Source organism: Salvelinus fontinalis, chromosome 33, assembly GCF_029448725.1.
Source record: "Salvelinus fontinalis isolate EN_2023a chromosome 33, ASM2944872v1, whole genome shotgun sequence".
NCBI lineage: Eukaryota > Metazoa > Chordata > Actinopteri > Salmoniformes > Salmonidae > Salvelinus > Salvelinus fontinalis.
The window spans coordinates 45471481-45615659 of NC_074697.1; the positions used below are offsets into that span (position 1 = coordinate 45471481).

The following is a 144179-nucleotide window of genomic DNA, read 5'->3' on the forward strand; positions in this document are numbered from 1 at the left end:
ACGGCTTACTTTCTCGGCACCCTCCCAGCTCTCTTGCTATGCCTTGTGTGTGTGTGTGTGTGTGTGTGTGTGTTTTGCGCTCTCCCACACATAAATTTTGCGCCCCTGGAGAAGTGACGGCTTGGTTACGCTCAAGTGTCACAAATTCAACAGAAATGTAGCCTATAAGGCCCTCCAGAGTGGCGCAGCAGTCTAAGGCACTGTATCACAGTGCTGGCTGTGTCACTACAGATCCTGGTTCAATTCCAGGCTTTGTCGCAGCCGGCCATGACCGGGAGGCCCACTAGACGGCGCACATTTGGCCCAGTGTCGTTAGGGGAGGGTTGGGCTGGCCGGGATGTCCTTGTTCAATCGTGCTCTAGCAACTGAGTGCATGCACGCTGACACAGTCGCCAGGTATACGGTGTTTCCTCCGACACATTGGTGCGGCTGGCTTCCGGGTTAAACTGGCATTGTGTCAAGAAGCAGTGCGGCTTGGCGGGGTCATATTTTCGGAGGACGCACGGCTCTCGACCTTCGTCTCTCCCGAGTCCATACGGGAGTTGCAACGATGGGACAAGACTACCAATTAGATACCACGAAATTGGGGAGAAAAAGCGGTACCGAAAAAATGTAGCCTTTAGTTGTAATTTTTCAAGTTTAAGCTACGAAGCCTGTAAGAATCTTTGATAAACTCCTACACAAACAACTTTATAAAAAATGTACAGTGCTGGATGCCATTGTGACATTATTCATCCATGGAACAACAAATATAAACCAAGCTGACGTGAAAGTGAAATAAATAATAATGTCAGTGAAGGGAAAATGGATGGGGCTGAAATTCCACTTAATGCATCAAGGCCATTCTATTGATTTACCATGGCTTCCTCTTGCCGGGAATATTCTAGTCCGGCTCTTTTAAATAACTCATGAGAGATTCTAGCCTTTTCTTATATGTCAGAGAGAGACCAAGCCAGCGCTCACCTCTGTGCACCCATCTATCTTCTCCTACGGGAGTTTATAATAATGGGCTGATATCTTCCTGTTTAGGTCCAAGGAACTTACAGCCATGTTGATTAAAGACTTCATAATAAATGTTTCATTTATGTTGTTGACAACTATTTTGGTGAAGCAAGTGAACTTATAATGGAAAGACTTCAGTTTAAGGCACTGTACTATGCAACAATAATGTTTAAGAATAAATGACATGTCCATGACCATATTTTTACAGCTCAAACAAAATATGGACACAAAATATAGCATAACATGGATACATGTTATACAGTAGCAGTTGCCAGGCACTAAAAAGGTTATGTATTGGATTTAGAGATTATAAACATACGCAAGTTATAATTATATCTAGTGGTGATGGATGTCATTGTGGCATTATTCAACCATGGAACAATAAATATAAGCAGTGATTGGTGAAGTTTTTTATCAATATATAAATATTTTTTGGGGGGTGGGCAAGACCACTCATGGTCTATGAAGTTACTTTTGATAGATTTAAACAAACAATATTGAAAATCACCATGGTCACAACCATAAACTATCAACTCTAGATGAAAGGAAATCACTCAAAAACTTGCCACGTCATCATGACTCATCACTTTGCTTCCTGAAAGTCCAATATCTTGACAACTTGACTGCTGAAATGCTAAAAATATTTTGGCACTGTATTAACAGTGGACTAATGAAAAAAATACCTAATTACAGTTTGAGGGGATTTTTCCTTTAAGATAATCAAAATTCATGTTCTAAAAGAGAGCGACATTTTCCATTTTCTTGCTGGGGAACTTAACAATACCGTAATTCCATAAAACATAAACTCCTTCAGATTTTTGTCTAACGTCAACTCCGTCAGAGTGCGGAAAGTTCTTATAGAATGGTTCAATTTTATTGAGGCAAAAATGTCAGTTTTGAGTGTATGTTGTTAACTGTCAGTGGCTTGTCAACTCCGTCACTGACGGCATCCACCTTGAGATCTTTTTGTCAATATTCAGAAAAAATTGGTTAATCACTGTTCTGCAACATATGCTTAAACTATTTGTAAAGGCAGCCTTCCTCCTCTTCACGAGAAGAGACGGTGTAGCAGAGATCGGACCAACACGCAGCGTAGCCAGTGCTCAACATGTTTAATAAAACAAAACTGTCAACACTTACAACATTACAAAATAACAAATGTGGCAAACCGATACAGCCTTATCTGGTGCAGAGAAAACACAAAGACAGGAAACAACCACCCACAATCCCCAACACAAAACAAGCCACCTAAATATGATTCCCAATCAGAGACAACACAAAACACCTGCATCTGATTGGGAACCATATTAGGCCAAACATAGAAACAGACAAACTAGACACACACCATAGAATGCCCACCCAGCTCACATCCTGACCAACACTAAAACAAGCAAAACACACAAGAACTATGGTCAGAACGTGACACTATTGACATATTCGCTGTGCTAGATCTAAGCAGGGGTGTCAAACTCATTCCACTGAGGGCCTAGTGTCTGCAGGTTTTTGGTTTTTCCTTTCAATAAAGCCCTAGACAACCTAATTAGTGATGTTAATTCGTCAATCAAGTACAAGGGAGGAGCGAAAACCCGCAGACACTCGGCCCTCCGTGGAATGAGTTTGACACCTGTGAACTAAGGGATAATGTTTGCTTTTATAAATGTTGTTTCATGTTCTGAATCTAGAAAAACATGCCAAAATGCTAACAAAATTATCCCTGGAGCATTACAAAGCTGTCTGTCTCTCTCTCGAACTTTGGAGATGTGTATTACATACTTGAATTATCCAATGTTAAAACTAAACAATCAAGGCTTTTAAACACTTAAATCAAAAAAGTTAAATGCCTTTTATGGTGTCTGATGTGTTCCTTTACATGGTGTGATAGCTGATACTTTCTAAATATATATTTAAAATGTTTAATATTAAATAAAGTTGGGATTGTCCCATCTTTTAGGAATCACTGAGATATCAGTTTCTCCTCTGGGCTACAATGTATTAATTAAGGGCTCTATTCAATCAGATTCTCTTTAGCTGAAAATTGCATAGCGTTGTTTTGGCGGTGTCAGCAGTGGAACCGCAATAGAGCTGTCAAATGCACAAGTGACTCCTGGCATTATATCTAAAGCAGACATTGCCATTGGCTGCACAGTCACATTAACAGAAATCCCATGCAGCCTGGTATACAAGTTCAAACACTGGAATGTGAGCTGTAATCTACACCTCCATGGGAATGATAGAAATCCTCATTATTTGGTTGAATGATTTTTCTATTTGAGTGTAATTATTTCTATATGGCCTACACTTTCTCGTTCTGAACTTCTAAATGTGAGTGAGACAGGCGTGGATTCAAGACAGTCATTGCAAGAGCAGTTACTCACCGATTTGAACGCTCCAACACAGTTCCACCTCCTACACAGCCAAAACACCGCTATGCCGATGTCTTTTATCTCTAGGCCTTAGTAATATTTATTTAGAATGAATATCTCTAGACACCAATAGACATACAGTTGGACGTACACACTCACAGTTGTGCACTCAGAGCAGAGTAAGACTGTCACCAGTCTTTTTCCATGCCATTTCTACCCAAATTGTATTTTCCTACTTGCTAAGTACAGATGAGCTTGATACTAGCCGTTAAAGAACGCTACAGGAGACAGGCGTAACTGCTGTATACATAACTGCTGTATGATGCAGTGCAGAGTTTTGGCAGACACAAGCAGCGGGAACTAACTGATCTCAGGGAGGAGAGCAGAGGTGGGGTACTGAGACATGCTTAGCGCAAAATGTTCAAATATTTTCCGTCTCGCTCCCCATTTCCCCTCTCTCGGTCTTTCACGCTCTCTCTCTCTGCCTGGCTCCAGGATGACATACATGAGTGGGCATTTTTAAATCCACAACTAGTATTGTGTTAGAGCCCTAATAACACAAGTTAGATTGGTTCCTACTGCTGCTGAAATGTAGCCGTGCACATCAACAACCGTCGTTTTATAGAACACATGAGAGAGTTGCGCCCAACTAGAACACGTATGCAGCCGTAGCTGCAGTAGGCCTACCAACATGCACAGATCAGTTCGACAGGATGAGCACCAGGGTGTGCGTGTGATGTCTTCCAACTGATGACCTTGTTTGGCATTGTAGCGAGACGAAAACTGTACTAGTCGAACATGTATACTGTCGGCCTATTTTCTGTTGCCTTGGCACCTAAACGTCTCGGCATTGTCCTATCATTTAAATACCCCCTTCAATAACTTGACTGCAAAGGGACCATGCTTTGTGGATCACATCACATCATTTAAAACTATTTAAGTATAGGTTTCAGACCTGGGTTAAAATACTATTTAGTGTATTTCAATTACTTTCAAAGACATTTGGATATATTTAAAAAAATGTTTTTATTGAAAAGACAGCTAGTTGAATGTATCTGGAAAAACCCTTCAAGTATTTGAAAATACTTAAATACACTCACTCAAATATATCCCATGCATTTAACCCTGGTTTTTAAAGATAGCATTTGAAATAAGTACTTTGAAATAGTAGGCTATTTATAGAACATTAAAAAATATATATTTCAAATACTTCCAATAGAAGTAGCTGATTCGGGCCACATTATTTGAAAATACTCAAAAGACACAGAAAGTAAGTATTTCAATAACAAATACACATGTATTTGAACCCAGGTTTGATGGGTTTGTTGCTGCCACCAATAGGTTCAGAATATGATGTCCTTTTTACCTGCTGGGTGAGACGGCCACTTATCCTCCAACCATGCTCCCCTCTTGACCTTTCCAAGGCAGTAAGAGTAACAATTGTCCCTCTGGCAGACCCAGCAGTCTAGTGAAGAGCTCTCACCATTCAGTATGATCATGTGGCTCAGTTGGTAGAGCATTGCAATTTCAAGAGCTGTGGGTTCAATTCCCCCCTGGGGCCACCTATATGAGAATGTGTGCATGACTAAGTCACTTTGGATAAAAGTGCCTGCTAAATTACATATGAAAAAGTATAATTAACAAGTGGTCCTTTCTTTCAGAGCTGGCCACAAGGCTCTCGTAATATGCTCGTGTAGAATAATGCAAAACGCTGGCTTTGTGTCCTGACACGTGGCACAGGTGTCAAACTCATTTCATGGCGGGACGAGTGGCTGCGGTTCTCTCTCCGCCGTTGTCCATTATGGAACAACTAAGGTCCCCGATTAGCTAGGAACTCCCCTTATCTGGTTGTTTAGGTCTTAATTGGACACAAATTGAAAGAAAATAACAAAAATCCGCAGACACTCGCCTTCCATGGAATGAGTTCCCCCCCCTCATGTCCATCTGAAGCCCCAGTTCTCTCCCATCTGTCCATGTGTAGCATGTAATTTACACTCGTTATCTAGGAGAGCTGATTGACAGGCTGTGAAAAGGCCTTGGAGGCAGGCCACCCATGATGATGTATTAAATAGGCAGACATTGGCCTGTCAATCATAAAGGGAGCAGACATCTCGCGAGGGAAAACATAATCCATACATGTTGATTATTTATTGACGCTCGCTATATATACATTTATCGCTCTCAATTTGTCATTCAATCCACATAGTGTCTATGTTCCAGTGTGATGGAAATTCTGAGCAGGTAATGTCTGAAGAGCGGTATGCATAATCACCATCATTATTTCCTCCTATACTTCTCCGTAATCTTCCGTCTCAACGTTCAAGAGGCAACGCGCTGAATTAAATGACACAGATGAACAATCGTATGTCAAGGTTTGTACTGGTGTTACATATAAATGCTGGGATCTTCCATAGGTTTGCATTCTCCAGGCATTACATCGAGTACACTACATAAAGACATGGTTATCCGTATACATCACAGTCCTTCGTGACAATGCTTTTCTTCGAGACAAATCGACTTCACATGGACATCCAACTCGTTGACATGCTAGGTTCATAGTCAGCGATCACTATCGGAGCCCTCCTCCCACACTTTAACGTTGACACCAGAGCAGTTTGTCGTCTTTCTACTGTAACTCGAAGAGCAATAGCATTTTCCACACTGTCCATTGGTGTTTAATGGTGTCCATGACAAACTATTCAGAAAACGTCAGCATTGCCTTTATTGTAACAGTGCATGTCTACAGGTCTAGGACACCCTCGAATCGCCAGGACTCGTGAATTAGCACTTCCGATGATGATGATAAGCGAGTCTTCAGTCTCCACTAATAAGTCATCATCAATAATGAACGCTGGACCAACTAGGACTGTATCAGTGGACAGTTTAAAAGGTGCAATCCTTGATCGCTACATCCACTTCTGGCTTTGTTTTCTTTGTCGTCGTTTGAACGGCAGATTTCCTCGGAGACCATGACAGCCCACTAGCGCTGGTCTGCTGCCTACAGTTAAGAAGCCCTTTATCTACCACTTACAGGCACTAAATGACTCCTTTGTCTCCAATAAACTATTTGAGGTCTGCAGCAAACAGGTCTGACAGTACAGGCAGGGCACTTCCAGTCATCGCATTCAATGAAAATAAAACAGTTCATGGGGATTTGTTTATGGGTGGATTTAAGTCATGCATAAGTGGATTGATCCGAGTCCTTAAAGTTTTTTGTCTGTCTCTATCCCTGTCTCTCATCACAATAAGCAGGGGATCCCTGTGCTTCCCCAGGCTTCTGAGATAGAAAGATGCAAGTTGTCCCTCTGCCAGGAGCTTAGATTGCAATTTGAGTGTTTCACCCAAACTGACCTCTGCCATACTGCAGTTTAGACTGAATGAGCACACTGCAGCAACAATATTCTACACATCCCCTGACCACTGGGTACAGTACAGCATGTCCTCGTGGGATACAGAAGAGCAATCTCTTACACGCAAAGAGTTCAAGGTTGGAAGAGCTAAGCTAGACCGATGAGAGAGGGGTCAAGGATGGGGTCTGGAGATTGGACAGGCTAGGGCCGGAGTGGGATCATCTCAATAGAAGGCGCTTTTCTAACAGCTAAACCTCCCAGCCTCACCCTCCCCACTCTCAAGACCTCCATCCACCCAGCCCCTCTCTCTCTCTACTCGCTCCCCACACTCCTCTCCTCTTCCCTGGGTCAGTCTGAGTCCCTTGGGCCCTCGTGGGTCCTGGCTCTCCAGGTTCTCAGAGTATGCTGACCCTCTCGGTGAGCCCTTGCATGTCTGCGTCCTCATCGTCGGAGCCGAGCGCAGGCAGAGGGGGCACCAGGTGGGCCGGGTAGGGGAGCGTGTGTTCGCGGGCAAACATCTGCCAGCGGCAGTCGTCACTCTCATGGGTGATGTAACGCTCACCCAGCTTGGTCTCCAGCTTCCTCAGATCCAACCACGTCTGGTAGTCCTGGAGAGGGAGGGAGGGAGGTTAGGGATGGAGGGAGGGAGGGATGGTTGATGGGAGGATAGGGAGGAGGGGAAGAAGAGAAGAGCATGGAAGGAGGAAAGAGGTTGAGATAAGAGGTTAGAGAATGGAGAATGGAGAGAAACATGAGAAATAAGTAAGTTAGGGGGCCTTGTGTCTCCACTGTAGGTAATGGACCTTTGTATTGCCACCATGCTTCTGTTGACAAGTGTACCTGTAGATAGGAGTGACTGAGAGACTTGTCCACGCTGTAGCGTTTCCTCATCTTCACCTGGAGCAGGTTATTGATCAGGTCAGTGGCTGAAGAGGAACACAGGCACACAGTTGAGAGCAGTTTTCGAACGCCATAACGACCTGCATATTTAGATAGACTTACCCATGTTTGCGTTAGACAGTTGCATTTGCCATGCATGAGTGCAAGTGTGTGTGTGTGTGTGTCTTACCATCAGGCGAGATCTGTTTCCAGGGGTTGGGTGGGTACATGAAGGCAGCGTTGTGGATCTGGTCATTGATGTCCTCGTCCTCGTTGAAGGGGAAGGTGCCACTGAGGCTGACGTACATGATGACTCCTACAGACCACATGTCCAGGGAGCGGTTATAGCCCTGGTTGAGGAGCACCTCTGGGGCCAGGTAGGCCGGGGTGCCCACCACCGAACGCCTGAACGACTTCTCACCAATGATACGGGCAAAGCCAAAGTCACACAGCTTCACCTGGACACACGTGCACAGACGGAGACAGAGAGACAGAGAGAAAGTGAGTGAGAGAGAGAAAGAAAGTGAGAGAGAACGTGAGTGAGAGAGAGAGAAAGTGAGAGAGGGAGAAAGTGAGAGAGTGAGTGATCAAAACCTTAGAAGAATATTGACAAAGTACAGGCTCAGTGAGCACAGCCTTGCCATTGAGAAGGGTAGACACAGGAAAACCTGGCTCCCTGTAGAGGAAAGGCTGTGCAACCACTGCACAACAGCGAACCTGAGACAGAGCTACATTTCCTGACAAAATGTCAAAAATATAAATTAATTAAAGAGTGTCACTTCCCCAAATTTGAAACCCTTATTCAAGCAAGGTTTTAAAGACCTCTCTGATGAGAGTAAGCTACCCGTCCTGTCGGGGGAGGACGCAAAGAGCTGTGGGTTGGCAGCGCACTGCATTGCATTGCTGCCAGCCATAAGATGAAGGACGGTGTCTGACAGACCAATCAACCTGCACATGTACTCTACTGTATGCTTATTGTTATTGTTCAATGTATGGTTATTTTGACCCTTGGTTATTGTTGTTACTGTTGTCAATTTTGATTCTTATTATTTTCATATTGTAAATATCCAAAGTAAGCATGGGCAATGTGTATGTTGTTACGTCATGCCAATAAAGCAAATTGAATTAACACAGACAGAAAGAGATGGAGACAGACAGAGACAGACAGACAGACAGACAGACAGACAGACAGACAGACAGACAGACAGACAGACAGACAGACAGACAGACAGACAGACAGAGAGACATGTGTGTGAATCGCTGCTTTGGAGTGGAATAAAGTCGGGGTGAATTTGTATAATCTGCATGAAGGTGTGTTACATAGAGTTAAGGGCTGTCTACATTAGCTTGGATGTGTAGAGTCGTGGTGTGTGTGACAGTGTGATGACAGGGTTCTGTACCTGGGGGAAGGGCTCGGCAGAGGCCAGCAGGACATTCTCAGGTTTCAGGTCACAGTGGACGATGTTCTTAAAGTGCAGGTGCCTCAGGGCTGCCAGAATCTACACACACACACACACACAGGATACGGTTTAGACTCTCTGGGCTGTAACAGGAAACCAAAACGCACAGCGAGTGACAACATACCCCTAGAAAAACATACGCTTAGGAATGACGTATGTGTTACGCAGCGAGTGATCTGTGGAGAGCAACTACAGACCGTGGATCGGGAACCAACAAACGCTGAAGCTAATTTGACACTTCACTGGTTTGACTGCAGGTTTATTGTCATGATGTGAGAAAATATGAGAAGCACACACAGCGGTTATCAAACAGATCTGTGGTGTGAGGGACTATTCAACTGTAGGAAACGCACACAAACACACCTAGACAAGTTTTTTTAAATGTAGCATTAAAAAAAAACACTATGTAAAACAGTATCAAACCCATACAGATAACATATATAGATTTTTTAATATATATATTTCAAATTTGCATCTTTACTAAAATGCAAATAATGCCTGACAATATTCCAGAAATGCTCTGACATCTAGTCTACAGGGTAGCTAGAGCGGTTACTCATTTGGCTTTTTAAATGACTCTTTACATTGTGATCGGTAGTTAGTTTCCATCCAACTGGCGACAGATTTTCAATGCAAAATATTCTCAAATCTGCATTTTCCTACCAGAGATTTGTTTCCATTAAATTGACTTGTTAAAGGCTGTCTGTGATGACATAGTGCACATACAAATACATTCCGGGTTTAAATTCCCATGTATTAAATAAAAAATGTAAGTTAAAAAAAACAAACAAGTAAAATGGTTCTCACAAAAATGTTGCGTTATATGCCCACTCTGGTATTGACACGTGCTCTCTAGCCAACAGCGCTATCTCTAGCCAACAGCGCTATCTCTAGCCAACAGCGCTATCTCTAGCCAACAGCGCTATCTCTAGCCAACAGCGCTATCTCTAGCCAACAGCGCTATCTCTAGCCAACAGCGTTATCTGCAGAGACCCCGTACACTGAGAATAGCAAAAATTAGGAAACACCTTCCTAAGCTCGAGCTGCCAAAGTGAGTTGCCAAAGTGGCCAAATCAAGTAGATCTTATTCGGGCAATGGACGCAGCCATCTTTGACTTTACTTATTTGCGTCTTAAAATGAATGGCATTCTGGGATTAGGGAGTTTTCGCTTGTCAAACATAAACAAACATGGCTGCCATCAAAACATTTTGGATGCTGTTAGCTTAGCTGACACGCATCTCTTTTCTAAACAATATTCACCCTCTGAACGGCACACACACAATTCATGTCTCAATTGTCTCAAGGCTTAAAAATCCTTCTTTAACCGGTCTCCTCCCCTTCATCTACACTGATTTGAAGTGGATTTAACAAGCAACATCAATAAGGGATCACCTGGATTCACCTTGTCAAAGTCTATGTCATGGAAAGAGCAAGTGTTCTTAATGTTTTGTATAGTCAGTGTATAGCCTACATGAGATTATTATGGACCAAAAAGCATGAAAAAAGTCACAGCACACCAACATCAAAACCTTATCACAACTGTAAAGTATGGTGGAGGGAGCATCATGGTTTGGGGCTGCTTTGCTGCCTCAGGACCTGGACAGCTTGCTATCATTGACGGAAAAATGAATTCCCAAGTTTATCAAGACATTTTGCAGGAGAACGTTAGGCTACCTGTCCTCCAATTGAAGCTCAACAGAAGTTGGGTGATGCAACAGGACAACGACCCAAAACACAGAAGTAAATCAACAACAGAATGGCTTCAACAGAAGAAAATACGCCTTCTGGAGTGGCCCAGTCAGAGTCCTGGCCTCAACCCGATTGAGATGCTGTGGCATGACCTCAAGAGAGCAGTTCACACCAGACATCCCAAGAAAATTGCTTAACTGAAACAGTTTTATAAAGAGGAATGGTCCAAAATTCCTCCTGACCGTTGTGCAGGTCTGATCCGCAACTACAGAAAACGTTTGGTTGAGGTTATTGCTGTCAAAGGAGGGTCAACCAGTTATTCAATCCAAGGGTTCACATACTTTTCCCACCCTGCACTGTGAATGTTTACACGGGGTGTTCAATAAAGACATGAACAATTATAATTGTTTGTGTGTTATTAGTTTAAGCAGATTGTGTTTGTCTGTTGGTGTGACTTAGATGAAGATCAGATAACATTTTATGACCAATTTATGCAGAAATCCAGGTATTTCCAAAGGGTTCACATACTTTTCTTCCCACTGTGTATATATATAGACACTACCGTTCAAAAGTTTGGGGTCACTTAGAAATGTCATAATTTTTTAAAGACACATTTTTTTTGTCCATTAAAATAACATCAAATTGATCAGAAATACATTGTTAATGTTGTAAATGACTATTGTAGCTGGAAATGGCAGATTTAAAAAAAAATGGAATAATCTAAGTTTATCATTTTAAAAAGGCTAATTGATCATTAGAAAACCCTTTTGCAATTATGTTAGCACAGCTGAAAACTGTTGTACCGATTAAAGAAGCAATACAACTGGCCTTCTTTAGACTAGTTGAGTATCTGGAGCATCAGCATTTGTGTGTTCGATTACAGGCTGAAAATGGCCAGAAACAAAGTACTTTCTTCTGAAACTTGTCAGTCTATTTTTGTTCTGAGAAATGAAAGCTATTCCGTGTGAGAAATGTCCAAGAAACTGAAGATCTGGTGCAACGCTGTGTACTACTCCCTTCATAGAACAGCCAAACTGGCTCTAACCAGAATAGAAAGAGGAGTGGGAGGCCCCGGGTGCACAACTGAGCAAGAGGACAAGTACATTAGTGTGTCTAGTTTGAGAAACAGACAAGTCCTCAACTGGCAGCTTCATTTAATAGTACCCACAAAACACCAGTCTCAACGTCAGCAGTGAAGAGGGGACTCCGGGATACAGGACTTCTAGGCAGAGTTGCAAAAAAAAGCCATATCTCAGACTGGCCAATAAAAATAAAATATTAAGATGAGCAAAAGAACACAGACACAATAAGTGGTTTGGAAGGAATTAATGGCTACTGCAAGTGTTGCAAAGCAATCACTATTTCGCTTCCCCTCCCTGCTATGCTATTCGGTGGAGAGGGTGTGCGGTCCACGTCTGGGTTTAAGGATTTAAAACATCTGTCTGAAACTGTATTTTCTCCAAGCTTAAAAGGATAAACATTCACATGCAACAGAAAAGGCTGAATACACTGGCCATGCTGTCAATCCAGCATGACTTCTGCCGTGTTCAAAACAACTGGAAACTCGGAACTGGGAAATCTCTGACTTCAGTGCTTCCAACACGGGGAAAAAATGAGTTTGGACTGGGAAAATACATTATGAACGGTCATCCAACGCGGAATTCCAAGTCGGGAGCTCTTGCCTCTTTCTAGAGCTCCGACCTGAAGAGCATTGGTTCATTTCTAGCTTGTTAGCTAGGTAGCTAACGTTAAGTTAGCTAACGTTAAATCTTCCTAGAAGTCACAGAGGGTGCACAGAGGGACATGTCAAAATGCAGAATTTTGGCTTTATTCATATTGAAATGTAGATTCATTGAATTCTCCATGTGCTCTATGTTAAAGGGCACTTCATTTCATATAACAGAAGATAAAAAATGCAATATTGGTGCATAATTGCTACTTAACTTATCAAAGGGATGCAAAAGGCACTCATTTTGTGGAACATTACAATTGGACAAATACATTATTTGTCCAATTGTATATATTTCACATGTATCCTAAAACATTTATAAAAATATATATTTTAAATGTATTTTTTCCCCCGTATGGGAGTAGACACACACACAAACACTCACCTGTGTGATGAGGAACTTGGTGAGCCTCTCTGGGAGCCTTCCTTTCTCGCTGGACAGGATCATCTCCAACATGTCTCCATGGAGCTTCTCCATCACCACAAACACCTTCTCTGGAGTCTCAAACATACACTCCAGATTCACTATGCCCAGGTGACGTAGACTCTGGGAGATGGAGAGAGGGGAGGGGTGAGGGATAGAGGGAAAGCACGGGGGGACAGGAAAAGGGGCACGAGACAGTGAGAGAGAGAGAGAAAAGAAGAGAGAAAGAGGGCAGAAGAAGAGTTGGGAAATGGCACCCAGGGAGGAAAAGAAACAGAGAGAGGTAGAGTGGAGGGAAGATTGAGAGAGAATTACACTGAGTATCAGTTAGAGTATAGTGCAATGGCAGTGTTTATTTGTCACTTGACCTTTATCTAACTACACCCCATAGAGATGATAATTCTGCTGCAAAACCTGCCAATGTAATTGAATGCAGTTGGCATGACAACCCTATGATTAAAAAAAAGGACCCTTGTGGCCTGTACAGAGGTAGGATCTTAATTGGATAATTTTTTTGTTGCTGAGAATTTTCTGCACAGCAGGAAAATGTGTATTCAAGGTTTAAAAAGGCTTCTCAAGTTTGTAATTTCCACTTTAAAACTTTCAGACTTGATTTGTCCTAAAGAAAAATGCCTCAAACCCTGAATTATAATCCACATAATAATTCACATTTTCTGTTGCTGCAGGATTATTTTCCTGCTGTAGCAAACTGGCTCAAATTAAGATCCTACATCTGTAGGTGGGAGCCTAACAGCCTGCGTCCCAAATGACACCGTATTACCTACATATTGCACTACTTTTGACCAGGGTAGTGCAATATGTAGGGAATACGGTTCCATTTGGGACACATTCTTTGTGTGGCAGCAGTAAGCCACCAGCCACACATACACTATATATACAAAAGTATGTGAACACCCCTTCAAATTTGTGGACTCGGCTATTTCAGCCACACCCGTTGCTGACAGGTGTATAAAATCGAGCACACAGTCATGCAATCTCCATAGACAAACATTGGCAGTAGAATGGCTCGTATCGAAAGGCTCAGTGACTTTCAACGTGGCCCCGTCACACCCCGTTCCAACAAGTCAGTTCGTCAGTTCGTCAAACTGTAAGTGCTGTTATTGTGAAGTGGAAACGTCTAGGAGCAACAACAACTCAGCTGAGAAGTGATACAATCTCACAGAACGTGACCGCCGAGTGCTGAAGTGCGTAGCACGTACAAATCGTCTGTCCTCGGTTGCAACCCTCACTATCAAGTTCCAAACTGCCTCTGGAAGCAACGTCAGCACAAGAACTGTTCGTCGGGAGCTTCATGAAATGGGTTTCCATGGCCCGAGCAGCCGCACGCACACAAGTCCAAGATCCCCATGTGCAATGCCAAGCGTCAGCTGGAGTGGTGTAAAGCTCGCCGCCATTGGACATTGGAGCAGTGGAAACATGGACTCTGGAGTGATGAATTAAGCTTCGCCATCTGGCCGTCCGGCGGACGAATCTGGGTTTCTCCCAACATCAGTGCCCGACCTTACTAATGCTCTTGTGGCTGAATGGAAGCAAGTCCCTGCAGCAATGTTCCAACATCTAGTGGAAAGCCTTCCCAGAAGAGTGGAGGATGTTATAGCAGCAAAAGGGGGGGACCAACTCCATAATAATGCCCATGATTTTGGAATGAGAAGTTCGAAGACCATGTGTCCACATACTCTTGGCCATGTAGTGTAGCTGATGAACTAGACTAGTAGTGGGAGACCTGTTGAAAATGTGTATCTGTGTCTCCCCCTGGTGGTCACCTGCAGTATGGCCACCTCGTTCCTCAGCTGGCTCTCCTGCTTGGTGGGGAAGCGCAGCTTGTCAATCACCTTCACCGCCACATCACGCCCCGACTTCCTGTGCTTCCCTGATGGCAGGGGGGGGGGGGGAGAAGAGAGGAAATTACAGGAGTCTGATTAACTGAGATTCAACGACTCAAAAGGGCGAGTGTAGAAGACTGGAGACACTTACCCCCATACACCACTCCAAACTGGCCAGAACCAAGGATTTCATCTGCAAATATCTGATACACCATGCCAATGTCCTGGAGAAGCATAATCATCACCGTTATCGTACATTTCACCATCATCATCACCACAAAGTCCTTGGTAATGATTGTGAATGTGTACAATGTACGATAATGTATTACGACCGTGTGTCAAGAGACAACTCACCACGTTCTCCTGGATCACACTGTTGGACACTGAGATGCTGACTGAAGCCTGTCCTGCGGATCAAAGTTTAAAAAAACGCTAACCATCCACACTAACATATACAGGAATCCCACCTGACCTTACGTGGGGTCACTACCGAGATTGTGTGTGTGTGTGTGTGGTAGGAGCTCTGAAAACAAGCGTCTGTTCCTCGACCTTTGGACTGCATACCACTCATAAGCCTTTCACTCTCCCACAACACCAGCCCCCTTTCCCCAGAGCACAAACAGCAGGGCTGTAAATCCAGACTAAGAGCTAAACTGATATCAGATCCGGACCCCATGATTCTGTTCTTTAGATGGCTAACTTGGCTGTAACGTTAGAACTAAGACACGGCCATATTATTATTGTGATGTTATATTATATCTTACTGTGAGGAGTGTGTCCCTCTATCGGTGGTGCATCCTGGAAGATGACTGGCATGAGGGCCTGGCGAATGGCGCCCTCCCACACCTTGGCCACCTCCCGCCCCACGCCGCTATTGGGAACCACGTTGCTGGGGTAGGGGGGTGTGGGGGGGAAGGCCTGGGCTGTGGTGGGGGGCAGGGCGGGGACATGGATGTTGGGGTCCTCCCCTACAAAGTAGCGCATGGCTCCCATGACAAGCTCGAAGCAGTGGGGGCTGGTGCCCGGAGGAACCAGGGTGAAGTCCCCTGAGGGGCGCACCTCCAGAATCTCAGACAGAGGGATCTCCTACAGGACATGGGGATGTACGCAATCAAGTGAACACAAACGCAATCAAGACATTTTAGTTTTATTTTTTTTAATGTAATTCTAGAATTTTTCCCTTTGAAAATGTGGAGTAGGTTGTGTGGATAAATAGGAAAAAATCCAATTGAATCCCTTTTTAGATTCAATTTTAAGGCATCAAAATGTGAAAACTCTTCAAGGGGTGTGTAGACTTTCACTAGGGAATGTATCAAATCGTGTTTGCCACACGCACCGAATACAACAGGTGTTACCGTGAAATGCTTACTTACAAGCCATTCACCAACAATGCAGTTCAGAAAATAGAGTAAAGGAAATATTTACTAAATAATAATAATGTCATAAACCTGCATCTACATCTGTAGTACTTGCTCTTTGGGGTTTTAACCTGGGTATCTACTGTATATAAGCACTTTGTGACCGCTTCCGGTGTAAAAAGGGATCTATAAAATAAAGTTAATTGATTGATTGAGACCCGACTCATACAGTACCTGTGAAGTTTATTTGTGTGCTAATCTAGTTGAGTGGAGCTGGAGAATACAATACCTTATAGTACTTGTTGGTGGTGTTGTTCTGGAACAAGATGATGCACTTGCAGTCCAGACGCCAGTAGTGCCGCTTTCTCTGCGGGGGGTGCCGGAGGGGACAGGAGGTAAAGGGTTCAAGGGGTCAACCAAGGTTCACTGAGGGGTCAAAGGTGAAGCTGTGGTCCAGGAAGAGTGGTCAAGGAGAGGGGATGGCAAGTTGAGAGGTGGAGGAGAGGAAAAAGCAAAAGGGAGATGTAGACAGAGAGAAGGAGAAAAGAGACCGCAGCAGTGTCAGAAAAGCCAGGACAGGTTAGCTTTGAGAAGGCGGAAAGTGTCTCGGGTCTGAGTTCAGGTAAACAGCAACACTTTCTAAGAGGAAGGAGAGAGAGAGGAAAAAAAGAGAGGCTGCGGATGTGAATTCCACACACGTCTCGAGTGCTTTAGTTCGGCAGGGAGCAGGTATACACCATCTATCACACTCAGCCGGGAGATACACAAACACACTTTCACACAGATGAAAAGGAAGAGCATTAACGGCGACGGAGGTAAAAGTTGTAGGGATAAGATAAACTCCCACAGAAAACACTGCGAAGAAGAGATGGAGGACGAGGAGAGGCAGAGGGAACGATAAGCAGAGTGTGGGTCAACGTCACGGAGAGCAAACACGGAGAAGGAAACGTCTCGGGAAAGTTTTAGAAAAGAAGCAGAACGTAAGAGAGATAACTACTTTAAAAGGGACACCTGATCAACCATTTCTAAGGCCTTTATATACTGTGTGTACTTGTACCCCGGCATCTATGACCCACGTACTAATTATTAGTTCAGTCTTTTTACAGTCCCTAATCTAAAGCGAGTGCTATTTATACTTTATAAATATGTAAAAGAATGAATAATAATTGGGGTGACCAGTGTAATTTCTCACAAAAAGATGGGCATGCCATTGGTTAGCCGACTCAACTCAACGATTTACGGTGGAGTTGAGCGGCGACTAGAGTGAGCGGACTGGAGCTCCCACGTCACATAAAATGACACTAGTCGCCGCTCAACTCCAGCGTAAATCGCGGAGTTGAGTTTAAATCGGCTAGCCATTTGGTAGACATTGCAGCAGTACCTGGTAAGAGAATAAGCACGCCAAAAATAGTGACGCGTAAGGAAATAGAAGTGTGTGAATAACTAGCTGACATTTACACACGGGGGAGCAATGATTAACAAAACGGCCAACACACAATTTATAAATGCCTTAGAAAATGTTAATTAGGTACCTTTGAAATAAGAGTAGAATACGTTTTTTGAAAAGAAGTCGAAAAAAAAGATGGAATCTGGTGTGGTAGAGAAAACGTTTCACATTGCCAGTCAGTAGTATTACCAGTGTGTCCTTGTTGCTGTAGTGCACCATCCAGCCCTCTTTGATGGACGTGCTGGAGCGACGGGTGGTCTGCCTCATGGACTGAACCACTCTCATCAACGGGATGTTAGCACTGTGGAACAGAGGGACAAGGTTAGGTGTAGGTCTGTGTGTGCGTGTGCGTTATTGTGCGTGTGCGAACGCGTATGTGTCTACCTCTGGTCCCCGCTGACCCCATCCTGGCTGCTCTCAGGGGAGAAAGACCCAGGGATGCTGCAGGTCTCGTCTGAATCGTCCATCAGAGAAGACTTGTCTGAGTCGGCATACTCACTACTGTAGTCCATAGGCACCTCGTGGTCCACACTGGGACTCAACATGTCTGGAGGAGAGAGGAGGACAGAGCCAGCCACACATGACTACAAAGAGATGTAGAAAATAGACAGAGAAAATAGCATAACACCCCTTTCCATTACAAAGCCCATTATACCAGTGTGTGAGTAGGGCAGTACTTACAACTTCTGTTGTCTGAGAAAAAAAAATGTGACAAGTACTATATAATATTACGACTCATATATATATATATATATATGTACTAATATTGCATATAATATTGTCAGGTATGGATGTGGGTACGCAGACCCACAAGCCACTGCGGCCCCTCATGACGAATTTTGTTTTTTGTGTCCCCCATCAAAGTTACCCATCCCTGCTGTAGACAATGTAAAAACAATTGTGGGACTCCCAATCACAGCCGGAAGTGATACAGCCTGGATTCGAACCAGGGACTGTAGTGACGCCTCTTGCACTGAGATGCAGTGCCTTAGACCGCTGCGCCACTAAAGTGTGGCTCAACAAATCATGACCACACTTCTAGCAACATGACACAACATGACACAACAAAGACGTGTTCTGTCTTCTTTACCTCCTATGGTCTCCCCCAGACAGTCGTTGGGAACCTTGTACGCACAGCGCTTGTGGCAGTTGAACTTGCAGTCTACGACACAACACGAACAATCAACGTCATTGTTAGACAGTTTATCTCCTTCCAATATGCACTCCAAATAAGTTATCCCCCTCGTGATAAACCCTTGGGGCCCCCACACTAACCTTTGACCCCACACTAACCTTTGCATTGCAGCCCTTGTCTGAAGAGGCCCCGGAGCAGCCTCTTACAGTACTGGCACACGGTGGGGCGCGTGTAGGAGTGCACGGCGAACGTGTGTGGCACCTTCACTTTGCTCATCAGGATCTTGTCCAGGTGCACCGGCCGGCCCGTGTAGAACCGCCGCGCCTCGCTGGGGGTTCGCGGCTGGGGACGGGAGGAGACGGAGAAACTCAAATGATAACGCTCTATCCATTTCCACGTATGTAAATCAGTGTTGGTTTTCCAGAACTAAATCACAGAGCCAAGGTTAGAGCTCAATGCCATTTCAACTCAGTCGATTCAAGGGGAAGTAAACAGACCCCACTCCAATTCTCCCGAAAAGCAACGAGTCAATTTACTTCCCGAATTGATTGAATTGAAATGGAAGTGACCTCAACTCTGCACAGAGCAGTGTCCTAACAATGACTAGGTGGAGTTGAGTGGATGAAGTACCATCTGAGTGTTAGCGCGGGCCATGGGTCTAGTGATGGAGGGGCTGGTGGACAGGCCCAGGGATGCTGACGCGGTACAGGTGGAGTTCGAGAGCGTCTGGGTGGTGTGAGGGCGGATCAGGCTGGCATCCTCCATGCAGGTGCTGACTGAGCTGGAGCCCACGCTGCTCAGGGACTCGCTGGTGGAGAGACGCAGCGACTGGCTACTGGTCAGAGACGTGGTGGACAGGCGGCGCTTGCGGGCGCCGCTGCAGTTGTTGGGGATGCTGAAGGCACAGCGCTTGTGGTAGTTCAATCCACAGCCTGCAGAGAGAAAGCGGAGAAGAGAATTTTGGTATTTTGAATTTTATTAGGATCATATAAATCAATACATACACACAAACTATCTAGGTCAAATAGGGGAGAGGTGTTGTGCCGTGAGGTGTTGCTTTATCTGTTTTATATACCCAGGTTTGCTGTTTATTTGAACAATATGAGATGGAAACGGAGTTCCATGCAATAACGGCTCTATATAATACTGTAATCTTTCTTAGATTTGTTCTGGATTTGAGGACTGTGAAAAGACCCCTGGTGGCATGTCTGGTGGGGTAAGTGTGTGTGTTTCTTAGAAATGATGAATGTTTATGAATGCTTATGAATGTTTCTTATAAAAAGAAGAAGTGATGCAGTCAGTCTCTCCTCAACTCTTAAACAAGAGAGACTAGCATGCATAGTATTTATATTAGCCCTCTGAATACAATGAAGAGCAAGTATGTGCCGCTCTGTTCTGGGCCAGCTGCAGCTTAACTAGGTCTTTCCTTGCAGCACTCGACCACATGACTGGACAATAATCAAGATAAGACAAAACTAGATCCTGCAGGACTTGCTTTTTGGAGTGTGGTGTAAAAAAAATCAGAGCATCTCTTTATTACGGACAAACCTCTCCCTATCTTTACAACCACGGAATCTATATGTTTTGACCATGACAGTTTACAATCTAAGGTAACGCCAAGTAATTTACTCTTGTTCAACAGCCACACCATTCATTAACAGATTCTGCTGAGGTCTAGGTCGTAGGGAATGATTTGTATGATTTGTACCAAATACAATGCTCTTAGTTTTAGAAATGTTCAGGACCAGTTTATTACTGGCCACCCATTCCAAAACAGACTGGAACTCTTTGTTAAGGGTTTCAGTGACTTCATTAGCTGTGGTTGCTGATGCGTATATGGTTGAATCATCAGCATATATGGAAACACATGCTTTGTTTAATGCCAGTGGCAGGTCATTGGTAAAAAATAGAAAAGAGTAGAGGGCCTAGAGAGCTGCCTTGCGGTACACCCCACTTCACATGTTTGACGTTAGAGAAGCTTCCATTAAAGAAAACCCTTTGAGTTCTAGAAGATAGATGGCTCTGAATCCACAATATGGAAGAGGTTGAAAAGCCATAACACATACGTATTTTGAACAACAGGTTATGGTCAATAATATCGAAGGCTGCACTGAAATCTAACAGTACAGCTCCCACAATCTTCTTATTATCAATTTATTAAAAAACAATCAGTAATTTGTGTCAGTGCAGTACATGTTGAGTGCCCTTTTCTATAAGCATGCTGAAAGTCCGTTGTTCATTTGTTTACAGAGAAATAGCATTGTATTTGGACAAACACCATTTTCTACAACAGTTTGCTAAGAGCTGGCAGCGAGAGAGACAGGGAGAGAAAGAAAGGAAGGAGAGGAGGTAGGAAGTTGAGGGGAAATTACTTTGCTGATGGCTACTTTTTTGAGGAAAATGTACTTACTATCACTGAGATATGTGGTTGTCCCACCTAGCTATCATAAGACGAACGCACTAACTGTAAGTCACTCTGGATAAGAGCGTCTGCTAAATGACTAAAATGTCAATGTAAATCACCACAAACCCATGCTCTTCTTTAGACCAAATGTTTATCGGGCAGGCAGAACAGCACCCCCCCCCCCCCCCCATCTCTCTTTCATACCGTCACATTTGAGGCCCTGTCTGACCAGTCCAAACAGCATCTCTCCACAGTGGTCACAGAAGGCCGGGGAACGGTACGAGTGGACATTCAGGGCATGAGGTCGAATCTGGAAGTCCTCAAAGGTGGCAGCAGCTGCAGACAGACAACACACAGGGGAACACAACAGTCAGTCTGGGTATCAACCTGTCAATCACTTTAGCAATGATATGTTTGTGAATATGCTCTATGCTCCGGCTTTTTGTTGCCGAGATCAAATGTTACATATGAGGCAATAGTACAGAATGTCATTTTTTTTTTTTTTACTTTAGTGTATTTTCATACAAGTTTGTTTTTCTGGTTAGAAATGAGAGTGCTGTTGTATCTAGTCTTCAATTTGCATAAGTCATCAGTATTTGGTCAAACTCACTTATAGTGTAGTCAAACATTTCAAAAAGTAAAAAGGTTTTGTATTTTGGTCCAATAATCCCTGCACACAATGACTACAAAAAGCTTGTGACCTTATTGGACGGACTTGCTGTTTGTTTTGGTTGTGTTTCGGATCATGCTTGGGCCAAATCCCAAAATCTGGAATATAGAGCCACATTTAAAAATGGTAGCTTCACCGTCCAAATACATATGGTGATGAGTGCATGGCGTTATGCACATTTCCTCCGTCTCTACTCCGTGTTCATTAAAATAAGGACGTGAGGGAAAGGAACAGAGACGGTTAGGAGGTATAAGAGGATGAGAAGATCAGAGAGAAAAAGAGGAGGGGACCAGGAAGAGGAGGACGGGCGGATGAAAAGAGAGCAGAAGTGGATGAGCGACTGCTACCCACCAGAGAGTACCACCTCCACCAGGTCTCCCTCCTGGATGTCCTGGGTAGCCTTGACCAGCTGCAGGATGTTGTTGGTGCCTGTGTCATGTTTAAATAGCAGGATCTTGTCATAGATGCCATAGAAGCCACACTCTGGGAACTACAACCGAGACAGAGAGACAGAGACAGAGACAGAGAGAGAAAGAGAAAGAGAGAAAGAAAGAGAGAAAATAGGTTAATACCTCATTCAAACATTTTTTATAATTTCATCATCTCTAAAATCAATGTAATCTCGGATACAGTGCTGTACCGTCATAATGCATGTGAGAGGGAGAAGAGACATATGACGTGTAGCCTACGGAAATGCTACATGGTGTCACAACAAAGTTGGTGAGATTTGAAATAAATGCTGACAGAGGCAAGTTTTTTTTGTTGCATAGTGACAGGCTGCAGGTGTGCCCCCAGTGGACAACTCTGCTCACTTAGTGAAGCGTTACGGAAGGATACCACAAGGAGAAGTGGTGGCACGCACACACATACACATTGATAGGCCTATGCACGCAGACACGCATGCACACACCTGGCAACTGGGTGGTGAGTTCGGGGAAGGGGGGGGTAATTAACCGTTTCCTGTTGTGCGTGTGGCTCTCTCTCACACACACACACACACTATTCTGAGAAACACATTGGGGGTCACATGGCAAACATACACACACACACCTATAGTGGGCTCCCAAATTATTGACACCCTTGATAAAGATGAGCAATAATGACTATGTTAAATAAATAATTCAAATACTGTATTGTATGCTCGACAAAATGGGGAAAGTATATTATTTTATACTATTTCAATTGCTTAGAGAAATAGATTTTGTTTAACAAGTAATACTTTTTTTCTCAAAAATGTAGGGGTAAAAATGACCCTAAAGATTCTTATAAAATAAAGTAGTCAAAAGTTTAGTATTAGGTCTCATGTTCCTAGCACACAATGTGACTCCACGAACTTCCTGGATGCATTTGCAGTTTATTTTGGTTGTGTTCTCAGATGATTTTGTGCCCAACATAAATGAAATCGGGTCATTTTGGAGTCCCTTTTATTGTAAATGAGAATCGAATATGTTTCTAAACACTTCTACGGTCCCGTGGATGCTACCGTAAATTGCGGACAATCCTGAACAAACCGTGACTAATAAATGAGTGAGAACGTTTCAGAGGGTCAAAGATCATACCTGTAAGACATGCTAACCTCCCCTGTTATTGGGAATGGTGAGCGGTAAGCACGTCTTGGGGCCATGTCAATCATTTCAGACCCCACTGTATATAATACAAAATAATACTTCAGCTACCAAGCCGTTAAATGTATTGATAGAGAGTTTGAAAAATATACATTATAAATGGTGCAAAATGAAAGCATCAGAGTCGGCAGATGTCAATTCAAATTCACAGCTGACTGGGCATCACTGTTACAATGAAACTTCCCCGAGCAACGGAACTGAGAAGCAACAATCAAATCACATTTTATTTGTCACATGCTTCGTAAACAACAGGTGTAGACAGCAAAATGCGTACTTTCCCCAACAATGCAGAGTTTAGAATATATAGAAATAGGGACATGAGGAAAAAGTACACAGTGAATAATGAATAACAATAACGAGTCAAAACAACACGCTATACACAGAGAGTACCAGAACCGAGTCGATGCGCAGGGGTACGAGGTAATTGAGGTAGCCATGTACATATACTGTAGGTAGTGGTAAAGTGAGTAGGCGACAGGATAGATAATAGACAACGCCATCTCATACCCAATCGGGCATAAAAACAGCACAGCCAAGCCTGCTGATGGGAACAACTCAACACTGTCTGGCACAACACACACATCTTGCCAATCCCACCCTAAAAAGGAACACACTGTGCCCATTTGTCCTCCTGGATTAACACACCAAATCTGAGAGTTACGCACATGGCCAGTGACCAGCGATGGGCAAGGGTGCTCTGTTACATACAGACAGACCTCATCGAAAAAGACACGGGGGTAACACTATACCCCTGTCACACACACGCGCACACAGCTTCCGCGAAAGTGCCCCGGCAGTTATGAAAGCGGCAGTCAAAGCCACCTAAGCGAGGCTAGGTGGTTGTATGGACAGCCTCGGGCACCTGAATAGTTAATATAGTCTGGTTCAGGTCAGCAGCACTATACATGTTCCAGGGCACCGGTCAACACAGCTGGGACATGATCTCTTCCCCCAGCAGCACAAGAATAGCCAGGATCCTGTATAAAACAGTCGGCAGATACAGGTTATGAAATAGAATGGCTTGATGGTGGCATCCAATGCAGAATGTTGGTAATGTTAGCAAGGGAATTGGTCTATCTGGGTCATCTATGACAGCCAGGTGGTGACCTCTCCCACACGGGGCGTGGCACCGGTATGTTCAAATTATATACTAGGCGTGTCAAAGAGATGACGGGGTTATGGGATAGGGATACTCTTTTACTAGAAGAGAGGAGAGTAAGGCCAATATGCTGGAACTTACATAATGTAACATGAAATAGCTAACATCAGAACACTGGGGCTGGTCAAGAGGAAGCAGGCCCTACGACATAGCCTCGCTCTCGCTCCTACCAACTCACCCACACGGTTGACTTTGACTGGCGAGGGCAATATGAAATAAGCCCGTCAACTTCTGGACGCACAGGTGACTTGACTACACCCTCAATTTCACTCCCTAGTTTTGGGACACGTGTGCATATGGCGGAGGTGCACATAAACAGGCAAATGGAGGGCCGAGAGGCGAGGGAAAGAGACTGGTTTGGGATTCAACATCTGTCTTTTTACCCCTGGTTGCTCCCATGATTCCACCCTACAGCCCATCTGGCCAGACCCTACACACTAACAGGAAGAGGGAAGTGGAAGAAGGGAGGGAACTTGTTGGTCTGCCCTCTATTAAAGACCAACATGAGAAAAATGTGCACACTCTTGGCATTCTCTCAACCAGCTTCACCTGGAATGCTTTTCCAACGGTCTTCAAGGAGTTCCCACATATGCTGAGCACTAGGCTGCTTTTCCTTCACTCTGTGGTCCAACTCATCCCAAACGTGTTGAGGTCGGGTGATAGTGAAGGCTAGGTCATCTGATGCAGGACTCCATCACGCTCCTTCATGGTCAGATAGCCCTGACATAGTTTTGATGTCTTCACTATTATTCTACAATGTAGAAAATAGTAAAAATAAAGAAAAACCCTTGAATGAGTAGGTGCGTCCCAACTTTTGACTGGTACTGTAGGTAGTAAAAGAGTTGAGAAATAGATTCTCGATGTGCCGATTCCATGGCACATAATTTATGATCTGATTCGCAAAATAGTTTTTCAATTGAAATGATTATACAAAACTCTTGCCACAAACAGAATGTTATGTATATGGGGCATACAACCATCTCATCTCTGCAGATTTTTCTATGTAGAAACAGAATCATTAGATCAATGATTTTGGTATTTCCCCTATATACAGTAGCTTGTTCTGGTGACAGATATTATGTTTCAGCCATTCCTGAACCTATCTTAAATTAACACTACAAATAGCACCGTTGGGAGATTTGGAAAGCCATAGTAAATCAATAAACAATATTTTATAAGTTAAAATTAAATATTTTTAGTAAAAGTATTATCTTATACTACAATAATACTATTAGTAAAATATATTTTTTTCTTTAACATACAATCTTTAGATTCTATGCGATTAGACAGGTTCAGAATTTATGTGAAACATCACAGCAGAATTGAAAAATATATGGCACATGGAAATCATAAGAGGGCGGTTTACGGAGATAAGTGGGATGGACTGAGTAGCTGAGGGGTGGGTTTACGGAGATAAGTGGGATGGACTGAGAGTAGCTGAGGGGTGGGTTTACGGAGATAAGTGGGATGGACTGAGAGTAGCTGAGGGGTGGGTTTACGGAGATAAGTGGGATGGACTGAGAGTAGCTGAGGGGTGGGTTTACGGAGATAAGTGGGATGGACTGAGAGTAGCTGAGGGGTGGGTTTACGGAGATAAGTGGGATGGACTGAGAGTAGCTGAGGGGTGGGTTTACGGAGATAAGTGGGATGGACTGAGTAGCTGAGGGGTGGGTTTACGGAGATAAGTGGGATGGACTGAGTAGCTGAGGGGTGGGTTTACGGAGATAAGTGGGATGGACTGAGTAGCTGAGGGGTGGGTTTACGGAGATAAGTGGGATGGACTGAGTAGCTGAGGGGTGGGTTTACGGAGATAAGTGGGATGGACTGAGAGTAGCTGAGGGGTGGGTTTACAGAGATAAGTGGGATGGACTGAGTAGCTGAGGGGTGGGTTTACGGAGATAAGTGGGATGGACTGAGTAGCTGAGGGGTGGGTTTACGGAGATAAGTGGGATGGACTGAGTAGCTGAGGGGTGGGTTTACGGAGATAAGTGGGATGGACTGAGTAGCTGAGGGGTGGGTTTACGGAGATAAGTGGGATGGACTGAGTAGCTGAGGGGTGGGTTTACGGAGATAAGTGGGATGGACTGAGAGTAGCTGAGGGGTGGGTTTACGGAGATGAGTGGGATGGACTGAGTAGCTCAGGGGTGGGTTTACGGAGATAAGTGGGATGGACTGGGTAGCTGAGGGGTGGGTTTACAGAGATAAGTGGGATGGACTGAGAGTAGCTGAGGGGTGGGTTTACGGAGATAAGTGGGATGGACTGAGTAGCTGAGGGGTGGGTTTACGGAGATAAGTGGGATGGACTGAGTAGCTGAGGGGAGGGTTTACGGAGATAAGTGGGATGGACTGAGAGTAGCTGAGGGGTGGGTTTACGGAGATAAGTGGGATGGACTGAGAGTAGCTGAGGGGTGGGTTTACGGAGATAAGTGGGATGGACTGAGTTTTTTTTTTACAAAAATAATGTAAAGAATTGTGACATGTATGTAAACTGTGTGTAGAATGTACATGTAACAACAAAAAGCTGTAAAAACAAAAACAGGAAGAGGGAACCCTGCGCTCCGCCTCAAAGCACACACCACACACCACACACCACACACCACACATACAACACACACACACTTCAACTCTTCTTCTCCTTGGTACTAGACACCAAACACAACCTCCTATACACACTGACATTACACACGGCCTCCTGTACACACTGCACACACTCCCACAGTCCCTCCGTTTCCGTCTCTGCTGTTCACCAAACACACCCTCTTTCTTTCACCCAGTGGGGAATCCATAACAGCACATTTGAGGGAGGCCAAGAGCTTGGCTTGTCTCCTTGCCAAACACCACAACACTGTTAGCCCACCCCACCCAGCCGGGTCTGCTACTGAACAGGAGTCAACAACACAGACAGTGAGACACACTCCAGACCTGGCCTGTCCCAATACCCAGGAACCTTACTGCTCCCACACTAACCTTCCAACTCCGTTAGTCGACACCACACCCAGACCTGCTACAGGGCCAGACCAGAACTCTGTCCCAATACCCAGGAACCTTACTGCTCCCACACTAACCTTCCAACTCCGTTAGTCGACACCACATCCAGACCTGCTACAGGGCCAGACCAGAACTCTGTCCCAATACCCAGGAACCTTACTGCTCCCACACTAACCTTCCAACTCCGTTAGTCGACACCACATCCAGACCTGCTACAGGGCCAGACCAGAACTCTGTCACCACAGACCTACTTCAGGTCATAATATCCATCTCCCCCCAAACCAAACCACAGTAGTGGCCCTAATCACAACACACTGTCCCACTATCCCAGTACACCACACCCTGCCATGCTGCTGCTGTTGACCAGAGCTAAAGAAAGATTCATACCAGCCAAATGACTCCACAGCCATCGCCTTCCCACCCTTCCCCTCCGACCCAAAGACAGACCCCAGCCGATCCACACTAAGCCTCGCAAGGCATGCATGGGCAATTACTGTGGTTCTACTGAGCGAGGCAACATAGGCCTTCAGCAGCTTCCAATGCTCTCAATAACACCTCCTCCGCACACTGTAGCTCCGCCGGCGTCCTCCTAGCCTTGATGTGGATGATAACAATAGTATTAGCCTAGCTGCCAGTGTCTTTCTGCTTTGGCCAATTTGGTTGGCCAAACAAGCCGAGGCAACGACGTAGCATTGTCTGGCACGTAGGCTAGATGACGTAAGCAAACATCCCTTTTCACTGACCTTAAGTCTTCTACTTTTTAGTGGAGTGACTTGTGGTGGGAGTAACAGCACATCCTCTCTTTCCCAGTATCTGGCTTAGCATAGTGTGTGGGCAGCATAGTGTACTGAGCTTCTAAGCAGTAGTCTGTATCAAAATGCATGGAGGCTATGTGCGTATTTATTTGCATAAGCGTTGTTTGTACAGTATGTATTCAGACAATGGGATTCGGGTGCAATCATACCTACTGATAGAGTTAGTTAGCTTGCCTGGAGACAGGGCTGTGTCTCTAGCAAGCGTCTTTGTGTTGCCAAGGATTAGGTTTCCCGCCTGGTCCTCCTCAGGCCAATGCCTTCATTATGACTGACTGGTAAATTATGGAGGCCCTCCTCTCCCTCTCTCTCGATCCTGCCATATTCCTCCTTTGTTTTTCCCTCCCCCTTCCTACTTTTCTCCCGCCCTACTCTCTCTCGACTCCCCTCTTACCTGACTCCTCTGCTCTCTCAACTCTGCCTCCTGTCTCCTCTTTCTATCACTGTCATCCTCTGCTCTCCTGCTATTCCTGCTTTAGAATGAGCTACTACCCAGAGTGCTCAAAGGCAGAGTTGCCCAGCCCAAGTTAAAACACCTGACATGCATCCGTCCCGTCAGGACGGCAGGGGCCTTTCCAACCACTCCTTCCAACCCCAGTAAATCTAGATGAAATACCTCAGGTTGTCGCTAATAAGCAATGATGCTATTGCCAATTTGCTTCGTTTATCCTGTCTAGCATGGCCATCCTAGCTAACTGTTAGGTTCTAAAACAGAGGAAAAGCTAACTATAAAAAAAGAAATCTCAAACCAAGTTTATTCGCCCACTGGGTCAGACACAGACGTGTTCCCAACAGCACAAGTATATAGACCCCACTTTAGGCGAAGTCGCCTCCTCTTCTCTGAAAAAAACATCTTTGTTGCTAGGCAGGAATTAAAGTGACGTGGGTAATAAACTGTTCCGTCTCCCTTCATGTGACCTGACCTCGGCCCCCCCATTCCTCACTGACCCACAGCTCTCTACCTTTATCAGTGACCGCAACCACGGCTCATATCCAACCTTAACTGACCCCACCATAATCACACCTCCTGCAGATAACCATTCACTCCTGGTGTAGAAACCAGACTGTGGCCCTACTGCTTTCCATAGGACACCTGATGTTTAACAACAACATGGTCAGACAGAACGTAAACGTTCTCCCGCAGTACCGTGAACAAGGATATTTCCCATCACTAATAAGCAATGATACTATTGCCAATTTGCCACGTTTATCCTTTCTAGCATGGCCATATAGTGACTACGCTCTACCTCCTCCGCTGGCTCCGACTTCGTCCTGCCCCCGTCATTCAGAAGCCAAACAAACATGGGGAGAAATGTGTCCACCGGTGAGGTGGGTTCATTCCCTCTATTAGCAGATGAAGTCACGTGGCTGTTGGCTGTGACTGAGGGGAGGGAGTTCTGGCTGGACTGGCTACTGGCTGGAGGGGCTCTGCTGCTGGGTTTAATGTTAGACGATCAACGTCTCCAGGATTTCTGGGTATGGCCTCTTCCTTCTAGCCTGGGTACTAGTCTGTTTCGGCTCTCTTGCCAACTCCATAAGGATTTGTCATGCCAAACATGTTCGGCTTGACAATGGAGTAGGAACAAGCAAAAGAAAACAGATCTGGAACAAGAGAAGGGCTTACCAAGAAAAACTTCCAACAGGACTAATTTGTGGTAGATATTAGTCGTGGGACTCAACAGAAAAGCAGAGATTGATTTATTTTAGCTCACTCGACTGTACAGGATCTGGGACAAGGCTGTATTCATTCTATTCTCACTGACTGGACTCTGTTTTGAGTCGCACAGAGAGTAGAAGGGTAGAAAGATGACCCTATAGTAGTCCGTATAGTAGCCAGGCCTCGTCGCAAAAATGTCCTATAGACTGCACGTTATCCCTTTCGCCGGGTGTCCACCATGTCGCCACCGTCAATAACCACAAGAATCTTTATCTTGTCCAAACACCAGTAATGAAAATACACACACATCAAAAAATATCAAAACATCAGCACTCAAAACAAACATAGTGACGTCAAGGGTACACACACACACACACACACACACACACACACACACACACACACACACACACACACACACACACACACACACACACACACACACACACACACACACACACACAAATGAATAGGCTGGGTGTCATGGAGAAGTCTCTTTGAGAGTGAAATGGAAGCTCAGAGAACAATATATTCTATTCATACACAATATTTTCCATTCAAACACAATGATGTCACGCTCCACAGCGCTGCACTCCCATCTGTTTGTTTGTTTACTGCTTCCTTGTTTCTTTGAACAGTGTTATCACCTGACCTCCTGGTCGTCTGATGTGATCCAGGCTGTATTCAGTAGCCTCTGGCAGAGAGGTCTTAGTCCTGCTGCACAGTCTCAGAATGTGGCTTCTCTTGACATCATCTTTTCTCTCCATTCTTTTGTCTCTTGAGGCTAAGGGCTTGATTCAATCTGTGTTATCGCGCGATTGAAATAAAAAATAAACTAAAATAAAAAGTGAGGCAAAATTTCGGTAGAGCCAACATGTGCAGCTTTTACCGTAAATACAGTCTCCGCTAAAGCGGGAACGCAGCTTTTAAATCGAGCTACAACACGCTAGGGATGGAATCGAGCAATAAATTGCTTTCCTTTCGCTCCTGTCTTGGATCGACCAGACATATCGAGACCATGTCGGTAGAACACGATAGGATTAAATGTTGTTGGAAAACGACATTCTGTTGGGAAATGAGGCTTGTCAGAACCATGTCACAACTATGCTCATTCCTATATAAAAAAAAAAAGACTTTAGTATTCACTGTAGTGTTATTGCAGACTGTAGTATTTAGTATAGTGTTTCTGTTTAATTATCTTTGACATAGAAGTGGGGGACTTACTCCTTGAGAAAACCTACTGGAGAAATGCTAAAAGAGCTTCTTCTCTTTTCTATAACCTGTAGGGAACACAGTATATTGTCTATACTTGGCATGTAGGTTTCTCACAAATTGGGATATGGGGGAGGGGAATGGGCAGGGTATATGCAAATTAAATACTGTAGTATTTACTACAGTTTTTAAAAAGTGTGGTGTTTTTGCAGACTGTAGTCTTTTTGCGGACATTACTGTAGTATTTACTACAGTGTTATTTTTTACGGATACTACTGTTGTATTTACTATAGTATTCTACAATATACTAAAACATTCTATAGCAAGTACTACACATGATCAAGGGAAACTACAGTGTGTGGTATAGAATTGAGTATTACACTGTAGAACACTATAGTAAGCACTACATGATCAAGGGATACTACAGTATGTAGTACAGTACTCTGCAGTATACTACAGAGTACTATAGAATTCTATAGTAGGTACTGTAGTATTCTAGAGTCAACTCCCAAACATTTGTTAAAGTGGTATCCCTGAGAGGGATCAGAGTGGGACAGATATCTTTCAGCGTATTGCTTCATCTATCACACTTGATACTTCAACACTACACACACTAGCAAGCAATCAGGCTGAGTCAACTATATCACAATGACACACACGACCACCGCCACCGCCAACGTCCGTTTCCGCCCTTTGAGGAGCCCTCTACTTCGTTACTAGACGTATCAGAGAGCTTCAGAGTTAGGCGACGAGTTATAAATAGCCTGTCTAGGTGTGAAGCGCAGAGCAGAGGGGGCCGGTCCAACCCAGAGTTCTATTTTTTTACATCCTCACCACGACTTCCTCCCTGCAGCTCAACATGCTCTCGACGCGGTCCACATACGACCGCCCGGGCCTCGCGCTGAGGTGGTGAGAAAAGACAAGCTCGAAAAGCTACGGCTCCACTAAGTCCCCGCCTGGCGCAACTGACTGGAGACCTACAACCGGGTGAATGTTGACACGTGAGGGTTTTTGTGGTGACCTCTCCTAGGACAAACTCTCATTTAGAGCGTTCATAGCATTCTACAGTGCTTACACCATGGCCTCGCGGCAACAGAAAGGACTGTGTATATGACATCACAAAAAGAGGAACCGTTTATAACCTCAAAGTCCCTTTCTATCTGTCTGTGGCACGCAGGTGGTTTTATTTGGCCCCCCAAGTTTTCGGAGCAAATTATTATTATTGTTGTTTTATAGAATTTTCTCTGTTGGACATAAGACTATAGAAACGTCAAGAAATCAGCTCCAAGTGATCTCAATTTTGGAAATATGTTCCAAAGTATTCCCAAGCATAATAAAGAGACATATGATCGTATACAAAAAATAACAATTGATTGGATTTATATAGCGCTTTTCTACCAACTGGAGGTAATCAAAGCGCTTTAAATAGCAGAGGGAAAGTCACCTCATTCACCATCAATGTTTAGCACACAAATCAGTGCTGCACGGCGACCATTTTGTGCCAGAACGATCACCACACATCAGCTATCAGGTGGAGAGGTGAGGAGTGATATATGCCAATTGGGAATGAGGGGGGTGATTAGGTGGCTATGATGGAATGTGGCCAGGTTGGGAATTTAGCCATGAAACCGGGGTGAACACGCCTACTCTTACAATAAGTGCCATGGGATTTTGAAAGAACACAGACAGCCGGGACACCCGTTTTAACGTCCCATCCGAAAGACGGCACCCTACACAGGGCAATGTCCCCAAATGTAATCAAGGTTTGAAATTATGTTTTAATCAAAAAATATATATGTTTGAGCTTCTTGTGGTCAATTTGCAGTCTAAAAATATATATATGCAAATAGTCTGGGAAGCCATTTGATTACATGTTCAGGAGTCTCATGGCTTGGGGGTAGAAGCTGTTTAGAAGCATCTTGGACCTAGACTTGGTGCTCTGGTACCGTTTGCTATGCGGTAGCAGAGAGAACAGTCTATGACTAGGGTAGATGGAGTCTTTGACATTTTTTAGGGCCTTCCTCTGACACCGCCTGGTATAGAGGTCCTGGATGGCAGGAAGCTTGGCCCCAGTGATGTACTGGGCCGTACGCACTACCCACTGTAATGCCTTGCGGTCAGAGGCCGAGCAGTTGCCAGACCAGGCAGTGATGCAACCAGTCAGGATGCTCTCGATGGTGCAGCTGTAGAACCTTTTGAGGATCTGAGGACCCATGCCAAATCTTTTCAGTCTCCTGAAGGAGAATAGGTTTTGTCGTGCCCTCTTCACAACTGTCTTGGTGTGCTTGGACCATGTTAGTTTGTTGGTGGTGTGGACACCAAGGAACATGAAGCTCTCAACCTGCTCCACTACAGGGCCGATGAGAACGGGGGCGTGCTTCGTACTACATTTCCTGTAGTCCACAATCATCTTTGTCTTGATCACGTTGAGGGAGAGGTTGTTGTCCTTGCACCACACAGTCAGGTCTCTGACCTCCTCCCTATAGGCTGTCTTGTCGTTGATCAGGCCAACCACGGTTGTGTCATTGGCAAACTTGATGGTGTTGGAGTCGTGCCTGACCGTGCAGGAGGGGGGCGGCCCAACAGGAAGTCCAGGATCCAGTTGCAGAGGGAAGTGTTTACTCCCAGGGTCCTTAGCTTAGTGATGAGCTTTGAGGGCAGTATGGTATTGAACGCTGAGCTGTAGTCAATGAATAGCACTCACATAGGTGTTCCTTTGGTCCAGGTGTGAAAGGGCAGTGTGGAGTGCAATAGAAATTGTATCATCTGTGGATCTGTTTGGGCGGTATGTAAATTGCAGTGGGTCTAGGGTTTCTGGGATAATGGTGTTGATGAGCCATGACCAGCATTTTGAAAGCACTTCATGGCTACAGATGTGAGTGGCTACAGACGTGAGTGCTATAGGTCGGTAGTCATTTAGGCAGGTTACCTTAGTGTTCTTGGGTACCTCAGACTGCTGCACCACTCGGGAGGCCCTAAATATATATTATTATGTTTTTATTCGGCACCCCGACTATCCACTCAAGAAAAAATTGGCCGGCTAGTTGATGATCCCTGGTCTATGATCTCACAGAGAGAAAGGGACAGCATCTATTGTATGACCTCACACAGAGAGGAGAGACAGAGGGTGGAGAGACAGAGAGAGAAAGAATATCTGACCACTGTGACTGATAGAAAACTGAGGAAGACACTGACTAGATACAGACTCAGTGAGCAGTCTGGCTATAGAGACCGGTCATCACAGACAAACCTGGCTGCCCAGAGAGGACCGGCTGTGCTCACTCTGCTCCAGGGGAGAGGTAGAGACAGAGCTGCATTTCCTATTACACTGTGACAAATACTCAGACCTAAGAGTATATTTCTTAACCAAAATTATAATTCAATACAAAGAATTTGAAAAGATAAAAGATGAAGAAAACATCAAATATTTATTGGGTGAAAAGCCAAAATGTGCGGTTTTGGCAGCCAAATATGTGTCCTCCTGCCACAACCTGAGGGACAGCCAGTGAAAAATGCAAAGTAATGTTGATAATATTTCCCATTTAGCTTAGTTTTGTCTTTCATACCATGTCATGTGTCTTCTCAGTCATGTTGACACTGGTCTACTACCATTGCTTTTGTTGTTCTGATTAATATTGTTGGTGTAGTTAATGGTAATCCCATGTCCACTACTATTATTATTGCTGTTGGTCCCACCATTTATTTATAAATACTTTGACAATGTAAGTAATAATGAACTTTCCATGTCATATATATATATATAAAAAAAGAGAGAGAGAGACTGCATCTATGACCATACAGAGAGAGGGGCACTGTGTCTATGACAGCAGTTCCCAAACTAGGTGTCGTGTGATAGGAACATTTCCAAAATCCGGAGAAAAATGTAATTATGATTATATGCTGTATATATATATATATATAAAAAAGAAGTCGGAAGTTTACATACACCTTAGCCGAATACATTTAAACTCAGTTTTTCACAATTCCTGACATTTAATCCAAGTAAAAACTCCGTGTTTTAGGTCAGTTTGGATCACCACTAAATTTTAAGAATGTGAAATGTCAGAGAATGATTTATTTCTGTCAGGGTATGCGTGAAGGGCTGTAGGAAGTCAGGCGCAGGAGAGCAGATAATTGGTAGCAAAACGGAGCCTTTTATTTGGCGACCCAAAAGCACACGGCACAAACTAACACGAAATACAAATCAGGGTTTAACATAACCAGCCTAACGTGCGCATTCATGAACAGATAAAAACAATACCAAACAAAGACATGGGGAAAAACAGAGGGTTAAATACCCAACACATAATGAGGGAAATGAGAACCAGGTGTGTGGAAAAACGAGACAAAACAAATGGAAAATGAATCGGTGATGGCTAGAAGACTTACAGTGAAGAGGCGACTCCGGGATGCTGGTCTTCTAGGCAGAGTTGCAAAGAAAAAGCCATATCTCAGACTGGCCAATAAAAATAAAAGATTAAGATGGGAAAAAGAACACAGATATTGGACAGAGGAACTCTGCCTAGAAGTCCAGCATCCCGGAGTCGCCTCTTCACTGTTGACGTTGAGACTGGTGTTTTGCGAGTACTATTTAATGAAGCTGCCAGTTGAGAACTTGTAAGGCGTCTGTTTCTCAAACTAGACACTCTAATGTACTTGTCCTCTTGCTCAGTTGTGCACCGGGGCCACCGACTCCTCTTTCCATTCTGGTTAGAGACAGTTTGCGCTGTTCTGTGAAGGGAGTAGTACACAGCGTTGTACGAGATCTGGATCACATGGAATAGCCTTCATGTAGCCTTCACAGAATGTTTCAGAGGAAAGTTCTTTGTTTCTGGTCATTTTGAGCCTCTAATCGAACCCACAAATGCTGATGCTCCAGATACTCAACTAGTCTAAAGGCCATTTTTATTGCTTCTTTAATCAGAACAACAGTTTTCAGCTGTGCTAACATAATTGCAAAAGGGTTTTCTAATGATCAATTAGCCTTTTAAAATTAAAAACTTGGATTAGCTAACACAACGTGCCATTGGAACACAGGAGTGATGGTTGCTTATAATGGGCCTCTGTACACCTATGTAGATATTCCATCAAATAAAAAAAAATCTGCCGTTTCCAAAATATATTTTATATATTTGTAAATCATTGTAATGTGGTTACCCTTAAAAATCTAAATGATTTAAATCTAAAAGATAAAATTCAACCAGAGTCTCCTTCAGAGCATTAAAACTCATAGTACCCTTCGCCTCATATCTGTGTGAAGTTGGATTCAGCAGTGCTCTCATCTGCATTAGTGCAGCATTCAAAACAACTGGGAACTCGGAACTCTTAGACTTTTGACTCCAGTCCCTTCAAGACAACTTGAACGGACTGAACATCCAACTCGGAATTCCATCTTGGGAACTGTGACCTCTTTCTAGAGCTCCGACATTCGAACCTGAAGCTCACGGACGTCATGATTTGACCTCGTATAGTTGTCGCGAAAGCACCATAAAACCAAATATTGATCGAGGATGGATGTGACAGCAGAGATGAGGTGTGCAATGTCGACCACGCCCCCTGACTTTGCAAAGCGCCAACGTGACATGCATCAAGCACTCTCATTAGTGGTGGTGAGATAAACGACATTATGTCAGACAAATTTGCAATTGACAGCCATAGCCCCACATTAAAAGTATGTGATGGTGAGTTGAGAAGACAATCAGAAATACTGTTGACTGCCATAGCCCAAATAAAAGAAAAGGTAACATTGGCTGTTAATTACATATTTTGTTTCACATGGTTGGGGTCCCGAGAATTTTCAGATATCAAAATGGGGTCGTGGATGAAAGAAGTTTGAGAACACCTGGTCTATGACCTGACTCAGAGAGAGGGGGGGAGAGACGACTGTGTCTATGACCTCAGAGAGGACAGTGTCAATGACCTCACAGAGAGGACAGTGTCTATGACCTCACAGAGAGGACAGTGTCAATGACCTCACAGAGAGAGAGAGAGGGGGGGGGAGAGACGACTGTGTCTATGACCTCACAGAAAGGACAGTGTCAATGACCTCACAGAGAGAGAGAGAGAGGGGAGGAGAGACGACTGTGTCTATGACCTCACAGAGAGGACAGTGTCAATGACCTCACAGAGAGAGAGAGAGAGGGGGGGAGAGACGACTGTGTCTATGACCTCACACAGAGAGAGAGAGGGGGAGGGACAACTGTGTCTATGACCTCACACAGAGAGTGGAGGACAGAGTTCTTTGAGTTCACAGAGAGAGCAGAAGTGTTTGAGCGTGGTGGGGAAGTGGAGACAGCAGCAAATCACACAGGAGGAAGTGTCTCATCACCGGAGATAAGAACTCAGCTACAGATGCTCACTCAAAGATTATCATGTAAAAACCCTGACGGAAATTCAGATGCGCCACCAGAACAATGTGGGATTGTTCCCTGTGGACCGTGTACACCTCCAGCCATTCCGACAGCCATTAGATCGCCAAAGCGATGACATTTTCACACATAATCTACGATAGCAAGGACACAGGAATACCCCTTTAATCCTCCTCCTAATTATTGTGCCACTAAGACCCAAAAAGAATTTTTTTATCAATAACATAACTCATGCCTTACGTTGTGAACAGGCCCCATAGTTTCGTAAAGCCGTGTATGGTTACTGTACTGAGTCAAAAACGGAAGGGTTCTCACGTTAGGCTCGTCCTCCTGTTCTTCTAAAAGGTAAGAGGAACATACGCCTTCCTCAAACAACAGCCATTGTTTCGACAGCCATGTCTCGTTTTTCAGCTGAAAACACTGTACAGTAAACAGCAGCAATGCCAAACCCCATCACTGGGCGTGTGAGTATCTACAGGCAGAGGGTGGTAAAAGTGGAAAGCTCTCCTGTGGGGAGTGGGGACCATCCCTGTTCAGGGACATGTTTCGAACGGGGCCTAACAGAGCACCTGAAAGTGAACCACACTGCCGCCGGAACAGGGACAGGTGTTTAATGAGGCGTTGCCGCGGCGACCGGGTGTAAAAGACGCCGGCGTGCAGCCCTCGTTAGCACCTGACAGCGGCTTGGCTCATCTCTGGAATTTCTTCTCTCATTTTGTGTCGTTGTTGGCAGCACAAACATGTTAGCTGGGCACGGGCTATTTTTAACCCTGTGAGGTCACTGTGACGGAGGGATGAAACCGACGGCAGGAATGTCATCTAATCCTGTCCTCCCTTTGCCCCCGAATCAGCACCTGCAGGGTAAGAGTGACAGCACAGGCCGGGGACGTCAGAGTATAAAGAGAGCGAGAAAGAGAGGGAGGGAATTAAATACACATGAAAGAGGGTGGTGGCGGGAAAATCACCTATTGTTAATGCCCTAAATCAGATGTAAAAGTGTGAGGGTGACAGCTTGTTGCCACCACTGCAGAACTGCTGACATCCAAGTTAATACAAACACACACACAGAGAGAGAGAGCGAGAGTCAAACCTACTAACTAAAGTCTAGACTTAAGGCCCAATACTGGAAGCCAGGAAGTCAGAGTTCTCTCTGGAAGAGAGTGTCCTAGAAAGGGCAGTAAAGAGTCTTCCTGTTTGTGTCACAGCCCTGAGTGCATTATTCCCCCGCATCCTCACTAGCAGCCTTGCCACACACACAGACACACAGAGGAAGATACAAGCTCGGGGCTCCTAAATGCCTGACTGGCTGCACAACACAGCTGGCCCAAGTTTCAGAGGAAAACCCTGGAGTTGAACAACAGAGACTACAAGTGTAGGATACCAAATGATTCACTACTAGCTTATTATAAAGTTATAGTAATATTAAACCTAAGTATGTGATTTTAACGTTTGCCCTATACATGGCTATGGGCATAGTGCTGTGTAATGCAGGGGAGGCTACTCAGTGAATTTCATAAAAATAGTAAAACATTAAAAAACGTTATATTTTTTTTTAGATAAAACTATACTAAATATATTCACGTCACCAAAACACCGACTAAAACACTGTTCCGCAACAAAGGTCTACAGTAGTCTCAACAGCACCCTCTAGGGTAGCACCATGGTGTCGCCAGAGGACAGCTATTTTCCATCCTCCTCTGGGTACATTGACTTCAATTCAAAACCTCATGGTTCATGGTTCTCAAACCCTTCCGAAGACTTACACATTAATTATGACGATTTTCCGGAGGAAATCCTCCAACCTATCAGAGCTCTTGCAGCCGATCAAAGGATCAGAGACTGAATATGGCACTGAAAGCATAAGCTACAGCTAGCTGCAGTACATGAAGTGTGGTGAGTAGTTTACTCAAAAAATAACGTTTTGAACAAATACATTTCTTCAAAAAATGGACAAGAAGAAGGAACGAGAGAAAGAGACAGCTATTTTTCGTGGTATTTTTTAAATTCTTTTTAGGTTTCCCCATTCACTTAATGTAAACTCACGTAAACTCGTACATCGCCTTGGTCCGTACAATTGCCCTTATTTTAGCGCCCCAAAAACGTAATACTTCCAGATCAACTGTAATGTCAATACCATTGTAAAGCACAATTTCTCCCCTTTCCAACATAATCAATTACATGACCTAAACGCTGCCCGTTTCTGCATAATTGAAGCAGGCAATGAGCCCCGTCGGGCCTTTTTAAAAATGGCGGGCGGGGAAGCGAAACTAATGCGTGATAGTGAGAAGGAGAGATGTTGTGTGGGAAAATTGCAGTGCGCCTCATCCGGCCAGAGCCATCCGTCTCCCCAGCGCCGTCTGAGCCATCCGTCTCCCCAGCGCCGTCTGAGCCATCCGTCTCCCCAGCGCCGTCTGAGCCATCCGTCTGTCCAGAGCCATTAGAGCCGCCCGTCTGTCCAGAGCCGTCAGAGCCATTAGTCAGTCAGGAGCCGCTTGAGCCATTCGTCAGTCAGGATCTGCCAGAGCCGCCAACCAGACAGGATCTGCCAGAGCCGCCAACCAGACAGGATCTGCCAGAGCCGCCAACCAGACAGGATCTGCCAGAGCCGCCAACCAGACAGGATCTGCCAGAGCCGCCAACCAGACAGGATCTGCCAGAGCCGCCAACCAGACAGGATCTGCCAGAGCCGCCAACCAGACAGGATCTGCCAGAGCCGTCAGCCAGCCATGAGCGTCCAAATCTGTCAGCCAGCCATGAGCGTCCAGATCCGTCTGCCAGCCATGAGCGTCCAGATCCGTCAGCTAGCCATGAGCAGCCAGATCTGTCAGCCAGCCATGAGCCGTCCAACCAGGATCCGCCGGAGCCGTCATCCAGCCAGGATCTGCCCATTATCCTGGTGTTGCCCCTTATCCTGGTGCTGCCCCTTATCCTGGTGCTGCCCCTTATCCTGGTGCTGCCCCTTATCCCGGTGCTGCCCCTTATCCCGGTGCTGCCCCTTATCCCGGTGCTGCCCCTTATGACTATGGTGGGGTGGGGACCACGACCAGTGCCGGAGCCGCCGCCGTGGAGGGAAGCCCACCCAGACCCTCCCCTAGACTATGTGCTGGTGCGTCCGGAGTTCGCACCTTAAGGGGGGGTTATGTCACGCCCTGGCCTTAGTATTATTTGTTTTATTTATTATTTTAGTTAGGTCAGGGTGTGACATGGGGTATGTGTGTATTTTGGGGTATTATATGGTAGAGGGGGTGTTTGTTGTAGTTTATGGTTATGTGTTGAGTGTATGTGTCTAGCTGTGTCTATGTTGGGTGTAGTTCTAGGAAAGTCTATGGTGGCCGGAATGGGTTCTCAATTAGAGACAGCTGATTTCGGTTGTCTCTAATTGGGAGCCATATTTAAGGCTGCCATAGGCTTTAGCTGTTTGTGGGTCATTGTTTGTGTATATGTATAGTTCGACGTAAGTAGTTTGTGTGTGCACTTACGTTTGAAGTTTTCACGATCGTTTGTTGTTTTTCGTTAGTGTTGTATAAGTGTGTCGTGTTCATCTTCGTCGTTGTTATTAAAAAGAAGATGTATTCCAATCATGTTGCGCCTTGGTCCTCTCGTTCATGTCAACGCGATCGTGACAAGGTATCCCCCCTTACCCCGTCACTGTCCATTTCTTGATTTTAAACGATGAGAGAAGTGCTACACCTGGTGGAGAGAGATTGTAAGACAGAAATAGTTGCTTTATGCGTGCTGTACGTTACGACATGACAAGTCACGATGTAACGGAGGGTCCGTTTTTTCAACTTTTCTCCAAAACTATAGAGCCATTACCATGTCGATCAACGCATGAATAGAAACCTAGGTTCACACCCCCGATTTTGAAGTCAACAGTCGCTACAGTCCCATTAGTTTCCTTTGTAGCCTCGTTTGAATGTCGCACATTCGTACAGAATGGGGTGAGTTTACGTTAGTTAGCTAGATAATGCTGCTAATTTAGCCTACTCAACAACCTGACTCAAACAGAAAGGACTGCTCTTTATGGGTGTTCAGGTTCAGTGAACCCAATTTTTTTCCCCTGACTCGTGGTTGGCGGTGGAAGGAGGTATGAGACAGTGCTCTGTCTGAACTTCGTCATGGAGAGTAGGGCATGGAAAGACACACAGGTTTACATTCCTGACGTGGCTGCTGCATACCAGAACACGCTCTGTAAACCAGCAGGACAGGAGAGGGAGAGGAGTGGAAACACTGATGACACACACAAGCAAGCAAGCACATGAATATACAAGGCACACATATACACATTGTATATGAATTGCATACACAAACATGCTTGACATACACAGCATACTGTACACACAGTGTATAAACATATGTAAACAAACATGCAAAGTGTAAACAAGAATACACACAGCCATATACATTATATACAGTTGAGTTGGAAATTTACATACACTTAGGTTGGAGTCATTAAAACTCGTTTTTCAACCACTCCACACATTTCTTGTTAACAAACTACAGTTTTGGCAAGTCGGTTAGGACATCTACTTTTTTTTTTTTTCCAACAATTGTTTACAGACAGATTATTTCACTTATCATTCACTGTAGCACAATTCCAGTGGGTCAGAAGTTTACATGGACTAAGTTGACTGTGCCTTTAAACAGCTTGGAAAATTCCAGAAAATTATGTAATGGCTTTAGAAGCTTCTGACAGGCTAATTGACATAATTTGAGTCAATTGGAGGTGTACCTGTGGATGTATTTCAAGGCATACCTTCAAACTCAGTGCCTCTTTGCTTGACATGGGAAAAATCAAAAGAAATCAGCCAAGACCTCAGATTATTTTTTTTATCCAGAAAATACTTATTTTCCACCATAATTTGCAAATAAATTCATTAAAAATCCTACAATGCGATTTTCTGGATTTTTTTTCTCATTTTGTCTGTCATAGTTGAAGTGTACCTATGATGCAAATTACAGGCCTCTCATCTTTTTAAGTGGGAGAACTTGCACAATTGGTGGCTGACTAAATACTTTTTTGCCCCACTGTATGTTACGAATTACAATTCGTATGAAATTTTACAAATTCCAATTTGTTGTGGCTAACGTTAGCTAGGTGGCTAACGCTAACGTTAGCTAGGCGGCTAACGTTAGCTAGGCGGCTAACGTTAGCTAGGCGGCTAACGTTAGCTAGGCGGCTAACGTTAGCTAGGCGGCTAACGTTAGCTAGGCGGCTAACGTTAGCTAGGCGGCTAACGTTAGCTAGGCGGCTAACGTTAGCTAGGCGGCTAACGTTAGCTAGGCGGCTAACGTTAGCTAGGCAAGGGGTTAGGTTTTGAGGTTAGGGTTAATGATAATGTTAGGGTTAAGGTTAGGAGTTGGGTTAAAGGGTTAAGGGTTAAGATCAAATAGTGCTGCTGCACTGTCATCTGACCAACGACCCCCATTCCATCAATTGAGTGTAACTATACAGCTAATTGCCATTTTTCTCTCATGTGTAACGCTTTAGGTTAACATTAAATAACTGCATAACTTTAACATTATAAATGCACCACGACTTGCCCTTTTAAGTTGCTTCCTCCACTCACAATTCACAGACCATACTCTTTCGCAGTACGCACCCGCGTGACCTATTAAGTCTTGAGTATGTAAATGTTGCTCTATGCAAATTGAGAATATTATCCTCTAACAATTTGCTGGTAAACAACCTATTGAATAAAAAAATCCAGTATCAAATGTAATTATCATTCACCCTTACTCTTTTTATTATTAAACGTTTGTATTTGACCTGTTATTGTGTGTTTCTCTGATACATAACTTTTTAGAAAATGGTACAAATTCCTGAATCTGATATTAGGCTCATCAGATATACCTCCAGATAAATCAATTATTACCATTGTTCTAAATTTGGTCTTATTGTGTAATTAAGATAAATCACGGGTCAAGCCTTACTAAAGTCAATGTTTTGTCCAATAACGGACTGGTTCCCCGATTTATAACATATATTAATTGATCCTTAAGAGATACATTCATAATTTATAGTAATAACTTGACCAATAACCCACATGTTTGCTGTGAAAACCAAGGCTACTAAGGTGCGCCACAAGGGGCTGGTATTTCAGCAACTCCTCAGCAAATGTCTGCTCCATGTAAGAGTCGAAAGAACTAAACCAATTGAAAAGGAGTACCTCCCTCTGGCCAACCGAACAACAACAATGTGCAAAGAGTGTGCAAAGCTGTCATCAAGGAAAAGGGTGGCTAATATATTTTGATTTGTTTAACACTTTTTTGGTTACTACATGATTCCATGTGTTATTTCATACCTCAAAATTGGGCCGACCAACCAGTGCTCCCACACATTGGCTAACCGGGCTATCTGCATTGTGTCCCGCCACCCACCGCCAGCTTCTACGCAACTGCTACTCTCTGTTCATCATTTTTGCATAGTCACTTTAACCATATCCACATGCACATACTACCTCAATCAACCTGACTAACCGGTGTCTGTATGTAGCCTCGCTACTTTTATAGCCTCGCTAGTGTATATAGCCTGTCTTTTTACTGTCGTTTTATTTCTTTACTTACCCATTGTTCACCTAACACCTTTTTTGCACTATTGGTTAGTAAGCATTTCACTGTAAGGTCTACTACACCTGTTGTATTCGGCGCACGTGACAAATAAACTTTGATTTGATGTCACTATTATTCTACAATGTAGAAAATAGTCAAAATAAAGAAAAACCCTTGAATGAGTAAGTGTGTCCAAACTTTTGACTGGTACTGTAACTATTATAGTAGACAGAAACACTTTCCGGTTATTTTTCTAGCAGCCCGGTCCTGTGAGGTGTCTCTTGTGAAACTGGAGGGTTACGCGTAGGAAAGAGGGGGGGCTCATATGCTTGCATGGGAAAATAATCAAGGGCTGTGTTCATTTCCATGTGTGTGTGCGCCTGTATTCAAGTTTGTTTGGTGGGATCGGTGTGTTAGTTCTTGTATGTGTTGGAGGGGGCTGGTCTCGGGTGGGGGCTCGGAGACAAAGTGTCTTATTCTTTCTGGGGGAGCGGGTAGGTAACATGAGAGCCGTGTCCAGACTGGAGAGGGGGGACCTGGGGATAAAGGAGCTGCGCTCGGCTGCACTGAACGGGGCTTTTGTGGGCCTGCCTCTCCCTCTGCCTCTCCCTCTGCCTGGCTGGCCAGGTAAGCCGATAGGAACCTGGCCCTGATCCCCCAGGCCTCTATCTATACACTCAGCACAGCTTTCTATGTTCACAAGAAAAGAGGGTGAGGAAAAGAGGGGGATGGAGAGCAAGACCTGAAAGAAAAAGAGAGAAAGTAAAGGAGTCAGGGATAGGAGAGGGAACAGGTGTACGAAACATACAGATGTAGGATCTTCATTTGACCAGTTTCTCACAGCAGGAAAATAATCCTGCAGCAACAGGACATGTGAATTATTGCGTGGGATATAATTAATGGACATTTCTGTAGGAGTTGATACATTTTTAGTTAGGTCAAATCAAATTTTTAAGTAAAAATTACAAACTTCAGAAGCCTTTTTAAACCTTGAATACACAACATTTCCTGCTGTGCGACAACAGGGGGATCAAATTAAGATCCTACATCTGTACAGCAGGAAAATAGATGGATAAGGAGGAGAAAGAGGGATTAAGATGGACAAAATGTAGAGGATGTAGAGAGACAGAGAGAGTGATTCTTCTCCTCCCTCCATCCCCCTCCACTCAGCAGGCTGGGTGTTAAAGATGGGACTCTCCAGGGAGATCTCAAAATAACACTGCACAACATGTGTTTGCTAAACATTCCCAATGCGTGCTGGGAGTGCATGGTCGGTCACACACACACACACACACACACACATCACCCCCCCATCCACGCTGCGAGCCACAATGGACACATTACTGGGCTGTGAGTCATTCCCTTTATGTAGGCTCCCTCTCATCCCTCCCTATGCTTTTGTTCCTCCTCTCCTTCCCATAACCCATTCTGGTTTTGATCCCTCATTCCCATTTTCAGGTCAGGATGAAAGGGTTTTCACTGATCTGCTTAGAGAGAAAGGGGAGGGAAAGAGAGAGAGAGTGGAGAAAGAGAGAGAGAAAGGGGAGGGAAAGAGAGAGAGTGGAGAAAGAGAGAGAGAGAGGGTGGAGAGAGAGAGGGTGGAGAGAGAGATATATATATATATATATAGAGAGAGAGAGGGTGGAGAGAGAGAGAGAGAGAGAGAGAGGGTGGAGAGAGAGAGAGAGAGAGAGAGAGAGAGAGAGAGAGAGGGTGGAGAGAAGAGAGAGAGAGATAGAGAGAGAGAGGGTGGAGAGAGAGAAGAGAGAGAGAGAGAGGAGAGAGAGCTAGAGAGAGAGGGTGGAGAGAGAGATAGAGAGATAGATAGAGAGAGAGATGCAGGCTAATGCTCCAGCTCCACAAAGAGTTTGGCTGGGCTTTTTTTTTTTGGACCCCAGCGATCCCTTCTCGTGATGCTCCCAGCACAATACTAGAAACAAAACGTTTAAGTCTGACTGCATCTCTTTCTCTCTCCACTCTGTCTTTCCACCGAGTCCTCTCCTCAGCCCTAATGTAATTTGTTTACCTACTGAGGTAGCGCTGTAGCCTAGCTCCTCTCCTCTCCTGCCCACCCCCTTCCCCAGCCAGCCTGGCAGTCCCCCCCAGGCTCTAAACAGCCCCAGAAGGACCAGGGCGACCCCACCCAACCAGCCGTCATACTGACCCATTGTCGTCGGGCTTACCTAACACGGACCATTACTAAAACACCAACCCTAACTCCTACTACACTAAACCCTTCTTGTCATATGGTGGCCATTTTGGTATTACTTCATTTTGGAATATAATGTGGGTATGAAACTACGTACTGACTTCTGTAGAATTGGTGTGTGAGGTGTCCTGTACTTCCTGTGATTCTTACTAAAAACACAAACAATGAAATCAAAGTAGCATGTCAGAGATCCCATAGAAGAATGAAACCTCTAGTTAGGATGAATCACGTTTGTTAGCCAACATACTGTAAGTAATTAGCCACGGTTCAACAGGTTTTTCAGTGAACCCAGAGCACGAGGCCAAGCGCATTGAAGACCCACATGACACGCCTATATATTGCTTTCATGTAATCTACAGTTTCGTAATCTTCCCTTTTTCCTTTTCGTCAGCCCCGTTTCTTCTACCTCATCCTCCACCCATCCCTGCTGACGTCTGTGTCACTCCCTTCCTTCCTATGAAAGTCACTGCAGTGCCAGCTTCAGTGTTTGTGTATTTACTACATGCCTCTCTAACCTCAGGTTCCCAGAGAGAGACTCTCTCTCTGTGTGTGTGTGTGTGTGTGTGTGTGTGTGTGTGTGTGTGTGTGTGTGTGTGCGTGCGTGCGTGCGTGCGTGCGTGCGTGCGTGCGTGCGTGCGTGCGTGTGGCCTCCACCACACATCCCGGACCAGCACAGACACTCGCGTTAAGCTTGACCCACAAACCACGGGGAGTCTGCAGCTGTCCCTGGTAACCACTGCTGCCATCTCTGACCTTATAAAAGAAAAAGGCCCTCAGACCATCCAGAGCAAACACTGCTTTTCCTGGAACGCACCAAACAACATCGTCCAGGCAGCCTCTCCAAAAGACACGTTAAAGCTGCAATATGTCCCTTTTTGGGCGACCCGACAAAATTCACATTGAAATGTGAGTTCTAGATTGGTCATTCTGATTGAAAGCATGTCTAAGAAGCGGTAGATCTGTTATGTGTGCTATTTCTAGGCTTCCGGTTCAGAACATTTCGTTTTTGCGTCTTCAGTTTTGTACACAGGCTTCAAACAGCTGAAAATACAATACTTTTGGTTCTGGAAAATATATTTCACAGCGGTTTAGATGGTGCAATGATTCTCTCTCTACACTATAGCCGACTTACTTGCTCTGTCACATAAACGGAAATTAGGCGAACTATTGGAATTTTAGCAACCAGAAAACAGTGGAGGCGATTTCTGCATAGCGGATCTTTAGGAGCCTCTTCCTCAGGTTTCAATGTTACCAATTGGGAGAGGGCTTCCTTGCAGCCTTTATGTAAGTCGGTGTTGTTGAGATAGAAGGTTACATGTAGAACCTTGCTCTACACAGAGCTCTCCCTGCTCTCAAAGAGCCCTGTGTGTGCCGTCCGTTGCCCTGAAAAGAGAGGAATTTTGCTGCCTGCCTGGACCAGCTGGGAGGGTTTTGGCACAGTAACATGCCACCAAACGCTTCTGCTGCTGCTTAAAATTGGATTACGGTACAAAACTGGTTTCTAGCAGAGCTAAATCATTGGATTAGTATCATAATGTGTCGGGGTGATCTGGAATGCAGGGGCTCTACAGTAACAGTAAGTATGGACCTAGTGTACAGCCTTGACGCTTTCTGTAGAAAAACACTGAAAAAGGTTGTAACTAACTAGACTCTGAGTGACAGGCATCAACAATTCCGAGGTGATCAAGTCCACTTTTATCGTTTTGAAATTAACTGCATTGCCAAACTCTATGAAACCGTGGCTTCAAACTGGATACAAAACCACAGCATTCCCATTGATTCTAGCAGCGTGAACCTTGCGTCCCATCTCTCTCTCAAAATCTCTGTAAATGTCATTTTCTCGCTCAATTTCCTTTTCGCTCTCTTGCCCTCTTTCTAAATCTCTCTCAATCTCTGTCAATACACCTTTATCTCTCGCTCATTCTCATCCCATCTAGTAGCCATTAGTAGTGTTTTGAATAGTCAAAACGGAGGAGTACGCTGCCTGCTAATGCCCACCAGGAAACACTGTACGTCCATGCAAAGCTGCTCCGCTATGATGCAAATGAACGAGTGGGGAAGAGAATGAGGGACGGGTAGGGGGTTTCGGTGAGGGAGCACTGCGCGGATCATTAGTGGCGGCCAACGTTTTGATATGGGGCACCATTTCCTCCAGAAGACCGCTGGTTGTGTGTGTGTGCGTGCGTGTGCGTGTGGCTTAGTAAAGCTGTGGTGTGGTAAAGGTGTGGTGGCTCAGACCATTGTGCTACCATGCTAATGCTTCCCTGACTCACTCTGCTGCTGTGCACCTGCCTGGGTTTAGAGAATTCACTAACAAAAGGCTTTGGTCTGATAAGCAGTGTGGGTATTAGTAACCAATACAGGGCTCCGAAAACACAAACACACACAACCAAATTGGGTTAGAACAAGACCAAATGTATCAAACCAGATCATGTCAGCCAATGAACATGTGATATACTCAGACCTACCATTCAGAAGGCTGGATCGGTTTGACAGACAGACCTGGGGTAGGCCGAAGTCGCCACGTACAATAACATACGAGCATTGAATGCTAGACAATTGTTTTCAGCCACACAATGCAACGTCGTCCATCAGGCTGGACCCTTATCAACATCATCAGGACTGGCGGTACAGTGTGTGTGGGTGCGCGAGTACTCTTTACTGCTTTCGCACGTGTGCGTACGTGCAATACCCCTGCCTGTGTGTGCAGTTGTTTGAAAAGTACTTAAGTAAAAAAAATACTTGAACCTCTTCACTGGTGAGTTCCAAATATCTCTAACGGTCTCCCCAGCATGAGTTTGAGATGCGCGTGAATTCAGAATGCACTCGCTGTTCCAACATGTGATTGTTACGCCACATACAGTTAACACGCGCAGCCCTCAAACCAAGACGCGCTGCCTGCTAATTATCTATAGGCTATGTTTCCACCTGTCAGTTTAACATTACAGTTTGAAGTGACGTGTGTGTGTCGCCTCCTCATGAATTCACATAGAAGTAGCCCATTTCACTGTTGCGGACAATTTACGTTTGAGGCTTTACTGAGCCGAACAAACTTCTCACATCAACGAGAGCCCAAACACTTCCCCAGTGTTTCCGCAGATCAAGTATGCAGGCATTTGCGCATCTCCAGTCAGAACAGGCCTTGCACTAACTTTTTCCCCCTGGCACGTTTTTCCCGGCTGGCGCCCGCATTGCTTTCATTGTTGTTTTCCTTACAAATAATAACTTTGGACATGTGTGTCAGACCAAAGATGTTATAACAAAATGAGGTGAAGGGATGGTTCACTCATCTTTTGCGTAAACCTCTGGAAATGAATGATGGTAGATGACACACCTCCTTCAGCATGCATACTACAAACAGACCCAACTCATCTTGCCACCTCTTATCTTTGGTCGACATGGCGGCGAGCACAAACTACCCATCGTCGGATTACTTTCGATTTTTAGAAAGTGTTTCACTCATTTGTTTCGATCCGTGGTGAGCTCACTCGTGACGTGATGAATTGTAAATAGTAATTGCTATTAGCTAATTCATATTGTAGTTTATGTCAGCCGAGAGTTAGCTAAATATGACCACTTGTGTTACATCAATCTTTCCTCAGTTTCCTAGCACTAGGACTAATGTAGCCTAGATTTTCCGGTTTGGATGATTGTGTTATGCTGTAGCTACTTCTGTGAATGTCTGAACATTGCATCCAAAACTAAACTGGTCTCATTCAGGGCATAATGCTGTAAGGACTGTGTTATGGCAAAATGTTTCTGTGAAAAAAGTGTGGCCAGCTCAAACGCTGACTGTTGCACAAATCGTTACTGCCACCACCACCATGCTTCACCGTAGGGATGGTGTGAGGTGTCCTCCAGACGTGACGGTCAAAGAGTTCAATAATGGTTTCATCAGACCAGAGAATCTTGCTTCTCATGGTCTGAGAGTCCTTTAGGTGCCTTTTGACAAACTCCAAGCAGGCTGTCATGTGTCTTTTACTGAGGAGTGGCTTCCGTCTGGCCACTCTACCAAAAAGTCCTGATTGGTGGAGTGCTGCAGAGATGGTTGTCCTTCTGGAAGGTTCTCCCATCTCCATAGAGGAACTGGAGCTCTGTCAGAGTGACCATCGGTTTCTTGGTCACCTCACTGACCAAGGCCGTTCTCCCCCGATTGCTCAGTTTAGCCGGGCGGCCAGCTCTAGGAAGAGAATTGGTGGTTCCAAACTTCTTCCATTTAAGAATGATGGAGGCCATTGTGTTCTTGGGGACCTTCAATGCTGCAGAAATGTTTTGGTACCCTTCCCCAGATCTGTGCATCGACACAATCCTGTCTCGGAGCTCTATGGACAATTCCTTCGACCTTATGGCTTGTTATTTGCTCTGACATGCACTGTCAACTGTGGGACCTTATATAGACAGGTGTGTGCCTTTCCAAATCATGTCCAACCAATTGAATTTACCAAAGGTGGACTCCAAGTTATACAACATCTCAATGAGGATCAATGGAAACAGGATGCACCTGGGTTCCTTTTCAAGTCTCATAGCAAATGGTCTGAATACTTACGTAAACAAGGTATTTGTTTTTATAAATGTGCAAAAATGTCTAAAAACTTGTTTTGCTTTGTCATTAGGGGGTATTGTGTGTAGATTGATGAGGAAAACATGTATTTAATACATTTTAGAATAAGTCTGTAAAGTAACAAAATAAAATGTGGAAAAAGGGAAGGGGTCTGAATACTTTACGAACACACTCTATATTTCAGCAATTACATTTACTTTTGATACCTAAGTATATTTAAAACCAAATACTTTTAGACTTACTCAAGTAGTATTTTACTGGTGACTTTTACTTGAGTCATTTTCTATAAAGGTATGACAATTGGGTACTTTTTCCACTTCTGGGTGTGTGTGTGCATACGTGCGTGTGTACATGCGGGTGTGTGTGTGTGGTGTGTAAACGAGAGAGAGGTAAACAGGAGATTGTGTGTGCGTGTGATCACATTCCCAGGCCCGTTCCAGAACGGAGGTGGAAACAACTGCCAGGCCAGGGACTCTCAGTCGCAGCTGTGTGTGTGTGTGTGTGTGTGTGTGTGTGTGTGTGTGTGTGTGTGTGTGTGTGTGTGTGTGTGTGTGTGTGTGTGTGTGTGTGTGTGTGTGTGTGTGGAGATGGCCCACCTGTTCAATTCGCTTCACCTCTTCCTGTGCACAGTTCCCCAATTCAATTGCCCCTAGCCTTTATTGCTCTCCGTCTTTCTCTTTTGCCCTTGTGTAAATATTTTTCACTCTTTCTTCTTCCCTCCATTCCTCTCTATGCGAGGTAACCTGGTCAACAACACTCAGTGAGACTCATTCACTACACATACCACTTTAGAGTGCCTATAAGGAAGTAGTGAGGGTAGCCACTTGTTGCATGCTGAGAATCACAGACACACATTTTGAAACCTAAATAGCAAGGAAACCAGGTTGTCTAACAGTTGCAATCTGTGACCCTGATAGAGCATGTGAAACCATTTTTTCTCAACCTCTTTTGCCCAACGGAAATACAGGAAGACAATGAAGGGTGTTTTCTTAGTGAATAACTATACCAACCATGGGTCTGTGGGAAGTTCTAACAGGCATCAGCTCTTACAATCATCTGACATGATGAACCTATGGTGATAGTACAACACCTCAACTGACACAGTCAAGCCTCGACAGGTCGACCCTCCCCAGTCTCACACTCACACACACACATTACAAGTACAAATAGTAAACAGTTTATTGGTCTGAGAGTTAAGGGCCCGTTAAATAGACACACATCTTGGCAGTGAGACTTGACTGGCTGATGAAAGACAGACAAAAACAAGGGACAAACTAAAAGCTCACAGTCACATGGTACTCTAGTATGCTGAATGGGTAATTGAGTAGGGCTGTTACTTTGACCGTATTACCGCCACAACGGCGGTCACGAGTCATGACGGCAGTCAAATTCCACGTGACTGTTTCGTCCCGGGTTATTAGGCTTCTCCGAGCTCTGATGCTGCTGATGGTCATTAGTAGCGTACCAAACTCGTCCCTCTAGTCACTCTGACATCATTGCAAATGTGTTTGATTAGATTTTCAATTACTTCATGAGAGCCCGTGAGCTCATGTTGCGCAACATTTCTATAAGCTATGCAATTGTGGGAGAAAACAGAGTGATGGCCTCTACTAAAAAGAGGAGTGTCCCATCAACTTTCTGTAAGCTAGGCCTACTATATTTATTTCTCAACTTTCCTAATATTAAGCTATACAGGGGTATAGCCTACCTGGTTGGCATGAAAATGAACGACGGGAATTGCGTCCTCCATTTGCTAAGTGCATAGATTACGTGTATTTTCCCCCTGTCCCTGTCCCGAAACAGGTGCATGATAATAGCCTAATAGTTTATCAACATTTTAAGCTAAAAGATCTGATCTGGTTCGTCAGCCTCATTGCTTTAAAAAGTGTTTTTGATGCTAGTGGTTGGATTAAATTTGGGATCTATCGCATCCCACAACTGTTCCAGACTATGTTTGGAATATTTATTTCTCGCCCAGAATAGGTCAACTTTTGTACTATGGGGGATAGTAGATTGACATAGGCTAGTGCTTTTGCTGTTCGTTAGCCCTACTCATCTTGTTGGCTGATGAAAAGTAAATGATGACAGTTCTTCCAATATCTTCAATATGCACAGAATTGGACAAGGACGCGTAGAGTTGCGTTCCCGATGTGTCCGTCTTCACCTGTAGCCTGTGACAAAGACCTGATCACGTGACGGGCATTGGCTAATAAGAATTGAGCTACCTGAGAGAGCCATGTAAGTGAAAGGTGCTTCGGGGGAACGCAGCCGGGACAAGGGAATTACATTTATTATATTCAGCCCAAGGGCAAAACAACCACTGGCCACAAAAGGCATGGATTTTTTTAGGGGGCATTACGTCCACACAATGGGGATGTCGCCGGAAAATTTGAGGTATTATCAAGTGCTTGTCAAATTGTGAATGAGAGACTGATGAAGTGTGTGCAGCCTGCGCAAAAAAACTAAGCAGAGCTCATGCCTTTTATGCAACTTTTTTCAAATCATCATTGGAGTCGCATCATGCAGCCTTAGAATGTATAATAAACCTAAACATATAGCCCAACATTTGTAGAACAACAAGTCACATTAATAACTCTAAATTAAGCATATAAAAGGACCTGTTTCTTTGTTAATAGTTCAATACAGAATTTCCGCATGTGCGCACTCCCTCAAATCATTGAGAAAATATCCTTTCTGTTTCATTCAGCTCTGTTCAGTTGTATTCTTCATACTATGAAATATAAAATACTGCCACGGAATTCTAAGCAAATCTTGTCTGCTAAATGAACTAGTGTGGCCCACAACCATTTGGCATCGCCATATCAGGGCCTAACATAAGGACAACTCAGAGTATGCTATTCTGTTCTTCTGAAATCGACTACATTTTCTTCATATCATGTATCTTTAGACCTGTCTCAAATAAATCATGGATTTATTGTGATAGTGTAGGCTATAATACATGGATTAATTAGACTTTTTAAATGTAGTTGTTCCAATGGTCTGCATCAGTGGCTTGCAGGCTATGCATGGAAGCCAAGAGATGCTAAATGTGTTTATGTTAAAGGTCAATTACCGTGAGACCGGCAGTCATCTATGAGAAGACGAGCTTCAGGATTCACACACATTCCAACTTCTCAACTGGTGCTTGTTTACAACATTAAACTTTAGAGCATACATCCCTGACACACATATATACTGTGGATAGTCCCGTGTGGCTTTACAGTAAGGCCAACCAAAATAGGGGAACCATTATATTAGCAACTGACCAATGGGAAGCGGGGTCGTCTCTATGAGTCAGAGTTACCCTATGAACCTCAGCAACACACAGGGAGTGGAGGCTCTATAGACCTCAATTGTCCTGAAACAATGAGAGAGCTCTACCCAACAGCACCAAATTATCCGACCCTACCTCTTCTCCCACCAACCCCAGAGAGAGGGGAGGTGCCTTTGGGGAAAATGTGGAGGACGAGGGGAGGGGATGGAGGTGGAAGGATGAGTTGGAAGAGGAGGACGTGGATCGCCCCCAGACAGAGTGGACTCCAAAAGGAAACAGGCCTCATTTCCTCCTCTTTATCCCTCAGACAATGGGCAGCAGGGAGAGGGATGGAGAAAGGAGACAGAGACAAGGGGATAGGGAGGAGGAGTGGAGAGGAAGGGAGAGGAGGAGAAGAGGGAAGAACTGATGTGAGAAGAAGAGAGGGAAGGACAGGGGAGAGAGAACTGAGGATAGGGGAGAGAGAACTGAGGATAGGGGAGAGAGAACTGAGGATAGGGGAGAGAGAACTGAGGATAGGGGAGAGAGAACTGAGGATAGGGGAGAGAGAACTGAGGATAGGGGAGAGAGAACTGAGGATAGGGGAGAGAGAACTGAGGATAGGGGAGAGAGGAGCGGATAGGGGAGAGGGGAGCGGATAGGGGAGAGGATAGGGGAGAGAGGAGCGGATAGGGGAGAGGGGAGCGGATAGGGGAGAGGGGAGCGGATAGGGGAGAGGGGAGCGGATAGGGGAGAGGGGAGCGGATAGGGGAGAGGGGAGCGGATAGGGGAGAGAGGAGCGGATAGGGGAGAGGGGAGCGGATAGGGGAGAGGGGAGCGGATAGGGGAGAGAGGAGCGGATAGGGGAGAGAGGAGCGGATAGGGGAGAGAGGAGCGGATAGGGGAGAGGGGAGCGGATAGGGGAGAGAGGAGCGGATAGGGGAGAGAGGAGCGGATAGGGGAGAGGGGAGCGGATAGGGGAGAGGGGAGCGGATAGGGGAGAGAGGAGCGGATAGGGGAGAGGAAGGGAGGAGGAGAGAGAATAACAGCGTTGAGAAGAAGAGAAAGGGAATGAAGGAAGGAAGGAGGGAATGAAGGAAGGAGAGAAGATGAGAGTAGGAGGAGGGAATGCAATGATGCCTTTCCACAAATCCCTGAATAAACCATCAAGTGTTCTGCTGTTTCAGGGTTGAACTGACAGACAGACACAGCCTTAGTGTTAAGTTCTTATTTGTTCCTATTCCACTAGGAGCAGGGGCTGGGGGCAGGGAAAGAGAGTGTGCTCTTAAATACTGTAGGCTCTGAAGTTAACGGAAAAACGTGTCAATGGAACACAGGGAGGCTGGCTGGCTGTTAAATAAACAGAGAGAGTAGCCGGGCCTGGCCGTGGTGACTCAACATTTCTGACTGAGACGGACGAACGGGAGAGGAGAGCCGAAAGGAATGATGGAAGAGCCGTGCCAAAACACCCTTACTCCTCTCACACACAAACACACACACGCGCGCACGCACACACACACACACGCGCGCGCAGTCATAAAGTAGGCGTGACAGCGCCTCCTTCCCCTCAGGAGGTTGAAAAAGTTTGGTATGGGCCCTCAAATCCTCAAACAACTTGACTTGCTGCATCACTGGTTGGTGTGGCAACAGCACCGCCCTCGATCGCATGGCGCTACAGGGGGTGGTGCGGACAGACCAATATATCACAGCGACCAAGCTTCGTGCCATCCAGGACCTCCATATCAGGCAGTGTGAATAAAAGGCCCGGAAAATCGTTAATACGTGTCACATATCAGTTTGCAAACAATGTCCAATAAAGAAATACTTGAGTTATTAAAGCCGCATACAAACATTGTCTCTTATGTTTTCATGAGTAAGGCAGCTCCAAAATGCAGGTGTTTCAGCCTAGCTCAGTGCTTTCTGTGGTGGTGGGGCAGCCAGCGGAAAATACGGAGCGTAGGGGTCGGTAACGTTTTCTAGTTGCGCCGTGATTGGCTCAGTGTTCTGTTACTGCAAAATAGACGGGTAGAGCTAGAAAATTCAAGCCCTTTGGGTGCTGCCATAGACTTAAATTAGAAGTTCCCATCCAAGAAGGCTCAAGGTCATTGGCCAAAGATAGAATAACGTCAAATCACATTATATCTACGGAAGCTTTGGCCCAGCATCGTCCGGGTTAGGCCGGCTAGGATGTCCTTGTCTCATCGGGCTCTCGCAACTCCTTCTGGCGTCTTCTAGTTGACTTCAGTCGTCAGTTCGACAGTGTTTCCACCGACACATTGATGCGCCTGGCTCCCGGGATAAGCGAGCATTGTTTCAAGAAGCAGTGCGGCTTGGCTCTCGACCTTTGCCAAGTCCATAGGGGAGTTGCAGCGATGAGCCAAGATCGTAACTACCAATTGGATATCACATAAAAGGGAGTAACCGCATGGGCCAGAAAAGTTTGAATACATTGGCCATGGTGTCAATCTAGCATGATGACTGCCGCGTTCAAAACAACTGGAAACTCGGAACTGGGAAATTACAGACTTCAGTGAGTTCAATTCAGATAAAACTGGTCAAATACGGAAAATAATTTTTAGCGGTCATCCAACTCGGAATTCTATGTCAGGATTTCTGGCCTCTTTCTAGAGCCTACAAGAAGGACCGCCAAGCCACCTTCCTGTTCAAGTGAGCACAGCAAAACAAGGTGAGTCCAAAAATGTCTTGTATGCTGCTGCATAAATTATGTAATATGCCTGGGAGATATGTATACTGTAGCTAAGAAAGTGATACTAAGTGTATGTTGTGTAGTAAGCTGTTAGTAGCCCATGTGCCTCACCCTAATAATTTGGTCCATTTCTCCCTCATAATTTAGCCTACTGTTCCGACTTGGTGGTGCACATGTAGCCTATAGGCTGTTTTAGAGAAATGCAACCATCTAATATATTAAGCGCTTTCTTATATGCCCCCTTTATTTATCCTATGGTTCTGACTTGGTGTACAGGGAAAATGCTGTAAGAACAGTCAATGTTCTGAATTCTGTCGCTGTACATTTCAAAAGTACTGAACAATTAGTTATATTGACTACGTCCATCCTACAGTAGCTCGCTCATTAATGTCTTAATCCAAATTACGGATCGCCTCTTATCCGCTCGTCGTCCCCTTATGCCATAGTTTGTACAACTAACTTGTCAGTAGAAACCACATTTGTTTAAGCAAGTCAGCCATATCAGCTATGTTTTATTTAAAGGCAGTAAATGAGGCTGAATGAACTGTGTCGCTGCCAGACAAGGCTCCGCTGAATTCTAGGTGTAGCGGTGGTAAGGATTCACTCCATGGTGCTGTAAAGAAAGCTCTGCAGTTGGGACAGCTTTATGTAGGCACCGTTTGTCACCGTTATAGTGAAATTAATGTATTGTTTAGTGTTGTGTCGTGGCTTTGCTGGCATGCATCTAAAAAAAACATTGATATTGATTACTGCATAATTGGGTTTAGAGCTGGGAAGAAAGGCATTTCACTGTACTTGTGCAAGTGACATTAAAACTTGGAGTGGACACTACAGTACAGTATTCTGAAGGGAGAAAATGAGAGTCCTAGCATCACATTTACAGTTGACAGAGACTCATACAATTGACATTGGGCTGGTTTTGTTCCGCACAACAATAACAGATTAGGGAAAGCAGTGGTGGAGGCTGAGGGAGATATGTTTCGTTCAGCATTTCCTTCAAAAGTTGCCCGTGGCTAATTTTTCAAGCTCCCGCTGGCCAACCTCCAGTGACCGGCTTTGGAAATCTGGTAATCTAACCATCTCACAGTCTAATTGGCTGATAAAAATCTATGCATCTTATTCAAGGCACTGATTTGAGGATAATGTTCTCCTGCTGGCTGCTGCAAAATGGCCGCCTTGCCTCTTCTCTGTGTGTGTGTGTGAAAGAGAGAGAGCCCATTGGAGAGAAAAGGGTGGCATAGAGTCTCAGAGAAGATCAAAATTGCTTCAGCATTACTGTTACAGCACTTAGAGCTCGTCAGCAATTACTAAACAGATAAACACTAAAAATACACACACATTCTCTCTCTCACACACACACCAAAGTGGTCTCAGGGCAAATACATTACTCTGTATGTAAATCCCACACACACACCAACGTGGTCTCAGGGCAATTCGTATTATTCTGTACTTAAATATGTGTCACAATGCGTCTCAAACATGCAACCTTTGGATGCTAGACGGCCGCAGATTACGGCCACCCATCCTCCCTGATCAACCTTCCTACTTTTGTTTCTGTCTAAAGTAACTAGACCATTTGTAGGTATCATACATCTTGGAGACGCTCAGACATACGCCAAGTATGTTTCGTATGGCTCTGAGGCCAGGCTGCACACACAAACACAGCATGTGCTCTCACCTTGATGTCTACGATGGAGCAGGCAATCTGTTTGACGTAGGCTAAGTCAGCGGTCTGTGGCAGCAGCACTGACTCTCTGGTCAGCCCAATCTGGAGGATGAAGGAGACCCCTGCCGGGATGGGGGGCACATGGGACATGGCAGCCCCCCCAGGGCCCTGCCCGGCCCCCAGGTCCACAGGGGGGAAGCCACCCTGAGTAGAGGTGGGAGGCACAGCCATGGGGGTCCCCTGCTGCATCACCACGGAGCTTGGGGGAGAGGGGCCCCCTGGGTGGAAGAAGACCTGGGACAGGGGTCCCGACGACATGCAGGGGCTGACGTTGGCCATCCCTCACTACACACACACGCACGCTCTACCTCCCTCAGAGAGCAGGACCGTGAGGGTGTGGACACGCTGATCCACACACAAACACACTGCTACAGAGTCTCTGTTCTGTGTTCACCCCCTCTCCTAGAGGAGTCAAGAGGAGATCCCTATCCAGGAAGCACTGCTCCTTCCTTTCTTTTTCTCTCCCTCTTGATTTTTGTGACCTGCACTCACACTTGTTCTTTCATTATCCCAGCAAGGCAAGAGTGAGCGACAGACTGAGAAAAACTTCTCCCCTCCTACCTCTCCTCCACCCCTCCTCCGGTGAAGAAGTTGCTCTGCAGATGAGAAAGTCCAAATTTTTCACAGGAAACACTGAGGAAGGGGAAAAAATAACAACCAAAAGTTTGTTGTCCTACACTCCAGCCTGTACAAAATAGCTTCCTTGAGCAGTAAACTGAGAGAACGAAGGAGAAAGATGGCCTGGTGGGGCTTTTCTTTTGCCTTGTTTCAGTTTCAGCCGAGTTAACTATTTTCTGTAGAAAAGCAAGACCGAGACAGCTACGTGAGGGTACCTCCCTCCTGCCCTCTCCTTTCTGAACTTGCCACAACCAAGGAGGAAGTGATATGACTGACACTGCTCTCTGCCAATGGGAGGGGAGGGGTGAGCTCTGCATAAGCCTATGTCAGTCCCTCCCACTCCCTGGTCTCCTCCCAAGCTAGCAACCCCGCCCCTTCTCCCTTTTTCCTTCCTCTGTGTTTAACGCTGGGTTAATTCTTCTTGTTGACTCCTTCTCTGACAGCTGGCCTCGTCTTACTCTAGCCTGAGGGGAACTGCTAACAAATATGTCTCTCTTTCTTTTAAAACACTATCACTCTTTTCTCCGTGGCTTTGCTTTTTTGGTTTTCTCTCTCCTCCCGGTCTTGGCAGTGCCAACGACATACAGGTCTCTCTGATTCTTATAGGACCGCACCTACAGTGCATCTACCGTTCAACTCAGTGAAGTAGAACGGAGCTGTAAAAATGGGAGTAAAAACAGAACTGTAAACATACATTTTGGAATGTAACTAATTAGCTTTATGACATTTGGTAGGTACTCGTTGTTGAATGTTTGCTCAATGTCTAATTACTTATTTTGAAAAACTATTATTTAGACATAGATATTCTAATTAGCATCATCTATGGCTAATAGATTAAGAGAAGTGAAAACAATAAACCTACTGTAAAAAGCATTCTTATCGGCGGTTGTTCCGAGTTGTAGCTTTAAGGACCACTAGAGGGACATGTCAGACTCTTGAGGGATACATCTTCATCATAAGACTGGACTGATCCAAGGTCTGTTTTGATCTTCATCACATAAGTAATAAAACTGACCTTGCTAGTCTTCAGGAAGGGGTGACGCAAGCTTGATATTTTTGAGTTGTCTTCTCCAGAACATGGGTAGCAGGTGGGTGTCACGACTGTCATGTTAATGTGACTTTTTCATGAACATTCCTTTGGTCACTTGCTTGTTGTGGGTCCTGTTGTATGTTAACCCAGAGACCTGTAAAACCTGTCTAGTTCATTCCTGTTCTGGACAGAAGTCAGGTGAGAAGAGTGTATTGGGTTCTTCCACGAAATTAGTCCCTTTTGGGTCACCAAATGTTTCACCAAATGTTTACATTCTTTCATAAAGAGGACAGGACAAACTTAATAAAAACATGTTTTCCCATCTCAAGAGATGTTAATTTTTTTTTTTATATATAAATTACGTGCAAGTAACAGGGTTGACGATTTCATCTTAAATCAGCCATAAATCCCCTTGACAGGGGGAATGTTAAAACATTTTAGCCTGTTTATCTATTGGCAACAGGGTTGACATATTGTGCTCAACGCGCTCAGTTTTGCACCAAATAAACCACCAGAAAACAGCCCAAAAGAGTACAACCAGGTCAAGATTTCACACTATAATTTGACTATTAGATGTTCAATGTTTCTTTTGAAAAACATTATTTTAAGGAATAGTTTCACGATATTAAAATGGGAGTTCAGTTCACATAACAGGGTTGAACTTAAAATGAGAGACAGGTTGTTTTTTTATACCTAAAAATGAATCACTAATAAATAATATTTTTTTTAAATTACTTTGTCAAAGCAACAAAATAACTAGGGCTTTACAATGGTGAAAACGTGGACTTTTTTGGCGGGTTAAGTGGGTTTAAATCTTCTTAGAAGTCTCACAGGGTGCACAGAGGGACATATCAAAATGATGAATTTTTGCATTTTAGCAAGACTTTATTCATACATGTTTTTGCATTTTCCATGTGGTCTATATTACAAGGGCACTTCATTTAATAACAGGCTTTTAAATTCAATTTTGGCGCAAAATGTCTACTTAAAATATCAAAAAGTGACTCATTTGTGGAACAACCCTAATATGTTGCTATACAAGGAACATATAAAAGAGGGAAACCCTGGATCATTAGGTTGTAGTTATACAGCAATAAAATGACAGTTGACAAGATACGATGAATGACAATATTGCTCTCATATTCACTGTACAAAATGTTTTTTTTTTCTTCAATTTTCTTCTTTAATGACATACAACACGAGACCCGCAAAGTAAACAAAACCAAAGAAGGGAAATCTGTCATTTAATACAAGCTAAAATGCAGTTCAAAAAAATATATATAATAAAACAATAAAAAGCAGGTCTCTTATCCCTTGTAGTTAGAGGAAATTGTTTGAATGCAGCTTAATATGATATACAAAATATCACACAGTGATAAGTTGCTATTAAAAAAATAAAAACACAAAGAAACGAGTCCTTTACCTTGGCCTCGGACTGATCACTTTTTGATGTTTTTAGTTTTTTGGTCATTTTTCAGATTTGTTAACCTTTTTTTTTCTTTTTTCTTTAAAACAAGGTATACATTGTCATTATCAATCACAAGCAAGTTCTAAGCCTAGCAAAGAATAATGATTTCACTTGATGCTACAGTATTCTTCCGTAATAATTATAATCAAAAGGGGGAAAAAGCAACAAATAAAAAATGAAAATGGACATGTACACCACATAACGGTAGCTCTAGTCTTTTATCATTTACAGTCATTTTTATTTTCCTCTCGCTTTTTTGATTTGTCACATTGATTTGTATGTTCTCAGAAGAGGGACATATTTCCGCGTCTCAGGACCAGTATATAGCTCAATGCTGCAGACGTACATGTAGACTGACTGACACATAGACGAGTGCAGAGTTCATCCAACACACTCATGCAGTCTCAATATGTACGTGAAGGGAGGAGAAATGCCAGTGAGACACTTCAGGGCCTGGTTTCCCGGTAGCGATGGAATTTAGGCTTACAAGTGTTTTAACAATCCATCGTTCCTACAACGCCCCAAAACACCACGCAGAAAGAATCGTTCGCCAAGTGCGTCGTTGGCGCATGTGTCGATACTGGTAGGATCGAAAGAAAGGCAGCGCTGCTCTCGAATCAGTTCTCTCTATTCATATCTTACTTTAACATTATCATTATTTCACAATACTGACAACGGATCAGCTCCTAGAGAGAGTATCACCTAATGGCTGCAAATATTGAGGCGGCATGTTCTAATCCTTACACAATAATAATGCACAAAACAGATTAGGCATGTCATTGCACACATTACATATCATGAAATGTATTGAGGTAAAAATTGCACAGTAGGCTAGCCAGCAAACTTGAACTCAATTGATTGAACATGAAATTGATTTGAATCTGATTTAAATAAACAGGCATATATACATTGCCTTCAGAAAGTATTCAGACCCCTTGACTTTTTCCAGTGTTATGGATTAAATAAAGAAAAATCCTCAGCAATCTGCACACAATACTCCATAACGACAAAGACAGGTTTTTAGAAATTTTAGCAAATGTATTAAAAATAAAAAACTGAAATACCTTATTTACCTAAGTATTCAGACCATTTGCGATGAGACTCGAAATTGAGCTTAGGTGCATCCTGTTTCCATTGATCATCATTGAGATGTTTCTACAACTTGATTGGAGTCCACCTGTGGTAAATTCAATTGATTGGACATGATTTGGAAAGGCACACACCTCTCTATATAAAAGGTCCCACAGTTGACAGTGCATGTACGAGCAAACACCAAGCCATGAGGTCGATGGATTTGTCTGTAGAGTTCCGAGACAGAATTGTGATGAGGCACAGATCTGGGGAAGGGTAAAAAAAAATGGCCGCATTGAAGGTCCCCAACAACACCGTGGCCTGCATTCTTAAATGGAAGAAGTTTGGAACCACCAAGACTCTTCCTAGAGCTGGCCGCCTGGCCAAACTGAACAATAGGGGGAGAAGGGCATTGGTCGGGGAGGTGACCAAGAACCCAATGGTCACTCTGATAGAGCTCCAGAGTACCTCTATGGAGATGGGAGAACCTTCCAGAAGGACAACCATCTCTGCAGCACTCCACCAAGCAGGCCTTTATGGTAGAGTGGCCAGACATAAGCCACTCCTCAGTAAAAGGCACATGACAGCGTGCTCGGGGTTTGCCAAAAGACACCTAAAGTCTCTCAGACCATGAGAAACAAGATTCTCTGGTCTCATGAAACCAAGATTAAACTCTTTGGCCTGAATTCCAAGCGTCTGGAGGAAACCTAGCACCATCCCTACGGTGAAGCATGGTGGTGGCAGCTGTGGGAAAGTTTTTCAGTGGCAGGGAGACTAGTCAGAATCAAATCGAAGATGAATGGAGCAAAGTAAGGAGAGATCCTTGATGAAAACCTGCTCCAGAGCGCTCAGGACCTCAGACAAGACAACGGTCCTAAGCACACTGTCAAGACGACGCAGGAGTGGCTTCGGGACAAGTCTCTGGATGTCCTTGAGTGGCCCGGCCAGAGCCCAAAACTTCCCAAATACACGTGTGCCAAGCTTGTAGCGTCATACCCAAGAAGACTCGAGGCTGTAATCGCTGCAAAAGGTGCTTCAACCAAGTACTGAGTAAAGGGTCTGAATACTTATGTACATGTGATATTTCCGTTTATTTTTTTTAAACCTGTTTTTGCTTAGTCATTATGGGATATTGTGTGTAGATTGATGAGGGGGGGAAAACGATTTAATCAATTACAGAATAAGGCTGTAACCTAACAAAATGTGGAAAAAGTCAAGGGGTCTGAATACTTTCCGAAGGCACTGTATGTAGCCTATATTAGCCTACTGTCTGTATTTATCTTTTTGTTTGTCCGTCTGCTCCCCACAGTCAACTCAGTTTTTATTCTGGAGCCTTATTGTTTGCAACAATCGCAAGGACATTGGCAACTTTGTATTTGTAGCAGTCGACTACATTCTTACGTTATCTGCGTTCACAGAGACAGATAAACATCTCGATTCTATGTTTAGCTGAGATCTTCTGTTTAGTGTAGAAAGTGACGAGGAAGGGTTTAAAAAAAAGAAGAAGCATCTAACGACGCACTCCGCTGTTCTGAGGCAGTCGGGAAAATAACGAGCGCTTTCAAATGCAACTTTAGTAACAATGGTTTTGGGACGAGAAAGACTTTTATGACCAAAATGACACTTCGTAGTCAATTTTGACAGTAGAATACGTGTTTCTGACTCACGTTAGGCCATTTTCAAAAACGAGAAGTTGCTTCTTCTTTTTTAGGGACAGTCGCTCTTTAAGATGCTTTTGGGAAACTGGGCCCTGGTCTCCACAGCCACACAAAGACACAGCTGAGCTACAGATAACCCCTTGGTCTAGTCTTGGGGTCTAGTGCAGCTGATGTAGTGCAGCATATAACCAACAGTTAGTGTGGGTGATTGACAACTGTGTACTCTATTTATCCTCTCAACAACAAAGCATTACAGCACACAATGTGCCACAGTAGCACTTTAGCCATTCTCTCTGCCTCATCAAATACCAAATACATCTGAAACCATCATGTTTTAGCAAACACGTGAAGCTGACATTTACTAAACCAAGCCCGCAGACACCTGTCTGACCAGACCACAGAGTGTTTTCCCATAAGGTCTTGCAGTGGAGAGGAAAACGTTAACCTCTCAGTCATTTCCCTGATTCTCGGACCCCTGTAGTGACCCTGTTGCATGTACTGTAGTTGGTTAAAGTTGACCTTAAACCACAGATCTAGGATCAGATTACCATAGCCACAATTCTGGCTTTAACCATTAAGGAGATGAAGAAATATGTGATCTGGAATCAGTGGTTTGGGACGACTTCTAACCCCGTCCCTCTGGCGTGTGCTAGGGGTTGATTAGTAGGTTGGGGGCAGCTCAGGGCCAGTTACCGATTGACATGGTGTTACTGGACCATTAATTCTTTACTGCCATGCCCTGCTCTGCCCTGGCTTGTGGAACCATGTTGAACCATGTTTCCACAGCCAGAGCTCTGCCCGTAGGGCTCCCTCTGCCTCCACCCCGGAAAGTACAAAAATAAACCGGCTACCTAACGACATCACCCCTGATCCCTGACCTATATGTCAAGTCTTTAGCGGTCGCCCACAGCTCAGAGTGGCTTCGCTCTTTGTCCAAGCTTGTTGTCCCTTCCAGGGAAAAACAGCTCCACAATAATCCAAGGCCAAAGTGACTGCTTGGTGAACAGACCCCAACCCTGTCTGGTTCAGTATTTGTCGGAGGCCAATGTAAGGGGGGGGCTAAGGGTTAGGTAGAGTTTGTTCTTGTTTCCTCTCCATAGGGGAAAGGGAGAGGAAGGAGGGCTCTTTATGGGCCTTTTGTTCCCATATCCTGGGGGCAATTTCCCCTGCTGGCTCCATTGACACTGGAGAGAGGCCAGTTTCCCACTATGAGGACTCGCACCAAAACCAGAAACCTAATCAACAACAGCTATTTCAATGGATCATATGATTGTTTCCAAGCGCAAGCCTAAATAAATACACCGGCACCAAGCACCATTCTGACTTGATGCCGACTTAAGGGAGAGAGAATACAGGACGCCATATTGGGAGTAGGGTCACTTTCTCTCAACGTCAACCGTTCCAGTCAGAGGTCTCCACTGTGGCATCATCTCCACAAACCAGCTATCCTGATGAAATGACAAAAGCCAACTTCACACACACACACACACACACACACACAAATATAAAAGGAAACCAGTAGAAAAGTGTCTGCTTAGCATAGCGTGTTAGTCTTCTTATGAGATAACAATGCCCCATACAGTATCTCAACACAAACATGGCATGGCTGGAGAGTGACGCATGCTACTGTTGATGACAAATATCCCAGTGAGACAAACAGTACTCCACACACACACACACACACCTCGAATGCAAACAGGTCCCTGATTCAGACTCGGACTGTCGAGATCTTAGCACCAAAGATTAAACAAGTGCAACACACACACACACACACCTTTCCTATCAAACTTGATTCTATTGAAATGGATGACCGTACAATACCGGACACACAAACACTCAGACTTAGTGTCTCGGCGATGAGGCTGAAATTAAAGCTGTTTGTCCAACACTGGTTAGGAGAAGGCTCCAAAACACACACAAACTAAAACCCTCAGAAGTCTTTGGAATGAAATGCATTGTGGCCCCACGCTGTATTGCAGTAGACAATGGCTAATGCCGTCATTTGATGGGGACTGGACTCTACTGTAGTCAGGTACTTATGTGTGTTAGCAACTGGTGAGCTAAGCTTTTTATATTAAAAAAAAAAAACTTGAAAAGAAACACAGTTTCAAACTGAATGTTAACGCGTGTGTGCACGCGCGCGTCACTAATGGTAGTAGGTGATGCATCGGCATGCGTAGTGATCAATGTCAACACACACACGGCCTTATTATAACCATGAGTGGACTGTTAAAGGTAGAAATGAACAGAGTATTATAGTGTAGTAAACTGACCTAATAAACCGAGCAGCCAGATTAGTCGTTAGAAAAGCAGTATGGTTAGTATTGCAACAAGCTACTGAGGCATCATGGGACAGCTAGAGAACTGTGGGTAATAGTGTCCTGTTGGCGATGACCCAGCCAGTGGGGTGCAGGACACAGTTTTGTGTGTGTATGTCACTGGATGTCTGTGTGTGTGTGTGTGTGTGTGTGTGTGTGTGTGTGTGTGTGTGTGTGTGTGTGTGTGTGTGTGTGTGTGTGTGTGTGTGTGTGTGTGTGTGTGTGTGTGTGTGTGTGTGTGTGTGTGTGTGTGTGTGTGTGTGTGTGAATGTGGAATTGCATGTGTAGGCAGGTGAGGTTTGTCCATTGTAGTCATCACTCTCCTCTGGCCAAGTTGTGTTTGTCGGGCTGTAATGAAAAGAAGGGACAAGTTCAAATAAGTAGAAACTGTAAAGAAAGTAAACTAACAGATTGTAAGATAAAGCACAAACACACTCTCTCTCTCTGTACCCTAGTGTCTCACCAAGGAGGATGATGGTCCCCGTCTGTGCCTCCTCTCAGACGAAGATCTTGGCGAGTGCGTCGGCGCCGGCCGAGGCGATGAAGGGCTGCGAGGGGTGGAAGGCCACGTCGTGAATGGCCTCGTCGTGCTTCTTCCTATGGGCCGTGATCTCCTGCACACACGTCCTGTTGTCCAGCATCCACAGACGCACCGAACAGTCATGGCCTGCAGAGGGAAGCGGAGAGCACAGTTACGAGTACAGCGGAATCGTCAAACGATAGAAACAGTGTTTCTTATTCCTGGTCCTGAGGAGCAGGATACACCCCCAGGTGTGTAGTGCTTGAGGTCCCCAGTTCCAAGACAAGTCAGGGTACTCACTGCCAGAGATGAGGTAAGTGCCTTTGGGGTCCGTGGTCAGACAGGTGACAGCATCCAGGTGTGCCACCATGGAGTGGATCACTTTACCTGGTAACACACGCAGATGGGCATTACATTTCATTGAAACGGTAAAAGAAAGTAACGTGGCTATGGGCTAGTTCGACCCAGACAAAACAGATCAAGCACGAGTCCTAATTGTGGCGTTGTTACATAAAAGGGTAGGATTCAGTAGTGGACATGGGCTGACCTGTCTTGTTGTCGAGATAGCGGATAGTGCGATTCTCGTGTGCGGTGATGGAGATGGGCTCAGAGGGGTGGCTGACCACACAGTTTATCAGCTTACTGCCTGCAGGGGGCGACACACACAGACCAGTATTGAGGGAGATCCTCCTGGCTTCTCTCAAGGAAGGGAGGCACAGAATGATACAATCTTTTCAGATTTGATTGAACAGAGAGAGGATGACAGTGGGGAAAGACAAGAGAGGGGTAGCATCCTAGGGCAGTATGCCGGATTTGAACCTATGCCGACTAGGGGTGTAAGGGTACACGCATTCGAACCGCTCGCTACAGGGACTTCGGTTCGGTCCGCACTGTGAAACCGAATGAATACATATAAAAATGTAAAAACACTAGTTCTATAGGCTATGCCGATGCTGCATTGTAGGCCAATGCCTCTTGAGTAAATCTGAGCTGTTAAAAGAAGCGATGTAGGCCATTCCGTTAAAACACCTAGAGCCTAAGGGCACGTTGTAATCAAAATTCTAATCATAAATTGTCATTTTTCTGAGGATACACCATCATTTGTTAAAATCTCACATTTTGGGAAAATGTTGGTTTCATAGTAGATTACAACAGCGATGGACAGAGAGTTGTGGATACAGCGTTAACAGTATGTCGCCACGTGCAACGAGAATAGCCTATGGAGCTGCCAACACCTCAAATATGTTCGTAACCATGCGGGGACAGGGACTTTACCACATACGGCTGGGAAAAGTCCACTTGAAATGGCACACCAACTGGTAATTACTAGTGGGAAACTCGTCTATAATCCTATTCTCCCACATGGTGACCTCTGACAACATCTAAGGAAATGCTCTCTATAACAGCATTTTCGGCAGTTAAACGCAACAACAAAACAAGATTTATAAAAAGCAATCTTTTATTGTGTTTTTTCTTTACTCTATAATTTGTTTAAAAGCATGATAGCTGTCCTTTTAGTTTATGGTTGACGCGGCTTGTTGGCCATTTGCCAATCTGCGTTTTTCCAAGTTCAATTCACACGAATGCATCCAACTGGTATTTACAACCTCACAGCTGTTAAATTCCCACCTCCCACATGGTTACAAACGCAGCATCAGAGTGGAAACTTGAGAGGCCCCAACATAACCATCCTGTCACAACAGACAACGCCAAGAAACATTCGCTGTAGACCCCTAGCCAACACCGCACACATGCACTACCACTACACCAGCCAGGTCACAGGAAGCATTCTGACAGGACTCACCGTCCTTAGTGCCCGTCTCCAGGACCATGATGCTCTGCTCTGTGTTGAGGTCATAGAGCAGCGTCTCGCCTCCGTCGAATGACACCACCGCCTGGTCGGGGTCAGAGTTCACAAAGGCCACCGAGGTGGGTGTTCCGTGCTCTGAGGGAGGGGGGGAGGGGAGTGAGTTAAGATATCACACACACAGAAAAACAAAAACATACCCAGACACACACGCACCTTTCTCCTTGTTGAAGACAGAGAGACAGGGGGCAGAGTTCTGGGGTTCCCAGATGCGAACGGTCCCGTCTGCAGAGCAGGAGGCCAGCCGATGGTGGTGGGCAGAATACGTCAGACCCCACACTGAGTCCTCGTGACCCAACAACACACTGCTCTCTATGCCCGGGTCTACACAACAAAAGAAACACACACAAATGGATTCTACAACGTGATGAAACTTTGTTGCTCCTTGCTGAAACAAGCAAGGTGTTGTAGCAAACGAAACTAGGTGTTTTCAAACTGGGGTTTTTGGGGGGGGGGGTATTTTTTACATGAAAAATAATAACTTTTATTTTGGTTAAGTGGTTGCACTGTCTGTGATTTATTTACAATTCAAGGCACACTTAACCAGCATGGCTACCACAGCATTCTGCAGTGATACGCCATCCCATCTGGTTTGCGCTTAGTGGGACTATCACTTGTTTTTCAACAGGACAATGACCCAACAGACCTCCAGGCTGTATAAGGGCTATTTGACCAAGAAGAGAGTGATGGAGTGCTGCATCAGATGACCTGGCCTCCACAATCACCCGACCACAACCCAAGAAAAGTGCAGCAGCACAAAATGCGCGTCTGACCGTGGTCATTTGGCTGACCAATAACCGCCCTCCAAAATTACTTGACCGTCACAGCCCTAATGTCAGTCAATATGGTCTCGTGGCGATGATACTTGATCATGTGTAATCCACTGACTCAGAGCTGAATACATTAGCTGGGGATAAACCTGGCTAGTCCTGACTGGTTGACTGGAAGCAAAAAAAGGTGACCGAGTGGTCAGACAGGGGTCGGGGACTGACCGTAGTTGTCGTAGGGATCCACGTTGAGGTCTGGGATCTTCCAGCAGCGCACGGTTCCGTCCAGGCCCCCGCTGTAGCACGAACCTCCGTCCTCTCCCATTGCCAGAGACAGAACTGCACCACTGTACACGCACACACATACGATGACACAAAGATGAGCTATTAACCCAGAAACACACCAAAACACATGAGAGTTGCAACAAACGTGTGTTTGCATGCGTGTGGGTGTATGTGCGTGTGGTCTGAGCTCACCTGTGGGCTCTGAAGGTGTAGATGGGTTCAACGTCCAGCGCTGCATTTCTGTTGGAGGCAAAGACCAACATCCATTTACACATTACAGCACGGTGTTTATAGCAAACTACCAGACCGTATTCAGTTTCTTTCTCACTCCTGGGCCTGTATTCATAAAGCATCTTAGAGTAGGAGTGCTGATCTGGGATCAGTTATGCCTTTTTAAAGTCACAATGAAGAAGATAACATGGACAGGAGGGACCTGATCCTAGATCAGCATGACGACTTTATGATACACTTTCTGAATGCAGGCCCTGATATTGGCGTGTTACAGTCGTGCTATTCCTTAGGCTCTTACTTCTTGGAGTGTATGGCCTTGTTGAGGTTCCACAGCTTCAGGGTTCCGTCCTCGGAGGCTGTGAGTAGAACGGCTTGGCTGGGGTGGAACGTCAACGCTCTGATGGCATCAAAATGGCTACGCAGCGTGAAGCGAGGGTTCCACGTCTTCTTGAACTCCTCCCGGTTATCCTGTAGCTGGTGGGGTGTGTTCATTTAGCTGCAGCTAACTTTTTTTTATGACTAAACTCAGATAAAGTACGTAAAAAAGATAATTGAGCTAAATATTTATCAAATCATCTTTGAAAATGAACAACCACCAACATAAAAAACTAGACAGTGAGGGAGAATATAAAATTCCCCAAATGTCATGGCATGGGGCCACAATTGATTATGTTATCATGTTTGAGTCACTCAGATAGCATAGGAACACGGCCTAAGCCATGGGTAAATGTGTAGAATTGCAGGAAATTCGCTTTAACCCCCCCCCCCCCCACGTTATCTTTGCCACCGCTGCTGAAAAGAATCATAGGAGAAACACTGCCGTATGTGTGTGTGCGCGCGCGCGCACGTTCAAGTACTCACATCCACGGTGAGGTCGTTGTCGTTGGCGACGGTGAGGTCAGCCAGCTCTCCCAGGTTCATGTCTCCGCCCCCGACGGCGTCCAGGATGAAGACGTCAGAGGAAAAACCCAGAGCGCCACCTTAAGGAGCGGAGGAAGAACAGCTTTCAATACTAAACTCACTACCACATTAAGCATCTGATCAAAAACACATCCCTTCCCCTTTTCCAATACTAAAACAAGGACCTCTTCAGAGCAGTATCCCTTTAGACGAGAGAGAAGCAATTGAGCTACTTTGGTATTTGGTATTTTATTAGGATCCCCATTAGCTGTTGCGAAAGAAGCAGCTACTCTTCCTGGCGTCCACACAAAACATGACATAATACAGGACATTGTAGAACATTTGGCACAGCCAGACAGGGAGAGAGTTTTGGGGGCGGGTGTTGTCTTACCTTCCCCGGAGCGAGACTGTCCCAAAACAGAGGGGGGCGGGGAGGGTTTGGGGGGGAAGTCCGACATCATGCCCTGTAACTTGTTCCTGCGGTTCTCTGAACCAGGCCAGAGGAGAGAGACACAACACACACAGTCATGCAGACAGAGAGAGAGAGAGAGAGAGAGAAGAGAGACAGAATGAGAGAAGAGAGACAGAAAGAGACAGAGAGAAGTAAAGGACGAAAGAACACATGGCCATGCATACAGAAGGAGACGATGAGCGAACAGAGAAATAGAAAGGGAGAAACCCACAAACAGACGAAGAGAAACGGACCGAGAGACAGGCCACGAGGCGGATAAAGAGAAAGTAGACAGACACCAAATAGCATGCGTTATGCCAACAGAACACATTGCTCCAGATCGAGAGACACGTGGATGACAAAGTCACACATCCAAACAACAAATGTGATAGAGACACACAGACAATGGTTCCCCATAGACAATGGTTTATTGGCAGTAGAGGTGAGAGTACAGAACATATAACTCCCTAGAAAGAGAGAGACGGATAGGGATGAAGGGAGAGAGGGATAGACAGACAGACAAAAAGAGAAGACAGAAAGCTAGACAGACAGGTGTGGTTGAGGTGGCTGCTATTGCGATGGCGTACCTAACTCCCGGCCGTCCCCTGAGATCCGGGCCTCTCCCGCCCCCTCCCCCTCCTCCCCTGATCCCAGGAAGTCAAACTCGCTCAGGGCATCCTCCGAGTCGTCTTCATCCTCCTCCTCATCATCAGGGTCCAGGTCTGTGGGCATGGGCTCAGTCCCCATCTACACACACAGAGAGAGAGAGAGAGAGGGCTTTAATACACACACACACACACACACACACACTTTGCCGTGTTGACGTGATCGGACCTTAACGCGCGGCTTCTTGTTCTTGTTGCGCTGCCCGTCTACACGGCCCGTGCCCATGCCCTGGAAGTCATCTTCCTCATCACTGTCATCCTCATCATCATCCTGGCAGCCGTGTAGGAAGGGGATCTTATCCAGCACGGAACCGCCCAGACGCTCCTTACAACCGTCCTTCCCCGCCGCGTTCCTACCGACACACACACACACACACACACACATCAGCGGCAACACACAACTCCCAACAACAATACTGACAGTTATAGGGATTTGACCAAAAATATGCAATACAGCACCACAGACAGAGTACTGATCAACTTCACAGCGACTACCGTGGAGACAAGCTTCCATTCATCACTGTCCACAGCACCCTACACCGAGGACAGGGGTGTGCGTGTGGGTCTCACCTCTTGATCTGCTCCTCTATCTGTCTGATGAGGAGTGACTCCCCCCCTGCCAGGGGCTCGGGGTCCGGGGCGAGCTGCTGCTCGCTGCTGGCCGGGGCGCCGTTAGCCTCGGGGCTGGTACGACCCAGCAGGGAGCGCACACGCTTCGAACGCATGTCCAGGATGGTGTCCGAGTAGCCCACCTCCTCCAGGTACCTACACGCACACACACACACACACCATGGACACACACGATTACCCTCTTCATTCAGACTCAACAGTTTGTTTAAAGTATCGAGGACAGTGCTGCTCTCGTTATGGGGAGAAAGCCTTGCTCTCGCGACGGGGAGGAAGCCTTGCTCTCGTTATGGGGAGGACGCCTTGCTCTCGCTACGGGGAGGAAGCCTTGCTCTCGTTATGGGGAGAAAGCCTTGCTCTCGCTACGGGGAGGAAGCCTTGCTCTCGCTATGGGGAGAAAGCCTTGCTCTCGCTACGGGGAGGAAGCCTTGCTCTCGTTATGGGGAGAAAGCCTTGCTCTCGCTACGGGGAGGAAGCCTTGCTCTCGCTATGGGGAGGAAGCCTTGCTCTCGCTACGGGGAGGAAGCCTTGCTCTCGTTATGGGGAGGAAGCCTTGCTCTCGCTACGGGGAGGAAGCCTTGCTCTCGCTACGGGGAGGAAGCCTTGCTCTCGCTATGGGGAGGAAGCCTTGCTCTCGCTACGGGGAGGAAGCCTTGCTCTCGTTATGGGGAGGAAGCCTTGCTCTCGCTACGGGGAGGAAGCCTTGCTCTCGCTACGGGGAGGAAGCCTTGCTCTCGCTACGGGGAGAAAGCCTTTCTCTCTTTATGGGGAGAAAGCCTTGCTCTCGTTATGGGGAGAAAGCCTTGCTCTCGCTACGGGGAGGAAGCCTTGCTCTCGCTATGGGGAGGAAGCCTTGCTCTCGCTACGGGGAGGAAGCCTTGCTCTCGTTATGGGGAGAAAGCCTTGCTCTCGCTACGGGGAGGAAGCCTTGCTCTCGCTATGGGGAGAAAGCCTTGCTCTCGCTACGGGGAGGAAGCCTTGCTCTCGTTATGGGGAGAAAGCCTTGCTCTCGCTACGGGGAGGAAGCCTTGCTCTCGCTATGGGGAGGAAGCCTTGCTCTCGCTACGGGGAGGAAGCCTTGCTCTCGTTATGGGGAGGAAGCCTTGCTCTCGCTACGGGGAGGAAGCCTTGCTCTCGTTATGGGGAGGAAGCCTTGCTCTCGCTATGGGGAGGAAGCCTTGCTCTCGCTATGGGGAGGAAGCCTTGCTCTCGCTACGGGGAGTAAGCCTTGCTCTCGTTATGGGGAGGAAGCCTTGCTCTCGTTATGGGGAGAAAGCCTTGCTCTCGCTATGGGGAGGAAGCCTTGCTCTCGCTACGGGGAGGAAGCCTTGCTCTCGTTATGGGGAGGAAGCCTTGCTCTCGTTATGGGGAGGAAGCCTTGCTCTCGCTACGGGGAGGAAGCCTTGCTCTCGTTATGGGGAGGAAGCCTTGCTCTCGTTATGGGGAGGAAGCCTTGCTCTCGCTACGGGGAGGAAGCCTTGCTCTCGTTACGGGGAGAAAGCCTTGCTCTCGTTATGGGGAGGAAGCCTTGCTCTCGTTATGGGGAGGAAGCCTTGCTCTCGCTACGGGGAGGAAGCCTTGCTCTCGTTATGGGGAGGAAGCCTTGCTCTCGCGACGGGGAGGAAGCCTTGCTCTCGTTATGGGGAGGAAGCCTTGCTCTCGCGACGGGGAGAAAGCCTTGCTCTCGCTACGGGGAGGAAGCCTTGCTCTCGCGACGGGGAGAAAGCCTTGCTCTCGCGACGGGGAGAAAGCCTTGCTCTCGTTATGGGGAGAAAGCCTTGCTCTCGTTATGGGGAGGAAGCCTTGCTCTCGCGACGGGGAGGAAGCCTTGCTCTCGTTATGGGGAGAAAGCCTTGCTCTCGTTATGGGGAGAAAGCCTTGCTCTCGCGACGGGGAGGAAGCCTTGCTCTCGTTATGGGGAGAAAGCCTTGCTCTCGTTATGGGGAGAAAGCCTTGCTCTCGCTACGGGGAGGAAGCCTTGCTCTCGCTACGGGGAGGAAGCCTTGCTCTCGTTATGGGGAGAAAGCCTTGCTCTCGCGACGGGGAGGAAGCCTTGCTCTCGCTATGGGGAGAAAGCCTTGCTCTCGCGACGGGGAGGAAGCCTTGCTCTCGTTATGGGGAGAAAGCCTTGCTCTCGTTATGGGGAGAAAGCCTTGCTCTCGCTACGGGGAGGAAGCCTTGCTCTCGCTACGGGGAGGAAGCCTTGCTCTCGCTACGGGGAGGAAGCCTTGCTCTCGTTATGGGGAGAAAGCCTTGCTCTCGCGACGGGGAGGAAGCCTTGCTCTCGTTATGGGGAGAAAGCCTTGCTCTCGCGACGGGGAGGAAGCCTTGCTCTCGCGACGGGGAGGAAGCCTTGCTCTCGTTATGGGGAGAAAGCCTTGCTCTCGCTACGGGGAGGAAGCCTTGCTCTCGTTATGGGGAGAAAGCCTTGCTCTCGCTACGGGGAGGAAGCCTTGCTCTCGTTATGGGGAGAAAGCCTTGCTCTCGCTACGGGGAGGAAGCCTTGCTCTCGTTATGGGGAGAAAGCCTTGCTCTCGCTACGGGGAGGAAGCCTTGCTCTCGCTATGGGGAGGAAGCCTTGCTCTCGTTATGGGGAGAAAGCCTTGCTCTCGCTACGGGGAGGAAGCCTTGCTCTCGTTATGGGGAGAAAGCCTTGCTCTCGCTACGGGGAGGAAGCCTTGCTCTCGTTATGGGGAGAAAGCCTTGCTCTCGCTACGGGGAGGAAGCCTTGCTCTCGTTATGGGGAGAAAGCCTTGCTCTCGCTACGGGGAGGAAGCCTTGCTCTCGTTATGGGGAGAAAGCCTTGCTCTCGCTACGGGGAGGAAGCCTTACTTGCGCAGTAGCTGACGGCCCTCCTTCCAGGACATCTGATTGGCTGGCTCGGATTCAGACTCTGCTGGCCCATTAGGCACTGCGGGGTAAAAGAAGAATCAATTAGAGGAGGAAGCTCCGATATAACAGAAGCAAGCACCAGAGCAACACTTACAGCTCACACACACAGGCGCACACACACACACACACGTGCACACACACACGCCCGCACACACACACAGTTAAATGGGACCGACGTGGAAACAGAAGCATAGGGAAGTTACTAGTTCTGCTTTAGAATGCATTAGATCTAGGCTACATTGTGAACCAATCATTAGACCATCCGAGAGGGTCCAATCCGGCCCGTTGGTGGTTTGAGTAAAAATTATATTATAATGTTTTTGTGCGTCAATATTCTTTCTAATGACTTAAATCGAAATGAGTAGAATTAATTGATAATGGACCTACATTCGTACAGTTTCTTGAATGTCTCCATACCTTGTTCTGCCTCTGGTTTCTTCTCCCCTGGGCTCTGGTCACTGCCTGTCTTCAGCTTCTGGTGTTTGGACCTGCAGAGAGAGGAAGAGCCACAAGGTGGCAGTGTTACCCAAGTTACCCAAGTCTGTGTGTCTGTGTCTGTGTGTGCGTGTGTGTGTGTCTGACCTCTCTTGTTTCAGGGCGTACTCCAACATCTTAATCCGCCTGACCAGGTCCTGCTTCATGTTCTCCTGCCCCTTCCTCTCACCCTGCAGGAACGTCACCTGAGCCTGCGCGCACACACACAGGTCAAGCATATGCGCACACACACACACACACACACACACAACATTATCTGTTAAAATCCTCTGAAAACCAATCACCACAAGTGAACTGAGCATGCCACTTCCCAGTCATTGTGAGGTGAAGTTTATTTGGACCACTCAAACAAATACAACGTACAGTGCAGAAATACTGTTGGTTTGGTTCCGCAACCGAGCGCCAGGCTAAGTAGTGGGTTGTGGACGGCGCGTCGTTCTGTATTTAGAACTTCTCCTGACCAGCAAACCCTACCCAGACATCTGGAGGGGGAAACCATCGTGAGGAGAGGAGTGCGTGTGTGCGTGTTTTGCGTGCGTGGTCCAATTGCTCTTCCCGAGCCCCAGAAAAGTAGAGCGGTCTAAAAACGCCGCCTACACGTCTACAATGCCGTCTACGCGAGGTCGACGCGACGCCAGCGAGACCTTACGGCTGTTATACACAAACAGTACTCACGCAAACAAAAAGAATGTTACGGTGCTACTGCAAAAACTACCTCGGGCTGATGGCCCGTCACTTAGATTACTGGGACAACTGTTACACTGGCTATTCTGAGAACACAGCATCTCCTGTGTGTTTCAGATAGAACCATTCTATCTGGTTTAGCAGCAGCTAGTCATGCCTACAGACTCCCGGTACTAAAATAGACCTGAAGGGCACTATGCTCAAGGCTGTGTCCATCTGGGGTAGCAGGGGAGCGGCAAAGCCGGGTAGTGAAGGTAGCTACCAGATAGATGCACCGTGTTGGGTGCAGCCAGACGGACTGGGAGACAGATTGGGGGCATTGTGGAATGTATCTACCTCGTCGTTATGTGGGTGGGGTTCTCACGTGGTTCTGTTCCTTGCCCGACAGAGGGACGAGTTGTGACCTGTCATTCTAACTCATTTTTCGAACGCTTTGTACATACACGTCTTCTTTACACACACACACTTCTTTGGAGTGTCCCTTTCCTCCCAGATAAGCATCAGCCATCTCTCCCACTGTCCCCGACATTCCTGGAAATACATATTCCCACTTCTGCATCCACTGGCGCCCTGCAATCTGACATGGCTTTACTTGCCGTGTGTGTGTGTGTGTGTGTGTGTGTGTGTGTGTGTGTGTGTGTGTGTGTGTGTGTGTGTGTGTGTGTGTGTGTGTGTGTGTGTGTGTGTGTGTGTGTGTGTGTGTGTGTGTGTGTGTGTGTGTGTGTCTGTTGTGCTGTGGTACAGTGTACGCACAGGAGGAGCACGTCATCTGTCCATGTCAGAGTACCATGACGATCCAGGAACATCACGTCCCCTCCCTGTCTGAACAACAGGATCTTGTCCAATCCAGGGCCCAGTTTTAAACACTTCAGACACACACCTTTCCTTCCTTCCTTCCTTCCTTCCTTCCTGGAAGAGCTGGACTGCGGACAGAAATAAGGTGGGAATTGAACTTCACCCGGGCCATCCAATCGTATACAGATCAGCAAGGACCTCATGGGAGGGAGGATGCATTTCAAAAGTGTTGGAGTAGATCCTGAGTCTGGAAGTGTGGCCAGTAGACGTGAGAGAAGGAGTCTCCTGTAGGCGATTCACTTCACTCTGATGGCTTCCCTACAGATCAGTGATCTGTGATCAAATGCACATCAAAAGTTCAAGCATATACACTATATACAGCAACACCCGTTGCTGACAGGTGTATAAAATCGAGCACACCGCCATGCAATCTCCATAGACAAACATTGGCAGTAGAACGGCCTTACTGAAGAGCTCAGTGACTTTCAACGTGGCACCGTCATAGGGTGCCACCTTTCCAACAAGTCAATTCTTCACATTTCTGCCCTGCTAGAGCAGCTTCAGTCAACTGTAAGTGTTCGTCAGGAGCTTTGTGAAATGGGTTTCCATGGCCGAGCAGCCGCACACAAACCTAAGTTCACCATGCACAACGCCAAGTGTCGGCTGTAAAGCTCGCAGCCATTGGACTCTGGAGCAGTGGAAACGCGTTCTCTGGACTGATGAATCGCGCCTCACAATCTAGCAGCGAGGACCACACAGAAATGGTTTGTCGAGATTGGTGGTGTGGAAGAACTTGACTGACCTGCACAGAACCCTGACCTCAACCCCATCAAAACACCTTTGGGATGAATTGGAACGCAGACTGTGAGCCAGGCCTAATCGTTGCACAACATCAGTGCCTGACCTCACTAACGCTCTTAGTGCAGCGATGTTCCAGCATCTGGTGGAAAGCCTTCCCAGAAGAGTGGAGGCTGCTATGCCAGCAAAGGGGGGACCAACTCCGTATTAATAGCCATGATTTTGGAATGAGATGTTCGACCACATACTTTTGGCCACGTAGTGTATCTCGCGAGGTCTGCGAACAAACTCCCTAATCATTTTACTGTAGACTCTAATGTGGTGGACTGGATCCTTGACTTTCTTACTAGCAGAACCCAGAGGGTGAAGGTGCATGGGTGCCTGGCAGGGAAGCGGTTATTATCAACAGGCTCACCCCAGGGTTGTGTCCTCGCCCCTCCTCTATATCCTGCACACTGATGACTGCCGTAGCCAGTACAAGAACCAACACATCCTAAAGTTTGCGGACGACTCAGAAATAGTCGGTCTGCTTCATGCCGATGAAACTAGCCCAGGGCCTGTGGTGCCACAGCGGTTCATTGGTGCCACAGCGGTTCATTGGTGCCACAGCGGTTTATTGGTGCCACAGCGGTTCATTGGTGCCACAGCGGTTTATTGGTGCCACAGCGGTTCATTGGTGCCACAGCGGTTCATTGGTGCCACAGCGGTTTATTGGTGCCACAGCGGTTCATTGGTGCCACAGCGGTTTATTGGTGCCACAGCAGTTTATTGGTGCCACAGCGGTTCATTGGTGCCACAGCGGTTCATTGGTGCCACAGCGGTTTATTGGTGCCACAGCAGTTTATTGGTGCCACAGCGGTTCATTGGTGCCACAGCGGTTCATTGGTGCCACAGCGGTTCATTGGTGCCACAGCAGTTTATTGGTGCCACAGCGGTTCATTGGTGCCACAGCAGTTTATTGGTGCCACAGCGGTTTATTGGTGCCACAGCGGTTCATTGGTGCCACAGCGGTTTATTGGTGCCACAGCGGTTCATTGGTGCCACAGCAGTTTATTGGTGCCACAGCGGTTTATTGGTGCCACAGCGGTTTATTGGTGCCACAGCGGTTCATTGGTGCCACAGCAGTTTATTGGTGCCACAGCGGTTTATTGGTGCCACAGCAGTTTATTGGTGCCACAGCGGTTTATTGGTGCCACAGCAGTTTATTGGTGCCACAGCGGTTCATTGGTGCCACAGCAGTTTATTGGTGCCACAGCGGTTCATTGGTGCCACAGCGGTTCATTGGTGCCACAGCGGTTTATTGGTGCCACAGCGGTTTATTGGTGCCACAGCGGTTCATTGGTGCCACAGCAGTTTATTGGTGCCACAGCGGTTCATTGGTGCCACAGCGGTTTATTGGTGCCACAGCGGTTCATTGGTGCCACAGCGGTTTCTTAAAACTGAATGTGACAGAAACAAAAAGATATGTGTATCGACTTCAGGTGTCAACCCCCTACCCCTCAGAACACGATCCTTAAGGGCCAGGTGGTAGACGCCGTAGCCAATCAGAAGTATCTTGGGCGCATGACTGATGATCAACTGACATGATGTGTAAGAAGTACCAGAAACACCTTTTTTTGTGTCAGGAAACGGGCAAAGTTCCAGGTTGACAGGACCTTGAAGAGTCTCTTTTATAAAGCGTACATTGAGTCGGTACTACCATTTGATCTGTTGGCATGGTAACCTTGGTATCAAAGCAACAACAACAAAAAGCACTAGCTAGGATAGTAAAAGTGGGCAGTAAGATCGCGGCAGTCCAGCAGAGTAGTCTGTCTGACCTGTACAGCAGACAAGTGTTGAGGAAGGTAGAATCCATCCTGTCTGACTGTGCCCACCCCCGACACCAGGCGTTCCATGATCTACCCTCTGGCTCCCGGTGTAGATTCCCCAATGCTAAGACTGACAGGTACAAGCACACATTTACCTTTGACCCCTACGGCCATTGGCCTTTTGAATACAGGGACGAGGTTAGTCAGTCCTAACTAGTTTCATTGTCTTGGTTGTCATTACATGGGCTGATGATGCAAATGTAGTCAGCATTTTTTTATCCGCATATTTGAATGATGTTGATGTGATGTTTTGGAGAATGTGCACAGCGCACTTTACTTACCTTCTATGTAGGCCTTACTTTACACTATTGCTGCTGCTAATGGTTGATCATTAGCAATGTGATACCGATATTGACGGCTGCCAACCCATGCCTCATGCACTAGCATTGTATGTACGCCTCACGTACTCCTTGGTGCCAAAACCAATTGCCCTCTGGGACAAATTAAGTTGAAACCTGAACCAAAAGAAACAGCTGTGAACTGTAATAAAAGGGCATCAACAATGTTATAAACATGCCCGTTGAACATTGGCACATAAACCAACAGTCTTAGCACAAAGATAGGCTAAATAACTACCTTTCTAAGTAAAAACACTACAGCACTCTCTATATGGCTATCTCAGAAGTTGGCCTGCTGAGGAGTTCTGACTGGCGCATTTCATCAGTCAGCCCACCCCCCCGCCGCCGCCTCTGAACAGGGTCAAGGGCAGCTCTCCCTCTCCTTTACCTCTATGCCATCCCTCGGAGACCCATCAGCCAACAAGTAGAGCAGAGGACTTTTCTGGGACAGGGAACTGGAGAGTGTGTGTGTGTGTGTGTGTGTGTGTGTGTGTGTATAGCGTGCATGCTTATGTGCGTGTAAGTGTATGCGTGCGTAGGTGAGTGTGCGAGAGCGCTTAAGTTGTGCAAAAAGTCAGCTTGTGTGCATGTGCGTGTGTGTGTGTCTTTGCGTGTGTCTGAAAGAGAGGCCAAATGAGTGAGTGAGTGAGTGAGTGAGTGAGTGAGTGAGTGAGTGAGTGAGTGAGAGAGAGAGAGTCAGTCAGTAGGGGAACGAACAGTAAGAGGCCAGAAGTGTGCGGGGGGGGGGGGGGGGGGGGGGCAAGCGAAGCACAGTACTGTACATGTGTGTGTCATGCATGAGAGCACTGGTCTTCTCATTAGACCTGAGAGAAGGGCGCTACGGGCCCCACTTAACATGCCTCAGCAGGAAGTGACGTCATCTGGGTCACCACTAGTCGGAGTGCCAGTGATCTTGAGTGTCAATGGCTACAAAGCACTCTGTCCTTCTATTTATGGCAAGTAGTAACTGTGGCGTAACTGTGATCGCAACGTTGAAATCTAATCTGACATTTATTAGCCAACCAGGAGTGCTGTAGGTCCTTGATCAGCACCAACAGTACCAGCATAATGAAGTAGGACAAGAGCTTTATACACTCTTTCCTCTACAGACTCCGCGGGAGTATATTCAGATATTCAGTAGAGAAATTCATTTGTTTGATTTGGACCCCCTCTACAGTTCTAAGGGACAGACATAGCCTAACAGAGCTGAGAGGCCTGCAGGTTTTATAGCAGTATCCCTCATCCTCTCTTTCTTGAAGGAATCACTGATCTTACCTGACTGGATAGGATTAAGCCAGGGCTACCGCTACATAGCTTTGGCCTATCCCCAGTCATGTGAGATCAGTGAGGAATAACAGGGCCCAGAGCTGTACATGTCTGTCTGTCCCCTGGCATGGCCTGCTGGCTGTGGTCACGTGGCCCTGTGGCTCTGCTCTGGGGAAGTCACACCTGGCCCACCCTTCGCGGGGGTCAAAGACAACCAGATGCATCCAGTTTTCAGAGAAATTGAGAGAGAGCCTGTAACCTGACTTCCACTTTTGGACGTTAACAAGGCGACACTAAACTGGATTGGTTGAACAGAGCAGAAGAGAAACTTCCCCTAAAAATATATATCTCGTCAGGACCAGCAAGAAGCGCCTGCTACGTTAGGTTACACCTGGCCTAGCCAACTGCTCTGCCTGGCCCCGCCACAGCCTAGCTTGCTGTCACAGGAGACAGAGTGCCACAAGTGTTCCCGTTTAACGACACGATTCAGCCCGAAAAAAGATACCACTGGCACACCATACACACCCTGTGAATGACGCACACGCACACAGTCACATGGGAGGGAAGGCCAATGTTTTCCACACACCAGGCAGTCATCAATCAACAACTTTTGGTTTGAGACAGAGCACTAGCCCAGAGGAAACTGTAGGCTATTATTCTGTATAGTGTTGTGTGTTCTGTGTGTATGTGCATGGAGGCTGTGTGTGTGTGTGTGTGTGAGTGTGTGTGTGTGTGTGTGTGTGTGTGTGTGTGTGTGTGTGTGTGTGTGTGTGTGTGTGTGTGTGTGTGTGTGTGTGTGTGTGTGTGTGTGTGTGTGTGTGTGTGTGTGTGTGTGTGTGTGTGTGTGTGTGTGTGTGTGTGTGTGTGTGTGTGTTCGCCACAGGGCTTTCCCTATTTTAGCAGCCACTGGTGTCCTCTTATGTAAACTGCTGGGCTACTGTTTGAACAGGGCACCCAACCGCTCCTCTCTCTCTCTCTCTCTCTCTCTCTCTCTCTCTCTCCTGGCCTGAGTTCTGCTGCTAATTGAGCCTGTGAAAACCAGACCACACACACTCACGTTCACGTATGTACACGCACAGTAATCCTTCCCAGTAAGACTCTAGTGGTGGTGGTGACATACTTCTGACTTCAATCCCCACACTGCTATAAGATCAGCATGGCCAGTTTGTTATGGTTCATCCATATTATATAAAGTTCCTATTTATAACTAGGCTATAGCCTATAGGGTAGAGTGAAATACACTGACAGCAGTGGAATGGTATTGCTTTTCTACACAGACCTTTAGGCTACTGTAAATAATCAAGCAAACTCGTATTTCATCAGCTCATGTTCATTCAGCATCCTTATAATTAAACGTGCTGACAGGAGAAAGGCCACGTGATGGGGAAAGCAATGAAAAAAACACGCTTTGTACTCCCCAGGCAGGCAAGAGTGTACATGTGAACGTGTGTAAACGGCGGAAGAACCTCATTACGTCATCGGTCTTTTTTGTGTGTGTGTGTGTGTGTGTGTGTGTGTGTGTGTGTGTGTGTGTGTGTGTGTGTGTGTGTGTGTGTGTGTGTGTGTGTGTGTGTGTGTGTGTGTGGCTCCGGGATTTACAAACGCATTACTGAATCCCTGTTGTAATTGACAGTGAGTCACGTGACCCACCGTAATCTCCCACAGAGAAAAATAGTAACCATGAAGGGGTTGAGAAACAGAGGAGTCCAGCCATCTGGCATTAATTACCGTTGGAGCAACTCTACAAAGCCTATTGACACCGCCACCTGTGTGATCCGCTATAATTAGACAATGTGGAATATATGTCTGGCTGCGATAGCGTGTGGCTCTGACAGTGACTGCGCCTCAATGTGAAACACACGGATAATTGAAAGTCCTGTGATTGATGCAATACATTAAATAAATTCACAACCCAGTGTTTTAGACTAGTCAAGAACGGTGATTTTTTTTGGAACCCCTAAATATTGGGTTTGCTTTGATCACAAAAAAAAGCTTTAGAACTGATATCCAGGAGCATAGGGTGAATAGATTCGCGATTATGTGGACAGTAATTCTGTCCGATTGGGGAAAGTATTGAGGAGCGGTCGTGACTTCTGTGGGATGTTGGCAATGCTAGGCTAGTTTTTTCTAAATCTTAACTTGCTAGTAATACATAGTCTACATAGCTATAGCTAGATGATAACACTATAATTACCCTGAGTTCATCTCTCTCTGCTTCCCAGCGATATTTCTCGGTCTGGAAGCGTCCCCATTCGAACTGGATAAAGTGCAAGATCCCGGGAAGCGATAGGCCTGCGTCGCCGTCTTGTGGTTCTCGAGGCTGCGACGATCCAGCCATCGCTCCGGCGGCGGCTGCTGTTGTCGCTTGCCCGAGTACTGATTTCGGCCCGTTCGGGTTGCGCCCCACGCCGCTGCCTCCGGAGTTCTGGTTTGTTCCCCCTGCTACTCCACCGGATCTTTCCGCCTCCATTTTAGCGCTTGAGCTTTCGCCAGGACAGGGGGGTGAAAAACAAGCAGCGATTATAATAACAACCCCGTCCCTCACAAACCCAGCACTAACACTCTACCCTTCTTTCTTCCTCTCTCACGTAAAGAGTAAATGCAAGAACTCCCATGGAGAAACGGTGCCAAAAAATGAGCTAAGAGCAAATCTACTACAGCGTCGACGGGAATCGTTTTTTTTCTCTTTCCCATTACAGTAACCAGGGACGTCGCTTCCTGCCATATTGTGATCTCACGCAAGCTGCCTGTGGTCGTTTCTGAAACAGCAAAGCAAGGGTATAACGTTACAGACCGCGGTGTTGATAATAATCTAAAACTCTCAGTATATTAACACTATTTTAGTTAATTTGTCAGTATAACATTAATATTTTACACTGTAACTAAGCGCTATTGCACTGGTGGTGTCTCCATGGTGTGCTTAGCTCAGCCACCTTTCCACACAGCGAGCGAATTCGATGTAACGTTACGTGCATTATGGTTTGTATGCTGTTTCATTCTAACGATTTGGAGAATGTTAGGCTATATAACGGGGAGAATGTGAAGACAAATGAGTTCTGCATATGAAGCGTTTATAGGGGTCATTTATGGTGTGGTCTATATGAAATTATTGAGAATGATCATGGTTCCATGGTTGCATAGAAGCCATGCAGTATAGGTGTAGTCTACTGTCAGCATTAAGTGACAGAATAAAAAGTACATTGCATTATGCAGACACAATTCTAGGTACTGGAAATGTGGTATTATTGCTGTAGCAATACTTGATAGCCTACGGTAGCAATTCTAGAAGGGAGCATAGGCCTGTACTTAAATGGAGCATCAATTTGAAGCATCTCTGTAGCTCATTTGGCTGCAATTTATAGTTAAGGTTACAATCTAGGTCAAAGTATTGGCTGAAGAGAACTAGGGCAATCCAGTCCATGTATGGGAGACACACTGCACCTAGTTGCTTGACGTTTGAATATAATGTAATAAACTAGACTACAGCCTCTAAAGCCTATCACAGCCATCTGAAGTGCTTAGAAACCCTATTTTTTTAAGAACTCATTTTAAATTCCTGTGTTTTCTGTGTATTTCAGCTATTCCAGCAGCTGGCCATTACTCTTCCGATGCACATAGGCTGTAGCTCTTTACAGATGGGGTCCTGATGTTTATGGACAGGCTTTCTGAATAGAGAGCTCCATCCTATACCTTCTCCTTTCCCTGAGCCAGACGAGCACAGCAAGAGGTGCCATGCGGGTGAGTTTCTGCCAGGGCCTTCTGACTGGAGCCATCGCTCTGAACCTGCTCATCCTCTACTACGTCTCCCAAGCCCAGCAACAGATGATGGAGAAACGCCGGGACCCAGGAAGGGGCTCCAGGAAGGCTGCCTTACCTGCTTCCGGACTGGAGGGCGGCATGGGGGGCCTGGTAGGGGTCGGCGCGGGGATGGTTGGCGCTGGAGGTGTCGGGGGAGAGGGGAACAGCCACGGCCCTCGTGTGACTGTCCTCCTACGGGAGTTTGAGAATTTTGAGAACTACGTCGGTGATGTGGCACGCTCCTTCCAGCACCAGAGACCTGAGCTGCCCTTCCTGGCTGTGTCTGACACCCCGCCCTACCCCCCTCTGTCTCTCCCCGAGGGGGCCCGTCTCCTGGTGCTCTCCCCCAGCCCCGAGCAGCCCCCGCAGGCCCACCGACCAGAGTTCCACGTCCAGACAGAGTTTGTGCTGCTGGTGCCTGACGGGGTGGAGCTGGAGCAGGGCCGGGCTGTGGAGAGGCTGATCCGGGAGCTGGAGGGGGAGGGTGGGGGGCCCGTGAGGCTGGTGGCTTCCCCAGTGTTGGCACGCTCGGCCGTTCAGTGCCTGCACCTGCGGGTCAGTCTGAGAGAGTGGACGGCCACCTATTCCACAGCGGCGTCTGGGAGCAGTGGTAGCGTGTGTTCAGCCCTTCAGGGGGACGTGGTGGTCCTCATCCGCTCTGAGGACCTCTTCAACCTGTCTGTCCCACTGGGGAGGCCACTGCTGCCCTCACTCTTCATCCAGACCTCCCTGCATGGCTGGAAGGTCAAGCTTCTGGAGAGCCCCGGCATCTCCCCCAGCCACCGACCTCTCTTCAGCTCAGCCCACAACCAGTGGAAGGCAGACAGCCATCTGAAGGAGGCCACTAGCCGGCTGATGAGGAACTTTGGGCTGAAGCGTCTCCTACTGGCTGATGGGAAGGAGCAGTGGCACGGTTGTGGGAAGGAGACGGAGCGTTGCTTCGGTACGGTCCGGGATGACACCCCTGAGTACCTGTACCTGGAGCGCTGGACACCTCCCTGCTGCCTGCGCGCACTACGCGAGACCACCAAGTATGTGATCAACATTCTGGAGAGCTCCGGGGTGCGCTACTGGCTGGAAGGAGGCTCCCTGCTGGGGGCGGCCCGCCACCAGGACATCATCCCCTGGGACTATGACGTGGACCTGGGCATCTACCTGGAGGACGTGCCTAACTGTGACTACCTGAAGAACCTGGACTCTGGTTCTCTGGTGGACGCTAACGGCTATGTGTGGGAGCGGGCAGTGGAGGGGGACTTCTATAGGGTGCAATACAGTGAGGCTAACCACCTCCACGTGGACCTGTGGCCCTTCTACCCGCGAAACGGCGTCATGACCAAAGACACGTGGATGGAGCACAAACAGGATGTGGAGTTCCCCGAGCACTTCCTGCAGCCGCTGGTGCAAATGCCATTCGCCGGCGTCACCGCCTACGGCCCGAACAACCACCGCGCCTTCCTGGAGCTCAAGTTTGGGGAGGGGGTCATCGAGAACCCCCAATACCCCAACCCTGCCAAGAAGAGGCTGGATAGGAGCCGGCTGTGAGGGAGGGGTGTGGCTGGGACCTTTGCAGTTTTCATGTTGCCCACCAAAAGGACAAAACGATTCTAGCCACAACCCAAAACATATACAGTTGAAGTCGGAAGTTTACATACACCTTAGCCAAATACATTTAAACTCAGTTTTTCACAATTCCTGACATTTAATCCTAGTAAAAAATCCCTGGCTTAGGTCAGTTAGGGTCACCACTTTATTTTAAGAATGTGAAATGTCAGAATAATAGTAGAGAGAATTATTTATTTCAGCTTTTATTTCTTTCATCACATTCCCAGTGGGTCAGAAGTTTACATACACTCAATTAGTATTTGGTAACATTGCCTTTAAATTGTTTCACTTGGTTCAAACATTTCAGGTAGCCTTCCACAAGCTTCCCACAATAAGTTGGGTGAATTTTGTCCCATTCCTCCTGACAGCTGGTGTAACTGAGTCAGGTTTGTAGGCCTCCTTGCTTGCACACGCTTTTTCAGTTCTGCCCACAAATTTTCTATAGGATTGAGGATAGGGCTTTGTGATGGCCACTCCAATACCTTGACTTTGTTGTCCTGAAGCCATTTTGCCACAACTTTGGAATTATGCTTGGGGTCAATGTCCATTAGGAAGACCCATTTGCGACCAAGCTTTAACTTCCTGACTCATGTCTTGAGATGTTGCTTCAATATATCCACTTAATTTTCTCTCCTCATGATGCCATCTATTTTGTGAAGTGCACCAGTCCCTCATGCAGCAAAGCACCCCCACAACATGATGCTGCCACCCCCGTGCTTCACGGTTGGATTGGTGTTCTTCGGTTTGCAAGACTCCACCTTTTTCCTCCAAACATAACGATGGTCAAAGTACGTTCATCTCTAGGAGGCAGAACGCTTCTCCTTCCTGAGCGGTATGATGGCTGCGTGGTCCCATGGTGTTTATACTTGCGTACTATTGTTTGTACAGATGAACGAGGTACCTTCAGGCGTTTGGAAATTGCTCCCAAGGATGAACCAGACTTGTGGAGGTCTACAATTCTTTTTCTGAGGTCTTGGCTGATTTCTTTTGATTTTCCCATGATATCAAGCAAAGAGGCACTGAGTTTGAAGATAGGCCTTGAAATACATCCACAGGTACACCTCCAATTGACTCAAATGATGTCAATTAGCCTATCAGAAGCTTCTAAAGCCATGACATCATTTTCTGGAATTTTCCAAGCTGTTTAAAGGCACAGTCAACTTAGTGTATGTAAACTTCTGACCCACTGGAATTGTGCTACAGTGAATTATAAGTGAAATAATTTGTCTGTAAACAATTGTTGGAAAAATTACTTGTCATGCACAATGTAGATGTCCTAACCAACTTGCCAAAACTATCGTTTGTTAACAAGAAATTTGTGGAGTGGTTGAAAAACAAGTTTTAATGACTCCATCCTAAGTGTATGTAAACTTCCGACTTCAACTGTACCTACATGACAGGTCAATTGAAGACTCCTTTCAGAGGTCCATTATTCTGTGGACCTCTGAACCTCCATTCTTATTCTATAAGTATTTATACATTCAAAACGGTATTCTGTTTCACATCATTTTCCAGTACATACATGACCAGGTATTTAGTAAGAAATTACATGGTAAAATGGTAATTACACAGTAATTATATATTTAAAAAATCTATCTTTTTGGGGGTACCATTAAGTACAAGGTGGTTATCAATTGTTTTGAATTCTTTGAAGTAGTACCAGGAAGTGTTAGCTATTATTACCACATAGTTTCCTAGAAATTTTCAGGTGCTCATCAAAGTGCTACCAGATATCCAATGACATATCCACCACAACATCAGCTGCTGTTAAGCAATATCTGACACAATTCAGTGTCGATAGCTGTGTTCTTATTGATGTTATGAGTATAAATGTGTTGGTCAATTGTGTCCTAAAGCTAAAGATATATTTCATGTAGTACATGTGCAGATGTGTTGCACGGATGCACTTTCTTATTTGAGATGTGTGTACTTCATGTTCAGTGTATGAGATCTATGACTTTAGACCTTTTGAACTGTCGACTGATGCCACCGGGTAGGCCTTGGCATGTTCCATCAGCATGCCGATTATGGCCATCCCATTTCCCAGTGGTAAAATGAGGAGTTTTCTCTTCAACTCTGACTCGGATATTCACGTGAGGCCTTGGATAAAACCTCTATCAGTCCATGCGGGTGCATTCAAATCCCAGGTATGAATTAGCAAAAATGAAACTATCCACTAGTTTATCCAATATTCTAAATGAAATGTGTGTGTGTGTGTCATCTGTTGAGTGTTGCTGTCACATTTGTGTCCTGCCTTGACTGGAATGTAAAAAGTCATCGGAGTTGTGAGTGAAAGACTGATGTCAAATAGGTGTTGTTTTGCTTGACCTGTCATTTTACAAGTGAGGAAAAAGGCTCAAAACTCACCAGCACATTAACCAGAGTCTTGCTGTTAATGTGTCACTATTTCATGGACTGAAAAAATGTAAAATGATTTATAACACCACTGTTATTTGTGTTTCGTCATTTGAGGTTTATGGATTTGATGAGACAGCTTTGTATACATTCCAGTTTTTCAGGAATCATTAAAAAAAAATGTTTTACCAGGAGGGCCTAAAGCTTTCTTTGGTTTTGACAAAAATAGCAGGGTTTAGTATGCAACTCCCCTGTCTCACCAGCAGGTGGCAGAAGAGCCTTGGACATTGAATGGGTAACTCATGAATATTGCCGTGGTAAAGTCACTAGCTGCAAAATCCCCCTGACAAAATATATCCAAGTAAATTGCATTTCTGAATCCAAATACCATAACACACTTCAGTGTACTCAATATACTTCCGCATTTTCCTTCCTTCCCTCGGGATGTAAAGTTGAACCGTTGGCTGAATTCAATTGGGAGGGGTGTAAAGTTACCACATTGCTAACAGAAGAACAGGTCCTATAGGAGACCCAGGAATGTCACTGTAGTAAGATTTACCCTAAATGTCCCCGGTTGTAAAACCTAATGCCAGCCATTCTTCCACTGACAGAAGGGGCCATATAGCACTGAACCTCATGATTATATGAAACCGCTCAGCGCCGGTTAGTGTGGGATCAATAAATTGGGCAGTTTCCCAACTTGTGTGTGTACTGTGTACCCCACCCAGGTGGGCGATGTAATATTATAAGGTTGGTGACTGCATTGTGTGTGTGTTGGGAAAGTCTGAAGTTCCATTAGAATGAATAGAAGGACATTCTTTACAGGCCTCTACGTCAACACCTCATGGAGGCAGGACACAGTACCAGGTAGTCTGTGTAAGGTGTTCATTCATGGGCATCGCCATTAACTACTACCTGACAAACACGTCTGGTCTGGAGGGCCTAGTCACAATGTGTCATATACACTGAGTGTACAAAATGCCATAGACTGACTAGGTGAATACAGGTGAAAGCTATGATCCCTTATTGATATAACTTGTTCAAATCAATTTCAAATCAGTGAAGATGAACCGGAGGAGACGGGTTACAGAAGGATTTTTAAGCCTCGAGACAAGAGACAATTGAGACATGGATTGTGTATGTGTGCCATTCTGAGTGTGAATAGCCTTTGCACGGGGTGTTATAAGTGTCCCAAAGGACATCCAGCCAACTGTGTGAAGCATTGGAGTCAACATGGGCCAGCATCCCTGGGGAATGCTGTCGACACCTTGTAGAGTCCATGCCCCGTGACGAATTGAGGCTTTTCTGAGGGTGAAAAGGGTTGCAACTCAATATTAGGAAGGTGTTCCTTACACATCACAAAAGTTGATGTATATACAGTGCATGTACACATCCATTACCATTAATTGTGGTCTTCTGTAGGTAGAGCATGGCGTTTCCAACATCATGGTAACGGGTTTGATTCCCGGGGCCACCCATACGTAAAATGTACACACGTATGTCTAAGTCACATTGGATAAAAGTGCCTGCTAAATGACATACATTATAGTTTTATATCATAATTAGAAACGTGAAACAAGATGTCAACAAGTGAATACTAATAAAAAAGTATTTTATTTTTTTAGAACTAACGGATTACATTCAGAGCAACACCGTGGTTCTCTACAGCTCTGATAAATATGTCAAGTAACCATGGTGTCTGACCACACATATATATCTGTACACACGCTGACTCACACACACAACGTGGTGACGTCACCCCGAAGACCTTGTGGAATGATAAGCATTTCTTTACAGCATTGCATAAAACATCAAAGACAGACAGCAGGGCTGCAGAACCAAAGGTGGCATCAAAGGTTCAAAAGTGGTTTTGCGAGAAAAAAAAAATATATATATACACATCTCAAAATAGGATGCTGCCCCTTTAAGACAATTGTTCCAAACGCATATCAACCTGGCTGATACAGTAAACTGTATTTTGGTAGCTATCTTTTTGCAGACTATCCACCGGTAGCCAGCATAATGCTAGTATGTCCACTATTGAAGGTTTACCTTTGTAAATCACTTTCCCTGAAATAAATAAACTCAGAGAGTAGATTGATAGTCGCTTCTTTTCCGCTCAGGAAAATAGGTTTCCAATGGTAGCCTGCGACAGAGCAGGTAAATGTTGAACTTGAACTGGCCAAGTGGATGCTGCTACTTTGAAAGTGTTCATTGTACTGGCGCAAATGCGGTCTCGCCACACGTTCAGGCGGGTCGTTGCATTCTTCTAGGGCAACTCTTCATTGTCAGCCTTGGATGATGTCAGCTAAAACTGGATAATCCGAGAACTCATTCAAACCCTACGATAGGGGGTGTATCATTTCAATACACGCGGTGAGGTTAGGAAACCAAATCTTCAGAGAAAAGGCGAGGAATTGTTCAAGCTAGAATCCTTAGTCGCTAAATACATTTTCGGACATATAAATTAATGATACAGTGTACCCATTGATTCTTGAAGAATATAACTTAGAAATGCTCATGAGTTTAGTTCAACCCCAATCTGAACCCAAACTAAAAGCTTTTTATACTCCAAACAAAGTATTTGTAGACAAACACTACAGCCTCATAACATAGTTAAAACTATCATTTTGATATCATGGATGGTCAGTCCTTGCATACTCTTGCTTCGAATTTCTCCAGGTCCATCCCTCAGCTTTTTACCAAAACACAGGCAGTGGCAGACACAGTAAGGATTTCCTCTCAGCGGTATGGACTGACCCGATCAACGCTGGACGGATGGGTATCACAAATGAGCGGACCACAGGACACATTGTCCGAACTAACCGCAACAGAGAAAGACCTTAACAGAAGCAGTAAGTACATACGCACACAAACAAATAACCGTTGGACAAAAGAAAAATAAAATCTTTCGAGTATAAAAAGCTATTACCAACAAATGATTAAAACATCAAATAACTAGCAAAAATACACTTAAATCATTTAAATAAGTCTGCAAATAAAAAAAATTAAAAGCTGTGCTAATGGTTTCGGTGAGGGACATGCTTCACTTGACGAAGGGAAGCCGGTTTGGAGACAATTTAAAAACAGTAGAACTGACACAAAAATAGGATCATGGCAGAGTACGTTCCTACTCAGCCACAGGCCTCGTCTGCTTTGGAGGCCATTAAAAGCAATGAAATAAAAACACAAATTGATAAATGGCTTACAGCCAATAACAATTGCTTTAAAAATACACCTTTGTCATAGAGACTATTTGAATTTCATAATTTCTTCCCTCTATAAATTAATTTGCCTCAGACTTACCCCACTCATCTTCCCGCGCTTCTCCTGAAAGTCCTAAGCCCCCCAAAACATAGGACATGCAACATCCTGTTACTGCGACCCCTAGCCTAGTGAGGGCACGCGGAGTGCAACACCCATAGAATTAGCAACTAGAACGGAGGTGACCCTTCTTATCAAGGTCCAAAATTCAGCCATGTTGGTCAGGGAGTTGGTCAACTATGGTTTGTCAGCGCTGTGGTAAGACAGTGTAAAACAAAAATGATTGCTCTGCACTGTATGTGTCTATTAGCTATCTAGTTAGCCAGACAGTTTGAGGAATGATTCTAATTGTTTCAAATTAACCGCGAATATGCCAATATTCCATTTAAACAATGCAGTCAATCCACAGCCATACACTGGCTCAAATCAGTTGATGATAAGACCGTAAATGCAACGGGTACTGATATTGTATCATATAATAGCACTTACAGCTTTCCAAGAAAACCAAATCTGAGACATTTATGGTCTGTTTACATATATTTTAGAGGCTATGTATACAGAAACTGTATAATATGTTAATAATTCAGGGTGACAGCATTTCTATAGCACAATTTCGGATACAGCACATGCTTTACTTCTCCCCCCTGCCTGAGTAAAAGCAGGAAATGCATCACCTATGCCTCTACTGCAATTAATTCCAATTAGACTGGTTTTGGATTTCTCCCTGACCAAGATGGCTGCCATTTTGTCCCATTATGGAACTGAGAGAGATTATGACATTTCCTATTCAATTACTAGAGTGGGCCCTCTACGGCAACACCTCTCACACATTCTTGTAATATTGTAAAAAAGTTTGGACTGTGCAAAAACGAGAGATTGTAAGAACATGGGGGCCCTGTTGTGCTTGGCATAGACGCGAGCCCCGGAGTGACTAACTGAAATGACACAGTAACAGATTGGAAGCATTGACCAGAGCCACATTGGTGTGTGTGATTTTACAGCGAGCTCGTGTGAGAAAGGTCCTTTTTCCAGCAGTGGAACATCACTGAGGATTTAACTTCATTTGGTGCATCTTATGTAACGACATAGGAATCTTCATCATCTACTCTCACAGAGTGCAGTGAGATAATTAGTGTAGGCTACTTCATACACAGAAAAACCATACTGTACATGGGAATTGATATAGAATACAGGGAGATATTTACCTTTTCAAGTTTGCCTGCTGTTATAAATTGACAAAAATATTTAAATAGAGGAAGTCAAGGCCAGCTCTTCTGAACCAAAGCAGAAATAAAAAAAATGGGAGGCAAAGGATTCCAAACGAGTCCTTAAAAATAAAAAACTTTCACGTTAAAATCTGAACAGCCTCTGTTCACACTCTCCTTCTCCCTCCCCCCCAACCTGGTTCTCTTAGTCTCTCTTAGAAAGATAGAAGACACAAGGAGAAGAATTGTCTATGAATGGAAGTCAAAAAAGGTCCTCTCCCCTCCTTTCTGCATGGGGGGGGGGGTCACGTATGGAGGCGCTAGATTGAGGGGTCAAACGGAGGGTCATCGATGACACGGTAGTGAACCATCTACATGACGGACTCTTTCGCAGAGCCGCGAGCCGCCGCCTTCTCGTCGACCGCACCCCTGCTCTCCTTCTCCCCGATGAGGGGCGAGTGCTCTGGCACGGCGGGCGTGCCATCCTCCATCTTTACCTCGTTTAGCTCCTCCTCGGGCTTGGCAGAGCGGTCCACATACCACTGCAGCAGCCCGGCTCCGAAGGCGTCGCCCTCCACGTTCAGAACGGTGCAGGTACGGTCACTGGAAACAAGAGAAATTGTCCATTCTCGGTTAAACCAGTCAAACCCAGGTTTTCCACCATATCCATAACTACGTCATGTCAATGCTGTGTTAAGTGTGTGAAGCACACACAAACGGTCATGGCTGTTATGACATGTATATGACAGCATTATAGAGGCCTTGATGATGGAGGAGCCGTTCCAATAGAACTGCAACATGAGGTACTCACACGAGCCAGTCGACGGCGAGGATGAGGGAGATGTCGTTGGTGGGCAGTCCCACTGCCTCCAGGATGATGGCCAGCGTCAGCACGCCCCCAGCGGGGATCCCTGCTGCTCCCACACTGGACGCCGTGGCTGTCACTCTGACAGAGGGGGGGGGGGGGGCACGGGGAGAATTAGTCACTCAAGAGCACAGCGTTTCCTAAAACCTCGCCTAGCAAGTTTGACCCGAGCTTTATACAGGTCTGTTTTGTACGTGTATGTGTGTGTGTGTATACTGTAGCTACTACATTTGAATTTGCTCCGCTTTACTCGACACAACTTCTCCTCTGAATCGGACTGGATTGAATCGAATCAAACTGACTAGAGAGAGCGGGACTCACAGGATGGTGAAGACTTGGATGAAGTTGAGCGGGATGTTGTTGAGCTGAGCGATGAAGACGGCCGCCACACACTGGAAGAGCGCTGCACCGTCCATGTTCACCGTGGCCCCGATGGGCAGGATGAAACGACTGATGTGCTTGGACACGCCGTTGTTCTCCTCCACGCACTTCATCATCAGGGGCAGGGTGGCAGAGCTGAGAGAGAGAGAGGGAGTGTGTGAGGGGCTAGCTGTAAATTAACTGGTAACATGTTGTTACATAGCATTGGAATAATTATATTTGAACTGCAGAGTAATGGAGTTGAGCGTTTTTTGCACGGTATAAGAGCAACACTGATATAAGAGTAATTAAGGCTTACCATCCTCTCTAGTACTGTCATCTAGTGACTACAACCGTACCTGGAGCTGGTCCCAAAGCTTGTGGCCAGAGCGGTGAAGATGCCCCACAGGAAGGTGTAGGGGTTCTTGCGGGTGATGATAAAGTAGATGCCCGGCAGGACCAGCAGGCCGTGGACGGCGTGGCCAACGATACAACAGGCGATGTACTTGCCCAGGCTGGCAAACAGCGTGCCCACATCCTCCATCTCCACGATCTTCCCTGCTACCAAGAACATGATTCCAAGGGGGGCATACCTGGAGAGAGGGAGAGGAGTGTTACCATTGTGAATTTGTAAAGACGCAAATACAATAAAAGTACGAAAATGGTCATTTAAAAAAAATATGCATCAATATTACCACATGTGATGCTAGTACCAATACAACAGTTACGTTGGGCCTTTGAAAAACACAATTGAAATAACATATTATTCTAACAATTACGAGTTGACGTGAAGGATAACAAACGCGGGGTGGCAAAACTCATATCACGCATGCATCCTCTCCCACATCTATTCCCGACAGTGCTGTTGGGGAAAGGACTCCCTTACCACATGATCCAGGACACCAGCACCATGGTGGCCTCGTTGAAGGAGTTGAAGAACTTGATGAGGATCTCTCCCTCCTCTCCCAGCTTCCTCAGGGCTACACCAAACACTATGGCAAACACCACCAGTCCTAGGATGTTCATACCGTCCTGGTCCGTGCCAACGGGAACCTAGACACACGCAATATCTCAGGTCAACGTGAGTGATGCATTTTAGACGCGTTCAAACTGTCAACAGCCATAGGTATTAGAACGTCAAATGTGACATCCTATATAGATTTCCAACTCATTTTGGCATTTAAGTCTACTCGCCTTCTCAACTGTGATGTTGGGCAAGCCATTAGTGCCATTCTTGGTCACAAACTTGTAGCTGGTAGCGTACTGCAGACAGAGGAAAATATTTCATTAGTACACTGATGAAAGACATGTTCTGTTTAACTAATTATGTGGATTCCAAAAAAGCCTTAAAAAAGGAATAATCCACACACATCCGTATTTGTTTAATTAGTCCACTGTTAATGCAGTCCCGACATGTTTCGCATGTCCGCCATCAAGTTGTCAAGATATAGGACTTTCAAAATGCAAATTGTAACTTGCCACGTCATCATGATGATGCGTTTAGTGGTAAATTACAATTTGCTTTTTTAAAGTTCTAGATCGTGAAAACTTGATTGTTGGGACTGTATCAACAGTGGACTAATGGGGGGGGGGGGGGATACCAAAAGATAGTTTGAGTGGATTATTCCTTTAAGTCTCGGTTTCGCTCAGCCTCGCTCGTTCTATTATACGTGTGGTACAAGAAGATACTCACAGACTGAAAGGCAGCAGACACCAAGTTGGAGGGGAAGATGTTTCTGGAAGAGAGAGCAAAAGACACATTCAGTACACTACACGGGAACAGTGACCCTAATGATGATCAGAAACCACAGCTAGAAACCAAAATGTCGGGGATTACAGGAAGTGAAGTATTCAGTCATTTCAGCGACGAGGGACACAGGTGCTAGTGCAGGTGTGTGACAGCCAGGGCTAAAATGTACTTTGTTTTCTGGTGAGTAACAGTATACATGCAGCCCTGTGCCCTTTAGTGTGCTACAAGGGGTAGAAGTTACCATGGGACATTCACCTACAGTCAGTTGAGTTTTCCCCCTTAAATGGTTACAGCTTGAATTCTTACTTGAAACCATAACTAAGCTTTCTTCGCACCTCTGTTTCACCAAAAAGCTATGGGATGGGGCTGAAGAAATGTATCCACTCAAATGCATACAGAGCTATGGATGCAAGAACTGACCCGTTTTAACCATGCTTTGATGCTATTCAGTGTTTGTTTATATTTATGTTGTAAAATAAGCTTATATATTTTGGGTTCTGATGGGGTCCAACTAAACGCATGCGGAATTTATAAATTACATTCTTCAATAATCAACGGGTGTGTGTGTGTGTGTGCATATAAATACATTTATCATCATTCCAAAAATGGAATTTGGGAAAGGTAAACTGATCCTAGGTCTGTGACTAAAAGTTAACAGCCCACGGGATACAACCACTAACTGAACTCCTCGTTCTAACTTCTAAGCGATCTTTCCAGGGTTCCTTTATGCCAACTCGATGCCTATAACCTTGGGCACCAACGCCTCACGAGGGAGCCAACCACGAGTGTTGTCATGTGGAAATAGCGGGGAGCATTTCAGTGTTTTAATCCTCCAACTGCCCCCAAAACAGTTGCTGCTGGGATTACAGGTCCAAACCAAGACCTGCCAAGAGGGGTGGGCAGATTACAGCTCTACAATACAGTACACACCTCAGTGGAGTTGCTGTACCACCCCTCAAAGCCACATATTGGCAAACATAGTGGGCAACTCTCCTCAGAACACTAAGCCACCTCCACCCTTCCCTTTTAGTCAACCTCCATATGGATTTAGACTAATGAGGGATTAACTTCTTTCATGTTTTTATCCTGTATCTCTTTCTGACCTGGACACAGGCGGGCGGGACAGGAAACAATGCATTGTGGGATTAAACGGTCGCACCATGTGACCGAGGATAGAATAACTCGAGATAGAAGTTGCCCTGTAACCACATTTCTAGGAAGGTGTCCTGTATCAGTAACAAACGCTGTCAATTCAAAAAAAAAATATCCATGCGTTGTTGCAGGACTTGCTCAAACAGGTAAAGGAAATGCCCTCTAGAACCCTCTGTCGCTCTGGATGGGAGTGAAGGTTCCGCGGTAACAGGAAGCAAAGACGTTAACGTGGCTGTCAGATTTCCCCTCGACGCCCCGAGCAGCACAACCGTCTGCCCGCCCAAAACTCACATCTCTGTTTAGATTTAGTGACCGGCTGACTCCACCTACCCCCTCCATTTCCCTATTTATACTTCCCGTTATGCCGTGTCATGACAACCCAATGCCACCACAGCCATTAGAGCTAAATTAACATAGCCACGGCTAGACGGAAGAACATTGGGTGATGGTTGGAATAGACAGACGGGAAAAAGAGAACAGGGCTGCAGGTGTAGGCCTAATACACCCACCCTGACGCGGACAGACACACCCTAAAAACAAAACACATTCGGTGTGGCAGCCGTATCTATGCCAAAGACCCAAGGAAGGCTTCTCTCGTTTCAGACATTGTGCATCTCCAGTCCTGACATTCTCTGCATTCTTATTTAGTAAGTCACTGCCTTGTTCCTTCCCTACCCCAGTCCTACAGAGATCCCTAATTGACGCGCTCCCTCCTCTCAAAGCGAGACTCTGTCCATGAACACTAAACTACTCTGAATGTGCAACAGCACTCATTTAAAACATTAACCCAGCTCTGTCGGGGTCCACTTTTGGAATGCGATGAGCGCAGACGCCATCCGTCTTCATGTCATATTCCTGCAAAAGTTCTGCAGTTGACATTTTGCCATCAATGCTGTGTACACACTTGCGTAACAGCAAGTTGATACTGTATTTGCATATCGGTGTTTAGATTTACATTCCCGCAGGGTTCGAGTAATGAGCAACGGGTCACAACGACACAGCGTGCCTGATCTTCTGGGTACACGTGGAGCACGGTGATGGGTGTGTCGTGTTTACACCCTGCTGGGTGGCGTAGACCTCAGCAATTCAGCGCTGTTGACATGTCGCTTTTATGGCCACCCGAGACCGCCTCTACCTCGTCAAACCGGATCTGCGACTGCGTGTGTAACGTGGCAACCATTACGGCGGCACCTTATTTGCATACCAGTGTGAAAACACACCCCATCCTGGCCCTCTCTAGACCTATAAGAACCCATGGGTCCCTCCTGGCTGTGCGTGGCTAACTGACGCAGATGGTAGACACCCTCTCAGTCACTCCTGAAATACTGTTCAGGGAGGTGAGCTAAATGCCACAGAGACAGCGAGAGAACGCATGTCACAGGTGGGGGGGGGGGGGGGGGGGGGGGGGGGGGGGGCGGCAGACAAGTGAGGATGGCTGATGCAACATGCCTGATACCTTACCTCCACCTTTCTTTGTTCGGAAGCGTTATAAATTGATCCCCATTCAAATCCCAATGAATAGTACTACTGCCCTTCTCTCTGGCTCTTAATGCCGTCTACACATGAACCGCTACGGTCCGTCGTCCTGTATGTTTGTCTCGGTGTTTAGCCTCAGGGTTAGACTAATAAGTACAACACCGCCTGCATAGGGGCACCTGTGAACGAAGCATTGAACTGACAAGTGGGAAAGCAAACAGATGATAGCCAGATGGAGATAAGCAGTGGAGGCTGCTGAGGGGAGGACGGCTCATAATAACGGCCGGAACGGAGCAAATGGAATGGCATCAAAACACATGGAAACCATGTGTGATGTATTTGACACCATTGCACTAATATTGCTCTAGCTATTACCACAAGCCCGTCCTACCAAATTAAGGTGCCACCAACCTCCTGTGGAGATAAGATAAGGTAAGCAAAGTACAACAGGAAGTGGTGAGTGAGGCGAGGTGAGTGAGGCGTTATCGTACCCGGTCGGGAAATTTGATGCCTTGTTCCTCTTCAAACCTCAGGACCGGTTTAAGCTGGTACGTTATTGAGGTCATTTGTAACTATGAGAACCGGCCACAACTTTTTGTGATATTGTGTTAGTATGTACGCGAGAGAACGGAGGAGTGCGAGAGGAGGGAGTGAAAGACAGTGTGTGCGAGCGTGCATGCTTTAAAGGGCTCCTCGTTTCCCCCATGGTGAACCGCTCCTCGGCCCGGCTCTGCTTGTTGCCAAAACGGGAACCCGACAGAGAGTGGTCACATATTATGCAAGAGCGAGTTATGTCATAATGACAACTATAGGTAAAGGAATTACAATCCCATTTATAGAAGGATTATAAATTAACAATATTCATTGCCCCAATACCCCCACCCGTGTAATCTGGCTTTAACGGTTTTCCTGGACTCGGACCTAGGGATCTGGACTAGATGGAGGCTGATCACAATGAATGTTGAGGTTTAGAGGTCCCACACAATGCTGGACCAGGAGGAACAGAGCAACTGACTGAAAATAAAAAGGGAAAAAAAGAGCGTGTCATTTATAAACGATTTAAAGGTTGAGTATGAGGCTGTGTTTTTGGCTGCTTCCATCTGCCAGGGCAAAATAGTAAATCTGCTTTGCAAGCGAATTGTTTTACAAGAAATTGCTTGTGGAAACTGGCATCAACCCATACTAGGCTACATCAAGGTGTCTGGCTGCATGGTTTTAATTTAGAGACACTACACATGCTTCTCTTTATGAACCCAAAGCAACAGACATAGGCCTAATTAAGGTTGCGTGAAGAATGGGCCTCCAAATGGATGCAAATAGCCCGAGTGGCTCTTTTTAAATGGTGAAAAGCCAAGAGAGCTTCTCTGTAGATTGAGCGTGGTCTAGTCACGTTTCTAATCCTACTGAAAACACAGGGTCCTTTAAATTCAGTTCAAGCTCGGGAGAATAGGCCATTCTTTCTTATCCCATTGTTGCATAACATGTGATCGGCTAAATGATTGGCAAGATGTTTCGGTTTTAAAACGCCTAACTAATCTAGCTTAATGACCTGATCTAGGACAGAGCGGCAGGGGGGGGGGGTCACATGGTTTGTTAGCTTCTTGTGGCAAAAGGACTGCTCATTGCATTGTGCTCGAGAGCCTTTTGGGGCACCAAAGCAGTAGAAGTGTACATTGTAATAAAACTAGACTACACAACCATAATAATGCTAATCATTTTGCCCACTGATTCTGTTTGAACTTCCATTACGGTTCATTGACTGGCAAGACAGATAATGTAGAACAGTATTTCTTAGTGTGTCTCCCTCAGGAATGGAAAAACGTATTCTGAGCATAGGGTTTTTTCTTGGCGCACATTATTTCGTTGGATGATGCTGTCTCAGAGACCTCTTTAAAAAAAAAGGGGGAAAAAGCATGACAACGTGTGGTAAACCAAGAAAGAACGGAATGTCTAAGAGATCTATCCTCATCTGTGCCCAAAAACACATGGCTGAAACAAATTGTAATGTCCATGTTTGGAAATACAAGTGGTTGTCCCGGAAAGAAAGGGGACAGCCCAAAACCTACTCAGAAGTACCGCCCACGCCTACTACGACGCACGACAATGTTTCCTACACGTGTGTTGGTGAAAACATGAAGCTAAACTAAGCACATGCGCGTGTTACATAATATCGCGCATGTAGGCTAAACAAGTTGTAATTTTCTGACGATAGAGGGTTGGAATGACCAATAGGGGACTTGACAGACTTGACTGACTGGTCAAGACACGCCATCAGTCGTTAGACACTGAACACACATGGCGGATTAACCTGCTGCATCTTGAGGTGATGCAACTACTGCCCTACGTTACAGCACGAGGTGGCACTGTGTGTGGGTTTTGACAGAGGCGTACGACTATTTTCTGGGCGCACGACAAACGGAACCCCAGCCGGTTGGGGAAACTGTGGTTTTAATGAACCTGGATGGCGCGCATGTCGCAAACAGTCCCAGAAAGAAGGACTGACAGTCCCCTCTTTCAAATGTCAAGAGACCTTATTTGTACTGACCCAGCACGAGAGCACTAACAATTTTAAGACAAACTTGTAGTCAGACTGCTTGGCTCGGGTTTCTAATTCATATGCGGAAATGTATGCCTAATTTGGGGGACTAAAGCAACATCCAAAAGAATCCCACTCAAATTCAAACAGTGGGCTCATTAGCTTGCTGCTGGCTGAGGGGTCTGCCACTTGTGATCATTTAGTCATTGTGACAAATAAGGACGACCCCCAAATGGCTATGTCACATCAGCCTCTCTGTCCCTTTTGCTTAGCCTAAATCACCACCCTGCCACTGCCAAACATTTGAATCTCACCTGATCAGGTCCAAGAATGAGTCCACCACTTCTTTGGTCGGGGGCAGCTTGCCGTCATCCAACAAAATCGGCTTGGAGCCGGTGTTTGATCCGGGGGAGATGATGAACGCCATGATCACCCCGATTGCTGACGCAATTAAGGTGGTGACCAAAAAGAAGAGCATGGCCCAGCCGCCTAGCTTACCCAGGGCTTTGGGGTCGATGCTGGCCGCCCCGGACACCAGGCTGCACACGACCAGGGGGATTATGATCATTTTCAGCAGCCTGATGAGCAGTTCGCCAGGGAAACCCACGTAGAGGATCTGTGTCCTGCTCAGCTCCATGTGGCGCACGCCAAGTCCGATGAACACCCCGATGATCACCCCGGCCACGGTGAGAATCACCAGAAAGTTGGCCATGACTAACCTCTTGATTTTCTCCGTTGTTGTCTCTTTGGAACACTTCTTGTGGACGAATCCGTTGGCTACCAGCTCATCTTGATGCGCCTCTCCGTTGGATGCCTTCCACTCCATGTTTATCTTTTCTGCCATTGTGCGTACCTTAAAACCTAAACAAAATAATTATATGGAGAGAGAAAATGATAGTCAACGTTTGTTTGACTATAGGATCTGTTAGTGTAGCTGTTGGAGTTAGTAATGAGCTTGTATTGTAGCGAAATGACTCCGGTGAGTTGCTGTGCCTCTCAGCCCGCAATTTATAACCCAACCAGCGCCCGGAAAATGCCGGGTAGCGTCAAGTAGAGGGCGGGCTCATGCAGGTTGGTGACGTCCCCAACCCATTCCTATTCAAACAACCTTTCTATGCCATCTGTCCTAATACCAAAATAATTCTAAAATCAAATAGAACATTCTAAAATCAAATAGAAAGGGAGCAATATCATCTTACATTTTCGAAACCATAACTGCACAATTAACATAATTCAAATGGACAAATAAGTAAACACACAATGAGCAATTCAATCATGCATATTTTTCCTATGATTAATAAATATGTTTCAATGACGAATGAAATTACATTTTAGCAATTAGAAGTACATCCTGAACCTCGATCAGTGTTTCTCAATCCTTCATTGTAGCCTACCACTGCCCTAGATGACACGTTAGAGGTGGATTGCATCAGCATCCGTGATTCAACCTCTCTCGTTCACTCTCAGAAAAAAAAGTTCCGGTAAGGGTATAGAATTGTTCCCAGGTGTACAGAAATATCAAAATACACATCATGTAAATTTCAAGGTACACATATAATCTCACATGGTACTGTGTGGTACCTTTTAGGGTACATGTGCAGATAATCTAGTATAATGGTACAATGTACCCAATTTTTGTAATATATAGAAGGTACAATCATCCACACTCAAAAAACTGCCCATCATTATCATTTTTTTCCCAGCATACTCTATTGCCAGTTGATTTTTGAGAATTGTTTGTTTCCATGTGTGTGTTTTTGCATGCACATAGATTGATTGATTTTATGCTACACAAAGATAAATAACATACATTTTTCAAAACTAATCCAATCCAATTTACTGAGATGGTCGTTCCAGTTAAGATGGTTTTGTTAGTCTTATTTATCAATGTATCTGACCTTGACAGTCATTCTAAAAGCAGGTTGCAGGTTATAAAAAATATAAATAAAATTGGATATCCTAACTCTGGCTGGGAATTACATATCACTTTGCAAGCCAGCATAATGTGACCTGCCCAATGTGCCTGCAAACCAGGAGATTCAGACTACTATGTTAGGGTAAATCTAGGCTGTCAAAGTATGTCCTTATGATATGTGTTATGTATTGTCATAAAGAGTATAATTTCAATGATAAAATATTCTCTAAGACATTCACTTGGTGAAGGCTACAGAACTGAAAGCCATAGGCCGTGTTTGAGAGGATCAAAACCGCAATGTATCATAGGTGCCTTGTGACGGACAGACAATTAATCTACAAATAATGAGTCATTACTTATGATACAAGGTGATTTGTAGATCAGTTAGTCGGCACTCGCCTGCAGTCGTTTTGATGCTCTTGATGCTCTTCATCCAATGGCATTGAGGAACACACCACCTCAGTCATCGGCTTCATCAATAAGTGCATTGATGACGTCGTCCCCACAGTGACTGTACGTACATATCCCAACCAGAAGCCATGGATTACAGGAAACATCCGTATCGAGCTAAAGGCTAGAGCTGCCGCTTTCAAGGAGCGGGAGACTAATCCGGACGCTTATAAGAAATCCCGCTATGCCCTCAGACTAACCATCAAACAAGCAAAGCGTCAATACAGGATTAAGATTGAATCCTACTACACTGGCTCTGACGCTTGTCGGATGTGGCAGGGCTTGAAAACTATTACGGACTACAAAGGGAAACCCAGACGCAAGCTGCACAGTGACGCGAGCCTACCAGACGAGCTAAATGCCTTTTATGCTCGCTTCGAGGCAAGCAACACAGAAGCATACACGAGAGCACCAGCTGTTCTGGATGACTGTGTGATAACGCTCTCGATAGCCGATGTGAACAAAACCTTTAAACAGGTCAACATTCACAAACCCACTGGGCCAGACGGATTACCAGGACATGTACTCAAAGCATGCGCGGACCAACTGTCAAGTGTCTTCACTGACATTTTCAACCTCTCCCTGACCGAGTCTGTAATACCTACATGTTTCAAGCAGACCACCATAGTCCCTCTGCCCAAGGAAGCGAAGGTAACCTGCCTAAATGATTACGGTAGCCATGAAGTGCTTTGAAAGGCTGGTCATGGCACACATCAACAGCATCCTTCCAGACACCCTAGACCCACTCCAATTCGCATAATGCTCTGACAGATCCACAGATGACGCAATGTCAATTGCACTCCACACCGCCCTTTCTTTCCTGGACAAAAGGAACACATATGTGAGAATGCTGTTCATTGACTACAGCTCAGTGTTCAACACCATAGTGCCCACAAAGCTCATCACCAAGCTAAGGACTCTGGGACTAAACACCTCCCTCTGCAACTGGATCCTGGACTTCCTGACGGGCCGCCCCCAGGTGGTAAGAGTAGGCAACAACACGTTCGCCACGCTTATCCTTAACACTGGGGCCCCTCAGGGGTGTGTACTTAGTCCCCTCCTGTATTCTCTGTTCACCCACGACTGCGTGGCTAAACACGACTCCAACACCATCATTAAGTTTGCTGACGACACAACAGTGGTAGGCCTGATCACCGTCAACGATGAGACGGCCTATAGGGAGGAGGTTAGAGAACTGGCAGTGTGGTGCCAGGACAACAACCTCTCCCTCAATGTGAGCAAGACAAAGGAGCTAATCTTGGACTAACAACGACGGGTCTGTAGTGGAGCGGGTCGAGAGTTTCATGTTCCTTGGTGTCCACATCACCAACAAACTATCATGGTCCAAACATACCAAGACAGTCGTGAAGAGGGCACAACAAAACCTTTTCCCCATCAGGAGACTGAAAAGATTTGGCATGGGTCCCCAGATCCTCAAAAGGTTCTACAGCTGCACCATCAAGAGCATCCTGGCCGGTTGCATCACCACCTGGTATGGCAACTGCTCGGCATCTGACCGTAAGGCGCTACAGAGGGTAGTGCGAACGGCCCAGTACCTCGACTGGGGCAAAGCTTCCTGCCATCCAGGACCTATATAATAGGCGGTGTCAGAGGAAAGCCAAGAAAATTGTCAGATACTCCAGTCACCCAAGTTATAGACTGTTTTCTCTGCTACCACACGGAAAGCGGGACCGGAGCACCAAGTGTAGGACCAAATGGCTCCTCAACAGCTTCTACCCCCAAGCCATTAGACTGTTGAACAATTCATAAAAATCCAGTCAATTCACATTGACATATCTCCCCTCTTGTCCACTGCTGCTACTCGCTGTTTGTTTGTTCCCTATCTATAGTCACTTCGCCAGCACCTTTTTATTTTAAATTTGTTTCACCTTTATTTAACCAACAAGTTCTCATTTACAATATTACTGCACGGTAGGAACTAGAAGCCCAATCATTTCGCTATACTCGCATTAACATCTGCTAACCATGTGTATGTGACCAATAAAATTTGATTTGATTGGAGTTTACTTCATTGGCCTGCACAGGCCCCAGACCTCAACCCAATAGAGCATCTTTGGAATGAGATGGAACGGGCTGTTAGCAGCATGAATGTACCGCCGTCCAATCTGCAGCAACTGCAATGCCATCGCATCAGTATGGACCAACATCCCTGTGAAATGTTTCTAACAACTTGTAGAACACACAAAGAATTCAGGCTGTTCTGGAGGTAGAGGGGGTCTGACTCAGTTCTAAATGGGTGTACCTAATAAACTGTCTGGTGAGTCTATGTGATCATATACAAATGTAAGACTATAGTTTGTTAACAAAAAATTTGTGGAGTGGTTGAAAAATGAGTTTTAATGACTCCAACCTAAGTGTATGTAAACTTTCGACTTCAACTGTACATTAACACAAAAAAGACACAGGGGAGGAGCGCTGGAGGAGCCTAATGGTTGAAAGTGAACCATGGCCCGATAACATTCTGCCTTGCTGCCATTCCTCTGCTGTCAGCTAAACTAACTAGTAATATTAGTGAGCCCTAACCCTATAGACAGACCTAATTGTGTGTGCATAAAGGAGACATAAAATGACCAGAGATAAGATGGCTGTTGAGGAGTCAATGGCAGACCAGCTAGAACTGGATATGATGTGACAGAGCTTATTGTTTATTTGCTTTTCCACACATACAGTATTGAACCAAAATGGTGTGTTGATATATTTTAATAATAATAATAATACATTTAAGTTGTATAGCGCTTTTTATTACAGTTATCTCAAAGCTTTACTGGGAGGAAAAATAAAACGTGTATATATAATAAAAACAAAATACATTTAGAATCAAGGAAGGTACAATAGCAATAGTGGGATAAGTGCTAAATACGTTTTAGACTGAGACTAGGACTATGAAAAAAGACCAATTGTAGAGGTGGGTTTTAACCCCCTCTAAGTAACATAATAAGAAACTCCCCATCAAAATCTGTCAGTATAAACTAGAGATATCAGTCAATCCACCTCATCCACATTGGCGGTGAAAGGTAGCAGAGCTAGAGCGATGTTTGTCAGACCGTCCCGAAAACGTCTGTAGCGTCCAATCCGTTTGGCCTACCAACTATTATGACCACTCTATGGTCATAATAGGGGAGACTTTCACGAACACGATGGTGTGTTCTCCGTTTTTGTTCTATGACCCTCACAAGTGTCAGGGGACTCGTCTGAAGTCGGTACCGTCGATGTGCCAACTTGTGTTTTGTAGCATCCGAACTGTTTGGGCTACAAACTAATGTGAAACCCACTGTGGAAAGGGAAGATTCTCACAAACACTATGGTGTTCTCCGTTTTGCACTATGTCCCCCACAAGTGTCATGGGATTCGTCTAGAGTACCGGATTGGGGATACATTTAAAAAAATCTCTCTCTCTCTCTCTCTCTCTCTCTCGCTCGCTCGCTCTCTCTCTCTCTCTCTCTCTCGCTCGCTCGCGCTCTCGCGCTCTCTCGCTCTCTCGCTCTCTCTCTCTCTCTCTCTCTCTCTCTCTCTCTCTCTCTCTCTCTCTCTCTCTCTCTCTCTCTCTCTCTCTCTCTCTCTCTATATATATATATATATCTCCTGAGCTTTCTTATATCTCCTAGATATAGGACATACACTATTTTTTGCCATTTCTGAATGTGTTATTCAATGTGTTTCTATGGGCTTTAGTAGTAAAGGCCAACATCAATATTTAATCAAATATTTTTTTTTAGGGGTCCTACAATTCAAAATCAAATAGCTAAATGATCCATGGTATGACCATCATAAAACATTTCCAAATGTCAGCTTAGAACCCCCCTCCCCTCAATGGCTCAGACTCTTATAAGGCCCGTTTTAAAAGTTCTGAGTGATGGAGCAGCTCTCAGGCGGTCAGGGAGAGCATTCCATAGGTGAGGAGCTAGGGAGCAGCAGGCTCGGTCCCCCATAGTTCGGAGACGTGTCTTGGGGATTTGAAGCAGTAGAGAATGGCTGGAGCGGAGAATGCGAGGTAAAGATAAAGTTCAGTACATCATCAAAGTGATATGATTCCAAAACAGGGTAGATTTGATGGAGACGTCTGCACGTATTGAACCATTGACTCTGTGAGTCACCATATACTCTACCTACATTCAATGAAAATGTGGGGCAGAATATAACCAATCACAGGCCTTCAAACAGAGCACCTCCCTGAACATTCCATCTGTGCTATCCTTGAAATGTTATTGTGTGCTCTCCCTCCCTCATCTCTGTTACAGAGAGCGAGAGAGAGAAGGACCTGACATGACACCGGACCTGATCTCCCCAAGCCATGTTTTTGGATTCGTATAAAAAGAAACTGAATCTCAACGTCTGGGAGAACGGCGCCTCGTCTCTGATAGTAGGGGTGCCAGTATCCTCCATGTTAGCTTAGACTGAGAAAATAATCAGAGTCCTCTTTGAACCCACCTCTCAAGGATGCACATTGGTGGGAAACGCACCTCTTAACAGTTAGAAATGTAAATTCAGCCAGGAGATACAGTTGAAGTCGGAAGTTTACATATACTTAGGTTGGAGTCATTAAAACTCGTTTTTCAACCACTCCACACATTTCTTGTTAACAAACTCCACACATACTTTGTGCATGACACAAGTAATTTTTCCAACAATTGTTTACAGACAGATTATTTCACTTATAATTCACTGTATCACAATTCCAGTGGGTCAGAATTTTACATACACTAAGTTGACTGTGCCTTTAAACAGCCAGGAAAATTCCAGAAAATGATGTCATGGCTTTAGAAGCTTCTGATAGGCTAATTATGTCACGCCCTGGCCTTAGTATTCTTTGTTTTCTTTATTATTTTAGTTAGGTCAGGGTGTGACATGGGGAATGTTTGTGTTCTGTCGGTTTTGGGTGGTTATATGGTAAAGGGGGTGTTGGGTGTAGTGTATGGGTTTGTGTTGAGTGAATGTGTCTAGCTGTGTCTATGGTTGAGTGTAGGTTCTAGGAAAGTCTATGGTTGCCTGAATTGGGTCTCAATTAGAGACAGCTGGTTATTGTTGTCTCTGATTGGGAGCCATATTTAAGGCAACCATAGGCTTTAGCTGTTTGTGGGGGATTGTCTATGTCGAAGTGTTTTGTGTCAGCACTTATGTTTGTATAGCTTCACGGTCGTTTGTTGTTTTGTTTTTCCTTCTTTAATAAAGAGAAGATGTATTTTCCACGCGCTGCATGTTGGTCCTCACTCTCTCCAAAAGACGATCGTGACAAATAAACATAATTTGAGTCAATTGGAGGTGTACCTGTGGATGTATTTCAAGGCCATACCTTCAAACTCAGTGCCTCTTTGCTTGACATCCTGGGAAAATCAAAAGAAATCAGTCAAGACCTCAGAAAACAAATTGTAGACCTCCACAAGTCTAGTTCCTTGTTGGGAGCAATTTCCAAACGTCTGAAGGTACCTCGTTCATCTGCACAAACAATAGTACGCAAGTATAAACACCATGGGACCACGCAGCCATCATACCGCTCAGGAAGGAGATGCGTTCAAAAGTGCAAATCAATCCCAGAACAACAGCAAAGGACCTTGTGAAGATGCTGGAGGAAACAGGTACAAAATAATCTATATCCACAGTAAAACGAATCCTATTACGACATAACCTGAAAGGCCACTCAGCAAGGAAGAAGCCACTGCTCCAAAACCACCATTAAAAAAAGCCAAACAATGGTTTGCAACTGCACATGGGGACAACGATCGTACTGTTAGGAGAAATGTCCTCTGGTCTGAGGAAACAAAAATAGAACTGTTTAGCCATAATGACCATTGTTATGTTTGGAGGAAAAAGGGAGAGGCTTTCAAGCCGAAGAACACCATCCGAACTGTGAAGCACAGGGGTGGCAGCATCATGTTGTGGGGGTGCTTTGCTGCAGGAGGGACTGGTGCACTTCACAAAATAGATGGCATCATGAGGAGAGAAAATTATGTGGATATATTGAAGCAACATCAAGACATCAGTCAGGGAGTTAAAGCTTGGTCGCAAATGGGTCTTCCAAATGGACAATGACCCCAAACATACTTCCAAAATTGTCGCAAAATTACTTAAGAACAACAAAGTCAGGGTAAGCCCTGACCTCAATCCTATAGAACATTTGTGGACAAGGAGGCCTACAAACCTGACACCAGCTCTGTCAGGAAGACTGGGCCAAAATTCACCCAACTTATTGTGGGAAGCTTGTGGAAGTCTACCCGAAACGTTTGACCCAAGTTAAACAATTTAAAGGCAATGCTACCAAATACTAATTGAGTGTATGTAAACTTTTGACCCACTGGGAATGTGATGAAAGAAATAAAAACTGAAATAAATCATTCTCTCTACTATTATTCTGACATTTCACATTCTTAAAATAAAGTGGTGATCCTAACTGACCTAAAACAGGGAATTTTTTTCTAGGATTAAATGTCAGAAATTGTGAAAAACTGAGTTTAAATTTATTTGGCTAAGGTGTATGTAAACCTCTGACTTCAACTGTAGCAGTAGGAAGCTCTCCTCTCCGTCCTGGATTGTGTTGTCTCAGGCTTTGTCTTTGTTGCACCCCACTGGGTGAGTGATGTTTAGAAGAATCATGGTGTCCCTGTGAAACTGTGCGTTCCTCTGAGACTCTGTGAGAGTGGTGCATTGGATAGCCAGAGCAGTGTGAAGATTAAGTGCTCTGAGAGTTTTGTGAAGCAGGGCGCCTCTAATGAAAACACACACGGGGATGGAGCGTCTGTACACAAACCCACTCTGCGTCCCCCTGCGCGTATCATAACTGCATGCAGATGACCTCACTGACCCTGACGCCTCTGTGTAAACACTACCCTCACGCTTGCGCACGCTTGCACACACACACTATCCTCCCCCTGAGACACACAATCATACACACATACAGGAAGGATCGCACCTGCAGTACCAGTCAAAAGTTTGGACACACCTACTCATTCAAGGGTTTTTTCTTTATTTGACTATTTTCTACATTGTAGAATAATAGTGAAGGCATCAAAACTATGAAATAACCCATATGGAATCATGTAGTAAGCAAAAAAAAGTGTTAAACAAATCAAAATATATTTTATATTTGAGATTCTTCAAAGTAGCCACACTTTGCCTTGATGACAGATTTGCACACTGGAATGAATTTCAATTAACAGGTGTGCCTTGTTAAAAGTTAATTTGCGAAATTTCTTTCCTTCTTAATGCATTTGAGCCAATCAGTTGTGTTGTGACAAGGAAGGGGTGGTATTCAGAAGATAGCCCTATTTGGTAAAAGTCCAAGTCGATGTTATGGCAACAACAGCTCAAATAAGCAAAGAGAAACGACAGTACATCATTACTTTAAGACATGAAGGTCAGTCAATCCGTAAAATTTCAAGAACTTTTAAAGTTTCTTCAGGTACAGTCGCAAAAACCATCAAGCGTAATGATGAAACTGGCTCTCATGAGGACCGCCACAGGAGAAGAAGACCCAGAGTTACCTCTGCTGCAGAGGATAAGTTCATTAGAGTTAACTGCACCTCAGATTGCAGCCCAAATAAATTCTTCACAGAGTTCAAATAACAGACTGCGTGAATCAGGTCTTCATGGTCAAATTGCTGCAAAGAAACCACTACTAAAGGATGCCAATAAGAAGAAGAGACTTGCTTGGGCCAAGAAACATGAGCAATGGACATTAGACCGGTGGAAATCTGTCCTTTGGTCTGATGAGTCCAAATTTGAAACATTTGGTTCCAACCGCCGTGTCTTTGTGAGACGTAGAGTAGGTGAACGGATGATCTCCGCATGTGTGGTTCCCACCATGACGCATGGAGGAGGAGGTGTGATGTTGTGGGGGTGCTTTGCTGGTGACACTGTCTGTGATTTACTTAGAATTCAAGGCTACCACAGCATTCTGCAGCCATTTGCCATCCCATCTGGTTTGCACTTAGTGGGACTATCATTTTTTTTTCAACAGGACAATGACCCAAAACACATGATGACTTGGACTCCACAATCACCGGACCTAAACCCAATTGAGATGGTTTGGGATGAGTTGGATCGCAGAGTGAAGGAAAAGCAGCCAACAAGTGCTCAGCATTTGTGGAAACTCCTTCAAGACTGTTGGGAAAGCATTCCAAGTGATGCTGGTTGAGAGAATGCCAAGATTGTGTAAAGCTGTCATCAAGGCGTAGGGTGGCTACTTTGAAGAATATAAAATATAAAATGTATTTTGATTTGTTGAACACTTTTTTGGTTACTACCTGATTCCTTATGTGTGATGATGTCTTCACTGTTATTCTACAATGTGGAAAATAGTACAAATAAAGAAAAACCCTTGAAAGAGTAGGTGTGTCCAAACTTTTGACTGGTACTGTACCATACTAACAACCACATGCTGCACATGTGTGCGCACACACACACACACACACACACACACACAAACACACATTTGGCCTTACATGTCACCAACTGCCACTGAAAAGCTCACACAGCCTGTATGCAGATATACACATGTACAAATCTTGATATACTCAATCTTAAAGAGGTTAAGTGAACATAAAACAGCTTTTCCGTCAATATGTTAAAGGGATACTTTAGGGTTTGGCAATGAAGCTCTTTATCTACTTCCCCAGAGTCCGATTAACTCCCGGATACCATTTTGATGTCTCTGCATCCAGTACAAAGGAAGGAAGAGGACGTTTGCGCTAACGCTGGTTAGCAACTTTCTTTGATCTGCACGCAGAGATATAAATATGGTATCCATGAATTCATCTAATTCTGGGGAAGTAGAGAAAGGGCATCATTGTCAAAATCCTAAAGTGTCCCTTTAACCTTATGTATACACCGACCAAACATATAATCGCAACATGCAACAATTTCTAAGATTTGACTGAGTTACAGTTCATATAAGGAAATCAGTCAATTTAAATAAATGAATTAGGCCCAAATCTATGGATTTCACATGACTGGGCAGGGGCACATCCATGGGTAGGCCTGGGAGGGCATAGGCCCTCCCACTTGGGAGCCAGGCCCATCCACTGGGGAGCCAGGCCCAGCCAATCAGAATGAGTTTTTCCCCACAAAAGGGCTTTATTACAGACAGAAATACTCCTCAGTTTCATCAGCTCAGACGATCCCTAAGGTGAAGAAGCCAGATGTGGAGGTCCTGGGCTGGCGTGGTTACATGTGGTCTGCGGTTGTGATGCCAGTTGGATGTACTGCCAAATTCTCTAAAACGACATTGGAGGAGGATTGTTGTAGAGAAATTAACATTCAATTCTCTGGCAACAGCTATGTTGGACATCCCTGCAGTCAGCATGCCAATTCTTCAAAACTTGAGGCATCTGTGGCAATGTATTGTGTGACAAAACTGCACTTTTTAGAGTGGCCTTTTCTTGTCCCCAGCGCAAGGTGCACCTGTGTTATGATCATGCTGTTTAATCAGCTTATTGATATGACACACCTGTCAGGTGGATGGATTATCTTGGCGAAGGATAAATGCTCACTAACAGGGTTGTAAACAAATTTGTGCACAGCATTTGAAAGAAACAAGCTTGTTGTGCCTATGGATATGGACAATTTCTAAAATCTTTTATTTCAGCTCATGAAACATGGGACCAACCCTTTACATGTTGCGTTTATATTTTTGTTCAGTATAGATACTTCGTCTTGGTCCTATGGAAACCCTAACATACTTGTCCTTTAAGGTCATGGCTGTTAATAGTTTCCATGGTGATAGGTTTTATGTTCAGATAATCAGGTGAAAGTGGTTTCTATTCTAAGGCATTGTTTACGCCATTGTCTCCCATGGGGGGGGGGGGGTCAATCTGTCTCAATCTGATCAATAGCACAGACGTGAACACACACACAGCGTCCTCCTGCGAACTGACTCACTGCCACTGCTATAGGACAAGAGCATTGACAAGAAACAAAGACAAACCAGCAGAGACACTCACAAACACTCTCTGCCATAAGGAGTTTGACTGTATTGTGTCTCTTTGGCTTCATCGTCTTACTTGCTTTGGCAATTTGAGAACTATTTCCAAAGCAGAAGAGCACAGTCAACCCTGAATAACTCCTTGAGTCTTTCTTCAGTTCATGTTGTGTTACGTTGGCACACAGTACAATGTGACTTAATCTCCAGTCTAAATGTGACCGGTGATGTTACGCACGTATGGTTGGTAGAACAAAAACAGTCTGGCCAGGGAAGGCGATAGGGCTGTCGCGTGACCGCCGTAAATGCGGCTGACAATGCACTGAGGTCTCAGGTGGCATGGGAAAAGCAGGTGAAGGAGAGGAGGGCTGGCAGGGGAGAAAGAACACCCTTTGCTGTTCTGGTGCTAGCCTACAGTAGACAAGGGAGTAAGGACAAAGAGCCTTTGTTGACTGTAGAGCTAGAAGAGGTTACTGTCATTACTGTAGGCAGCGGCACCGCGACTAAAAGTACAATAACAAAAGACGTAGGAGGGAGAGAAAGGGGGAGGGATGTCCCCTAAAAAAAAGTCAGCCAGCACAGAAAAGAATGAGTTGTTAAGAATTTTACCAATCTTGCCAATCTTGCACGGTAGCCTACAATTGTCTCAAGTTAATAATATCGTATGAGAGAACAATCTTTTTTCATCCTTTTTTCCCCACTCTTTTATTTTTTCCCCCACATTGTAACAATACTGTCAGTCAGAATGAAACGAGAGAGAGAGTGGCGAGCGAGAGTGTGTGTCAAAAGAGAGACGGGAAGAGAGAGAGGGAGAGAGAGAGCATGAGCGAGAGAGAGAGAGAGAGAGAGAGAGGGAGAGAGTGAGAGGGAGAGAGAGAGCATGAGCGAGAGAGAGCATGAGCGAGAGAGAGAGAGAGAGAGCATGAGCGAGAGAGAGAGAGAGAGAGAGAGAGAGAGAGAGAGAGAGAGAGAGAGATACAGACAGACAGACATAGAGAGAGAGACAGAGAGACAGAGACAGAGAGAGAGAGAGAGAGAGAGCATGAGAGAGAGAGAGAGAGAGAGAGAGAGACAGCGAGAGAGAGAGAGAGAGAGCATGAATAGAGGCTGTTGACTAAAGGCTTGACGAAGCCTTCCTGTTTCAGATGACCCAATATGCAGAGTCACTGTTACACTGGAATAATTGAATCAGCCTTAGTATGAAGATTTAGGCAGATTCAGAGATACAGGAGTACTACTAGTGGTATTCAAAATACACTGCAATACACTGATACCTGAAATATTCTAATACAGCATTAGCAAGTGTTACTTGTGTAATGGGGGCTAAACTAAAATGTATTTCCTGAGTAACGCCATCTGATGCTCATAATTCAATTCAAGGGTCATCTCTCTCAAAACCGCTGATTAATGGTTAGGAAGGGAATTCTTGTCAATCATGAGTCATCATGAGTACAGGAGAATGCCACCGACCAATGGGCAGGAACGTGAGAACGTTAGAACCAGGAGAACAATGTTAGTTTGTAATAGAAAGCCTTTAAAAATATATATTGATATAATTTTATGTACCAATAACGGTATTATTATATCAATAATTCCCCATAGGATTCAATGGAGAACAATTTTTGATATCGATAATACAATTTGTGATAATAAATCATTTGCATTTTCTTTATAAAGAATGTAACTATCAATATAAAAAATCGATGTAAATATAATTATCGATATAAAAGCATTTTTTTAATATCAAAAATAAAACATGTCTATGAATAACTTATTAGCATATATTTTGCATTATTAAGACTTAAACCAATCAGCTTCTAGTGCCTTGAATGTCAATGAAGAGGAGGGTGGAGAGAGCACTGAGAGACAGTCTTCACATTTTGTTGCCTTAAAACTAAATCTAAAAATGTATTAAATTACATTTTTTTCCTACCGATGTACACAACCTACTCTACATTTCTAAAGTGAGAAAAAAAAATCATAGAACATTTCCAAATGAATAAAAAATTTAAAAACAAAGATGTCTTGATTGCTTACTGTATGTCTTCAAACACCATAGTTCAGAAGTGGTACCACATGTCCCAGAGTGGTTCTGGTAACCTAACCAGGTAAAACTACAGACCTTATACGGTATGACATGATTAATCTGTTGTAAAAAGTTTTAATATGGGCTATGGGACCAGAGTTTTTCTAATCAGGCCACATGGTTTTTTTAAAACTTCCGGAGGAAAACCATATCAAACTGCAGCAAACTTGTACTTGATCATATGAATTATATGTTAAAGAAGGCCTAGGAGGGTTTCCTATACACAGAGAAAGCAACATGATTGGACAATACAACTCACAGGGCTGAGCTTGCTTTATGCCCTATGCAACTGTAGGCCTAATCAAAAATGTACTCAGTCTATGTCAGCTGTTGTGCTTATTGATTCATTCCAGTTAATAATTCTGAATTGAAAAAGTCTAGGTAACCTAGTTAGCCCAAATTTGAATATAAACCACATTTTATCCCATTCACATTTTCTCACAAAACAAATGCTCTATAAATTCACAATGTTACCGCTTTGTTTACCCCGACCAGAGGGACAGGGCGCAAAGTAGGCTAGATTATGCAGCCGCTGTTGTTAGTAGCCTACAGTTGTCTCGTTTCCATGCATTACAGCATCCCAGCAAACGGGATGACCTGAGGACATTCGGGGACGGTCCCATTATGTCCCTTAAGGGTTTTGGCCCGATGTTATTCCACTGAATAAGAAAGTTGCATTATGGTCCCAAGGAAACGTTCTCTGGGTGACCTTTGTCTAGTTCCCTGTACGTTCCCAGGACATCATTGAGGACCATGTCAGGACCTTTTTATGACGTTCTCAGGACTTTCATTTTACTAGTCCTTAGGACGTGACATGATCGTCCCAAGGTAATGTTCTCTGGGTGACCTTTTTACAGTACCTGTTTTGTCCCATTTTTTAGGACCTTCTTGGGACGTTGTGTCATGGTCCCCTGAACGTTCTTGGGATGTTGTGTCATGGTCCCCTAGAGGTTTTTGTCATGTGATGGTCCCAGGTGTCCCAAACCATGATAAGTAAAGTAATGAAATGGTATGGTATGGTATTTAAGGTACGTGGTACGCTGTTCAGCTAAAATAGTCATTCAGTCTTTAACAACATGATCACTTTTGATATGTTCACCTAGTAGTGACTTCTCAATATGACCCCCACCAGGGATTTGAACTCACAACCTCAGGATTTGGGGGGGTATGCTGATCTTTCTGCTGGGCCACAAATTCTGTAGAAGTGTGTCACATTCATTACCTATAATACATCCATGCACTTAGCAAAAGAGCGCAAAATGCCCTCCTATTTTAGTTATTAGTTAATCTGATGATTCGCTCATTGATTTCATTGACTTATTTAAGCAGTTTGAGTGCGTTTTCAGTGTAGTTGTCTAATGTTGCCGGGGCATATTTTTCTGTTTTAATGCTACTCCTGAATCACTTTAATACATATAATAGTTTTTCTTCAGTGCATTTTTAACAGAGCTGAGGTTTACTTTGAAGTGCAAAGTGTAGAGATTCGCCTACAGGTAAAAATCAGTCATTGGTACAGACTTGGCGGCGTAGCAGAAAGGTTGGAATGCTGTGAATCAAGAGGTTGTGAGTTCCAATTCCAGCATATGTGAGGATATGTTAAGTAATTAATTATATGTTAAGTAATTAGTCACATACTGTTTGTAATGTGAAAACACTATATGGTAAAAGCACTGTTTGTGGGTGTCCCTAGCATTGCCAAAGATGAAGAGCTGTGACTGGATCAGTGGTTAACCAATCAGGGACAAGGGGTAATGTGTAATGAAACTAGGGGGTATGTGCCCTGGGTGAAATTCTGTTTTTAGGGGGAGGAGGGGACGTTTCTTTGCGACCATCAGGTGACTTCCCCAGGACAAAAAAAACCTCCAGGGAACCATGACACAACGTCCTAAGAACATCCTAAAAACGTCCTTGTGGACGTCCCCGAAACCAACCGGGAACTAGACAAAACCTCCTAGGGGACCATGACACAATGACTTTAGGTGACCGTTTTGTGATGTCCTAATGATTCATTATTGTTTGCAGGGGTGTCAGATTGATCATTTGTAGGTGTACAGACTGCTACATTTACAGTGCCTTCGAAAAGCATGCACACCCCTTGGCTTGTTCCACATTTTGTTGTGTTACAGCCTGACTTTAAAATGGATTCAATTGAGATGTTTTTTGTCACTTGTAAAGGTTGTCAATGTAGTTCTCCTCCTCAGACGAGGAGGAGCATGGATCGGACCAAGATGCGGAGTAGGAGGTATTCATGATTTAATGGCAAACCAACAAAACACTACAAATTAACAAAACAACAAACGTGACTAACCTGCAACAGTCCTGTGTGGCCCAAACGCTGACACAAGAACAAACACCCACAAAACACCAGTGAAACCCTGGCTGCCTTAGTATGACTCTCAATCAGAGACAAACGATACACACCTGTCTCTAATTGAGAATCATACCAGGCCGAACACAAAACCCCACATAGAAATAGAAAACATAGACTAACCCACCCAACTCACGCCCTGACCAACTAAAACAAATACATAACAAAGGAAAACAGGTCAGGAACGTGACATCACTGATATACACACAATACCCCATAATGTCAAAGTGGATGGGCAAATGTTGCACAATCCAGGTGTCAAGACACAGGTGTAGAGACTTACCCAGAAAGACTCACAGCTGTAATCGCTGCCAAAGGTGATTCTAACATGTATTGACTCAGGTGGTTGAATACTTATCTAATCAAGATGTTTACTTATCTAATAAATGTTTACATTTTTTTTACTTCTTTTCAAATGTTTCAATTTTTCTTCCACTTTGACATTAGAGTATTTTGTGTAGATCTTTGACCAAAAAAATGACAATGAAATTCATTTTAATCGCACTTTGTAACACAACAAAATGTGGAAAAAGTCAAGGGCTGGGAATACTTTCTGAAGGCGCTGCAAGTAAGAGCCTTTGTTTGTGTCTGGAGTGAAATGTTATCACGCTGGCTAAGTAAATACCGGACGAAAGTGGATATCGTGCCTTCAGCTATGTGCGCGACCCGAGATTTCCGTGCTGCCACACCTGACTGAAAAGTGCCAGGCAAATGCCACACATTTTTCAGCAGCCCTGTCATAGTTCATATTTGGTGGAACCACTATTGGCAGCCATTACAGGTGTGAATCATTTTGAATAAGATGAGTATTGTGGTGACAGCATCCTGTTCTGGTTATGCCTGTTACTGGCAGGAGCTGGGGAGTTTGTTAGGATCAAAGTTAATAGGAATAGAGCAAAGGACAGGTAAAAAGTTAGAGGAAAATCTGCCATAGTCTTCTGAAAACCTAAACCTGCAATTTAGTTTTCTTTTTTCAGCAGAATAATTACAAATAATTACTGACCTAACTCTGCTTGAAAATCAGTGACAAGCGTTGAATATTGTTGTCCATCAATGAGTACGGTTACAGACCCACTCCACAGCACTCTTAATGCAACATAGGAGCAGCTTCAGTAGCAGGTTCATTCTACCCAGATGTTCCACAGAGAGGTTTAGACGGTCATTTTTACCCTCAGCCATGAGGCTTTTTAATGTGTAATTGATTAACTGTTTTATGAGGTCTATCTATTGGAAAATGTTGTTGCCTGTTTTCACCCAGTGTAGGATAGAAAACAGCACTTGAATCCGACTATTACTATGGTGCATGTGCCTTCGTGTCTTAATGTGCATTGTTTGTTATCATGTGTTGGTCGTTGTTACGTGTCCCGTTATTGTAAGTCATTGATGATTCATGCTGTGATAAAACAATTTCCCAAATTGGGATTCATAAAGTAATACTCTACTCTGCTCTCTACTCATGCTGCTAGCCCATAAACGTAATGGAACTTTATGAAACCTGTTTAACTATCAAGGCACAAAGCGAGACCCAAATGCAGACACAGGAGGCAGATGGTTGGAGTCTTACAATGTTTATTCATCCAAAGGAGTAGGCAAGAGAATGGTCGTGGACAGGCAAAAAGATCAAAACCAGATCAGAGTCCAGGAGGTACAGAGTGGCAGACAGGCTCGTGGTCAAGGCAGGCAGAATGGTCAGGCAGGCGGGTACAAAGTCCAGAAACAGGCAAGGGTCAAAACCAGACTAGAAAAAGGAGAATGCAAAAAGCAGGAGAAAGGGGAAAATGCTGGTTGACCTCGAAACATACAAGACAAACTGGCACAGAGAGACAGGAAACACAGGGATAAATACACTGGGGAAAATAAGCGACACCTGGAGACAATCACAAGGACAGGTGAAACAGATCAGGGCATGACATTAACGTCCCATCCAAAAGACAGCAATGTCCCCAATCACTGCCCTGGGGCATTCAGATATTTTTTTGGACCAGAGGAAAGAGTGCCTCCTACTGGCCCTCCAACACCATTTCCAGCAGCATCTGGTCTCCCATCCAGGGACTGACCAGGACCAACCCTGTTTAGCTTCAGAGGCATGCCAGCAGTAGGATGCAGGGTGTCTACAAAAACAAAACAAATCCAGAGTGGACTTTTCTAGGAAGCTTAGATCTTTTAATATGTGTCATTAACAAAGACAGTGCTACAATTGGCTGCACCCTGGATTCAACTCAGGACATTGTCATAAAAAGGCTGCAAGTAAAAACACACATGATCATGGACAATGACAGACCCACTCCACAGCACTCTAATGCAGCACATGAGCAGCTGTGCTGCATGTGCCTTCGTGTCTTAATGTGCATTGTTTTGTTATCATGTGTTTGTCGTTGTTATGTGTCCTGTCATTGTAAGTCATTGATGATGCGTGCTGTGATAAAACAATTTCCCAATGTTACGGCTGTTGAAAGATGAGGACCAAGGTGCAGCGTGTTGAGCGTACATTTTCTTTATTAACTCAAAATGACGCCAAATAAAACACTACAAAACCGTGAAGCTCAAAGGCTATGTGCCCTAAACAAAGTCAACTTCCCACAAACACAGTTGGGAAAAAAGGCTACCTAAGTATGGTTCCCAATCAGAGACAACGATAGACAGCTGTCCCTGATTGAGAACCATACCCGGCCAAAACATAGAAATAGAAAATCATAGAAACACAAAACATAGAATGCCCACCCCAACTCACACCCTGACCAAACCAAAATAGAGACATAAAAAGGATCTCCAAGGTCAGGGCGTGACACCCAAATTGAGATGAATTAAGTAATACTCTACTCTACTCTCTACTCATGCTGCTAACCCATAAACGTATGTTATTGTTAAACTTGATATTATTACATATAAATTATACATTTGATGATGTTAATTTAACTCGATATTGATCAAATTTAGGTAATTTATGAATACCATACATTCTATGCAAATTAATTTATGTAAGTAAAAAAAACGGCCATGTTGGTTGGACGCAGGCAGCAGCCAGGGCTAGTAATCTCTATCTGGCTTGGCGGGCGCCGGGGGCAGTCCCGCAGTCCATTCCCACATTACCCTGTTATTCTCCTAGCACAGAGATGTAAGGTACACCCTTAAACCCCGTCTGATCTTCTTTAGTCCGATGTGAACAGCACCAGAGGCCTCCTGAATTGACACATTTACACTCTGTAACCCGACTCCCTCACCCCTCACTCCTCCCCGTCTGTTTCTGCCCCAGCCTAACTGACCACTGACTCTGAAGTGGAAGAGAACATCCATACAAGATAATCTTTACAAAACATATCCAAATCAATAACACAGAAGAAGAGGCCTATTAGTAACTTAAACTGCAACGTCAAAGTCAGGGTTAGAGTTATGAAGGAATGCGGTGGTAGTAAACAAACAGGGCGAAATGCAGACCTAAAGCATTGTGCAAAGTGTAAAAAAAGTACAGTACATCTCATTATAATCTCACAACTTTTCTCCAACAATGTGCATTATGAGGAGGCAAATATTTAAGAAGAGTTTAGTAAACTGAGCAATACATACAGTCAGGAACAAAATGATTGGCACCCTTCATAAAGATGTGCAAAAAATACTGTATAAAATAAATACAAATACTGAGCTATATTGTATGAAAATTCTACTATTTCATACTAATACAATCGCCCAGAGAAAGATTTTGTTGAAAAGTAATGCTTTAAAAAAAAAAAAAAAGTAATAATAATTGCAACCTGGTCTCAGGGCATTTCATACTATTCTATAAGTAAATCCGAGACTCTCCATTTAGTATGATATGTTACATTTCATATGGCATGTATTAATTTGTTGATGTCCATCACCCATTTTGTATATGTTACAAATCACAATTCGTATTATATGTTATGAATTGGTAAAACATACAAAATGTTAAGAATTTGCAAAACATATGATATGCTACAAATTCTTGCTAGGTGGCTAGGTGGCTAACGTTAGCTAGGCTAGGTGTTAGGGTTAAGGGTTAAGGTTAGGTTTAAGTTTAGGAGTTAGGTTAAAGGGTTATGTGAAGGGTTAGCTAAAAGAGTTATGGTTAGGGGAAGGAAAGGCTAACATGCTAAGTATTTGGAAAGGAGCTAAAAAGCAGTAAGTAGTTGAAAAGTTGCTAATAAACCTAAGCTAAAATGCTAAAGTTGTCATTGATGAAAACTGAACCTTCAGTAACCATCTGTCTTACGTAACCATACCAAACGTAACATACAGTAGGATACTAAATGGAGTGTATGTACAGAAAAAAATAAAAATGCTCTGAGACCAGGTTGACGATAGGGTTCAAAATATATTGGCACCCCTCTTTTCAATACTCCAGAACGCTCCCCTTGCTAGGATAACGGCACTGAGCCTTTCTTTTAAATGTTTTATGAGATTGAAGAACACATTGGAAGGGATCTTAGACCATTCCTCCATACAGAATATTTCCAGATCCTTGATATCCTTCGTTTGAGCTCATGAACTGCCCTCTTCAATTCAAACCACAGAGACTGAGATGGCAAAATGTTGGATTTTCATTCCTTTGTGGCTTTTCATGTGTGCTTGGGGTTATTGCCTTTGTGGAGATCCACTTGTGGCTATGTTTCAGCCTCCTGGCAGAGGCAACCAGATTTTTGGCTAAAGTGTCCTGGTACTGGGTAAAGTTCACAATGCTGTCGACCTAAACAATGGCCCCAGGACCAGTAGAGGCAAAATATCCCCATCGAAGATCCACCACCATATTTTACAGTAGGTATGGGGTTCTTTTCTGTTCTGTTCTTTTCTGTATATACACTTTCTCTATATACATTGTTCCTTCGAAGCCAAACCCACCACTGGTGTGCGTGGACAAAGAGATGTATTTTCATGTCATCCAGCAACGCCTTGAGTTTGGCACTTGGATTGGAACTGGTGCTATGGTCAGATGAAAACTATTTTTTGCTCATCTTTATCAAGGGTGCCAATAATTGTGTAGATAGTCACCTTTTCATAACGCACATTGTTGAAGAAAATGACCAATTAAATATGCTGCCAGTTTACAATGAGTTTTAGATTGCACTACGAAAATGATGCCCTCTGTGAGACAACAAAAGCACACGAGCTGTAATGGCAGCCTTCCTCCTCTTCGTCTGAAGAGGAGGTGTAGTAGACCAAGACGCAGCGTATTCCATGTTCAACATGATTTAATCAACAAGACGAAAACTGTGAACACTTACTACGATACAAAATAACAAATGTGGCAAACCGATACAGCCCTATCTGGTGCAGAGAAAACACAAAGACAGGAAACAACCACCCACAATCCCCAACACAAAACAAGCCACCTATATATGATTCCCAATCAGAGACAACACAAAACATCTGCCTCTGATTGAGAACCATATTAGGCCAAACATCGAAACAGACAAACTAGACACACAACATAGAATGCCCACCCAGCTCACGTCCTGACCAACACTAAAACAAGCAAAACACACAAGAACTATGGTCAGAACGTGACACGAGCCATTGTCATCTACTTTCATTAGCAGCAGTTGGACACTTCCCTATGCATGGTCTCAGGGGAGACTTATCTGAACTAGATGATACGTATATTTACAGTTGGAGGTTTCCCCTCAGGTTAGATGCAGTAGTGATCATCATCTAGGGACAACCTTTGAAACATCTGGCAGCGATTACAGCCTCAAGTCTTCTTGGGTATGACGCTACAAGCTTGGCACACCTGTATTTGGGGAGTTTCTCCCATTCTTCTCTGCAGATCCTCTCAGTCTCTGTCAGATTGGATGGAGAGCGTCGCTGCACAGCTATTTTCAGGTCTCTCCAGAGATGTTTGATTGAGTTCAAGTCCGGGCTCTGGCTGGGCCACTCAAAGACATTAAAAGACTTGTCCGGAAGCCACTCCTGCATTGTCTTGGCTGTGCGCTTAGAGTCGGTCATTGTCCTGTTGGAAGGTGATATTCTGTCCCAGTCTGAGCTTTGGAGCAGGTTTTCATCAAGGATCTCTCTGTACTTTACTATGTTTATACCTGACACCCCACCTCTTTAAGGAATACCTAGGATAGGATAAAGTAATCCTTCTGACCCCCCCCCCCCCCCTTAAAAGATTTAGATGCACTATTGTAAAGTGGCTGTTCCACTGGATGTCATAAGGTGAATGCACCAATTTGTAAGTCGCTCTGGATAAGAGCGTCTGCTAAATGACTTAAATGTAATGTAAATGTTATCTTTCCCTTGATCGTGACTAGTCTCCCAGTCCCCGCCGCTGAAAAACATCCCCACAGCATGATGCTGCCACCATCATGCTTCACCGTAGGGATGGTGCCAGGTTTCCTCCAGACGTGACGCTTGGTATTCAGGCCAAAGAGTTCAATCTTGGTTTCATCAGACCAGAAAATCTTGTTTCTCATGGCCTGAGAGTCTTTTAGGTGACTTTTGGCAAACTCCAAGTGGGCTGTCATGGTCCTTTAACTGAGGAGTGGCTTCCGTCTTGAACACTCAACCTTAAAGACTTGATTGTTGGAGTGTTGCAGAGATGGTTGTCCTTCTGGAAGGTTCTCCAATCTCCACAGAGTAACTCTGGAGCTCTGTCAGAGTTACCATCGGGTTCTTGGTCACCTCCCTGACACAGGACCTTCTCCTCCGATTGCTGAGTTTAGCCGGGCGGCCAGCTCTAGGAAGAGTATTGGTGTTTTCACACTTCTTCGATTTAAGAATGATGGAGGCCACTGTGTTCTTGGGGACCTTCAATGCTGCAAACATTTTTTGGTATTCTTCCCCAGATCTGTGCCTCAACACAATTGTGTCTCGGAGCTCTACGGACAATTCCTTTGACCTCATGGCTTGGTTTTTGCTCTGACATGCACTGTCAATGGTGGGACCTTATATAGACGGGTGTGTGCCTTTCAACATAATGTCCAATCAATTGAATTTACCATAGGTGGACTCCAGTCAAGTTGTAGAAACATCCAGGATGATCAACGGCAACAGGATGCACCTGAGCTCAATTTCGAGTCTCATAGCCCAAGGGTCTGAATACGTATGTAAAAAGGTAAAACACTTGCAAAAAAAATGTAAAACCTGTTTTCAATTTGTCACCGTACCTTCTCTGCTGTGAAATATGGTTTCTGAACTGGTCACAGGTGCACCTCAGCCACGCTTAAGGTACTAAACGATATCATAACCGCCATCGATAAAAGACAGTACTGTGCAGCTGTCTTCATCGACCTGGCCAAGGCTTTCGACTCTGTCAATCACCTCCTTTGGCTGCCTTTCCTTCCAGTTCTCTGCTGCCAATGACTGGAACAAATTGCAAAAATTGCTGAAGTTGGAGACTTATATCTCCCTCATTAACTTTAAACATCAGCTATCTGAGCAGCTTACCGATTGCTGCAGCTGTACACAGCCCATCTGTAAATAGCCCATCCAACTACCTACCTCATCCCGATATTGTTTTTATTTATTTATTTTTGCTCTTTTGCACACCAGTTTTTCTACTTGCACATCATCATCTGCACATCTAACACTCCAGTGTTATTTTGCTGAATTGTAATTACTTCGCTACTATGCCCTATTTATTGCCTTGCCTCCTTACGCCATTTGCACACACTGTATATAGATTTTTCTATTGTGTTATTGACTGTACTTTTGTTTATCCCATGTGTAACTCCGTACACTGCTTTGCTTTATCTTGGCCAGGTCACAGTTGTTAATGAGAACTTGTTCTCAACTGGCCTACCTGCTTAAATAAAGGTGGAATAAATAAAAATTGTAAATAAAAAATGATGGGGTATTGTGCGTAGATTGATGAGAATTGTTTTTATTTGATACATTTTAGAATAAGGCTTTAACGTAACATAATGTGGAAAAAGTCATGGGGTCTGAATACTTTCTGAATGCACTGTATATAAAAAGTATGTGGACACTCTTTCAAATTTGTATTTCAGCCACACCCGTTGCTGACAGGTGTATAAAACCGGCCACACAGCCATGCAATCTCCATAGACAAACATTTGGCAGTAGAATGGCCTTACTGAAGAGCTCATTGACTTTCACCGTGGCCCGGTCATAGGATGCCATCTTTCCAACAAGTCAGTTCGTGAAATTTCTGCTCTGCTAGAGTTGCCCCTCAAATATCACACATTCTCTCACCTACTCTCTATCTCTGTCACGCGGGACTAGGTGGGTGAAGGAATCAGACGCAGAGAGTTCCACTGGGGAAAAGTGCTTTTTACTTAGGCACACAAAATGATAAGCCCCACAATACAGGACGCAGACAACAACGTGACAACCCAAAAACACAGGGTGCCAAGTAAATAGAAAATAAATCCACCTCCACCTAAAACACACACACGTAATATGAAGACAATCCTGCACAAAACAAGGGCGGGTCCACCTACTAAAAATAGGAAGCTCATTAAACCAAACAACAGAAACACAGGTGAAACTAATTAGACAAAACAAACAGACAAACGAAAAAGGGATCGGTGGCGGCTAGTAGGACGGTGACGACGACCGCCGAGCACCACCCGAACAGGCAGGGGAGCCAACTTCGGCGAAAGTCCTGACAATCTCTCCTTTCTCACTTATTAAATCCCTCTTATTACCACTCTGTCTGTCTCGCACCCTCTTCTTCCCTCTATTCTGTCCACCGGACCTCCTCTCGCTCACGTAGGGCTGCAGTGAAGGTCAGGCCGTGTCTGATCTGCAGAGGCAGTTTGACATTCCCAGCATACATAGCAGTCAGGGGGGTCAGAGACACAAGCAGAACATTCATTCCAGCCTGTAGGCTCTCAGCTGGGGTCTTGTTCACTGGCGAGGCCTGGAGCCTCCACTCCCAGAGAGATATATATCCCCAGGAACTGCATCTGCCTGTGTAATGGATTACATCACCCTCATCCTGCATGACATCAGTGGCATAAGTAATCACTGAAGATAACTTCCAGGTTGTTATGGTAGAGGAGAGTTTGTGCTCAATAACTTGACTGGCAGAATACGGGTTAAATGAATCGAACGAATGCTGTGCACAGATGTATAGGTTAGCACTGCAGTGCACTTAACAATAACATGTGTTCTGTACCTGCAAGATGAGTTCATTTGGAAAAAATAATAATTTTCCTATCTGTTACATGTACCAGTTATGAGTTTAACATACTGGAGCTGAAGGCCTCATGATCCACACACATCATGGAACACTTCGGATCAGCAATGAGACCTCTCCCTATGATAGTTAACAGGTCATTTAGTTCACCAACACTCCACAATAGCACACTCAGCAGCTAGAGTCACTGTAAACATAAGCCAGGAGTTCAGGAGGGCCGCATAATCATTACATAAAGTGTAAGGACAGCTAGATGAATGGGAGTCAAAGGTTTGAGACATGTAGAAACAGCCAACCAGCCAGCTGGTCGGGAACACTATCTTCCCAGAGGAAGTCACAATGGAACACATGGGCCTGCCTACCTGCCCCGCCCTAGGCTCACAGCTAACCAGAGACAGGAGGAGTCTTGTGATTGGCTGAGACAAACACGCCCGCCTCACCACGCCTCCCTCCCTCTCCACAGTCATATGATATGGCCTAGAGGACCTCTACAGTCTTTCTCACATGCACATTCTCTCCTTGCTACCCATCTCTTTCCATTTCTATTATTCACATAAGAATTGAGCAGACATATACATTTGTATGAGACAGAAATGTGTGTGTGTGTGTGTGTGTGTTGTGAGAAATGTGATTGTCTAAAGATATGGAAAGAATAAGAATGAGAGACAATTTCTCTCTCTCTCTCCAACCAACTTGTTAACTCCTTCTTCTTTGTCCATGTCTCTCTCCCTCTATTTTCTCATTATCCAAAAAGACAAAGCAAGAAAGCAAGAGGAATGAGAGAGAGGTAGAGAGAGGTAGAGAGAGGTAGAGAGAGAGGTAGAGAGAGAGAGGTAGAGAGAGAGAGGTAGAGAGAGAGAGGTAGAGAGAGAGAGGTAGAGAGAGAGAGGTAGAGAGAGAGAGAGAGAGAGAGAGAGAGAGAGAGAGAGAGAGAGAGAGAGAGAGAGGAACACACCAATTAGGATCTGGCTAAAAATACTTGAATCAGTTATAGAACCCATTGCCCTCTATGGCTGTGAGGTCTGGGGTCCGCTCACCAACCACGAATCAACAAAATGGGACGAACACCAAATTGAGACTCTGCATGCAGAATTCTGCAAAAATATCCTCCATGTACAACGTAAAACACCAGATAATGCACGCAGAGCAGAGTTAGGCCGATACCCGCTAATTATCAAAATCCAGAAAAGAGCCGTTAAATTCTATACCACCTAAAAGAAAGCGATTCACAAACCTTCCATAACAAAGCCATCACCTACAGAGAGATGAACCTGGAGAAGAGTCCCCTAAGCAGGCTGGTCCTGGGGCTCTGTTCACAAACACAAACACACCCCACAGACCCCAGTACAGCAGCACAATTAGACCCAACCAAATCATGAGAAAACAAAACGATAATTTCTTGACACATTGGAAAGTATTCACAAAAAAACAGAGCAAACTAGAATGCTATTTGGCCCTAAACAGAGAGTACACAGTGGCAGAATACCTGACCACTGTGACTGACCAAAACTTAAGGAAAGCTTTGACTATGTACAGACACAGTGACCTTGCTATTGAGAAAGGCCGCCGTAGGCAGACCTGGCTCTCAAGAGAAGACCGGCTATGTGCACACTGCCCACAAAATTAGGTGGAAACTGAGCTGCACTTCCTAACCTGCCAAATGTATGACCATATTAGAGACACATATTCCCCTCAGATTACACAGATGCACAAAGAATTCGAAAACAAACACAATTTTGAAAAACTCCCATATCTACTGGGTGAAATACCACAGTGTGCCATCACAACAGCAATATTTGTGACCTGTTGCCACAAGAAAAGGGCAACCAGTGAAGAACAAACACAATTGTAAATACAACCCATATTTATGTTTATTTATTTTCCCATTTGTACTTTAACCATTTGCACATCGTTACAACACCGTATATATACATAATAGGACATTATGACTTTTGGAACTTCTGCGGAGTGTAATGTTTGCTGTTTATTTTTATTGTTTATTTCACTTTTGTTTATGCTCTACTTCACTTGCATTGGCAATGTCAACATATGTTTCCCATGCCAATAAAGCCCCTTGAATTGAGTGAAGGAGATTGAAGGAAGAGAACTAGAGGTTGATTACATAACAGCACTCTCCCCCAGCTGGAGATGTCATGTGCTCATAACATGCATACGCTCTGTCTAACTTTGGCTTTTAATGACCTCATGAAGACACTGTGTTGCCCAAATAGCCGCCAGGAAGTCAGGAATTAAGTCTTTATTTGTTGTTAAAAAAACACTTTCCTCTGCCTTAGTTGGTTCGTGTTGGGGTGTATGCATAGCTCTTTAAAATGGCTTTTGATACCTGGCCCTGGAAAGCACAGAGAGTTCCAGTGTCTGTCTCCGCTCTCTTTCAGGCTGAGGGCCACATGACCGGCCGTGTTGTGAATGGTATTTGCATTTGTATTGGCACTGTGGCAATGTCAGATTCCTCATACCTGTTTTTCACGGCCCTTGTTTGGTGAGCAGAGTGGTATACTAAGAAGCAAGCTAGATCTACTCAAGCTTTTATAACGCTAGCCAGCTTCAGTTAGCTTCACATTCCAGGTCATGCTTCGTCTGTACTTAGACAGTGGATATTGATAGTCTGTCTGTCGTTAACTTCAGCAGGCTTGTAACTGCCTAGTTCATGTTGCACATGGCTAGTCGAACGCCGAACTGTTCGTTGAGACAATGCTGAAACGTCAAACCATAGGCGAGTCAGAGCCACATCGTAATTTGTGCCAAAATCTAAATGAAAGAATAGTTATCTGGCAAGTTCAGCAGGCTATGGTGTGAAATAGGCTTTTAGAAGTGCCATCGTTATTTTATTACTTATCGTTAATGCCGTCTTTGGTGTGTCTATATCTGATGACGTTCTACTCAATATACTCTTAAAATTAATTTCCTGTATCCCCTTCTCCCTCATACTAGATCTCAGTCTCTCTCTTTCCATCTAATACTGCCCACACTGTAGCAAATCATGCTCCACGGTCTCGGTCTCTTGGCAATAATCACACTTTCCTGTTGGATGCTTCCCATCACATTTAAAATTGTATTCAATTAGCTGTGTCCCACTCTTAATCTTGTAAAAATAGCCTCCTCTCTTCTGTCCCTTCCTCACGTCCTCCCCTCCCCAACTTTCCTCTGTACTTTAAATAAATGCCTGCCCTCAGTATCTCTATTCCACTGCTCCTGCCATCTCTGCACCACCACTGTCCATATCAGGCGTTTTGCCTCTGCCTTGCTCATTGAAACTACAACAGGGGGATAATGAAAAATATTTGGAGGATTTCAAGTCCATGGGGGGTGGAATTGGGGGATGGTATCGTGGGGGGATATGACACAGGAAATATTACTAACCATGGTTTTTTAAATCAATAAATGGGGGGCAAATACAGGAGAAGGTCATACGCCAAATAAAAATACAATCCCTGGAAAGGGGGTCTATGCTGGCAACCCTGAGTAACAATCTGAGTCAGTCGAGTGAACCATCCCTTCACCTCCTTTTGTTGTAACATCTTTGGTCTGACAGACGTTAACGTGACAACCAGCATGCATTGTATGAGGTCAACAAACATGGTGCCACACATAGCTGTCATTTAGCTTAGCATTAACTCATCGTAATCAGTACAACTTTCCAAAAAGTATTTTACACACATCATTTTTGTCCATTACAATCTATTGTATGATTTGTCACCAATACTGGAACACGTGAATAAAACAATAAATACAGTATGCTCCATACATACACATAAATACAGTATGCTCCATACATACGTAAATACAGTATGCCCCATACATACGTAAATACAGTATGCTCCATACACATACATAAATACAGTATGCTCCATACACATACATAAATACAGTATGCTCCATACATATACATAAATACAGTATGCTCCATACATACGTAAATACAGTATGCCCCATACATACATAAATACAGTATGCTCCATACACATACATAAATACAGTATGCTCCATACATATACATAAATACAGTATGCTCCATACATATACAGTGGGGAGAACAAGTATTTGATACACTGCCCTGATTTTGCAGGTTTTCCTACTTACAAAGCATGTAGAGGTCTGTAATTTTTTATCATAGGTACACTTCAACTGTGAGAGACGGAATCTAAAACAAAAATCCAGAAAATCACATTGTATGATTTTTAAGTAATTAATTTGCATTTTATTGCATGACATAAGTATTTGATCACCTACCAACCAGTAAGAATTCCGTCTCTCACAGACCTGTTAGTTTTTCTTTAAGAAGCCCTCCTGTTCTCCACTCATTACCTGTATTAACTGCACCTGTTTGAACTCGTTACCTGTATAAAAGACACCTGTCCACACACTCATTCAAACAGACTCCAACCTCTCCACAATGGCCAAGACCAGAGAGCTGTGTAAGGACATCAGGGATAAAATTGTAGACCTGCACAAGGCTGGGATGGGCTACAGGACAATAGGCAAGCAGCTTGGTGAGAAGGCATCAACTGTTGGCGCAATTATTAGAAAATGGAAGAAGTTCAAGATGACGGTCAATCACCCTCGGTCTGGGGCTCCATGCTAGATCTCACCTCGTGGGGCATCAATGATCATGAGGAAGGTGAGGGATCATTCCAGAACTACACGGCAGGACCTGGTCAATGACCTGAAGAGAGCTGGGACCACAGTCTCAAAGAAAACCATTAGTAACACACTATGCCGTCATGGATTAAAATCCTGCAGCGCACGCAAGGTCCCCCTGCTCAAGCCAGCGCATGTCCAGGCCCGTCTGAAGTTTGCCAATGACCATCTGGATGATCCAGAGGAGGAATGGGAGAAGGTCATGTGGTCTGATGAGACAAAAATAGAGCTTTTTGGTCTAAACTCCACTCGCCGTGTTTGGAGGAAGAAGGATGAGTACAACCCCAAGATCACCATCCCAACCGTGAAGCATGGAGGTGGAAATATCATTCTTTGGGGATGCTTTTCTGCAAAGGGGACAAGACGACTGCACCGTATTGAGGGGAGGATGGATGGGGCCATGTACCGCGAGATCTTGGCCAACAACCTCCTTCCCTCAGTAAGAGCATTGAAGATGGGTTGTGGCTGGGTCTTCCAGCATGACAACGACCCAAAACACACAGCCAGGGCAACTAAGGAGTGGCTCCGTAAGAAGCATCTCAAGGTCCTGGAGTGGCCTAGCCAGTCTCCAGACCTGAACCCAATAGAAAATCTTTGGAGGGAGCTGAAAGTCCGTATTGCTCAGCGACAGCCCCGAAACCTGAAGGATCTGGAGAAGGTCTGTATGGAGGAGTGGGCAAAATCCCTGCTGTAGTGTGTGCAAACCTGGTCAAGAACTACAGGAAACGTATGATCTCTGTAATTGCAAACAAAGGTTTCTGTACCAAATGTTAAGTTCTGCTTTTCCGATGTATCAAATACTTATGTCATGCAATAAAATGCAAATTAATTACTTAAAATTATACAATGTGATTTTCTGGATTTTTGTTTTAGATTCCGTCTCTCACATTTGAAGTGTACCTATGATAAAAAATTACAGACCTCTACATGCTTTGTAAGTAGGAAAACCTGCAAAATCAGGGCAGTGTTTCAAATACTTGTTCTCCCCACTGTACGTAGGTCTGTAACAGTTTGGGTCTATAGTGTCTCCCCCTTTGAAGAGGGGGATGACCGCGGCAGCTTTCCAATCTTTGGGGATCTCAGACGATACAAAAGAGAGGTTGAACAGGCTAGCAATAGGGGTTGCAACAGTTGCGGCGGATCATTTTAGAAAGAGAGGGTCCAGATTGTCTAGCCCAGCTGATTTGTAGGGGTCCAGATTTTGCAACTATTTCAGAACATCTGCTATCTGGATTTGGGTGAAGGAGAAATGGTGGAGGTTTGGGAAAGTTGCTGTGGGGTGTGCAGGGCTGTTGACCGGGGAAGGGGTAGCCAGGTGGAAAGCATGGCCAGCCGTAGAAAAATGCTTATTGAAATTCTCAATTATAGTGGATTTATTGGTGGTGACAGTGTTTCCTAGCCTCAGTGCAATGGGCAGCTGGGAAGAGGTGCTCTTAATCTCTATGGACTTTACAGTGTCCCAAAACTTTTTGGAGTTTGTGCTACAGGATGCAAATTTCTGTTTGAAAAAGCTAGCCTTTGCTTTCCTAGGAAAGACAGGCTTTCCTAGGCTTTCCTGTCTTTCCTAGGCTTTCCTAGGAAAGACATTTTTCAAATGTATGGGGCAATAAATTCACATATGGTGTCCAGGGCACAGCTGGGATCTGAGGGGGGTCTATAACAGGCGGCAACAGTGAGAGACTTATTTCTGGAGAGATACATTTTTAAAATTAGAAGCTCGAACTGTTTGGACATAGACCTGGAAAGTATGACAGAACTCTGCATGCTATCTCTGCAGTAGATTGCAACTCCTCCCCCTTTGGCAGTTCTATCTTGACGGAAAATGTTGTAGTTGGGGATGGAAATCTCAGAATTTTTGGTGGCCTTCCTTAGCCAGGATTCAGACACGGCTAGGACATCTGGGTTGGTAGAATGTGCTAAAGCAGTGAGTAAAACAAACTTAGGGAGGAGGTTTCCAATGTTAACATGCATGAAACCAAGACTTTTACGGTTACAGAAGTCAACAAATGAGAGCGCCTGGGGAATGGGAGTGGAGCTAGGCGCTGCAGGGCCTGGATTAACCTCTACATCACCAAAGGAACAGAGGAGGAGTAGGATAAGGGTACGGCTAAAGGCTATAAGAACTGGTTGTCTAGTGCGTTCGGAACAGAGAGTAAAAGGAACAGGTTTCTGGGCGTGGAAGAATAGATTCAAGGCATAATGTACAGACAAGGGTGTGGTAGGATGTGATTACAGTGATTACAGTGATTACAGTGTTGTTAGCTAGCCAGCTGGCGTTAGATGGCTGGCTAGCTAGCTAACATTACGTGTATGAACTGTGTGTAGGGATGTTAACTCAGAATGCCATTTTGTGTTTACTGTATAATAATGCTTAAATTTTTGTATCTGGAATTGGTGGAAAGTTGCTGCTATCCCATGTGACAAAAGAAGCAGTGTGGCGTCTCTACAAGGAATCGATGACAACACTTGCATAAACACATTCTGATTATTTAATTGACCTCCAACATGATTGGAACTCATTTTATTGATCTCACATCCCACAGCTGGTTGGACTGGAGGATGGTACGGTGCTGGTGGAAAGCTATGGTTGGCAACAACACCTGCCTCCATACTTCAGGCCGCTGCCACAGATCAAGCTGTACCAGCACTTCAGGAGAATATAATTTTCATTGCATTGTATGAGGTTATTCTTCTTATCTAAACTTGGGAGGGGAATAGATGTTGTGCAAGGTTGTAATGTCTTAATTTTTTTGTTATTTCCTGTTTTACAGCTTCGATGCTCTGGAGACTGGTGTTGTTGTCGCCAAGGAGCGTTCTGACTCAGTCGGGACCAGGGTTCAGCTGCTGCACAACGCTGACATCCTTCCTCCCATAGATGGTCTGCCTGTAAAAGCACCACCTGGACTGGACACAGCTAGACAAACTGATCTTTTTGAGAAGATCAGGGAGTTTTGTGACGAGGAGGCTATGGACATCACATGCCCTGCACCAAAGTCAAGGGCAGGACAGAAACAGGCTCTCCGAATATAGATTCCCTTGTGGTTCGGACGGACCAGTCGTCAGCACTATCTGCAGTGCCTCTATTCACATGACTCTCTCCTAACACACACGCCATATGTTGCTGCTACTATTTTATTTTATCCTGCTGCTCAGCCACTTTACCCCTGATAACTACCTCATCTATTGTTATCACTATTGTTATTGATATTGTTCGTGTACTGTATATTATTTTATTTATATTGCCACTATCTATTTCTGATATTGCTACTATGCAAGTAACCATTTGGCTGTACCATTTACATCCTCTGTAGAGATATATAAAATGAATATTGATATGTGTGGTTGTAACATGATTTTGTGACATACCACAACAATATCATGTGACCGTATCAAGTGTCCACCACATAAATATATGGAGCATGCATCTATTTATGTACTCTACATGTGCACCTCACTCAGGTTTCAACTCAGGTTGCATGGCCTTAACTTATGTATGGAATACTATGTGATAAGTGTGTATGTAACAGTATATAAAGTATGCTAATGTTTCCTCAGAACATTTTCCCTGACACCGAAAAGTACTAGATTTTGACAGGAAAATTGTCCCATTCACACACTTATCAAGAGAACATCCCTGGTCATCCCTACTGCATTTCATCTGGCAGATTTACTAAACACAAATGTTTAATTTGTAAATTATGTCTGAGTGTTGGAGTGTGCCCCTGGCTATCCATCAATTAAAAAACATTTTAAAAAATTGGTCCGTCTGGTTTAATATAAGGAATTTGAAATGATTTATACTTTTGATACTTAAGTACATTTTAGCAAATCCATTTACTTTTGATACTTAAGTATTTTTAAAACCAAATACTTTTAGACTTTTACTCAAATAGTATTTCACTGGGTTAATTTTACTTTTACTGCAGTAGTTTTCTGTTGAGGAATCTTTACCTTTACTCAAGTATAACAATTTAGTACTTTTTCCACCACTGGATGTGGCTGGGGGTTATAACATTTCTTTCACATGACCCATCAATTTAGACAAGTGTGTCTCGGTAAGTGTAATCTAAAATTTATTAAATATTTGTATCTGGACACTTTCTGTTTACCTGGAATTTTTCCTTATTGTAGGTTACTATCACTTTTAGTCTTAATCTTTACTAAACTACTCACTGTTTAACACATGACCTAACATGTAAATCCTTAAAGATTTGGGTGGGGCTGGCTTAAGAGGGTGTGAACAATGCTGAATGGGTGTAGACAAAGGAGAGCTCTCCAGTAGGTACCGAAACATTCAAAGGCCCTTTTCTCAAAAGTGAGTTAACAAGTTGATCAACTTTCAAAGCAGATGTGTGTGTGTGTGTATGTGTGCCCATTTACAGTATGAGCTTGTACGCGTGTGTGTGTGTCCGGACAAGCCTGCATGGACAGGTCAGTGTCCACTATCCAGTGTGTCCAGAGGTCCTTCGGGGTTGTGCGTGTTACGCAACCTGTTATTGTGGTTTTTGGTTGAAGGGACGTTACCACAAGGTTTGGCAGTGTTTACAGTACCTTACGGTCTCCTTTGGGACCACTATCTCTCCTTTGAACGGCTGTGGTGATGTCCTTGACTGACCTCGACTTTGTTCGTCCACTATCGCCACGAGGAGCTCCACTCAGTCTTGGGATAAGATAAGAACCCTAGAACTGGTGAGATAAAAGATTGCATCTAGTTACAGAAGGCACTGAGTGGAATTCTATCAGGTTGCCATTGGCAGACTGCAGGATCTTTTGTGAGATGTGGAAAACAGTTCTGGTTATGGTAGGGGATGGATTCACAGGACAAAAGTGAATGACAATCTACTGTCCATTGACTTGCAAGACGTGTCGTCATAACAACATATCCCTTCCTTTTATCGAAAGTGAACATCAGACTTCTCTCCTCCCTTCCTCCAGATCGTCTCTATTTCACGGGTTCCTGCACGTACACACACACACACATCTGTAATAATGGAGATGCTAAGGTTTGCTTGTGTCATGAGACGTCACACATTGGTCTTTGTTTGGCCTGTGAGAGCAATATACCATCATCCACCATGCATTACTGATATTCCTTGCATTATTATGTTTCTGTCTGTGTGTAAACAGATACAGTAAAATCATTTGATTTGAGGACAACAAATAACATTTATTCACTTGGTTTATGGGTTATCCAATACAAGTTGTGGGATGGGTCATCAAAATGCAGTTTATTTCAGTACATGCTTAACTGAATGAACAGGGACAGAATGCAATATGGAATTTTATTAAATAATTTGGGGTATGGCCTTGTCTCCCCATCAAAATCTATCTGTTAAAGCTGGAGATATCAGTTTTTTGCATGGACTGCGTCTCAGTCCACCGCATCTGCCAATGGAGGACTTCCGTATCTGTCATCTCACGAAAACGACTGTAGCGTCTGAACGGTTTGGCCTAGAAAATAAGTTCCAATGACAGGCCTTAAGGGTAGTATAGCTAGCTGGTGTTGGTGGGGAGGTGGATGGTTATTGAAAACTGTTGCTGAAAAACAGCAAGTGAACATGGGTAAGTTGACACATAAATACACCCCAACGTTTACACCCATTGGTTGAGAGAGAGGAAAGTGATCATTGCAAGAGTGTATGTGCATGTGGAAACTGCATTATTGTGCCGTGCTTAAAGGCTAAAGGTGTAACGATGTACGCTGAGAGTCGGGAAGCAAGTTCAGGGAGTGAGTGCTGTAATTAAATAAACTGAAATTGAACATAATACAAAACAAGATCCTCAAACAATGCACAGACATGAAACAGAAACAATGACGTCTGGGGAAGGAACCAAAGGGAGTGACATATCAAGGAAGTGGTGGAGTCCAGGTGAGTCTGACGACATGCAGGTGTGCGCCATAACGAGCATCCTGGTCACCTAGAGGCCGGAGAGGGAGCACACATGACAGTACCCCCTCCCCATCACGTTCGGCTCCAGTCGCAGGACGGCAACCCAAGGGACGATTCCGGGGATCATGAGCGGACCGGTCACCCCTGCTGATGCGTGGGAACCTGTCGCCGGCTGGGACGCGGGAACCTGACAGACCGTCTGAGGCAGGGGATCCTGGCGATCCTGCGAAGGCATGAAAGCCCGACGAGACGGCTGAGGCAGGGGGGCCTGTAGCGGCTCCCGGACCCAACGTTATTCCCACCTAACCAAAAAAACTAACCAAAAATATATAAAAAACACTCCCTGATGCTTCTCTTAGGTGAGGCGTCATTCTGTAACGATGTGCGCTGAGAGTCGAATAGCAAGTTCAGGGAGTGAGTGTTTTAATTAAATAAACCGAGCATAATACAAACCAAGAACCTTGAACAATGCACAGACATGAAACAGAAACAATGACGCCTGGGGAAGGAACCAAAGGGAGTGACATATATAGGGCAGGTAATCAAGGAGGTGGTGGAGTCCAGGTGAGTCTGACGATGCGCAGATGCGCGTAACGATGGTGACAGGTGTGCGCCATAACGAGCAGCCTGGTGACCTAGAGGCCGGAGAGGGAGCACACGTGACAAAAGGTCAATACGTAGTTGATTGATGTTCCGCACATGGCTAATAGGAAAAGGAGAAGAACGAGAAGCTATGCTGATGATACATTTGTATTCATTCCCACTATGCCTGTATAGTAGGAAACAGAGTGAATTGTTGTGCTGCTTGATGAAGTTCAACAAGCATTCAGACCAGCCTTCCTGATTGAACTTTCCTAAACTACATTTGCATGTAGCAGATAAACAGAATGATTGTCTCTGTAATATCATGGTGGGCAGCACCACTCTGCCCCAAGCCCTCTGGTCCACATCCCTCCATGGTGATGATGTCATCACTGCCCTTGGGGAGGTAAGCTGAGCCAGGTTGCTATAACCACCAGCAGCATCCATGGTGATAGTGCCTGTGTCCAAATCCAAAAGGCAGCTGCCTGCCGCCTACCTGCCTCCAAAGGCACCTACAGTACCTCAGTAAGTAGAAGTTTTCCAGTAGGCAACTGCCGTTTGGGAAGAGATTCAAAGGCTGCATCATGTGACAACACATTCTCATTGTGCCGAGCGCAATGTTTGTTTACATTGTCGTCACTTTAGCAACTAGTGCTAGCAATTCAGTGAACAACTATCCCAACATTTAAATATCTGACTCGAATAGCAAGTAAACAAGAAACAGAATCGATCTCCTCAGTACTTGTTCATGAATCAAGTTGACACTGACCAGAATAATTATCCTACGGTATAGGGTCCCCCTCTCGCATATTGCTTGGTCTGCTGCTCCACTGTTTTGGACAGACAAGCAAACTTGCATGCATGATAGGATAAGTATTTTTTAGACAGCTAAATAAGATATTTTACTGACTGTTTAAGAATGATTAATAGCCATAATAGTGGTGTTTCACTGTGTAGCCAATGTTGCATTAGAGCTGCTAATGCTTTTTCTAGCGCACAAGAGCTGAGCAACTCGGTAGTTTGTTTGTTTCATATCCTGTCATTGGGCCCCATTACGAAAGGATTCTGCTCGAAATGAAAAGAAGACGGAATCAACTGACTAAATGACAGGCAAATGATTCTCCCTTTCCTAAGATCATCTCTACCATCTCTGATGGTCTGGGCCTACAAATCACAAAGTAGGTGTGCGTGCGCATGTAGGGGGTCTGGGACAAGGGCTGTTGCGTTGACCATATTACCGCCACACCGTGCTGATGGTCATTAGTGGCCTACCAAAAACTGCTAACTGCTTGGTACTTGGTACTCTATTGTCCCTCTAGTTACTCTGACATCAATGCAAATGTTGTCGAAAATCTAATCAAACACTTCATGAGAGTCTATGAGCTCATGTTGAGCAACATTTCAATAGGCTATGCAATTGCGCCTCTATTAAAAAAAGATTTATATAGGCTAGGCCTATTACATTTATTTCTCAACTTTCCTCATATAAAGCACATTGCTTATCTTTACAACAGGAGTATAGACTATGGCTGCCATGAAAATGAATGGCACAATGCAGGACTACGGGCTAAGGGCCCAACGGTCACTGGGAGCAAAAGGCATGGCTTTTTTTAGGGTGCATTCTGACTACACAAAGGGGATGCCGCCGTGAAATTCGAGGCATTATCAAGTACTTGTCAAATTGTGAGTGAGAGACTGATGAAGTGTGTACAGTCTGCGCAAAAAAACTAAGCAAAGCTCATGCCTTTCAAGCAACTTTTTCAAATCATCATTAGAGTCTCATCATGCATCCTTACAATGTATTAAAAATCAAAACATATAGCCCAACGTTTGTAGAACAACTAAAGTTACATTAATAACTCTAAATGAAGCATATACCTAGTATTTCTTTATTATCCACTGAACACAGAATTGCCGCATGTGTGCACACCCTCAAAGCGTTTGGAGAAAATATCCTTTCTATTTTATTCAGCTTTGTTCAATTGTATTCTTCATAATATAAAATAGTGCCACGTAATTCTAAGCAAATTTTGTCTGCTAAATGAACTAGTGTAGCCAATAGCCATTTAGCATCGCCAGATCAGGACCTAACATAAGGACAACTCAGAGTATGCTATTCTGTTCTTCTGAAATAGACTACATTTTCTTCATATCATGTTTCTTTAGACCTGTCTAAAATAAATAATGGATTTATTGTAAAGGTGTAGGCTATTTTACATGGATTTATTCGACTTTATAAAATGTAGATGTGTGAAAGCCAGGTGATGCTAAATGTGTTTATGTTAATTAACGGTCAATTACCGTGAGACCGACAGTTATTTCCTTGACAATCACCGGCTGACGAAATTTCGTAACCGCCACAGCCCTATCTGGGACGAACATTTTAATTGAATTTCCATAATTATTCCATAATAATTGGGATAAAGGGCTGTGGAACTAATTTCTTCATGTAACCCATAGAGTTTGATTCATATCCTGTCATTACCTCCGTTATGAAGGGATTCTGCTCAAAATGAAAAGACAGACTCAACTGACTAAATGACTGGCAAATGATCCTCCATTTCCTAGAACAGGGAACTAGCTCTAAATTTGCCTAAACTGAAGAGACTGCTCTGGGAACCAACTGTTCAATCAAAGCATATTTTTACAGAAAGGGCATTGACTGGACATCAATAAGATGTCACAGGACAAGACAGCATTGATTTCTCGACGTCTACTGTTGTCAGTAAGTACTAGTGCACAAGAGCAGAGCAACTCTGAAAACATTCACCAGCCCACCATTCTCGTTCTCTTTCTCTCCCTCCATTTCTATCCCTGTCTCTCTCCTTCCCTCCCTGTTCCTGGACCTGAATGGCACCCTAATCTCCTTACACTAGGTGCTAATAAGGCCTGGCTACTGTGGCTGCCGCTCTGCTGCTCCCCCTGGCCTAATCCTGCCCTCACTTCACAGCCTCCACCCAGGGGACACACGTCCACGCAGACCTGTATAGGCACTCTGCCTGTCTGTGGGGCTGGTGTGAAGGCAGATGCTGTAGAGAGGAGAGGTGTCAATGCATGCAAGGGGTGTGCCGATGCATAGTTGTCTGTGGAGTGCTTGTAGGGTGTTTGGTAGAGGAAGGAGACAGTTGTCTGTGGAGTGCTTGTAGGGTGTTTGGTAGAGGAAGCAGACAGTTGTATGTGGAGTGCTTGTAGGGTGTTTGGTAGCTGAAGGAGACAGTTGTCTGTGGAGTGCTTGTAGGGTGTTTGGTAGAGGAAGGAGACAGTTGTCTGTGGAGTGCTTGTAGGGTGTTTGGTAGAGGAAGGAGACAGTTGTCTGTGGAGTGCTTGTAGGATGTTTGGTAGAGGAAGGAGACAGTTGTCTGTGGAGTGCTTGTAGGGTGTTTGGTAGAGGAAGGAGACAGTTGTCTGTGATGTGCTTGTAGGGTGTTTGGTAGCGGAAGGAGACAGTTGTCTGTGGAGTGCTTGTAGGGTGTTTGGTAGAGGGAGGAGACAGTTGTCTGTGGAGTGCTTGTAGGGTGTTTGGTAGAGGGAGGAGACAGTTGTCTGTGGAGTGCTTGTAGGGTGTTTGGTAGAGGAAGGAGACAGTTGTCTGTGGAGTGCTTGTAGGGTGTTTGGTAGAGGAAGGAGACAGTTGTCTGTGGAGTGCTTGTAGGGTGTTTGGTAGAGGAAGGAGACAGTTGTCTGTGGAGTGCTTGTAGGGTGTTTGGTAGAGGAAGGAGACAGTTGTCTGTGATGTGCTTGTAGGGTGTTTGGTAGCGGAAGGAGACAGTTGTCTGTGGAGTGCTTGTAGGGTGTTTGGTAGAGGAAGGAGACAGTTGTCTGTGGAGTGCTTGTAGGGTGTTTGGTAGAGGGAGGAGACAGTTGTCTGTGGAGTGCTTGTAGGGTGTTTGGTAGAGGAAGGAGACAGTTGTCTGTGGAGTGCTTGTAGGGTGTTTGGTAGAGGAAGGAGACAGTTGTCTGTGATGTGCTTGTAGGGTGTTTGGTAGCGGAAGGAGACAGTTGTCTGTGGAGTGCTTGTAGGGTGTTTGGTAGAGGAAGGAGACAGTTGTCTGTGGAGTGCTTGTAGGGTGTTTGGTAGAGGGAGGAGACAGTTGTCTGTGGAGTGCTTGTAGGGTGTTTGGTAGAGGAAGGAGACAGTTGTCTGTGGAGTGCTTGTAGGGTGTTTGGTAGAGGAAGGAGACAGTTGTCTGTGGAGTGCTTGTATGGTGTTTGGTACAGGAAGGAGACAGTTCTCTGTGGAGTGCTTGTAGGGTGTTTGGTAGCGGAAGAAGACAGTTGTCTGTGGAGTGCTTGTAGGGTGTTTGGTAGAGGAAGGAGACAGTTGTCTGTGGAGTGCTTGTAGGGTGTTTGGTAGAGGAAGGAGACAGTTGTCTGTGGAGTGCTTGTAGGGTGTTTGGTAGAGGAAGGAGACAGTTGTCTGTGGAGTGCTTGTAGGGTGAATGGTAGAGGAAGGAGACATAGTTGCTTGTGTTAAGTTGGTTGAAAGACCATAGGCAGGATGCATTGCATCAAATGTACCAGTCTCTCCCACTCTTTTGGTGGAAAGTTAGGTAGGGATGTAGAGTGGAATGTTTGCTCAGTGAGGTGTTTAGATAGGTAGGGAAATGGATGGGTCTGGGA

General features: G+C 45.0%; 4 protein-coding genes and 1 pseudogene across 6 annotated transcripts; 1 reads left to right on the forward strand and 4 right to left on the reverse strand.

The window, feature by feature from the left end:
• Positions 1–2097: 2097 nt before the first annotated feature.
• On the reverse strand, positions 2098–59447 carry LOC129832374 (serine/threonine-protein kinase D2-like). The gene is made up of 18 exons (XM_055896392.1): positions 58537–59447; positions 22107–22245; positions 21290–21421; positions 19312–19613; positions 18840–19023; positions 18637–18708; positions 17931–18093; positions 17736–17847; positions 16389–16466; positions 15506–15827; positions 15096–15148; positions 14893–14965; positions 14682–14788; positions 12859–13020; positions 8995–9093; positions 7785–8052; positions 7556–7641; positions 2098–7323 (listed from the first exon to the last, which is right to left on the reverse strand). The coding sequence occupies exons 1-18, from the start codon at positions 58861–58863 to the stop codon at positions 7111–7113; spliced, it is 2892 nt and encodes a 963-aa protein (XP_055752367.1). The 5' UTR covers positions 58864–59447; the 3' UTR covers positions 2098–7110.
• Positions 31211–31267, reverse strand: LOC129832587 (U7 small nuclear RNA; annotated as a pseudogene).
• Positions 59448–61092: 1645 nt separating the features above from the next.
• LOC129832375 (striatin-4-like) lies at positions 61093–84666 on the reverse strand. Of its 2 annotated transcripts, none has more exons than XM_055896394.1 (18): positions 84391–84666; positions 76535–76638; positions 76370–76440; positions 75893–75971; positions 73004–73198; positions 72603–72786; positions 72356–72515; positions 71709–71804; positions 71279–71397; positions 70716–70885; positions 70379–70426; positions 70127–70248; positions 69291–69458; positions 69072–69212; positions 67815–67913; positions 67568–67654; positions 67211–67414; positions 61093–67095 (listed from the first exon to the last, which is right to left on the reverse strand). In XM_055896394.1, exons 1-17 carry the CDS (start codon positions 84664–84666, stop codon positions 67245–67247), a joined length of 2289 nt encoding a protein of 762 aa, XP_055752369.1. In that variant the 3' UTR covers positions 61093–67095; positions 67211–67244. The 2 variants fall into 2 exon arrangements, with proteins under 2 accessions (XP_055752369.1, XP_055752368.1); XM_055896393.1 differs by having other exon boundaries at positions 70716–70891.
• A 225-nt stretch (positions 84667–84891) lies between these two features.
• On the forward strand, positions 84892–90042 carry LOC129832376 (ribitol 5-phosphate transferase FKRP-like). Of its 2 annotated transcripts, none has more exons than XM_055896396.1 (2): positions 84892–84974; positions 85775–90042. In XM_055896396.1, the coding sequence occupies exon 2, from the start codon at positions 85929–85931 to the stop codon at positions 87534–87536; it is 1608 nt and encodes a 535-aa protein (XP_055752371.1). In that variant the 5' UTR covers positions 84892–84974; positions 85775–85928; the 3' UTR covers positions 87537–90042. The 2 variants fall into 2 exon arrangements, with proteins under 2 accessions (XP_055752371.1, XP_055752370.1); XM_055896395.1 differs by lacking the exon at positions 84892–84974 and adding an exon at positions 85085–85175.
• A 1504-nt stretch (positions 90043–91546) lies between these two features.
• Positions 91547–103415, reverse strand: LOC129832377 (neutral amino acid transporter B(0)-like). The gene is made up of 8 exons (XM_055896397.1): positions 102874–103415; positions 97339–97381; positions 96840–96908; positions 96532–96698; positions 96005–96238; positions 95607–95801; positions 95232–95366; positions 91547–95023 (listed from the first exon to the last, which is right to left on the reverse strand). Exons 1-8 carry the CDS (start codon positions 103401–103403, stop codon positions 94792–94794), a joined length of 1605 nt encoding a protein of 534 aa, XP_055752372.1. The 5' UTR covers positions 103404–103415; the 3' UTR covers positions 91547–94791.
• Between the last annotated feature and the right edge of the window lie 40764 nt (positions 103416–144179).

Bases quoted from the DNA above. Each gene is read 5' to 3' on its own strand.
- LOC129832376 (XM_055896396.1), top strand. From the start codon at position 85,929: ATGCGGGTGAGTTTCTGCCAGGGCCTTCTGACTGGAGCCATCGCTCTG.
- LOC129832377 (XM_055896397.1), bottom strand. From the start codon at position 103,403: ATGGCAGAAAAGATAAACATGGAGTGGAAGGCATCCAACGGAGAGGCG. The intron at 96,909-97,338 runs GTGAGTATCTTC...CTCTGTCTGCAG, and splicing joins TGTCTGCTGCCTTTCAGTCT to TACGCTACCAGCTACAAGTT. The intron at 96,239-96,531 runs GTAAGGGAGTCC...CCCTCTCTCCAG, and splicing joins CTGGTGTCCTGGATCATGTG to GTATGCCCCCCTTGGAATCA.
- LOC129832375 (XM_055896393.1), bottom strand. From the start codon at position 84,666: ATGGAGGCGGAAAGATCCGGTGGAGTAGCAGGGGGAACAAACCAGAAC. The intron at 70,892-71,278 runs GTGAGTACTTGA...ACACCCCACCAG, and splicing joins ACAACGACCTCACCGTGGAT to CTACAGGATAACCGGGAGGA. The intron at 70,427-70,715 runs GTAAGAGCCTAA...TGCCTCCAACAG, and splicing joins AAGGCCATACACTCCAAGAA to AAATGCAGCGCTGGACGTTG.
- LOC129832374 (XM_055896392.1), bottom strand. From the start codon at position 58,863: ATGGCCAACGTCAGCCCCTGCATGTCGTCGGGACCCCTGTCCCAGGTC. The intron at 17,848-17,930 runs GTAGACACATAC...TCTGTTCCACAG, and splicing joins GGGGTCAGCGGGGACCAGAG to TGCTAACATCCCGTTGATGA. The intron at 7,324-7,555 runs GTACACTTGTCA...CTCCCTCTCCAG, and splicing joins TCAGTCACTCCTATCTACAG to GACTACCAGACGTGGTTGGA.